The sequence below is a fragment of the Orcinus orca genome, chromosome 4, assembly GCF_937001465.1.
Source record: "Orcinus orca chromosome 4, mOrcOrc1.1, whole genome shotgun sequence".
NCBI classification, from domain to species: Eukaryota; Metazoa; Chordata; class Mammalia; order Artiodactyla; family Delphinidae; genus Orcinus; species Orcinus orca.
In genome coordinates this window covers 19,777,356-19,921,534 of record NC_064562.1, presented here as the reverse complement: position 1 = coordinate 19,921,534, position 144,179 = coordinate 19,777,356, and the positions used below count along the sequence as shown (strand labels likewise).

General features: G+C 39.6%; 1 protein-coding gene and 1 long non-coding RNA gene across 2 annotated transcripts; one reads left to right on the top strand and one right to left on the bottom strand.

The window, feature by feature from the left end:
- Positions 1 to 49,130: 49,130 nt before the first annotated feature.
- On the bottom strand, positions 49,131 to 124,505 carry LOC125964250 (uncharacterized). Its single transcript, XR_007477052.1, has 3 exons — positions 124,449 to 124,505; positions 49,959 to 50,019; positions 49,131 to 49,216 (listed from the first exon to the last, which is right to left on the bottom strand). It is a non-coding gene; the product is annotated as an uncharacterized LOC125964250 (long non-coding RNA).
- On the top strand, positions 96,816 to 101,502 carry DDIT4L (DNA damage inducible transcript 4 like). Its single transcript, XM_004263564.3, has 3 exons — positions 96,816 to 96,990; positions 97,269 to 97,408; positions 99,272 to 101,502. The coding sequence occupies exons 2-3, from the start codon at positions 97,318 to 97,320 to the stop codon at positions 99,760 to 99,762; spliced, it is 582 nt and encodes a 193-aa protein (XP_004263612.1). The 5' UTR covers positions 96,816 to 96,990; positions 97,269 to 97,317; the 3' UTR covers positions 99,763 to 101,502.
- Positions 124,506 to 144,179: the final 19,674 nt, after the last annotated feature.

Genomic DNA, 144,179 nt, shown 5'->3' with positions numbered 1-144,179 from the left:
TTTATTCAGATCAGAAAACCAGCAGAGAAGGAAATGAAGTATATAAGGGGAACTCAAATTATATACTGGTAGTATTGTTTGGGTTAAAAAAAAAAAAGAAAAAGAAAGCCTCTGATACACCGTTCACTTGCTTTGCTGACAGTTAATTTTTAAGAAGGCTGAGGCTGTGATAAAAAGTATGAAGGAAACCATTGGTAGATATCATTTAAAGCCAAATTTATTAAGTGATCGTTAAATTGCACAGTTGTACCCAGTGAATTCTTACTTCAAGTCCAAAGGAAAAAAATAAATAGTACCCCAAGCCTAGGAGAACTAAAAACTCTCCCATCGCTTAATAGAAAATCATTCATCCCATTCATCCCATTTCTTAAGTGTGTCCTGTGGGCTAGATTGTATTTAGCTCTAATCTTAGGAAGTAATTATTACTGTCCTCAATTTACAGGTAAAAAACTGAGGCTCAAAGAGGCCAAATGACTTGTCTAAGGTCATTCAGCTAAGGGCGGGATGAGATTAAAGTCCAAAGCTACCAAATTTAAAGTCTAGACATCTTCCTTCATGAAATATGTAGAAGTATTCTGTCTCTAAGGAATATAGACTTTTCTCTCAAACTTATAAACCACCTCATGAAATAGAAAAAGCCTAAAAACCGTATCAAGATCTTAGACGTAGTATTATTGAAAAGTTGCTTTCAGAACGAAATGCTTTCATTTTAATCCTGTTTGCCAATAGACTTCCATTATAACATTTGAAAGCACATTTCCATAGAAAAACGAGGTCTCGGGCATAATAGAAACATCCTTACTCAAACAGAACTCTTTAAAAAATCATGCTCCAGATCAAGTTAATGTATAATAACAAAATATTCACATCAACCAAGTCCCCCAATTCAAACAAAACACAGAAATCACGTCTGACAATGGTTCAATGGTCTAAAAAGGAAAACAAAGGACAGAAGCTCACTGCCTTAACAGTTACTGTTTTATGAAATCCCCTTACTGAAATTCCACATGTAGCTCTCAGTAGCTGATAGAGCTTGGTTTCAAAACACATAGAGAAGCTTCTGGCTTCTAGAAATAAACAACTTGAGCTGGACTGCAGTGGAAAGGAGACAGAAGAAATACAGAGACTGAATTTCAAAACAACTTGAAAGAGGACTAATGAGGAAGTTGATTTCTAGAAATACACAGCCAAGAGCATCTGAAATGTAACTGCTATAGGAGTCCTCAGGCAACAGGCCAAGTTTACTTTTTTACCTTATAAATTCATAAAACTGTTGCATTTTAATGCCCAGGGGCAAGTGAAAGTCTCCACTCCTTATTTTTGATGCAGAATACATGTCTGGAAAGGTCTAGCAACTCATGCAGTGGAGCACAGCTAGTTAGAAAGAGAGTCTTTTGAGCCATTCCACGAAGGTAAGTATCTTTTGATAATTAAAAACTATTAAAACTATTAAAAACGATTTCAACTCGCCTAAGCACATTGGGCAACATTAACAAATTAGCAAACCACTATAGATTTTTAAAAATAATTACCTTTCAAATTGTTAAAATAAAATGTCATTCAATAAAAACAACTTTTTGCAAACATGTGAACTCTTTGGAGTCAGGGTGTTTGGTGAATCTCTCGATCAACAGGTTGAACAGAAAGCTAAGCGGTCGAGCGTGTATTAGCAAGGTTAAACAGTGGGATTTAGAACAATCAGCGTTATACGCAGATAGGATAAAAGAGGCTGCGGAGAATTCAGAACAGCTAGGATATTATTAGCAAAATATTTCTCTAATATTAGTGTGCCGGTTGACACAGGATACACAGGGATCAATTTGGAGTGGAAATGAGAAAGGATCAAAGTGCCATGGAAAATAGGAGCGAATGAGGAGGGACTGAGGGATGAATCCACTCAGCATGACATGTCTCCCTGCCTGGCAGCTCTGCCGGACCAGCAGAACACGGTTCTGTCAACAGACTTGTCCAGAAAGGGTTCAAGAAATAAAACACTTCTACAGCTCTGCCAAGCTACATTTAAAAAAAAATTTTTTTTAAACCACTCTGACAATACTCTTGGGAACGCGAGGCTCCAAGAGTCAAGAAAGCACAGAGCTGAGGTTTCTGCTTCATACCTTCTTGTCTTCACTGTTTCCTGTACAGACCAGGCACAGAGATACAGCTGAGAGATCACAGAGTAAACCAATATGCTTTACACGTTGTTCCTTGCATTTTGAAAGGTTTTTTCTAAATACCGTTGGCAGCATTTTTTATTATTATTTTAATCGTTTGCAATTTCATGTTGGACTTTAACATAAGGCTGTTTTCCACGTTTGTTGCCAGCAGCAGAACTTGGTCAGCTGCCACTCCGAACGAGTTCCACACTATCTCTCCCCACTATCTGTAATGTGACCCACTTTTGGTGAGAGAAAAGAGTTCCTGATCCTTAATTACTGCAGCTTGAGGGAAGCTGTTTGCCAGACATGGGAAGTTTCTGACCCTCACGGAGCCTCACAATGTGCAGGTCAAGTGTCTGGTCCTTAGAGTGAGTAGCAGGGTGTTGGACACAGGGGAAGGTCTCTTGGAAGGTCAAATTAAAAGAAGGCCAGCACTGCATCTGCTGATTAGCGCACCAGACTGGGACTCCACGCAGCCCAGACGGGGCTTCCTGTGCCACTGGGGGGTAATTAGGGAGGTGGCAGTCAACACAATGGGACTGCACTGGGGCCCAGCAGCACCACTCACTTGCCTCGTGAATGTGAGGGAGTGAATCTCACTGAGCCTGAATTATAGCATCTAAATGTGGGGATAAACATTACTAAGTTAACTAGTAAACATTAACCATGTTTGATAGGAAAGTGTCTGCACAAAAGTCCTTTGTGAACCATACTATGACTTATGGAGATTAGTTATTAATGTTACCAAGCAAAATCATTTCCTTTCTGAGTACACGCACACACGCACACACGTACACACGCAAGATACAGAGGGAATCATTTCAGTTAATTCATTATTTCAATATATTTTGCTTTCCTTAACTTACATAACTTAAAACTATTCTTTATATGAGTGTGATATATTCTATCGGCCTGATAAGATGCAAAATGAACGTCTTTGATGAAGTGAATTGAGGTGCGGCCTTACCAGGGCTAATGGGTAGTGGCTCTCCCGCCATACTCCATGGGCTGGTGACGGAACTGGAAACTGAAGGTAAGTGGAGAAGCAATCTGGGGAGTCCAAGTCATCTCCGTAAAGCTGTAAAATCCATTTTAAAAGGGAAAATTTACATCAAAGGACAAATACCTTATGATTCCACTTATATGATGTACCCAGAAGAGTCAAATTCATAGGGATAGAAAGTAAAATAATGGTTACCAGGGGCTGGGCAGATGGGGAATTATTGTTTAATGGGTACACAGTTTCAGTTTGGAGTGATAGGAAAGTTCTGGAGATGAATGGTAGTAATGATTGCACAACAATGGGAATGTACTAATTAATACCACGGAACTGTACATTTAAAATGGTTAAAATGGTAACTTTTATGTTACATACATTGAGATTTTTGAGGCATTGTTAAATGCATGGAACCAAAAGATGTATATCACGTTCTATCACAAGTCAGTAAGGAAAGGAAAACAGTTATTAGGAGATCTTCCATGTTCACTTCTGGATTGGCATGAAGCCAAAGCAAATTTTAAAAAAGAAAGCTGGAGTGTCACACTGATTGAATTGTCCATATTTTACTAAAACATGGCATTGCTACATCTAAGTACACCCTGTCCCCTGAAAAAGAATGGGGACAACTTTATCAGCTATAATTGAGTTCCAAATACTATAAAATTCAGAGAAAAAAAGTCATGAATAGGATGAATAAAACAATATGGGACCCAGAGCAAAAAGAATACTTATATTTCACGGCTTACAACCAAGATAAATATATACACAAGAAACACCAGACTGAATTCATTGCAAAAAAGTTTTATATTCACAGTAAAAAGGAAAGCAAAAGGAATTTTTAGGTAGATATAAGGACAGGAAATTTCAAAACCATATGAAAGTGATTAACTTTGTATCATCTTTACGAGCAATCAGAAGACAGATAAAAACAGAGAAGACATCCTTTCTACTTTCAAAGAGCTATAGCAACTGAACTGAGTTAATACAATCTATTTCAAAACAGGATACTTGTGAAATCACAGTTGTGATGTTCTAACTAGAAGGAAAAAAAAAGACAAAATTCATTTTAATTAAGTCAATTGCTTGAAAGGAAGTCACTCATTTACTATGTCCATAAAAGCAAGATCATTTCCAATTTGACAGTCATCCCAGTAGATTTTGTGAAATACTGGAAATTTCCAATGCTTTTGCTAATAAATGAAAGTGTCAGATCATTTCCTCTTGCAAAACAGAGACTCTGGCATAATTTTGATGTAAGCAGTATGTTTATTTTAATGTCCATTACTGCCTTGAAGTATTTTCTTTCTAATAGACAATACCTTCTCCAAATACCTCCATTTTTTTAATCTGCAAACTGGACAACAAGTTACAAGTGGTTTCATCTGAGCTAGCAAGCTCCTAAGGCCTCTTGCTAAATTCGAAAGAGTGTGGCAAAACAGAAGAAAGAAATTGCATCTCTGAGCCCTTGGGGGCCTTAGAGAAACTTGGAGAACCAAGAATAACTAAGATGCACCATGTCCACCAGACACACAGCCTCCTGGGAAGAAGGTGGATTTCCTCCAATTCTTTACAACATACACGACTCTGCCATCTAATTTTCATTTCACTTGTTTCTTTTCACTGTTGCTTTACAAACATGGCAGCTTGGTCTCAGAGGAGCAAAATTTCATTTCTTTCCTAATCTTTTTCCCCCTGTTCACACCTTTTTCTGCTTTGTTTTGAAAACAGTTATGCCAATTCTAGTGATTGGTTTGTTTTCTTGTTTGTTGCCTTACACTGGGAATTGGATTTATTGATCCAGTGACTACCCAAAAGCCCGACAAAAAACCTGAAAGTTTTATTGCTTTTCCATTTTCTTCTAATATAACTAGAGATTGCTTTATCTTTCATTAAGAATTTAAAATTCAAAAATTATTTCATTTATTTATTATCTTACCAGTATAACATTAAGTCTGAAATAATTTCTATGAATTTAATCATTTTACTTTTTACAATTGCAAATTATTTCACTTGGTCAAAACTAGATGTATGTTGTTATGTCCTGTCTAAGATACACACACCCTCATCCACACAATCACACACACGTTCCTGTGCACACACACTACATACCCATCTTGGCTTGAGTCCTCATCACGCTCTCAGGAAATTCTAGCAAGACTTTCCCATAAATAAAACTACGATAATTTATGCCTATCAAAAGACAATGTGTTCGGCTTTCCTGGTGGCGCAGTGGTTGAGTCCGCCTGCCGATGCAGAGGACGCTGGTTCGTGCCCCGGTCCGGGAGGATCCTACATGCCGCGGAGCGGCCGGGCCCGTGAGCCATGGCCGGAGCCTGCGCGTCCGGAGCCTGCGCGTCCGGAGTCTGTGCTCCGCTGAGCCTGCGCGTCCGGAGCCTGCGCGTCCGGAGCCTGCGCGTCCGGAGTCTGTGCTCCGCTGAGCCTGCGCGTCCGGAGTCTGTGCTCTGCAACGGGAGAGGCCACGGCAGTGCGAGGCCCGCGTATCGCAAAAAAAAAAAAAAAAAAAAGACAATGTGTTGATGTAAATACACAACTACAAAGTGTTATGAACTCACTTACAGGGCATTCTTCATCATAAACAACCGTATTCTGTTTTAGCATTTGTTGCTGAAATATACAATAGTAGCAGACACAACACAAAAAGCCTAAAGGAATGAGAACATTTGGCCTGTGTAAAGAGTAAACAGGTTTTTCAAGTATATTATTTTTCAAAGAAACAGTCTGGAATACGAGAAATGAACGGAAAGAAGCATGGTATTAATGCATTTTCTTTTTCAAAATCCTGAAAACCAGCCATATGTTCTACATTATGAATATGCAGATGGTCTCAATGCAGTTATTTTTTCTCTAATTAAAGCCATCAGGGTAAAATAACGCAGTCGTTTAGGAAGCTGATTCAGCTGGGTCTCTTTCTTCCCTTCTCCAGAAGAGCACCAAAGCCTTTACATGTTTATATAATTTGGGAATCCTCGCTGGTAAATGAAAAAGAGAGCCGAGCGGAGCAGCAGGAAGGGTAGCTTTATTCTTTTGTGCTTTGCGGTAGATTGTGCACTTTATGAAGAAAATGCATTTCACAGATGGATTTCTCTTAGGTATTTTTGTTGAGACCCTACCTTTGGCATTTTGTAAGCAATAACTTCACTGAATTCGGCACCCTTGCTGTGTCTGCCCTTGATCCAACAATGATGTTGAAATCAAGCGTATCAAGTTCACCTGTCAGCCTGCCTGCTTGTCCCCTTAATGACAGCTCTAAGCTGAGCATGTCAGCTGGGCCTGGCTGAACTGCTCAAGGCAGAGGTTTGATATTCTATTATAAGGTGCCTTCCACTCCTCTTTGATGAAGGCGGGGGTGGATGATGGATGACACGTATATGAACTATTACTATACTTGGTCTTCATTTGCAAACAGCTCTGACAAAATAATTCTGTCCCAGGCTTTGTCTCTCTCCCCTATACCTCTGGCCCTTCAGCAACCATAGACCTATCTGGCTTTCAAAGGTGTTGTTGAGAAGGCAGCACTAGAGGTGGAGAAACGAGCCTTGTGAAGGTAAGCTTAAGTTTCAATTCATATAGTTACCTTGCTTGACATCATCATTATGATGAAACCCTTTTTCCTTAATACATACAGATGTTGCTTAAAAAAAAAAAAGCTATAGGGAAAGGGATGTATGGTGAGGATGCCACTCTTATAAAGTGCTATCACAGAACCTAATTTTTTTCATGCCACCAGACCTCTAGAGCTGAACTCCTTATTGCTACAGCTTTGGTTGCCAGAGCAATTTGGGGGGCGTGGAACAGCTCAGTGAGATGGGGCAAGGAAAAATGAACACCCACTCATCTGGAGGGTGGCCATCTTTACAGGGAACTTGGAATCCTTCAATGTAAAAGTTTTTCATTTAAAATGAAATAATAATCTTTACCTTAACCGAGTAAAGAATTTTCTTAAAAAACTGTACTAGATGTAAACTTCATGTTTATCAAATTTTACCCAAGCACTGGCACAAATACAACTCCAAACTTGAGAAAAGACAAAGGGAGAAGTCTGACATCTGATGCTTACTTCAAATAAAACGTTTCCCTCCAGGAAGCACTCAGGGAAAGTCCATATTCTGCACAGTGAGGTATCCCCTCCCCTTTTCTAACGTGTGCGTTGGAACATTTCACCACCCGTCTGAACCAGAATTATGTATCACATGAAGTATCATAAGGTTCTCGGGGCAAAATGGAGCCACAAGTATTGTAAGGTCTACTCGGAAAGGTCATGTTAGCTGAGTCTTCTGAGGGTTCATGTGACGATCAGAAGGTCTGCCTAAACTGGTCCTGGCGGGGCTACTGCAAACGCTGCTGGGAGGACAGAGACTTGAGATATTTCGTCCTTCTCTCCTAGTGTCTTAGTGCTCATGAAAGCTACTAAGCTCTCTCTCCACATACACCTTTCTGGATGTCATGTGTGACTCTGGAACTAGGACTCTACAGGCCACAGTGGTGCTTTGCCAGCTGGCTGCTGGTTAAACGCTGCCCGTAGGACACAAGGGGAAGATGGGAAGGCTGGGAGAGGGAGAGGGGATTGGCTCCTTTTTTCTGCTTCCTGAATCTCTTGGACTTTGGCTTTATGAGCATCACTGAGCAATACTTCATCAAACCATCAATAGCAATCCCTTCCAGTAGTAGGAAGTCTGGAGTTCTAACATTCACAGAACCAGCCTCATGGTGCCACCTCAGAGATTCCAGAACCGGTCTTGGCGTGCTCCTTCCAAGATTCCAGCACCAGGCAGCCAGCACTCACTCTCAGAGGTCTATGCCCCAGACCCACAGGGTCCCTCCTCTGGACTCAGAGACACCAGCACCACATGGCACCCATATCTCAAAGATTTTCTGTTTGATAATCTCAACCTCTTCCCTTTGTTCCCCCATGCCTCTTCCTGCAGGTGGGACGAACCACATAATTTGCAGTTCCAGTGAAAAGTGAAAACATTATATCCCTGTTCAAAAATTACTAAGAATTTCAAGATGGCAACAGCAGAGCATTAAACCAAGCATGGGGCCCTTCCAAATGCAAGACCTTGTGGAAATGCAGGGGTCACAAACACATGAAGCCACTCTTGTGGACAGGGACCACCTCTCTGTGATACATTAATGTTCATTTGGGGCATTTTTAGTTCATTAATACCAAATTAGCAATTCTTCACTGCACTTTCTCTGTTAAAATGAGCAGTTTAGTTTTTTGTCTTGAAACTGGATCCTAGCTAAGATCCTATTCTTCTGCCCTTCGTGGTGAAAGAGTGATGAGAGTATGTCTCCGGAGTGACAGTAAGGCCTCTTTTTCTGCACTCCCTCCTAACAGGAAAGACATTCAGAATTCAAGTTCCAGCCCTCATCTTGGGGTTCTCGGGGACAGTGTTCAGAAGTACATGGTTCAAACCATCCTGACACATTTCATTCATGTCTGCTTCCTAGCAATATAACCACCAATGTTCTGAACATTCAGAGTCCCTGAAACATGGTAGTACACACAGGCGCAAGTAACCTATCTACGTATGACACTTACTCCCCCAATCGTTAATTTAAATAGAAAAACAAATAATACATGGAAACTACTTAGAAGTTTAAATTCCTCAAAGTCCTTGGCAAGTTGAAAATCAAATCATGCAGTAGTAAGCATTACCTTCAATAATCATTTCCCAATCTGATAAAACATTGCATCTGTCTCTCTTACCTCTTCTAGGGGCAGAGACAGAAATTCCTTTGGGCAGCAGAGACTAACAGAAGGGCTATCAACTATTAACTTGAGCTCCCTCCAGGAGAGAGCCCTTTAGTCAAGCATTCTCAACTGAAGACTCTGCAAAATGGAGCATCCTCAAGTCCTAGGTACTAAAAATAAAACGTACTTTACTCAGTAATTGGAGAGAACAGCATTAAACACTCATGCCACAGCTATGGCAGGATTGGGTGCAGTTACCCTACACTACCGCAAAGCTTTGTCAATAGCCTAGGTATGTGATAGCACCCCCCGGCTACCATTATTGAACACTTATTATGTGTCAGATCCTGGACTAGGCATTTTAACACAGATTTTCTTATTTAACTTCAGAACAGCTCCAAAATTGGTATGGTTATACCTACATTACTTAGGAAGGAACCCAGGCTCAGACTGGTAAAGAAACATTCATGGTCAAGCTTAAGAGTAATTCCAGGTAATACAACAAAGATTTTCCTTGATTTCTTCTAGAAACAAAACCAAATTTCTCCAGATGTTTTCATATCATTTCCAGAAGCACTGTTACCAATTATTCTCTGGGAACAATTGTTTATCTTTTGAGATGAAATTAACTTAGTAGATCACTAAGATCCATTCTTCAAGGTGGTATCATGCCAAAGTAAGTAGCTAAGTAGAGACCATCTGGTGCTAAATGCTATTAGGTCAGCCGCTAACCTTCCAATCACTTCTTGGGTCTCACACAGAAGACAGCACTCGAGACTTCCAAGAGCTAATTTAATCATTTAGAGTCAGGTTTACCTCTAAATAACATCACACGTCAGATAAAATCTAGAAAATGCAGTCCATTATGCAGATATTTTCAAGCATCTGACTATCTGATATTATGGAGACAGGATGCCTGAATGTTTACGTGAGGTCTTTGGTTTTTATTTAGGTATTTGGCATTAGCCTATACTCTTCCCTAGGACTACTTGCCAGGCTCCTTAGTCAAGCCATGATTTTATGGAGCAAAAAATAAATAAATAAATAAAATTACACATATACATTCCATTTCCTCTTCCTCTTCTCTTGCTTTGACAGCTCCTATGAATGAAGGATCCATCATTTTGTTTCTGTAAATATTAATATTAAAAATAAAAGTAAACATAGATTTGGACTTGTATCTATGAATAAGCATGGAAAACATAACTGGAAAGTTTCGGTGGGTGCTGAATTATCTGGTTAAGGGCAGTAGATAGTCAATTCAGGAAGGCATAGAGCAGCTTCACCTCTGCAGATTCCTAAAGCTGCAAATCTATTTAAAACCCAAAGTGGAAAAACTACGTGTCCAATTAAGCACGGTGAGCACAACTTGGAGCCTTTCTCTACTAAACACATATACTTTAGAAATATGAAAAGGGTAAGGGAAAAAGAAAACCTGCAGTGTTTCAAAACTCAGGAAAAAAGTCCATGAAGTTTAGTCTTATTATGCAGACCGATGGCAAGCAAAGGGATCATTAAAACCCTCTCAGGGCATGCAGGAGGCTTGTTGTTTCCCAAAGAGCTGCAAATAATATCAATCAGCTGCAACTCAATATTGGGCTGAGTCAACAAACCCTTCCCCCCATCATTCCGCCATTAATTTGCACTTCTTTAACATCAGCAAACCTCTCAGTCGAGAATGGCTTTTCGAGATATGCAGCTCTGCTCGTACCTTAATAATACACCAAACGTTACCTATGGTAAAGCCCATACTATATTATCTGAACATGTCCTTAATGCGGTGACTGCATTCCTAATCACTTCTCCACATATTCTACTCTCAGTTATGAGCAGGGCCATTAACCCTTTTACAATACTCTTGGTACAAGAACTTTCTCATCTGCATTAACACCTGCCCTAGAGAAGTGTATAGGCAGAGTTCTTTGAGGTGCAGAGGCCTATATTTACTCATGCTCATCTCAACCATATAACTAGTGCTCAAAACATCCCAAAGAGCATGTCAGGGGGAGGGAGGTGGGAGGGGGAAATCAAAAAGAGGGTTCTAGAATAGTAACGAGTAGCACTTATATAACTAGTGCCAGGTGCTGTTCTAAGCACTTAAAATTTTACCTCATTTAGTCTTTACAGCAACCCTAGGAGGTAAGTACTATTATTATCCCAATTTTACAGTCAAGGAAACAGAGAGTTAAAGTAACTTGCCCTCGTTCACACAATTGAGAAGTAGTGAAATTGTGATTCAAACCTAGGTAGCCTAACTCCAAAGTTCATGGTCTTAATTATAATGTCATTTGTTTTTTTTTGTTACAACCGAACATATTTTGAAAGATGATTCCAGAAGGCCCAACAATGTGAGTGACTATCCTTCTACCAACGTCTATCATCAAGCAAGAACCAAAACGACGGCTTTTTAAACCTGCTCCTGACTGATAGAGATAGAAAGATAGATGATAGAATTTATAATGTATATAGTTAGATACATAAAATAAATTAACTGTCAATACCTTCATAATTCCTCGAAAAACAAGGTCAGAAAAACAGTAAATTTTGAGAAAATTTTTAAAATAAAAATGGAGAAAATTTTTTCTAAGCAAGAAATTATAGATCAACTGGAGGTGCAATGCTCCAAAAATAATTTAAAAAAAAAAAAACTGGGAGGAATTCAATAGAGAACTGAAGAAACAGGCTGACCAACTCAAGTCCTAAATACTCAAAACCTCAGGTAACATATTTTATAGGTTCCCAATTCCTTGAATATTGAATATCCCTATATTTATTTGTAAATATAAAATTCCAAAATCTCATTTTTTATAACAATCCCATAATTGGGTTGTCTCTATTCTCCATTTTGTAACTCCATTGTCACTTGTAATCAAAACAACACAAAAAGACCATATTCTATATATTTTGTGCAATTCTATTTGACTAAGAGTTTGGGGACCTCTAGGATGGGCAGGCATTTTGCCTGATGTTATGAATATATTATGAATATGACATGTTTCCAGAGCTCTCTTAGCAGTTCACAACTGAGAAGGCAGGAGATACATATGCACTAAATAACTCTAATAAGAGGCAGTCTCTGATAAGTGCTAGTCTGGAGAACTGTGAGAGCTGAGAAGGGCATCTGAAAAGCTTTGGGGAAGGTTGAGATTTGAGATGTTAAGATATCAGTGACAAGAGACACGGGAGGAGGGCATCTGAAAAAGACAAGTCAGCCCCAGAGAAGACACATGGGGTCCAGGGAGAGGGAAGAGGCCAGCACAGGATGCTGAGAAGTTGGCGTGTCAGATGGGCAAATTGTGGAGTCGTCAATAGGGCCGAATAGACAACCTAGGAACAGACTGGAAGAACTCTAGTTCTTAGCTAAGTAAGCTGGACTTTCCCCCCAAACCAGAAGAAAAGGCCAAGTTATAAAAGCATGTGGTTCCTTCTGGCCATTCAACTGCTTCTCAAAAGTGAGAAAGATATAAACAAAAGCAATAGCAATAAGCATACAGTCCTTTCTTCACTGATTCCATGTAATTTGGGGGTGGGAAAAACTGACTCCTACTATGTGATTCAATGGACCTGGTGTCAGTAGAACCAAGTTCTAACTGTGATTACTTATTTACAATGTGACCTGGGGCTAATCACCCCAGGGCTCCTGTGGGCCAGGAAGCTAGTTTTGGAGAATGATCCCGTTGACGCTCTCCAGTTCTCCGGCAGTTAAGAAGGAAAAGCCCTTACCCTGCCCTCGCACAGGAAAGCTTTACTCTGTATATTGGGCTTCTGCATAAACTTTCAGTGAAAGAAAATGTCCTACAGTTTAAACACCATTTCAGGAACATCTGACTGTATCACCTGTGACGTTTCTTTAGCTTTCACGTGCTACCAATCCTTAGTATCTCTCTGTCTGTATCATTTAAATAGCGTTTTTCTCATTCATATCCAAACATGCCCCATAAAATGGGTCCACATGCTTTCACGAATGTATTTGATAAGGCCTGACATGGGTTCCAGTTTTGTTCCTTTGTCGCATGGGCTTTATGATATATTTTTTTATATTTGTTTATGGGCATAATGCAGAGCACAAACTAGTGGTATAAAATAATGAAAACCACGTAGAACTCTATGGAAAATGAGCTTCTGGCTTAGTCATTATCCCAGCCGTTCTCCATATCCTGGGAAATGCAGAAGAATATCCAGCCCACTGGGTGCCAAATTTTTGCCAAATCCTCTGTTTTGCTCCATTTAGTTCTCCACGTCCTGAGGAGCAGGGTTCATAGCAAGTTGCCTCGTCATTAAAATGACCAGCATACAGTGAGTGAGCCGTAAACATTAACTGACAAGCATGAATAATTCTGGTTGACTTCCTGAGCATTTTAGTGACTTGGACAAGGCCTAAAGGGGGAAGAGTTGGGTTCTCCAATTAGAGCATAGATGGATTCGAGTCGAGCAGCAGAGGTGGAGGTCTCCTTTCCCAGAAGCTGAGACCACCCTCCTGGGCCCATTTTCCTTTACAAGTGCTCTATACCTTTGTACATCCCCTCTTCTCAAGTGCAAAATCCACCTAGGCCAGGTCCGCTTGCTTAGGGCTGTTCTCTGCTAGCTTTCAGACAAGAAATACGGCCAATTTATCTGTGTTCATGTTTTAAGGTGTTAGTTGTAGCATATCCGGGAGGGAATTAACCTGGCTAAGACAGCATCATGTGAGAGCTTCCACCAACTGGTCTGTCCACCTTGGAGTCAGCAGAATCTTAACTGTGACAGCCAGCAGGGCACTAATAAAATCTGGGGATTCTCTTTACCTTGTGATGTAAATTTGTAGTTACTCCTCACCACAATTTGGTGAAAATTCTTTGGTAGATATAGCTGAGAGAATGGTTTCTGTTCTGATTTGGTCTAAATTTATCTTCACCTTGTGTTGTCACATCCTGTAAATCCTCTGGCCAAGCCTGTCTGTTCCTGTTCTGTACCACTCTGCTATGGAATGGGGTGCATTTGGATATCAGTATTACCAGACATAGTCTCTATATTTGCTCAAAGTTCAGATTTCGTTTTGTTTTTTTCATTTTTAAAAATTTTATTGACATATAGTTGATTTACAATGTTGTATTAATTTCTGCTGTACAGCAAAGTGACTCAGTTATACACATATAAATACATATTCTTTTTCATATTCTTTTCCATTATGGTTTATCAAAGTTCAGATTGTAATAGCAATATCTTAAGCAGTCTTCTTAAGCATCTTTGTTGACTTCCAATATACAATCCTTGCTGTTACCTACTTTTCCCAGGAGTGGTGTATGTTTATTTATAGCGCGTGCACACACATTTGCACATTTTATTTCCCAACTGCACACAGCTTGCTTCCTCTGTGATCTTCCTGATTAACATTACTGACACCCTGAGGTGGTGGTGGGAATTACAGCGTACTTGTTTTGATAAAAATTGAAACTTTCAAGTATGTCAAGGCATATTTTTGAAAAAGTGGATTCTCCTCTGGACCAGAAATGTTGAAACCATAAAACTTCTATTATGATGTTATCAAAACTCACTGTCTAGAAGCTTCTGTTTAACATCGGTGACCCCTGAGCTCCTGACTCCATATACAATTGCCTCCTTAAGACGTCAGATGGATATTTAAAAGAAACTCAAAATCACAGTTCAAACAAAACTTCTTGAATTTCATCTCATTTATCAAGACTGATTCCTGCCTCAGTCCTTCCCCATCTCAGTAAAATGACACAAACGTTCAGTGACTAAGGTAAAAAATGTAGGAGTCATCCTGGTTTCCTTTCTTCCCATTTGCCACATCCAATCCAACAATAAGAGTTGTAGGCTCCACCTCCAAAATATTTCCCACCCTAATCTCTTCTTTCCATATGCCCAGCCACCATCTTGGTTCCAGCAGCTTTCACCTCTGACCAGCACTGTGCTATGGCCTCCTGACGGTTTTCCCTACTCCTATACCTACAACAACTACAAATCATCCTTATTAAAATAGAGAGATGTTTATAAAGCTCCCCTGGGGAAAATTCTTCCCATGGCACTTAGAATAAATTCAAACTCTTACTGTTACATATAAAGAATGGCCTTGCCTCTTCTCTTTCCCTTGTTCAACTCTTTCCCAAGCTCCAGCCATAAGGAACAAGGTCTTCTCCATTTCCTGCCCATAGGACTTTTTTTTTTTACTTACAAGTTTATTATAAAAGTATCTAAATCAGAATCAGCCAGATGGAAGAGAAGCATAGGGCAAGGTATGGGAAAAGGGGGCAGAGATTCCATGTCCTCTGTAGGGGTCTCCACAGAACTTTTGCTGGTGGTGCCTTCTCATTCTTTAAGTTTCAGACTTCCCAGCCATATTAACTAAAGTAGTCACACGCCTCCCTTGTCCTAGTCAGTCTTCATTACATTACCATAGCTGTTTGCTTTATTGCTTTTATCATTGTCTGATTTATAATATTCATTTGTTGGCCTGTTATCCACTTCTAGAATAAAAGCTCCATGAAGACAGAAACTGTTCTGATTCATGCATTGCTCTATCTCCTAGCACACAGCAGTAGAGATGGTAGACCCTTAATAAATGTTTGATGACATTGGGTGGCTACTGGTTTGGGAAAACAATGGTATCTCTCTCCTTAGGTTATTGCAAGGACTAATTAAAATAGATAAAGCACTAATCAGGTGTTTATTACTATTATTAATTTTTACTGGAAAAACAACTGACCCATGTCATGTAAGCTCAATTGTCAAGTAATTATTATCAGAAAACATGAAGTTTAAGAGTAATCTTCTGAAAAATCATGTTTTAACAAACAATGAAATTTTAAAGAAGGGTGTTTCTGAATTCATGGCAAATGGTGGGTGAGATAAATGTTATAAGAGAGTTTTGTGAGTCCTATCAAAATCTTCTTCAGAACTTTTTCCTCTTTATAAGCATAGGTCTGAAACTAACTCTACAAGGTAGAGCACGATAAAAAAGTGGAATTCAAAGTCCAGAAATATGCAAAGTCCAGAAATATGCATTTATTAACTATGGAACCTTGGTCATTTAATCATTCCATTCTTTCATCTGTCTGATAGTAATATAAGAATATCTAAGTTAGGGAAATGCAAATCAAAACCACAGTGAGGCTTCCCTGGTGGCACAGTGGTTGAGAGGACTCCCCTGCTGATGCAGGGGACGCGGGTTCGTGCCCCGGTCTGGGAAGATCCCACATGCCGCGGAGCGGCTGGGCCCGTGAGCCATGGCCGCTGAGCCTGCACGTCCGGAGCCTGTGCTCCGCAACGGGAGAGGCCACAGCAGTGAGAGGCCCACGTACCGCAAAAAAAACAAAAAACAAACAAACAAACAAAAACCACAATGAGATATCACCTCACACCTGTCAGAATCGTTGTCATCAAAATGTCTACAAATAACAAACGTTGGCGAGGATGTGGAGAAAAGGGAATCCTTGTATACTGTTGGTGGGAATGTAAATTGGTGCAGACACTGTGAAAAACAGTATGGAGTTTTCTCAAAAAACTAAAAATAGAACTACCATATGACCCAGTAGTTCCACTCCTGGGTATATATCCAAACAAAAGAAGAACATTGATTCGAGAAGATACATGCACCACAATGTTCATAGCAGCATTATTTACAATTGCCAAGACATGGAAACAACCTAAGTGTCCATCAACAGATGAATGAATGAAGAAGCTGTGGTATATATATATACAATGGAATACTACTCAGCCATAATAAAGAATGAAATTTTGCCATTTGCAGCAACATGGATGGACTTGGAGGGCATTATGCTAAGGGAAAGAAGTCAGACAGAGAATGATAAATGGTGCATAATATTGCTTATATGTAGAATCTAAAAAATACAACAAACTAGTGAATATAATGTAAAAGAAGCAGACTCACAGATATAGAGAACAAACTAGTGGTAACCAGTGGGGAGTGGGGGAGGGACAATAAAGGGATGGGGAAGTGGAAGGTACATACTATTGGATGTAAGATAGGCTCAAGGATGTATTGTACAACACGGGGAATACAGCCAATATTTTGTAATAACTGTAAATGGAAAGTAACCTGTAAAAAGTGTATACAAATAAAAGTTTTTAATGAAATAAATAAATGGGAAAAAAAGAGAATATCTAATTCAACCCACTTTCTACCACAAGAGCTAGATGAGATTCATAACAACCTATATAAAAATACAGAGCTCCGTAAAGACTAGCAGGGAGTTGAGTTGGCAGTGGTGTCTCTTCATTTCCACTCAATTAATTGAGTTCCTCCTAGGCTAGGTTCTAGGAAAGTACTAGATGCTGAAGGCACCAAGGGGCACTGAGAATAAAACAGAATCTTGTTCTCAAAGAGACCAGAGCATGGAGGAAAGATGACCCTGTAAACAAAGTGAGCAATGGGATGACTCCAATGAGGGAGATGAGCAAGGGCTGAAGAGGTGGCTGGGACAGGGGCAATTATAAACTCCATCTGGAGTGGGTGGGAGGTTTGGTGGGGAGGGCTTCCTGATCTCCTCATCTGCTCTGACCCAGAGACTGGTCTTGTGGTCAGGAGCATTTCCAGGAGATCAGGAGAGCTCTGAAACTAATCTAGAGTTTTGGCTCTGTTTGAGGTACACCTAAGCTGGCCTTGACACCCTCAAACCTCAAAGAAACTCAAACCCCATGTGTTATATTCCAACTTGTAAGTTGACCCTAAGTCTGCCTGTGCTTCTTGGAAGTCATCTAAATTGGAGATCTAGAGCCAGGGTAAACCACTAGATTTTCTTGGAATGCCCATTATCCCTGCAATCCCCTTTTATCTGCCTGCAGAAATTTATACCTCATTTAAGGCCCAGACCAAGACTCCTCTCCCCCAAGAATCCTCCTAGTGTCCTCACACCCTGCCCCGATGCACTTTTTTAAAGTCACAAAATCCATCACGTTTTTCTCATACTAATTATTTATATTGTCACGTTTCTTACATTTGACAATATAAGCCACTATAATAGAAATATGTTCTTTTTTAAAGAAGTTTTATTCTGCTTAGTTGTTTTGTTTTTGGTTTTTGGCTTTTGGTTTTTTTTGCATAGAGTAGGCGCTCTACTCATACTTAACCTGTACTCATATTTTGAAAAAGACCCTAAAAATGGAATGAATGCAGTGTTTAAATGCAGGTCTAGTATTTAGGAGAAAGAAGAAAGTGGGCAAAACACAGGTACGTCTCTATGGTATGATTAAATACCTGGGGGAGGATTTCTCGTGTGCCATGTCAAGTGGCCTGAGAGTCCTTGTGCTCCAGACTCTACATGGAAGGAGTAAACAGAGCTGCTGGAGCTAATAGGTTAGGCATAGGCACAAGAGGCATCAAGATGGCAAGACATACGAGCAAATGACCGCATCCTTACTGGATAATGGATACCACAAAACTGCCTATTTGAGGGATGTATAAAGGTGACCTTGAGCAGCCATTTGGGCATTGAAGACCTTGAATAGACTGAGATCAAGTTACATGACCTTCATGGAGTGGAATCTAGAGATAAAAATTAGCTGCTGTATAAAAATGGAAAGTTTTACATTTGTACACCTTAGCTTGTGAACTGACATTCACATCTACTATGTCTGTTTCACTACCAGTTCTTAGATGCCAGAATAGCTTTTCCATCATCTGAGTTGTTCCTGAACTCACTTATTCCAATTTAAATTCCTGCACTTTTGTTAAGCTTCAGTATCACTGCAAAGATTTTTTTTTAAGGAAAATCAAATCACTACAAATTTTTCTCTTATTATTTTGAACCTATGTCCTGCTGTGAAGTGACCTCCATTTGATAAGCAGCAAAGAAGATTAAAAGGAAAGCAATTATGATCCTCCTCAGATGCAGAAACTGAGCTCGGGCCTCAGTGACTAGAAATCTGTATGTCCTGGTGCTGGTGGAGCTTTTAGCAGTCCTGCCTGGAGTCCCTCTTTGAAGTGCGTCCAAGTGGGACTTTGAATCGCAAACACTATCCACTCCATACTCTTCAACTACAAGACTGAGAAACATACTTTCATTTGATGGCATCTCATCTAAGTTGGCTTTTAGCTTTTAAATAAGAGAGATTGCTCAAGCTTCAAAGCTAGTTGTTTCTTGGCAAGGGGTAACACAATGCTTAGGGGAAGAGAAAGGATGAAAATTCAGAGTCTCTCTGGTTCCCTTCTGGGGTTCCCTTTTTAGGTTACTTTCACCAATTAGCTCCTAAAGTTCCTTGCTGACAGCAATTTATAGATGAATATCCAAACCAAATGAGCCCCAGCTGTGGGGCAAAGGCTTCCATGGTAAAGCAGGGAACAGATTAGAAGCTGGCTCAAAAAAATACACTAAGTGTGGGAATTTAGCTAAGGAACCCCAAGAAGATTTGGGCTCCAGAGAATAAGTTCTGAGTCACTCCAGCTGTTTCCCATCTCTATTTATTTATTTATTTATCTATCTATTTATCTATCTATTTATTTATTTATAATACCACATGCCCCAATCCTGGACACTGGCTTCACTTTCTGCATGCTACATTGAGTCACCTTGGCCTTGAAGACTGAGTGTGGGTTTAAGAGTTAAGGCTCATTCTAGGATCTGTTTCTACCACCCTCCCACCATCAGGAGGGGTACACTGTAATTCTGTCCTTATAAAAAGGAGATGGAGAATATTACAGGCAGAACCTGGAAGGAAAATTCAAGTAAACAGAATGATAAATGATAATAAATGAAAAGTGCTTTCAGAGTGTGTCCTAGGCAAGCTTGTGCATTGTTTCGGAAGAACAGATTTTTAATAGATAGAATGTTGTACTCTACATGTTTTTCAAAATGACCGGTTAATGCCATGATAGCCAGCTTTTTGGTTAACATAGGAGAATCACATTCTTCACATGGATTTGCCAGTACTTAATACTCATAGAAATAATACTGTGCTCAGGGTACCTGAGAGCAGACCAGAACAATTTCCCTAAATAGCAAAGGGACCAGAAGGTAACTGCAGTACCTGCAAAACGTTAGGAGAAGGGAGGGTTAGAAAAACAAAACAAATGCAATCCTTATATCCTGTCTGTATTAGTCCGCCTGGGCTGCCATAACACAATACCACAGCCTGAGTGGCTTAAATAACAGAAATTTATTTTCTCACAGTTGTGAAGACTAGAAGTCCAAGATCAAGGTGTCTACAGGCTTGGTTTCTCCTGGGGCCTCTCTCCTTGACTTGAAGAGGACCTCCTTCTCCCCGTGCCCTCACTCAGGCTTTTGTCTGTATACACATTGCTGGTGTGTCTTTTTGTATCAGAATCTCCTCTTCCTATAAGGACACCAATCAGATTGGGTTAAGGCCCACTCCAATGACCCAACTTTAACTTAATCACATCTTTTTTTTTTTTTTTTTGGCGGTACTCGGGCCTCTCACTGCTGTGGCCTCTCCCGTTGCGGAGCACAGGCTCCGGACGCGCAGGCTCAGCGGCCATGGCTCACGGGCCCAGCCGCTCCGCGGCATGTGGGATCTTCCCGGACCGGGGCACAAACCCGTGTTCCCTGCATGAGCAGGCGGACTCTCAACCACTGCACCACCAGGGAAGCCCTCTCAATCACATCTTTAAAGGTCTTACGTCCAAGTACAGTCACACTCCAAGGTGATGGGGGGTGATGGGGGAAAGGGAACACAACTTGGCTCATAATACACTAATATTTAACCCTGCTGAATATTGTAGCAGAAATCTGCATGTTTGAGTCTTGAAAGAAATTGGGACACATAGGTAACAGTATTCATCTAATGAATAACTATAATTTTATTGATGTTATTAAATGAAGATATTTTCCCTCGTATACCACAGAGTATACTTTTGTTCACCACCTCTCTCCCCTTCTCCCTCTCACAAAAATCTGTGGTATAAATCTGTGTTTCTTAGCCAGTAGGTTCTATGTCCCTCTGGGGAGAGCTCTATGGTGTCTCTTCTTATGACACTAATCTTACCAGATCAGGGCCTCACCCTTATGACATCATTTAACTTTAATTACTTCCTTAGAGGCCATCTCTCCAAATATAGCCACGTTGGGGGTTAGGGCTTCAACAGGTGAATTTGGAGAGGATACAAACAATCAGTTCAAAATGGAGGCCTACTAAGCAGGAGAGATTTTTTTTCCTCAGAGGTGAAAGAAAAGATACAGAGGTGGATTAAACACAATATCTTGGCAAGTCTCAGAATTGCTGCACAACCTAGCACAGTTCCTGGGACACGGGAGGAGCTCCATGAATCTTATTGAGTGAAAGGATAAATGAATTATTCTATTACTTTTAGATTGGGGTCTCAAAGTAAACAGATGCTTCTAGGACAGTTTTATGGGTAATATTATCTCTCAGGGAAGGATAATTAAACTGATTCTCTTTGAAATAGGCTACCTAAGAGTTCATCAAGGAAGTCATCTGTGATTATATGAGTGCAAAATATATGGAAATATGTAATATGTACACTAGGCATCAATATGGAGTATTTGCAGCAGGAGCAAATGGACAGTGTGAATGGAGGAAGAGGGATAAGGAGAGAAGAGAGCCAGGCAAAACAGGAAAAGAAAAATGACACTATGATCTGTATGATAAGCTTTCATATGTGCGTTTATAGAAAATAATATATTAAAATTTAAATGACAAGGACCTATCATCCAGAAGGAGTATATGAATTGTTCCTACCAAATATGTCACAAAATAAACAAAGGTAAAATGTCACTGTGATGGAGAAGATCAAATCTTCAAATAGGAGATAGTAAGCCTGACTGTAAGACAGAATTAACAAAAGATGGTTTGTGAGCTCATATAAGGGGCTCCCTAAAAGGCTACACAGGCTTATCTAACAAAAGTATTCCAAACTGGCCTCATTTTATCTTTTGGTCAAAATGCTAGACTGGAAAATCAACAGAATCCTATAGGCATAGTACATTTAAATTTCAGCAAAGCATCTGAAAAATTATTCAGTAACAGTTTTGTGGGTAAGCTTAAGAAATAGCTGGCTTAAACCTATATATCCTGAGTATTAAATAGATCCTGTTGTTATGGAAATAAAGGTTTGTAATAGTTTGGTGTACGTTTTCTCAAGGACTCTGTCCAGGCCAACATTTTATCAATACTTAACAATCTTTATTTTTTTTTAATTGTCAGATTTCCAAAAATGAAAAGTTGTGAGCATTTACTAAAAAACTGAACTGTGATCTTGACAGGTAAGAATAATGGATCTAAACTGAAAAGAGAAAATAAATAGAAAAAATATAAAAGTCATACACATAGGTTAAAAGAATAGAGTTAAGCAGATTTTGTTGAAGTGTGGTTTGTGTGAAAAAATAAACAAAAGTAACTTGTGGGTTTGGTTGAAAGCAGGCTCATTCTGAGTCATGTGTCATTTAACCCTGGGAAGTTAATGATCTCTTTGACTACATTACTGAACATGCAGGTTCAGACAAAGGGAGATGATGACCCATGATATAAATGGGATGCTGGTCTGAGTATATCTGGAATATTGTGTTTCATTGTGGCATCATATTTTTAAAAGGGATTCCAACAAACTAAAATGTATGCAAAGGGGAAAGTCAAAATAGTAGACATTCTGGAAGCCACAGCCTATGCAGAATTGTGAAGAAACTAGGTTTTCGGCGCTGCATGGTAACTTACATGTGTCACACCCAACTGCCACAATACAAGACAAAACCTGCCATCTTAGGTTTGTCCGTGGTCCTCATCCTGTTTCTCCAGTTTCCCTCCTCCATTTCCTAATTTTCCCAGCTTCTGACCTCATGATAGCTCTTGTCCCTGGCAACGTAAATTGCTTATGCATTCATTTATTTAACATTTATTGATTATCTACTATATACCGAGCACCTTTTCTAAGCACTTTAAGCATCAGTGAACCAAACAGACAATAATCCGTGCCCTGTGTGGGGCTAACATGCTAGAAAGGGACAGACAATATCATAAATGAGTAAATTATAAGGTACGTTGAAAGGTGCTAAGTACTATGGGGAAAAAAAAGAATGGATAGAACGGTGTAAAGGGATTCAAGGGTACTGAGAATAAGGGGGAAGCAGCTACAATTGTAAGTGGTGTTGTCAAGCGGGCCTCCTTGGGAAGGTGGCATTTGAATAAATCTTGAAAGAGTGAAGGAGTAGTGAAGGAGTTAGCTACAGGGCTATACGGGAGAAAAGTGTTCTAGTGCAAAAGCCCTAAGGACTGTTTGCCTAGAAGGGAGTAAGACAAGGAAGGGTAGCAGGAAATGAGCTCTGAGGGTAATGGTGCCTGGTAAGGACTTCAGTTTTTACTCCAGTTAAGATGGGAATCCATTGGAGGTTTCAAGCAGAGAAGCAACATTATCTGATTTATGTTTCTAAAGCACTGTTCTAGCTGCCATGTGGAGGATAGATTCTAGAGGGAAAAGATGGGAGCTGAAATACCAGTTAGAAAGTTACTGCAGTCATCCAGACGAGCAATGATTCAGTCACACCAGTGTTGTGGCAGTGTAGGGGGTGAGAAGGTAGAGCAAACAAGACCTCTTGAATGTTTAGATGCGAGATATGAACAAAAGGGAGGAGTTGAGACTAACTATGGTTTTCAGCCTGAGCACCTTGAAGGATGAAGCTGCCATGGACTGAACTGGGGGAAGGTGCAGGTGGGACAAATTTTAGGAGAAAGATGAAAAGTTCAGTTTTTGGATGTATAAAGGTGGAGATGTCTATTAGACCTTCAAATGGAGATTTCCACTAGAGAATTTAATAAAGGAGAGCTGGATGTCACAGAGAAATGCAGAAGTCTTTGGATGGTCGGTGACATTTTAAGCTATGAGACTGAATTATAGCATCTAGGAAGTGAACATAGACAGAGAAGAGGATCAAGGTTGAACCCTGGGGCTCTCTGACTGTGGGAGGTCAAGGACAAGAGAAAGAAGCAACAAAGCAGAAAAGGAGAGTCTAGCATGTTATAAAACCCACTAGGAGGGTGTGGTGCCTTAGAAGCCCAGTGAAGAAGGTGTTTCAGAGAGATGAGTGGCATCAACTGTATCAGCTGCTGCTGACAGGTTAAGATGAGAACTGAGAATCCATCCTGGGCTTTAGCATTAACGATCTTGGCAAGAGCAGTTTCAGTAGCGTGGTCTGGGACAAAGTCAAAGTGGAGTGGGTTGAAAAAGGAATAGGAAGAAAGGAAGTTAAAATGTTTGCTACAAAGGGGCAGTAGCTAAAAGAGGAAGTGGAGTCAAGGGAAGATTATTTTTAAAGATGGGAGCAATAACAGAAAGTGTGATTTTTGCTAGGAATCAGGAGACAGTAAAAACTTGATCAGAGAGAGAAGAACGAATGGCTGGAGTGATGTCCTTTGGTAGATAGTTAATGGGATCTTGTGAAAAAGTGGAGAGATTGAGGGCACAGAAGTGTATCTATGGAAGAGGTGGGATGGCAGCCTATGGTACAGTTGCTATTCATGGTTAGATGGGGTGGTGGGAGTCTGAGAAAATTCTCTTCTGATTATTTCAATTTTCCTCAGACAGCTCTACCTTACTCTTAGACCATGACATAAGTTCTCTCAACCTGAATGCTGTCAGCGTCATAAGAAAACACCTCACTCATCCAGCTTCCCTGAGAACTTAAGGCCTCCATGTGGACCCTTTGGCCTCCATGTGGACCCTTTGGCCTCCATGTGGACCCATCCGTGCAACACCCTTGCCTAGTCCACTCCAGCCACCACAAGGGGGACCCAGAACATATGTACAGCCGAGAACAGAGAAGACACATAAGGAGAACCTCTAGCTATATTCTAGTATTTGCTGCATTGGTATTTTCTGCAATTATAACAAAACAGATTACATGTAGAAAGCCCCAGCTGTGAAGTTAAAAAATGCACTGCTCAAATACTAACTCTTCCTTCTTTCTGTGAGAATTTCAGTGAGTAAGTTAACCCATCCAATCCCCTTTTTTCATCTGCAGATAGTAGAAGTAAACACTCCCATCTGTCCCTTCGGGCCTCCAAAATGTGGAGATTTGAGCCCCTCTCCTAGCCCATTAGATGTCCAAAGATGCACAGGGCCTGGGTATTGAAAGGATGCGTGCTCGTGGGGGAATCTCACGTGGTCTCAAAGCACAGGCAAAGGGCAGATCTCCTCCAGTAGTGAAGCAGCCAGCCACGGAGAGTCACTCCGGACTCCTGTCCAGCCCCTGCTCCTGGCATTTGTTGGATATTTTCACCGTTGCCCTTTCCCCAGTCCTTGGCTCCAGCTATTTCCTGGCCCAAGCCCCATTCTTGAACTGTTTCAGGAGGGGCATAGCCCTTTCATTTTTCTCTTCCTCATCTCCCCGAGTTTTCCCTAGTTTCATTCTAAGCGCAAGAGTGGTACATCACTCCGCCACCACCCACAGACCTGCCAAATCATCCCTACTGTTCTGCCAAGGCGGAGAAGTAGAAGCAGTGATGATCACTATGCAAATCACAAGATTAGAGACTCCACCCTCCTCACCAGGACCTGCCCTCATGCTTCTCCCTGTCTGTCTTGATTGAGTCTTATGAATTATTCACTTTCTTCAGAAAGTGTTTATACTGTGAATGATCATGGACAAATTTGAATCTGGAAAACTGCTTAAAGCTAAATCATCTGATTACCCCTAATCAATAATTAAAATGCAACAACGTTGGGATGTCCCTGGTGGTCCAGTGGTTAAGAATCCATTTTGCCATGCAGGGGACGCTGGTTCGATCCCTGGTCGGGGAACTAAGATCCGACGTGCTGCGGGGGAACTAAGCCCACGCATCACAACTACTGAGCCCACATGCCACAACTACAGAGCCCACGTGCTTTGGAGCCCGCATGCCACAACTAGAGAGAAGTCCGCGTGCTGCAACGAAAGATCCCGCGTGCCGCAACTAAGACCTGACACAGCCAAAAACAAATAAATAAAATAAAATTTTAAAAATGCAACAATGTGAATCACGGGTTCTGGTTTTATCTCTGCTCAACCCACATGAAAATGGCATTCAGTTATTATTCTTTACACATACGGAGTGGAGAGGCAAAGTTGCTGATCCCTAAAGTGGTATAATTAAAAGCAGTTATAAGGTTTCTCAAAAAATATCTCCTTCATTTTCCTGAACATTATTCTGCTAATGAAAGCTACTTGTGTTAACGTTCTATGTCTCCAGAAGGTCTGTATTAACAGGAAAATGCACATCCCTAGAATAAAGCACATTAAGATGGCATCTCTCAGTAATCTCTTCCAGGAATTAACTGACCGAATTAGCAGCCTGCTGCTAATGCCAAGGAACTGCCACGTACGTTACAATGTGTACAAAATTTTCAAAGGGATGTAAAGGAAAGGTCAGAAGCATGAAGCAAAATATGGGTTGCTGCAGCAGGCACGCGAGGATGCTGAACTCCTGATAAAGGTTGCATCTCGAGGACCTGGAAACGTGAGGCTCCATAACTTAATTCCACAGTTCCAATTTACTGTGCCATGAGAGAGGATGTTTTACTGATGGCTATAAGATGGCTTAAGCATAGGAAATAAAAGATTAAACAGCCTTCTCTAGTGTAAATTGCAAGCTCTCCAAAAGACTAGCCTGATTTAATACTTTGATAAACGCCTGAAGAGGACTATGTCCTAAATTCTCCATATCTGAGAAAGGCCCTGAACTTTTTCTTACAGTAAATACAAAATGACAGACTGATTAGGCTGAGAAATGAAAGGAAATTATTATTCCGGATGAAATCACTCAGGTTAGTGCTGCTTTCAGAAGAAAGCAGTGCTATCTTCTCAGAGATGCGAGGTATTTAACACCAGCGTGCTTAATGCTTTCTCTCCCTAGGCAATCTCACGCATCCCGGTGACTCCTCTTAAGCACTCTGCCTGTAATTCCTGCAGCCACCAGCAGGTTGATGATGGACCATTAAGTGAGCATTTCTCTGCCATGATGTCCCAAGATCCTAACACACTGAAGTGTGAAGCCAGAGGAAGAGAAACGGATGGTGGTCTGACTTAAGAAATGTAGCATATCACCAACCTATTTCATCTATCGAGCTGCCTCGGCAAAACTTCAAAACTAAAGGATGCATTGCCTGTGAACCCTGGAGGGGGTGGAGAAGGGCATGGACAAGAAGTTCAGACCTTCAGTTATGGCTGTGAACATCTGCTAGTTAGGTTGCCCTGAGATGTGGAAACGGAGAAGGAAGATAAATGTGTCATAATCGAATAGAGAACATTTTTACTTAAGAATACAACCAGTAAATAAACAAAAAAAAAAATGCAGTAAACTCATTTCTAACTGGTAGGCATAGCAAAGACATAATAAAGCTCAAAACTTTATAAACTTCCAAGTATAAGTTAAGAATGTTTTTCAAGTAAGTGCTACTGTTATTCTGGTTTTCATTTTTACACGAGGAAAACTTCAGACTTACATTTTTGTTATGAGTGTTTATAAATTCCTTACCTTATAACTTTGGACTACTTTTTTTTTATCCAAAGCTTAACTGCTTCAGAATAATAGCAAAGGCCTTTAAGCACTTCGCAGTTAACCAAGGAGTAGGCATTAAGGCATTAATTTGCCTCCTTACACCTCTGCCAGCTCCAAGCATAGCTCCTTACCAGCCAGCCATGGCAGCATTTTCTACTTAAATGTCTGACATTCCTCCCATCAGGTTTATTTTTTCCAAACCCCCAACCCCCTTTTCCTTAAGTTCCACGTTCAGTTCCAGCCACTATCCCTAGATAATATTGTCCAACTTGCACCTTTATGCAAGGATGATGCCCAACTATGTAAATCTCACCACGATTCCCACTGTCCAGACCCTCATAGCCAACGCCTCTGAACAGCTCCCACTGGACAAGTCCATCTTTATCCCAAGCTCAATAAGCTCTGGAAGAAATTTATCCTATCCATTCCAAAATGTGTTCTTGTGTGATACCTTTTTCCAAGATAACCACTCTCAAAATCTTGATATCATCTTTGAATCATCTTCTCATTGTCCATACTAAATAAATTTTCATGCCCACTAATTTTTTTTCTTTCCCAATCACTCTTTCATAAGCCTCCAACTTTTCATGTACATGGACTCTGCCCATGTTCAGACTCTGGCTCCTCCCACCGGGACTACTATTATCATAGCCTAACTGATTTCCTGCCCCCTGTATCTGAATCATCTTTCCCTCTGCTCTTGTAATTAATTTCCTTTCTCACCCCTACTAAACTTCCCACACATAAAATTAAAATCCACCCTTTTCTGTCTAGCATACCTTGGCTCCAGTCTTTTCTTCTAGGTTATTCTCCTACTATAATCCCACCTCATCCTGACCTGTTGAAATAATAACTACATCCACATTAGTCAGCAAGGGCTAAGTTATGCTACAGTAACAAACGATCTCAAAACCTCACAGGCTTTCCCCAAAGGTTTATGTCTTGCTTATGATTCCAGTCTTTGGAGTAGACTGCATCTTATTCCATGTTGCCTTCATTTGAGGTCCCAGCTGAAGGAGCCCCTGCCTGGAACCTGATGGTCTTATGACAGAGGGAAAAGAGAGAGGGCAAAACTACACAACGGCTCTTTACATTTCTACCCATATTTCATGGGTCAAAGCAAGTCAAATGGCCATGCCTGGTATGAATGGGGCAAGAGGTATCATTCTCCCACACAGAAGGTCCCAATAGAGAGTGTCAGCAAATGTTTTGGACAAATAATACAATCTACCACACCATCATTAATGGTACAGCATAAATCTTACCATATTTTCAGTGACTTTCTTCTTCTAGACCGCTGTATCTCAATAGCGGTATCTCAAAAACAAATTTGGATTCATTGTAGGATTTTAGCAGCATGCCCGGCCTCAGCCTACTAGATACCAATAGTTCCAAACATGCTCACCCACCTTGCCAATCAACAGCGGCTCCAGACCTTCAGAAATGTCCCTTGGAGGGGTAAGATCACTGCGAGTCGGCAGCCACTGCTCCAGTCTGAGTCCTTAAAGAACAGGAACAGTACCTTAGCCGTTACTGCATCCTCATGGCACCAACTCCTATAAATAGTGTACGTTTAAACATTGTCATCAAATAGAATGGCAACTTCAGAACAAAATTTTCTTTATTAAAAAATCAAAGGCAGTATTTGCCTCTCAGGTTTCTTTGGGGGAAAAAACATAAACTTTAAAAACAAAAAGACCGACGTTTCAATCCTGCCTTCAACACTCCGTAAGATTCTGGGAATGCTGCTTACCCTCAGTTTCGTCATCTTCAAAATGGGAACAGCAGCATTTCCCTTGCAATTCTGCGGTGATGAGTCAATGCAAATTGCTTGGGTTTTGGTGTCTGCTCGGTAAATGGCAGCTATCATCACCATCAGCAGCAATGTCCCTTCCTCTGTCACACCCTTGAACATGAGATGTCTAAAAAACTATTTGCCCTTTTGCAGAGAAACGCCAAATGTTACTCCCAGAAAGAGAACAGCATAGTCCCACAAAATACTGCCTATGTTTGTTTCTCCATAAATAAGACTTGTTGTCAAGAAACTTGAGCTCAGGGCTAGTGGCTCTGCCATGAAACACATAAGCTTGGTATGAGCAACAGGTTTTTTGCGGCACTTTCCTGGATGTCAACAGACTCTCACAAATCAGGCAAGAGAAGTCCAAAACATATGCCCTCAGCAACCGGCCAAAAACCAATAAAAGGAGCTGTGAGTAGAGCCAAAATCAAGGAGGCAGGCAGGAGTATGTGGCTGCAAACCCCAATAAATTCACATGGAAATGCATTTCATCTTAGTAAGGGCCTGACTACACAGAACCATTTCAAATGCTGAAAAGAACCTTCATACAGCTGCACATCATACAGTCAGGAGCTTCAAAATGACAAATGTCTTCTGGATGTTTTAAAAATCCAACCTTTTGGAACAAGACATGTTGACAACTAGTGGTTTTGTGGATAGTAAGTGTAACTCAGCATAGAAGAACTGGCCTTTTGTAATAAAGTAGCATATTGTGATGTTATCAAAACTTGGCATTTTATATCAAGGTGCAAAATATCTCTTTTGTTTTCTGGTTAAGAGATGAATGCATGGCACGGCAATCAGGGCGAGTTTAAAATACAGGAAAAAAAAAAACACAAAAGTCTCAGTTTATAAAAGATAAGCTGGGTGTTCTATTTTCAAATGAGTATGATTCCATGGCCAGCGAAAGGAAATGTGAAGGGCTTGTGGCTTTGCGTGTTTGATTTTTCTTTTTCTTTTAACAACCGTGAGACTTTCAAGCTGGTAGAAGGATTTCAACCGAAGTCCCTGGAGGCTTAAAACACTTGAATTCCCAGCTTTAGGAGCAAACACTGCAGCAGCATCAACAGTAAAAGCCCCTGTTCCATCGGAGCTAAGATTTCAATCCAGAGACTGTTGTGATTCACCCTGTTTCTTCAGTGAAGCTGGGGTCAGCCAGCTCAGAAGATTAAGCCTGTTTTGACCCTGTACATCAACACGCCGAACCGCCCGCGCTGCTGCGGCCGCGGGGCGCGGCGTCCCAGCGAGCTGTAAGCGGATCCCGCCTGGCCGCCCGCCGCGCCGGCCCCGCACCTCCTGCTCGCCTGGGGTACCTGCCCGCCATCTGGCCCAAGGCCGCTCTCTCCTCGCGAGCAGCGTTGTAGTAAGCAAAGGACTTTTCGGCAGCAAGGGGCTCCGTTCGAAAATGTGTTTTCTTCAGTTGCAACACTCGTAACGCTGCTGGTTTAATGAGCCCCAAAGGGCAACCTCTACATAGCTTGTTGAATTCTAATTAGATAATTAAAGCAGATAGCAAAAATCTTTACTTTTGCAGCTATGAAACGTAGGCTGATGTTACATTATGTGCAACTAACACTCCACAAGCAAAGCGTTCCCAAACACTTTTCAAAATAAATCGACGTTTAGTTACAAACTCAGAAATTAAATACTTGCTTTGGTCAAGGTTCTGGGACTGTCATAACAAATTTTTTTAAAGGATTGAGAGAGAATAAATACGGAGATCTTCATTCATGCGTGCATTTGGTCAGTAAATATTTATTCAGCACCCACTCTGTGCCGCCACTGTTCTGAGCACCCAAGAGTGATGAGCTTCTAAGGTCTCCTTTAAGTGATTTAAATATTTGAGATAAACTAATCATAACCACAACAAACATTTATGTCTATAGCTTAAGCTAAAAAAAAAAAAATAGAAACCCTTCAGCCTTTATTTTCCATGTTCATTTAACTTGACCTCACCATTCCATTATGGGTCACCAGCCACACAATGCACTGCCTTGTGTGCATTTCATTTTACATATTTGATGACTCTTTCAACTGTGGACAGATTTGCAAAGTACATGAAAATTATTTTTCAGGAAGTAGTTTTGACATAAAAGTAAAAGCAAAGGCCTATCAATGTGGCTCTTTCTTCAGTGCTAATGATGCACTTGCAAAAGGAAAAATGGTTTTAACTGAAAGTAAAAATCATTGACAGGAATTCATTGCAATGCTATTCTGGAAGATTTTGAAGGAGAATGGGATGATTTTCAGTTGTCAAAAAATTTTGGCAGGTGGATATTGAGACAAAAAGACTTAAAGAAAACATTTCTAAAGAGGGAAAAACTGGTTTATTCTTTTTTCTCCTTTCTTCATTCACCCTAAAAAATACATAGCTTTCTTATTTAGTTTTCCCATTTATTTTGTACGAATGTTTAAAAGATTGCTCAAATTACCCTTATTTTCTTTTTTAGTTTCCAAATCCATGTTGCTTGTTCTCTTTGGGAAAAGGACTAACAATATCTTAGGTGAGAAAGTAAGTCAGAATTAGATATTACCATTTCTTCTTCTCTTCTTAATTCTTAATTGATTTCATCAGGAAATTAGTGGACCCTATTGATATTCCCAACAGGAAACTTTGGCAAGTCAGTGCTAACCAAAAGCTAACCAAAAGTATCACAGAACAATGCTAGGCTGTTCCGCACAATGGCAGACACCAGATGGAAACGTGAAACACTCAAACATCTAGAAATTTCCCAAATAATTGTACCACCTGAAAAAATTCTATGAATTATTAGAAATGATTTTTTGCTTTTAACCAGAAAGTGTGTTTTTATAATAGTTGTAGGGCTAGAAATAAAATCTTGGTGATCCTAAAATGACTTCTTCAGTTTAGCTTTCTCCAAAAGGAAGACATAAATAAATCAAGGTTGACTGGGACAATGACATCATAACATTGACTATTTTGATGTCTTCCACTGCAGCAGGCTGGAAAGAGAAGTGGGATGCATAGACAAACGTGATCAGTTCCCTTCTTTGGGCCATTCTTCCATGGTTCCTCTTCCCTAAATATCATTAGCCATTTTAGACTTACACACACAAACACACACCCACACTTCTCAGAGATGTGCATAAGTCAATTGTCAAGAACAGAATATTACCTTATTACATTTAGTGACAATTTCTTTTTTTTAATTAATTAATTTTATTTATTTATTTTTGGCTGTGTTGGATCTTAGTTGCTGTGCGGGCTTTCTCTTGTGGCGAGCGGGAGCTACTCTTCGTTGCAGTGCACGGGCTTCTCATTGCGGTGGCTTCTCTTGTTGCAGAGCATGGGCTCTAAGAGCGTGGGCTTCAGTAGTTGTGCCTCGCGGGCTCTACAGCACAGGCTCAGTAGTTGTGGAGCACAGGGTTAGTTGCTCCGCAGCATGTGGGCTCTTCCTGGACCAGGGTTCAAACCCATGTCCCCTGCATTGGCAGGCGGATCCTTAACCACTGTGCCACCAAGGAATCCTAACACTTTCCACTATAGAATTTACCAAACTATCTTTTGAACTGAATATCAGCTTAAATGGGGCAAATTTTACTTTAGAATATAAACAGTAACTATACTTTTAAGGCTTAATTTTATGGACATCAAAACTCACTCTAACGATGATGAGAATCCACAGTGGGAAGCTCTCCAAGGAAGACCCTGTATCCAACTCTTGAAATCTGAGTGGCAGAGAGAACACAACACAGCCCTGAGACAGGCAAGGGCTGAAATCTGAGCTCTGAGTCACAGATCTGCATGCTGAGTGGAGTCAATGTAAGTGATATAGGAAGCCAGGTGCAGTGCTAGGGAAAGGGACTGATAGAAACAAGACTAAGGAAAGCAGATTGCAAATTAGGGTTAGAATTTAGGCCCAGAAGGGAAGTGCGATGAGTGAGAAACCCAGGCAAAGGCAAGTAAGGCAGATGACTGTGAACACTGAATAATTAGGGTGCAACAGGAGACAAATGTCATATGGGCGGCGGGAGCTGCATTCAAACCGAACACCAGAAACGTCAGTTTCAAACTATCTCCAGACCCCACTCACTGATGAGAACGCAGCCCCTCAGGTCCTGCCAGCCTAGCTCCTCAGTGGTTCAAAGAGCAGGCAAGGCTCTAACTGCAGCAGCAGACTCTCAGTGCAGCTCCACAGCCTCTTATCTAAAACCTTTGGGCTAAATGTGTTTTGGAGTTCAGAATTTTCAGATATTACAAAGCATGCAACAACTTGCATGGATCTCCAAAGGAATTATGCTGAGTGAATAAAGCCAATCACAAAAGATCACACAATGTATAACTCTATTTAGCATTGTAGAAATGACAAAACTGTAGAGATGAAGAACGTAAAAGTGGTTGCAGGGTTTAGGGAGAGGGATGATGAGGGAGGTGGCTGCGGCTGTAATGTGGTAGCAGGAGAGATCCTTGTGATGAACAAGGATCTATTTTGCATCTGACTGTGGTAGTGGCCACACGAATCTCTATGTGACAAAATTGCAAGGAACGAAATTGAGTGCATGTAAAACTGGTGAAATCCAAAGAAAGTCCATGGATTGTATCAACGTCAATCTCCTCGTTGTGGTGCTGTACTATAGTTATGCAAAATGTTACCATGGGGGTGAATTAGGTGCAGCGTCTGCTACATGTATTATTTCTTACAACTGCACACAGATCTACAAGTCTCAAAATAAAAACAAATTAAGGAAACATTAAAAAGGCAATAAAGTGCATATTCAGGATATTAGGTAACACTGCAAACAATATCAAACGTGAATATTTCTGCAGCAAAGCGTGTGACTCTTCGCACCAAGTGAAATGCAGATTATAAATAGACTTCCGTCGGCTTGGGTCAGGTTTTATGACCACATGAGTTCAGGTTTAGTCAGGTATTGCTACCAAATTGGCCATGAAAACACTTTAGTTTTTCAGCTTTTTGGATTTGGAGCTACAGATAAAGAATTATAAATCCAAGTCCTACTCTGGTCACAAGGAGGAAGGCGAGGATGGATACCACTGACTAATCTGTTTAATAGCTCCCGTTTCCCTTCCTCATTTCATATTCTACAGAGAAGAATTGGGGCGACTGCCATTTTGAATATAATACTTCAATCACAGAAGGTTTGAGAAACACTATTGTGGTGCATGCTTTTGAGAAGGCAGCCAGCAATTCCCCGAATTGAATATGATGGCCGGAGGCTACGATGCAAAGCCAAGATCAGCATAGAAGAGTGGGGTGTTCCTGCGCCTGTCCCAGGGTTTCTCTTTAGCCCACTTTGCTGTTTGGGAATAAATCTTTAAGACTTCAGAAGTTCCTAAATTCAAAACTAATAAAAAACATATATATAATCAATATGCATACATATAGAATTAACTAGTTGACATTATCTATCACTTTGTGTTATACATTTCTGTGTTCCTTCCCCCTAGAGTGGAAAAGAGAGATTTGACCCTATCTAAAATATTTGACCACATGCAGATGTTTCATAGGTATGAAGCTTTTCAGCATTAAATAATGATAGGTGTTCAAAATTTGCAGTGGAGTTCATTCCAGTTAAATTGGAACTCCAACAATATGGTAGGAACCTAATTCATTCACCTTTACCTGAGACTTCAGGTGTTACTCTTCTCTGTGCCAGCCTCCATACTTCGGTCAAAATTATTCTGTGGAAATATAAAGGTAACTACAGTGCTCTTTTTGGGGGCCCTTGCCACTTACAGAATAGTGTCTGAGCTCGCTTAGGGTGAAAGCAGAAGCCCTTGATGACCTGGCCGCAGTGGATCACAGTCAAGAGCCCCATCTCTCTGTGCTGCTCATTCCAGGCTCTGCCTCTACCACATTAAGGACTTCTCGTTTCCCGAATAAGCCACACTTCCTCACTCTTATGCTTTTGCACATGTTCCTCCCTTTTTTTTAAATTATTTTTTTTATTTTTATTTTTTTTGCGGTACGCTGGCCTCTCACTGTTGTGGCCTCTCCCGTTGCGGAGCACAGGCTCCGGACGCGCAGGCTCAGCGGCCATGGCTCACGGGCCCAGCCGCTCCGCAGCATGTGGGATCCTCCCGGACCGGGGCACGAACCCGCGTCCCCTGCATCGGCAGGCGGACTCTCAACCACTGCGCCACCAGGGAAGCCCTCCTCTCTTTTTTTAAAAAAACATTTTTTAATTGAAGTACAGTTAATTAACAATGTTTTAGTTCCAAGTGTATAGCAAAGTGATTCAGTTGTATATGTATATAAAAAAAAATATATATATATATATGTATTCTTTTTCAGATTCTTTTCCATTACAGGTTATTACAAGATATTGAGTGTAGTTCCCTGTGCTATACAGTAGATACTTGTTGGTTATTTAAATATTTTATATATAATAGTGTGTGTATGTTAATCCCAAGCTCCTAATTTATCCCTCCCTCCACCCTTCCCTTTGGTAACCATAAGACTGTTTTCTATGTCTGTGAGTCTGTTTCTGTTTTGTAAATAAGTTCACTTGTATCATTTTTTTAGATTCCACAAATAAGTGATATCATATGATATTTGTCTCTCTCTGGAGGTTCCTCTCTGGAACACCATTCTTCCCATTCTTTATCTGGCCAACTTTGATTGTCTTGTAAGGTGACATTTTCTCCTGGAAGCCTCTGGAATCTGCCCTTTCCTCTCTATCCAACCTCTGTATCAAGCACTCATCATGCTACATTGGACCATTATGCACCTTAATGTGGGGAACGGAATACTTTTACTTTCCCAGAGCTTAGCCAAGTGCCTGACACTGAGTAACTATTCAATTAATCAAGCAAGCAATCAACAAACAATAATTTTTGTTTGATGAATGGATAAACAAATTAGTAAAGGTACACATCACCAAAAAATATCAAATAAAATATCATATAGCTTGTTTAGCTTTAAGACGAACAAGTTACTTAAGCTTTCTGTAACCCAGTCTCTTCAAGTATACGACGGGAATAACATGGCTCTCGACCATCAGTTAGATTAAATTTGTTAGTGCATATAAAACAATGATAACTCAGTTGATCATGTAGGAAGCACTCAGCAAATATTAAAGTTATAAAGTGCAGGAGCACCTTGTGGAAAACTTTAAATATACTTTCTATTCTCTAAGCCAGGGAGTGTGTGAAATGTTCTTAAACTATGACACATTAAAGAAACATTATTATTATAACTAAAGTATACAGATGCCAACACCAAATTTCTTACAAATTATCAAATGTCAAACACTGTGTTTTAATGTCAAGCATTATTTTTTTCTTATTCCACAAAACCTATAACCACATATAGTTTTGTTGGCCCTCAGGTAAGAAGAACATTCAGTTAATCATTGAGAGATTGGCTCTCTAGTAATTGTATGATTGCTAATTCTTTTTAATATTTTATGACTTGTATTTGAAGAAAGTATGTTATTATTCATTCACTCACACATCATATTTTTTGAGCCAACGTCTAAGTGTCAGTCAATGTGCTAGACACTGAGGAAACCCTGGTGAGCAAAATAGTCACATTCCCTGTCCTCATGGAACTTCCAATCTGAGAGTAACATGAATGTAATAGTCCTTCCTGGGTGAAGAGTGAGGTCTCACCTGAATAAGCATACAATAAAAGAATCAGGGAGAAATCAGAGCTGAAGAACCCATATTGCTAGGAATTGCATTCAGCTGTAAATAATAGAAACCAGACTACAGCAGATTTGACATGTTAGGGTTTTATTCTTTCACGTAAAATGATGCCCGAAAGTAAGTAGTCCAGAGCTCGAAGAGTAGCCCCATCAGGTTCAGCAGGGACCCAGGCTCCAACTATCTTCCAGCTTTGCCATCATGACTTCCAGCCTCAAAGTCACAAGATGATTCCTGAAATACCAGCCATCACATCCACTTTCTAGCAAGAAAGACTGAAAGTGCAAAATGTGTGAAAATCCCCACCCAATGGCTACTTACTGGTCATCCCTGATAAGAAAGAAAGGGAAATGGATATTGAATAAGCAGTTAAAAGTCTCTACCACAGCTCAAGAATTAAGGTCCAGATTATTCACTGGCCCTCAATAAGGGTCATGATTCTGTCAGTACAAATTAGATGGGAGCAAAGTCTGTCTCTCAAAAGAGAAAGCAGAAAAAAAAAAAAAAGGGAAGAGGAATGATGGTTTACAGTTGTCTCAAGTCATGAAAATTAGGGGGTTTTAGTGAAGAAAGGGCTTTTGATCCCCTTTGTTTTTTTGCTAGACAAACAAATTTTGTTTGTCTAGCAACAAAACAAAATTCACTATTAGACCTGCTTCTGGGGTCAGGAAGTCACAGTGGTGATGGAAAGCCATGTAACAGAGGGATAAGCTTTGAGCTGAGAGAGAATAATCAAGATGCTTACAAAACTGTATCTGCCCTCCATGTGTAGAGAAAGGCTAACAAGGTTGCCAACTCTCTGTACTCCCACGCCCCTAGCCAGCCCTGCTAATTACATAGCACGCACTCAGTAAGTATGTGTTCAATGAATTAATCATGGTACACTTTCCCACTGAGGCTGGCGGTGCCCTCAGAATCCCTCTTACACATGTCTCCAGGCAGCCACTACCAATGGATCAGAGATGTGATGAGAGGGGGAAAAAATCTGCCCTCCTCAAGCTGGAGGGAACCTGGGCTCAGCAACCTGGCTGTTCCTTGGGAACTCCAGTAATTATTTCAGTTCTTCCTTATTCCTTAGACAATTCTTTTTAGGTGGAAAATATCAAAAGGCTAAGAGTAAATAAAGGAAGGGAATTTTTCCCTCTTGGCACAGAATACAAAGAAGGAGAGGGGGTAGTTAATGCCTCAGAACCAAGTATGGTAGAGGAAATAGGATTCCTTCAGTGAGAAAATCCCAAATTTAATGAAAACTGGAGGAACTATGAAAACATCTGCCTTCTCCCCATGCATTTTCCTCCTTGTAGAGTCTGTGTGTGTGTGTGTGTGTGTGTGTGTGTGTGTATTTTAAGAGAGATCAAAGTTTCTTTACAATCAGAAAACTCAGTTTGCCATTTATTCTACATGGTCTGTTGAAAATGATTCTCTAAGGAAAAAAGAATAAAGTCACCCAAAACATCAGGAATACTAGAGAGAATATTCATTCAATTAACATTTATTAAGTGCCTCATATATGCACAGTACAGCTGTGCAGTTGTTGTGATAAGCAAAACTGTCATGGCCTTTGCCCAACAGAGAAATAAGGAAGAAGCCACTAAACAAATTACCATATTTATGATTATAAGCTGAATTAAGTACTCTGAAAGAGACACAGTTCTGTGAGATCCTAGAATTACAACAATAATAAAACTGATTTTATTTCAATCGGTCTTTCATTTGAATGTACATGTGTCCCAAGTAGGGAGAAAGAGATGTGAGATTCCAAATGTGGGAGTAGCATGTTCAAGGGCCCTGAGGCAGAAAGCAGTGTAGCAGCTGCCACAAACTGGAAGGCCCTTGTGGCTGGAGCGAGGACAAGAGGGCAAGTGGTTCAAAATGAGGCTGAGAAACAAGCAGAGGGCACCAGCAGGGGCTTGAAGGCCATGGAAAGATTTCAATTTTCATCTTAACTGCCATAGGAATCCATTAAATCATCTTAAGAAGTTAAGTGAAGTAATTATGGTTGTGCTGCCTGGGTACCTGTGTGGCTTGATTCTAAGAGGGCGCTATAGCATCAATGTGGTAAACTGGGGTTACTAAACATACTATACAAACAAAAAAAGCAAATAAAGGGCAAAGATTTTTGTCAGATAAATTACTCTGCCAACGGCATGACTGATAGGTTTGATAAGGGCAAAACTGGACACTAGGGAGAGGAATTTGAACAATACAAACAGAAACGTAGAGGATAGAATGGACACAAGATGCATTTAGGCAGTGAAATGCAGAGATTGTTGGAGGAAAGGATCTTGAGTGACTCCAGGTTTCTGGTCTGGATAAGTGGATAGATGTTACTACTTGCTGTGATCAGAAACACACCATTTTTACTTTCACCTGACTAGCTCTGCCATTTTGGCCAGGTTAATAATCCTCACAAAGCCTCAGTTTTCTTCATATGTAAAATGGGACTAATAACAGAATCTACCTCATATGGGTGTTATGAGGTTTAGATAAATGTACATTCTTATATATTTATAAATAAAATTATGTTATGCATGAAATTAAGTAACAGTAAAAAAGCATCTGAGTTTTGGTAATGGTAATAATGAAAACACAAAGGTAAGATCATAGAAACAGAAAATTACTATATATATATATATGTGTGTGTGTGTGTGTGTGTGTGTGTGTGTGTTATATATGTATACATATATATATAGCGAGAGAGAGAGTTAAGTAATTTATCTTGAATCACACAATCAGAAAAAGAAAGGAAATTAGATGAATAGCAATTTGATGAATAATACTGATAATCACAGGCATTCTGCAAAATCAGATACTAGTACTGACATTGCTGTGAGAATTAACTGTGTATTTGGAAGATAAAATCCTGGGACATAGTAAGTGCTAGTAAGGGCCTTGCTGTTGGTGGTGTTGATTCGAGTAGCAGAGCTACTGTTCAGAGTAAACTCTGCTGCCATGGTTAAGGCACTGTGGTCACATCTATTCACACACCTTAGAATATTACCTTCATGCTAGATAAATTCCAAATCTATGTTCGAGCCTCAACTTCTCTCCTAATTTATATTTCCACATGATAAGTACCTGACACTTCATTGCCATCTCAAACCCAAGTAATCTAAAATTAAAATCACATTTTTTATTCCATTTCTTTCCCCATAAACACAGATATCTATTTGGTTAATGACAGAAATCATGGGGACACACTTCTTAGCAGTTGGAAGAGAGAAAAAAAAAGTGAAAAGTAGATAAATGGAAAAAAGACTGAGAAAAGAAAAGGAGGAAAAGCAAATGTGAAGTAGAAGAGAGGAAAATGATGACTTCCTTGACAGTATCTAAAAATCATTGAATCAAACCAATGTTCTAACTTAGTAAGATTTAATGTGCTTTGCTATTTTTTACTGCGAATAGTCAAACTCTCTCAATGAACTGATTGATCCACTCATTCATCCATTCAGTAAATATTTATTGACCAACCATTATGAGAATAGCCCTTGTAGGTATCATCAGAAAGCAGGAATTGTATGAGCCACAATCCTTACCCTCAAGTTGCTGTTAGCATCTCTAAGAAAAAAAGATAAGTCATCTAAGAAATCACCAAAGTTCAAACTACAGGGTGACACTCCCAGATTTCCTGATGGTACAAAGGTAAATAGATATACTATTTAGCAACTTACATTTGGAGTTTCTCCTTGGAGAACTCTAAACAGATTGGTACCCAATAAATGTTTACTGAATGTGGCAATGAATGAAATATGGTGGCTCAGTCCTTCCACAAATTCTACTTTGTCCACTTCCTTTTATTCAGTGTGTAGATTGCATTTACATCTTGGCCCTATGAGACCATTTTTGAGTTCTGCAAAATAAATTATATCTATTAGGAAACAAAAACTTAACGTGATATCTTTAACTTTTCTCTCCTCGCTCTAACATCAATGGAACCTGTTTGAAGTTTGAGGTTATCACAACATCTTACATTCTTTGATGCATCTAATTAGAGGCATTTCATACTTTTCCTGAGTTGGCAAAAAAATGTAACCTGAAGAGTAAGGCAAGAGCCTTCCTTTAAAATAAATCTTTAAAAAAATCTGCAGTAAAGCCAGGTTACAGAAATTGTTTATTTATTAGCCTTTGAAAGAATCTGACTACTAATAATTGAAGTAACTGAACTATCTTATTATATGTTTGGTGCAGGGTAGCATAACAGATTACATTACTTACGAGTGAAGGTTTAGGAACCAGACTGCCTACTTTCAAATTCCAGCTCTACCTCTTTCTTGCTGTATGACCTTGACAATACTCAACTTTCCATGCTTTGACTTTATCATCTTTAAAATGGGAATAGGGCTTCCCTGGTGGCGCAGTGGTTGAGAGTCCGCCTGCCGATGCAGGGGACACGGGTTCGTGCCCCGGTCCGGGAGGATCCCACATGCCGCGGAGCGGCTGGGCCCGTGAGCCATGGCCACTGGGCCTGCGCGTCCGGAGCCTGCGCTCCGCAACGGGAGAGGCCACAACAGTGAGAGGCCTGCGTACCGCAAAAAAAAAAAAAAAAAAAAAGGGAATAAAAATATGCATCTTGTAGGACTGTTTAGAGGATTAAATACATGCAAAGTGCTTTGCGAAATGCCTGGTACATAGCAAGTTAGCAATAAGTGTTAGTTATATGGATAGAGTTCTTCTCATAAAGTGCATAATCTACTGGAGAGAAAAATATGCAATGCACATTCACGATGCAATGCTCTAGGTAAGTGAGCAATGTACTCTGGGAGCAAACAAAAGAGAATGAGTCATTCTACACAGCAACTCAGAAAAACTTTCAGAGAAGAGGTGGCATTTGATTCTTCTTCTCAAGCCGTGTCCACACACGTAATTCCATAGAAATAATATTTATCTAATGTTTCTATAAAGTATTATAATACTTAATTATGTTTAATTATAAACATATGGTCAGTTCAGTCAAAACGGTTAAAACCCTGGTTTAAGTACTGAAATCCGAAGTACCTTCTACATTTTCTCTTTCCTCTAATAGGTCTTACTCCTTCCTGTCCTCTTTCCCTCTTCTCACTATTCTCTCCCTTTTCCCCTCCCTACCCTCTTTCCTCCTCCATAGGACCATTTCCAACTTAGATTCTTCGGCATGGCTCTCTGATTTTATTCAAGATGTCTCCCACAAAGACAGTCATAAGAAGCTGCTGCAGCAGAGAGCTGTAATTGCTTGTCTGGCTTCCATGTTTCATTCTTGGAAGACAGAGAGGAGATAGAATGGGATTAAAATGAAGTATCTTTAATGGGTCAAATTTTATGGCGTTCTCTCCTACCACTGAGCCGATCAAATCTGGCTTTTCTCATCACTTGAGAATTGTAGGATGTGGTAAGCTAAACACATGCCCTCCCTCTCCTCAAAGAAATCCATGTCGTAATCTTTGAATTTCTAGAACCTGTGCATATTACCTCATATAGTTTTTTCTTTTTTTTTAACATCTTTATTGGAGTATAATTGCATTACAATGGTGTGTTGGTTTCTGCTTTATAACAAAGTGAATCAGCTACACATATACATATATCCCCATATCTCCTCCCTCTTGCGTCTCCCTCCCACCCTCCCTATCCTACTCCTCTAGGTGGTCACAGAGCACCGAGCTGATCTCCCTGTGCTATGCGGCTCCTTCCCACTAGCTATCTATTTTACATTTGGTAGTGTATATATGTCCATGCCACTCTCTCACTTCGTCCCAGCTTACCCTTCCCCCTCCCCATGTCCCCAAGTCCATTATCTACATCTGCGTCTTTATTCCTGTCCTGCCCCTAGGTTCTTCAGAACCTTTTTTTTTAAATTCCATATATATGCATTAGCATACGGTATTTGTTTTTCTCTTTCTGACTTACTTCACTCTGCATAACAGACTCTAGGTCCATCCACCTCACTAAAATAACTCAGCTTCACTCCTTTTTACGGCTGAGTAATATTCCATTGTATATATGTGCCACATCTTCTTTATCCATTCATCTGTCAATAGGTTGCTTCCATGTCTTGGCTATTGTAAATAGAGCTGCAATGAACATTGTGGTACATGACTCTTTTTGAATTATGGTTTTCTCAGGGTATATGCCCAGGAGTGGGATTTCTGGGTCATATGGTAGTTCTATTTTTAGTTTTTTAAGGAACCTCCATACTGTTCTCCATAGTGGTTGTACCAATTTACATTCCCACCAACAGTGCAAGAGGGTTCCCTTTTCTCCATACTCTCTCCAGAATTTATGTTTGTAGATATTTTGATGATTGCCATTCTGACTGGTGTGAGGTGATATCTCATTGTAGTTGTGATGTGCATTTCTCTAATGATAAGTGATGTTCAGCATCCTTTCATGTGTTTGTTGGCAATCTGTATATCTTCTTTGGAGAAATGTCTATTTAGGTCTTCTGCCCATTTTTAGATTGGGTTGCTTGTTTTTTTGATATTGAGCTGCATGAGCTGCTTGTATATTTTGGAGATTAATCCTTTGTCAGTTGCTTTATTTCAAACATTTTCTCCCATTCTGAGGGTTGTCTTGTCTTCTTGTTTATGGTTTCCCTTGCTGTGCAAACGCTTTTAAGTTTCATTAGGTCCCATTTGTTTATTTTTGGTTTTATTTCCATTTCTCTAGGAGGTGGGTCCAAAAGGATCTTGCTGTGATCTATGTCATAGAGTGTTCTGCCTTTGTTTTCCTCTAAGAGTTTTATAGTGTCTGGCTTTACATTTAGGTCTTTAATCCATTTTGAGTTTATTTCTGTGTATGGTGTTAGGGAGTGTTCTAATATCATTCTTTTACATGTAGCTGTCCAGTTTTCCCAGCCCCACTTATTGAAAAGAGGCTGTCTTCTCTCCATTGTATATTCTTGCCTCCTTTATCAAAATAAAGTGAATGTGCGTGGGCTTATCTCTGGGCTTTCTATCCTGTTCCAATGATCTATATTTCTGTTTTTGTGCCAGTACCATACTGTCTTGATTACTGCAGGTTTGCAGTAGAGTCTGAAGTCTGGGAGCCTGATTCCTCCAGCTCCATTTTTCTTTCTCAAGATTGCTTTGGCTATTCGGGGTGTTTTGTGTTTCCATACAAATTGTGAAATTTTTTGTTCTAGTTCTGTGAAAAATGCCATTGGTAGTTTGATAGGGATTGCATTGAATCTGTAGATTGCTTTGGGCAGTATAGTCATTTTCACAATGTTGATTATTCCAATCCAAGAACATGGTATATCTCCCCATCTGTTTGTATCATCTTTTAATTTCTTTCATCAGTGTCTTACAGTTTTCTGCATACAGGTCTTTTGTCTCCTTAGGTAGGTTTATTCCTAGGTGTTTTATTCTTTTTGTTGCAATGGTAAATGGGAGTGTTTCCTTAATTTCTCCTTAAGATTCTTCATCATTAGTGTATAGGAATGCAAGAGATTTCTGTGCATTAATTTTGTATCCTGCTACTTTACCACATTCATTGATTAGCTCTAGTAGTTGTCTGGTAGCATCTTTAGGATTCTCTATGTATAGTATCATGTCATCTGCAAACAGTGACAGCTTTACTCCTTCTTTTCTGATTTGGATTCCTTTTATTTCTTTTTCTTATCTGACTACTGTGGCTAAAACTTCCAAAACCATGTTGACTAATAGTGGTGTGAGGGGGCATCCTTGTCTTGTTCCTGATTTTAGAGGAAACGGTTTGTTTTTCACCATTGAGAACGATGTTGGCTGTGAGTTTGCCATATATGGCCTTTATTATGTTGAGGTAAGTTCCCTCTATGCCTGCTTTCTGGAGGGTTTTTATCTAAATGGGTGTTGACTTTTGTAGAAAGCTCTTTCTGCATCTATTGAGATGGTCGTATGGTTTTTCTCCTTCAATTTGTTAATATGGTATATCACATTGACTGATGGGCATATATTGAAGAATCCTTGCATTCCTGGGATAAACCCCACTTGATCATGGTGTATGATCCTTTTAATGTGCTGTTGGATTCTGTTTGCTAGTATTTTGTTGAGGATTTTTGCATCTATGTTCATCAGCGATATTGGCCTGTAGTTTTCTTTGAGACACCTTTGTCTGCTTTTGGTATCAGGGTGATGGTGGCCTCATAGAATGAGTTTGGGAGTGTTCCTCCCTCTGCTATATTTTGGAAGAGTTTGAGAAGGACACGTGTTAGCTCTTCTCTAAATGTTTGATAGAATTCGCCTGTGAAGCCATCTGGTCCTGGGGTTTTGTTTGTTGGAAGATTTTAAATCACAGTCTCAATTTCAGTGCTTGTGATTGGTCTGTTTATATCTTCTGTTTCTTCCTGGTTCAGTCTTGGAAGGTGGTGCTTTTGTAAGAATTTGTCCATTTCTTCCAGGTTGTCCGTTTTATTGGCATATAATTGCTTGTAGTAATCTTTCATGATCCTTTGTATTTCTGCAGTGTCAGTTGTTACTTCTCCTTTTTCATTTCTAATTCTATTGATTTGAGTCTTCTCCATTTTTTTCTTGATGAATCTGGCTAATCCCATAGGTTTGGGGTCATCATGTTTTCATTGTCATTTGTTTCTAGGTATTTTTTGATTTCCTCTTTGATTTCTTCAGTGATCTCTTGGTTATTTAGTAGTGTATTGTTTAGCCTCCATGTGTTTGTATTTTTTACAGATTTTTTCCTGTAGTTGATCTAGTCTCATAATGTTGTGGTCAGAAAAGATACTTGATATGATTTCAATTTTCTTAAATTTACCAAGGCTTGATTTGTGGCCCAAATATGATCTATCCTGGAGAATGTTCCATGAGCACTTGAGAAGAAAATATATTCTGTTGTTTTGGGATGGAATGTCCTATAAATATCAATTAAGTCCATCTTGTTTAATGTATCATTTAAAGCTTGTGTTTCCTTATTTATTTTCATTTTGGATGATCTGTCCATGGGTGAAAGTGGGGTGTTAAAGTCCCCTACTGTGATTGTGTTACTGTCGATTTCCCCTTTTATGGCTATTAGCATTTGCCTTATATATTGAGGTGCTACTATGTTGGGTGCATAAATATTTACAATTGTTATATCTTCTTCTTGGATTGATTCCTTGATCATTATGTAGTGTCCTTCTTTGTCTCTTGTGACAGTCTTTATTGTAAAGTCTATTTTGTCTGATATGAGAATTGTTACTCCAGCTTTCTTTTCATTTCCTTTTGTGTGGAATATCTTTTTCCATCCCTCACTTTCAGTCTGTATGTGTCCCTAGGTCTGAAGTGGGTCTCTTGTAGACAGCATATATATGGGTCTTGTTTTTGTATCCATTCAGCCAGTCTGTCTTTTGGTTGGAGCATTTTATCCTTTTACATTTAAGGTAATTATCGATATGTATGTTCTTATTACTATTTTCTTAATTGTTTTGGGTTTGTTATTGTAGGTCTTTTCCTTTACTTGTGTTTCCCACTTAGAGAAGTTCCTTTAGCATTTGTTGTAAAGCTGGTTTGGTGGTGCTGAATTCGCTTAGCTTTTGCTTGTCTGTAAAGGTTTTAATTTCTCTGTCGAATCTGAATGAGATCCTTGCTGGGTAGAGTAATCTTGGTTGTAGGTTTTTCCCTTTCATCACTTTAAATATGTCCTGCCACACCCTCCTGGCTTGCAGAGTTTCTGCTGAAAGTTCAGCAGTTAACCTTATGGGGATTCCCTTGTATGTTATTTGTTGTTATTCCCTTGCTGCTTTGAATATTTTTTCTTTGTATTTAATTTTTGATAGATTAATATGTGTCTTGGTGTGTTTCTCCTGGATTTATCCTGTATGGGACTCTCTGTGCTTCCTGGACTTGATTGACTGTTTCCTTTCCCACATTAGGGAAGTTTTCAACTATAATCTCTTCAATTATTTTCTCAGTCCCTTTTCTTTTCTCTTCTTCTGGGACCCCTATAATTCGAATGTTGGTGTGTTTAATGTTGTCTCAAAGGTCTCTGAGACTGTCTTCATTTTTTTCATTCTTTTTTCTTTATTCTGTTCTGCGGTAGTTATTTCCACTATTTTATCTTCCAGGTCACTTATTCGTTCTTCTGCCTCAGTTATTCTGCTACTGATTCCTTCTAGTGAATTTTTAATTTCTTTTATTGTGTTGTTCATCATTGTTTGCTCTTTAGTTCTTCTAGGTCCTTGTTAAATATTTCTTGTATTTTCTCCACTGTATTTCCAAGATTTTGGATCATCTTTACTATCATTACTCTGAATTCTTTTTCAGCTAGACTGCCTATTTTCTCTTCATTTTTTTGGTCTGGTGGGTTTTTACCTTGCTCCTTCATCTGCTGTGTGTTTCTATGTCTTCTCATTTTGCTTAACTTACTGTGTTTGGGGTCTCCTTTTCACAGGCTGCAGGTTTGTTGTTCCCATTGTTTTTGGTGTCCGCCCCCAGTGGCTAAGGTTGGTTCAGTGGGTTGTGTAGGCTTCCTGGTGGAGGGGACCGGTACCTGTGTTCTGGTGGATGAGGCTAGATCTTGTCTTTCTGGTAGGTAGCACCGCGTCCAGTGGTGTGTTTTGGGGTGTCTGTGGACGTTTTATGATTTTAGGCAGCCTCTCTGCTAATGTGTGGGGTTGTGTTCCCGTCTTGCTAGTTGTTTTGCATGGGATATCCAACACTGTACCTTGCTGGTCGTTGAGTGGAGCTGAGTCTTAGCATTGAGATGGAGATCTCTGGGACACCTTTTGCCATTTGATATTACATGGAGCTGGGAGGTCTCTGGTGGACCAATGTCCTGAACTCGGCTCTCCCACCTCAGAGACACAGGTCTGACACCTGGCCAGAGCACCAAGACCCTGTCAGCCACATGGCTAGAAGAAAAGGCGGAAGAAAGAAAGAAAAGAAAGAAAGAAAGAAAGAGAAAGAAAGAACGAATGACAGAAAGAAATTAAATTAAATTAAAAAGTTATTAAAATAAAAAAATTATTAAGATTAAAAAAAATTTTAAGTTATTAAAAAAAGGGGATAAAAAAAGAAGAGAGCATCCAAACCAGAAATCAAATCCAGCAATTATAACAAGCGCTAAAAACTGTACTAAATAAAACAACAACAACAAAAAACGGAGAGACAGAACCCTAGGACAAATGTGAAAGCAAAGCTATACAGAAAAATATCACACAAAGAAGCATACACATACACACTCACAAAAAGAGAAGACTGAAATATATATAAACATAGAAAAGAAGAAAAAGAAGAGAGCAACCAAATCAATAAACAAATCTCCCAACTCTAAATACCAAACTAAGATAAACATAAAACCATAAACAAATTAGATGCAGAAAGCAAACCCCAAGTCTACAGTTGCTCCCAAAGTCCACTGCCTCAATTTTGGGATGATTCTGTGTCTATTCAGGTATTCCACAGATGCAGGGTACATCAAGTTGATTGTGGACATTTAATCCGCTGCTCCTGAGGCTGCTGGGAGAGATTTCCCTTTCTCTTCTTTGTTCGCACAGCTTCTGGGGTTCAGCTTTGGATTTGGCCCCGCCTCTGCCTGTAGTTCGCCTGAGGGCGTCTGTTCCCGCCCAGACAGGACGGGGTTAAAGGAGCCGCTGATTCGGGGGCTCTGGCTCACTCAGGCTGGGGGGAGGGAGGGTTATGGAGTGCCGGGCGAGCCTGCGGCGGCTGAGACCAGCGTGATGTTGCACCGGCCTGAGGCGCGCCGTGCGTTCTCCCGGGGAAGTTGTCCCTGGATCACGGGACCCTGGCGGTGGCGGGCTGCACAGGCTTCCGGGAGGGGAGGTGTGGATAGTGACCTGGGCTTGCACACAGGCTTCTTGGTGGCGGCAGCAGCAGCCTTAGCGTCTCATGCCCGTCTTTGCGGTCCGCTCTTTTAGCTGCGGCTCGTGCCCGTCCCTGGAGCTCTTTTAAGCGGCGCTCTGAATCCCCTCTCCTCGCGCACCCCAAAACAATGGTCTCTTGACTCTTTGGCAGCTCCAGACTTTTCCCCGGACTCCCTCCCGGCTAGTTGTGGTGCACTAGCCCCTTCAGGTTGTGTTCACGCCGCCAACCCCAGTCCTCTCCCTGGGATCCGACCTCCGAAGCCCGAGCCTCAGCTCCCAGCCCCGCCCGCCCCGGCGGGTGAGCAGACAAGCCTCTCGGGCTGGTGAGTGCTGGTCGGCACCGATCCTCCGTGTGGGAATCTCTCCGCTTTGCCCTCTGCACCCCTGTTGCTGCGTTCTCCTTCGTGGCTCCAAAGCTCCCCGCCCCCACCACCCGCAGTCTCCACCCGCAGTCTCCGCCCGCGAAGGGGCTTCTAGTGTGTGGAAACCTTTTCTCCTTCACAGCTCCCTCCCACTGGCGCAGGTCCCGTCCCTATTCTTTTGTCTCTGTTTTTTTCTTTTTTCTTTTTCCCTACCCAGGTACGTGGGCAGTTTCTTGCCTTTTGGGAGGTCTGAGGTCTTCTGCCAGCGTTCAATAGGTGTTCTGTAGGAGCTGTTCCACATGTAGATGTATTTGTGATGTATCTGTGGGGAGGAAGGTGATCTCCACGTCTTACTCTTCCGCCATCTTGAAGGTCTCCTCCCTTATGTAGTTTTAAAAGTGGGGAGGAGAGTGTCCTGCAGATGTGAATAAGCTAGGGTTCTTGAGGTAGGAAGATTATTCTGGACTATTTGGGTGGACCTTTAATGTAATCACATGTACCCTTATAAGAGGGAGGCAGAGGGAGATTTTACACACACAGAGAAGGCAGCAATGTGACCCAAAGGCAGAGTGGAATGATGTAGCCACAAGCCAAGGACTGCCGGCAACAACCAGAGGCCACTCTGAGCCTCCAAAGGGAGCATAGCCCTACTGACACCTTGATTTCAGCCCAGTGAAACTGACTTTGCACTTCTGGCCTTCAGTATTGTGAGAGAATAAATTTCTGTTGTTTTAAGTCTCCAAGTTTACGGTAATTTGTTACAGCAGCCACAGGAAACTCATACATAGGGTTTGCAAGGGACTTTTGCTTTGTCTTATAACATGTTTTTAAACCTCCAGGCTTTCACCTTTGAATACTAGTCTTGAATCACTTGCCCTTACCTACTTTACACAGTGCAGATACTTCAGCTCCTAACATCATTACTCCTTTTCCCATTTGCAGCACCCCATTGTACAGCAGTATTTTCCCCATTACTGGGATTTGAATTCCCCCTTGGCTGCCTTGGCTTTGGCCTCAGGATATTCTAGTTAGCCAAACCTCTCCGGCACAACATATCAACATACCTGGAGTCCTCTCGGCCTTTGAGTGAAACCAGGCTTCTTTCAGATAATTTTGAATGATTTCCTGTTTAAAACAAAAACATGATATGATTTCAGTGTCTCTATATCTTAACTTCTGAATCATTTTCAACCTTCAGAAATTTTTCTGGGTTTAAATACCACCAAATCAAATCCTGGCTCATGCATTACCAAATCAATTAAGGCCTAGGGTGGGTTGAAAGTTAACGTACATCACATTTCCCTAACCTACCAACTTGAATCAAAGTAAATGAAAAATGAAGTCTTTTTAAAAACTGGTAAAGCAGCCGTGGTGAGCCATCCAGAATAATAATCGATGAACCCAGTTGTAAGAATTGTATGAAATTACTTGGTGCTTTAAGGACTGGGGGGCTCAGAGTTGATAGTATTTCATAACTTGTTGAATGAATGAAGAATCAATGAATAACTAAATTTTGACAAATAATTTACCTTACTGGATTAAGTATTTAAAATCCAGATTGTGTTTTTATTATAATTTACCTAGAAAAATAATACTTGAATTCCTACAAAGGAGAATGACTGTTCAAATAACTTTTTTTTGCTACTATAATAAATATCAAGAACAAAAGATGTCTCTTTCGTTCCCACCAGGATTCTAAAGGCAGATCTTAAAACAGAGGAAAGAAAAAAAAAAAAAACTTTGTGCAAGATAAGGCAACCTGCTTTTCTTTTTTTTTTTTTTTTTTTTAATATTTATTTATCTATATAGGCTGCTCTGGGTCTTCGTTGCAGCACACGGGATCTTCAGTGTGTCATGCGGGCTCTTAGTTGCGGCATGTGAACTCTTAACTTGCGGCATGCATATGCAATCTAGTTCCCCAACAAGTGATCGAACCCCGGGCCCCCTGAATAGGAAGCATGGAGTCCTACCCGCTGGACCCCTAGGGAAGTCCAAGGCAACCTGCTTTTAAAGGTTCAAATCATCTAATTCCTTTCCTATTCCCTCCTTTTCCCCACCACACACATGCACAGTGTAAGAAATAGTTGTCATTTGCCTTTTTAATAGTCGGATTCTTAATAATGGACACACTGAAGAAATGACCACATGGTCTTCTCTATATTCAGTTAATTAAGAGAAAGTATTCTGCTGGTTTGCAATTTTGCAGAACAACCAACCAGCTGTTTGATTGCATTTTTCATTAGCAAACATTGAATCTGGATTTGTAAAAACACATCTTGAGGCCACATTCAGTGAAGTAATTACCTAAGGCAAGATGGCTATTCAGAGGTGAAAAACAGTAATAAACCATGCTTAGAATTTGGATTTAACTCCTTAATTAATTTTTAATTAGAATTTAATAATTTCATACAGATGAAAAGAGACCTAAGGAAAAATGTTCTAGATATTAAAATTATTTGTGAAAATAAAGATGAGAAACTGAATAGGCAAAAAGGAAACTCCTTGCTTAGTGGAATGTTACTCCAAGTTTCTCTGTAAATCAAGATTGAAAAGCAAGGTATGTTACCTACAGCAATAAATGCTAGCTAATTGCTCCTAAGGCCATATTTCCCCCAACAGAAAGGTCCTCTCAGTAAATACCAAATGTCCAAAGTTGTGGGTTTTTTTTTTTTTTAAACTAGCACTTATCTTTCTACAAACTAATTACAAAGAATCCAGAGTTCATTGGTTCAGTGCAGCCTCCTAAATGGAAGGCCTTATACGTTTCCTGGACCAGAATTAAGAAGCTCTACTGCCAAGATTGCTTGCTGCTTTTAAAAATGAAGAATTCCGTACTATCCATGATCCCAGCTCCTAAGAAGAAAGAGTCACCTACTTCTTATCTCCCTTGCGTTATAAGTACAAATTCTGACCTTCTGGAAACTGAATTTTCAAAAGTGACCTTCCCTAAACTGAATTTTCAGAAGTGGAATTGGGAAGACAGAAAGTCAAGCTGTGGACATTCTGTCAAAGGAGATTCTAAACAAGCAGCACTTCAGAGTAAAGAGGAAGCCTTCTGTCTGGTGTTCTCCTTCACGTTCTGAATCTGAATATCTGAGGACTGTATATGCAAATTTTGCCTTTGACAGTTTTCCACCGAAGTTCCTAATTTTTCTTTCAAGTCACACCAGTTCTGTGTCATCCACTAATTAGAATAAATATTAACAACAACCAAAATGCCTGAGGTCTTCATTGATCATTCCACTAAACTCCTTTTCAAGATAAATTACAAGTCCTGAGTCATCTAGTGAGTTTGTTGGTGACATACCCAAAACCAGACCTGGGGTTCACTAAGTGATCCTGATCACCCCTCCCAGCTCTTTCAAAAAGGATAATTTGTCCTTGCCAATGTGCTGAAAGCATAAGAGCCACCAAAGGATTTAGCACTCCGTCTCCAGAATCCTTCCAGACCAATTCAGCTGGCTGGCCCCCCGAGCCTCCTTAACCTAGCTTTTTTCCTTCCCTCACCTCCCAGTTTCCTAAGGATGCTCTCTCATCGGGGCCTTTGCATCCCTTCCAGGATGCGACTGTTCTCTTTTTCTCCATCTGGCCCACCACCGTGCACACTGCAGCAGTGTGTCAGAGCCATACGCCCCCATCCCCCCACGGTCCCAAAAGGCCTCTGTTCCAGAAGCACGAGGACCCTTCCAACACAGGACCCTTCCTCTGTGGCCCCGACATTGTCATGCTCCTCTTGGCTTCCTGTTAAAATACTTGTAACTGAACAAAGCCAAATATGAGGCTTTAGTTTTGCCACACGGTTTCAACAAAAATACTGGACACATTTGATACTTTCATGCCAGAAAATTCAAAGTATTAGCCATTGTGCTCACTGCCGGGCACCCTCGACTTTGCAGACATCTTGCCTATAAAATAGGAGTTCTCTCCTCGCTTCCTGGGTTTGAATTAAATGCCAATGAGATCATGATATAAGCCAGAAAGGACTTTTAGAAACCAATATCACTGCATCAATAACACCATTGCTGAAGTGAGTGGGGGAAATTTCATCAAAGCCAATAAAATAATAACTCAGATGGACCGTCACGCCTCTAAAGAGGAATGCCTAGGGGGAAAATAACACACACAGATTCACACAAACAATCCAGGCTTAATTAAAGTTCATTGTTTGCCAGCATTGGGTCTGTAAAGTTTTCACTTCCAATAGAACAAAATGACCTGAAGTGTTTTTTCTCATTTTCATGTAATTTCTCTCAGCTATTCTGTCGATAAGCAAACTGGGTTTTCAATCTGTTTACCCTCCCACAGCCTGACCAACTAAAGTCTAAAAAAACCCAGCATGTTTTTACCACTCCCACCCCTACCATTTTCCTTCTCTGTGCAATGAACCTCACATTGGTTCTTGTCTTGCTAAATGTCCCTCTACATCCTACATATCAACCTTTAAAACAATTCAGTCATTCTGTCCTCTAGGCATCCTAAGTTATCCACACTCTGTTCATTTCTAAGTGATTCCCCAGCACATCTTCTCTCTCATCTCACCCCTTCCCCAAACTAATAACTCAAGGTTATTCCAAAAAATACACAAATGGTATTACCATATGTGACAGCCACTCTGAATGGCCCTAGAAAGAACAGCCATGTTCATCTATGGATATAGAACACAAAATCATAATGTGTAAGTTAAATAACCTTTATTTAGTGACAGGGTAAATATTACTAATAACAATGCTTTAAGAACTATTGAAATGGCTCTAAAATTTTTATCTGTATGGACTGCTATAAGTTACAATATGCTTTTTGTTTTAGTCAACTAAAACATCATCTGTTATAGAGAATTCCCCAAAAAAATACTAAAATTTTACAAAACAATGTGGTAAATAAGCAGCTACCATTTATTTAGCTCCTGCTTTATATAAAAACCAAGCAACATAACGTTATGTTTTCCCCTTACATTCATCCTATAAAACAGGTGCTACTGTCTGTGTTTTATAAGATGCAGATAGATTAAGAGGTGTTCAAAAGGCCACAAAGCTAGGAAATGACAGAAAGGAGATGTGAACCTGGTTCTTCCAGATGCTAAAGCTCAGGCTTTTCCAACTAAGCTCACTACTTCCAAAAGGTGTCTGGCATCTTCAAACAGAAGAAGAGGAAGTTTTAAAGGAGAAAGGACATTAGGATATCTACCTCTTCCTTATAAACCACATGAAATCCTACAGCAAAGTCCTGAAACCTTACAACTTTACAAATTCAAACATGATTTAACCTATGTGTTCACACTGCTTTAGTAATTTGCTGTGTAAAGATTTAGGGTGCATCTGTGCCACACCCAAAAATATGGGGTGCATGATTTACAAAAAAGTTATCCTACTTCAACTACAGCAGCGGTAAATGATCGATATAGAGCTCAAGCCATTTAGTCTAGTGGATGAACTCGGTGCATCTCAGTTAAAGCCCAAGATGTTTCAGTTCTACAGAGTCCATTTTCTTGACTGTATGTAGACATTTTTGGATAAGAAAGATGTATATGTTTATCAAACCCTGAAGAAAAGCAATACTTGTTCTGGAAAATGTGTACAGGGGTATTTAGGGGGGATGGGCCGGATGAATGGAAGGAAAAGTCAGGCAACCAAAGTGCAAATTAGTGCAGTGGAGCTGCCGCTTTATGTATAACACTGATTTCTACGACTTAGATGAAAGAAAGTCCTCTCTGAGAGACAAGTATCGGGCCTAATAGACCATGAAGAGGAGCTGAATTGTACCTCTGGGGACTCTTTGCTTTTTGTTGACTTATCTTGCGCTCAAAGGAGCTAGACTACTGAATTTAAAAGACCAATTTTGTCTTCAGTCTCCAGGAGATCACTATAGGCACACCTTTTTTTTCTCCTTGAATTCTGACTTTGTATTTAGAAGTACAAATGTTACCACAGCCTTAAAGAAATGTCCCATCCAGGGAAAATAAAAACATGTCTATGCAACAGCTTCCTCTGGATCCTAAAAAATAAAAGATTATTTGATACAAAAGGGACACTGAATTCTAATCTTTAGTAAGATTAGAATTTCTCTCATGAAATCACTTACCATTTTCTTAACTGGCTGTATTCACCCTAGTATTTCAAGTCCTGTATTTGAATGGTTTCCTGTTACCCTTCCGAGGGAATGCTCTAATAACAAGACCCTATGTGTGTCACTTTATATTTGGTGAGAGGATTGTTCTTGATCTAATTATATTATAAAGGGGACAGCTTCATTAACCAAAGTGGCAGAAATAACAAAAGCATCTAATACTTATTCCACCTGGACATTTCACAAAGCTGAATGATTCTTTCCTATTCAAAAATGCCTCTCTAGTGCATTTATTAAAATGAGCTTTCAACAAAACCATTGACTAGAGAGAGAAGAGAGCCTCAGCTGTGCTAAAACTTGATTTCCTCTGAGTACCAAATAGCTTCATAAATATTTCAGTACAGAGAGCAGGGGAAAGCATTTAGAAATTAGAAAGTACGGCAGTGTCTGCAGATTTAGGAATAGCCACAAAGGATTCATGTCAACTCAGACTTTTAGAGCACCTACTGTATACTAGGCTATGGTCAATGCCAGTGATGCAAAAACAAATAAGAACAGTTTAAACCTTCAAAGAGTCCATGGGGCTTACGGGCGAAATAAACATTTAAATAAAACTTTAAAGATACGATGGCAGGTGTTCTGGTAGAAGCATGGAAAGCAGATTTAGACGTAAAAGGAGCTTCACCATCCCTCTTTTGAGCCTCTGCCATCTGTCCCTGTGCTAAGTGCTGTCATCCATGTTATCTCATTTAATCCTCACAACTAATGATGTGATCGCGTTTTAGGAGGTGCTGTGACTTTATTCATTCAACAAGGATTTATTGAGTACTTACTTTGGGCTGAGCACTATTCTATGCACTGGATAAGCAGCGGACAAGACAAAAACCCCTACTTTCAAGGAATTTCCATGGTCTTGGGAAGAAACAGAAAATAGGAAAATAACTGAATTTAAATAACATATTAAAAGGTGATAAGTTCTATGGAGAAAATTAAAATAAAATATGAAAAGGAGGGTGATGAGTACAATTATAAATGGAGCGGATATCAGGAGGCTTCACTGAGAAAAAGACATTTGAGCAAAACCCTGAAGGAAATGAGGCACCTCGCCACAGTGAGGAAGCAAAGAGATGGCTATGCTGAGAAAGGGAGGGGGGTAGTGAGGATGTGATTCTTACTCACAGCTGAAGAAAGGGCACTGCAGACCAAGACAACCATAAGTGTAAACACTGTAAGGCAAAGCATGCCACCCAGCAGATTTAGAGAAAGCAAGGAATGGATGAAAAGATGCCATTTCTGCAAAATTGTGTGGTGTATATTCAAGGAGATATATGAAAAAATATTCACCGAGATAGCAAGGGAGATTTATCTGAGTGGTAGAATGTCAGTTATTCACCTTCACATGTTTTGATTTGTGTGAATGGTTTCCAATGGAAGTATATTATTTTGTCAACAGAAAAAAAATGGTTTCTTTTTTCTTTTTGGAAAAAAACTGAATTGGCGTACATTCACTCTTGAATTTAGTGACTCAGAAGAGATGGCTAAATCCCTCTCTACCCACTTTTCCTAAGTAATAAACATCCCAATTTCAGGGCTCATTAACAACTACTTCAGCAACAACCATTTTCTCCAGACTCTTTCCCGGCTAGCCGTGGCCACATGGGTAGGTTTACCCTATGGACTGTAAATAAAAGGAGTATGGGTGATGCTAAAGAAGTGGCCTTAAAGGAAGGGCCATGATGGGCTTCTTCAGCTCTTCCTCCTGCTGCCGGCCTGGAATCAGACATAACCTTTGGTATAGAAACGCTTCCTTAGAACGTTAAGGACAAGGGTCTTGTCCTAGGGATGTCACAGACAACTTTGTAAACCACCCAACGAGTGCTTGACTCCCACCTTCAGACTTCTTTCATAGCAAGAAAAAAACCAGGAGTCTGGGATTAACATATACACACTACTATATATATAGTAGATAACCAAAAGGGACCTACTATATAGCACTGGGAACTATACTCATTATTTTATGATAATTTATAAGGGAAAAGAATCTGAAAAAGAATATATATATATATATATATATATATATATATATATATGTAAAACTGAATCACTTTGCTGTACCTCTGAAACTAACACAATATTGTAAATCAACTATACTCCAATAAAAAAAAAAATCTTGTGTTTAAACCGCTCTTCTTTTCATGTTTTCTGATATGTGGAGCTGAACCCAATCCTAGCTAATGTGGTATATAAAGCAGTGTTCAGCTCCTGTGTTCTCAGTGTACCTTCCACGCTCATTCTATTATGCCACAGGTGTCCCTTGCACAAGGGAGGGAGATCTTGGAGGAGCAGACACTTGAGCCAAGTCTTGTGGGTTGAATCAGAACTTGAGGCAGCCATAAACTGTCATGTGCTAGAAGAAATCTTCAAAAGGATATGGATCAATGGGAAACAATTGGAACTAATAGAATTTAATAAGAAGCTAAATTAATATTTTTTAAAAACCCAAAGCTTCCCTTTATACCAAGAATATCCAGTAAAAAAAATCTCAATAATAAGAGGAACAAAATGTATAAAATAGCTACATAAAAGTAAATACGAGGACATGTGTAAATTTATAAGAAGAAAACTATAAAACTTTAACGAACGTAAAAGATGACCTAAACAGATGTTCTAAATAAATGCCCCTTGCTTGAAAAGTAATCACGACCGAAAAGACTTGAATGTTATGAAAAATAAGAATAATAAAAAGGCACTTCCCTACAATAACAAAAGATGCATAAAGGTTACAGTACTTATTGATGCATAGTCCCGATGCAGAAATTAACAAGGAGATTCAAGGAAGAAAATACAGTACTGAAACTGATCCATAAATACATGGATATTTAGTATATGATAAAAGCAGAATTTCAAATTAGTGGGAAAAGAATGGACTATTCAATGATATTTAATGATAATAGGAAAAATATCCAAATGGAAGAAAATAAAATTAGATGCTCACCTCACTCCAAATATTCAGATAAATTTCATATCACTTAAAGTTCTAAATGTTAAAAAAAAAAAAAACTGAAATAACACTAGAAAAAAATACGGAAAAAATTACAACTAGAGGACTTTCCAAGTAAAATGTCTTTCCAAACAAGACAAGAAACCATTAAGGAAGGCATTAAAGAAAAAAACTGCAAGCAAGACTATATAACTCCTAATTCTCTATGACAAAGTTGCCATAAATACAGTTAAAGGAAAAAAATCAAACTGAAGAAAATATTTTAAAACTGAAATAGACAAAAAGCTAATTTCCCTAATATATGCAGACTTTCTTTAAATCTATAAGGAAAAGACAAAGGTAAAGAATATAAATATGTAATTTTCTCAGAAAACAAAAATTCTCAAACTTACTAATAAATACACAAGACATGAAAATGAAAAATGAAAAATTTTGCTTATCAAATAAGCAAAACATTAAATTGTGGAGGCTCTGTTCATCCGGATTTCAGGTCCCTTTCCAAAGGAATTATTCCATGTGTAATTGTAGATTTATTGTGTCTGCGGAAAGGTGAGGTCAGGATCTGCCTCCATCTTCAACGCTCTGTTTTTTTTGGTTTTTTTACTTTGTAATCGCTAATGTTGGTGTCATATAAACTTAGTTTCAAACCAACCTAACTCTCAATGTCACTTCTAGGCATATAGCATTTATTGACTTGTTGTCTAACCACAAAGATCCCCCAAAATCGGCATTTCACTGACAGTACATAAAGATTTGGTCTGATAAAGCAATAGCAGTACAGATCCCTCTACTAGGCACTCTCAAATTCAGATTCCTCGTCATGTATGCTTGTTAAACCATTCCCTAAAATCCATTTTCCCTTTATGTATAATAAGGATTTATTCAATCTTGACTTTGTATTTCTATAATATTATTTTATTATTCACACTCTTGTTTTAAGCAACTTCAAATCCTTGTGGAATTATTGACAAATAAATATGTAAAGAGAGAGGCATAAAGATAGAAGTGATAAGTAAGATGTAGGGGGCAAAAAAGAAAATGGGTTTAATTCGAACTTTTTTGATTTCTTCTGAGACACTAACCGAAGGAATTAAATATTAAATGATAAATATAATCTTGTTACCAACTTATGACCTCTCCCAAAAGTGTGATTCATCTGAAGCAGGGACACACCCACAATTTAGGGCTTGCAAATAACCCCTTTCTGGGGACAAAAGGTGGAAAACCATCTAGGTCTTCTACATAAACTATGTTAATACTTCTGATTTTAAACATCTCCTATAAAAATATTTTTGCAAAATAAATATATACATTTTCTTATTGCTGATGCTAAGACCCTTGGCTATTATAGGCATCAAAAACAAGAAAATATACACACATGTATAGACGCACCACATTTATCATCAATTATACTGTAGAATGTATGCATCAATAGTGAAAAAGCCAAAGAACACCTCTTCTTTTTCTACTCTGAAAATACATAACCAAACTTTGGTTTTGGTTGAAATCATTTGTTCCATGATTACGTGTTATCCAGGTTTCATCTGAGTCTATCTCAGAATCTTCTATCTTAACCTATCCAACACCTTTGGCAAAAAAAAAAAAAGCCTGTCCTACCATTCCTCATGCAAGTGATACGTATCTGCTTCTGTTGTGCACTGCTTGAAGTCTTACTTAAGGAAGAAAGACCTTGTAGCTCCCCTTTTATGTAATTCATCCTGGGGATAATCCCCCAGGAAATGTCTGGATAGCTTCACTGGGTTATGGGAAATGAAAATCCTATGTTGCTTTAACTGAGTATGTCTTAGACCTTATTGTTGGAAGTGAGCCTTACTTGACATTTGATATTAATCATAGACACTGGAAAAACACCTCAGGGAGCTGGAATTGTCATCTGTGACCAATCAAGTCTCACTGGACAAAACTCACTGCTCAGTGTCGCCTTAACTTATTTTGCTGAGATGTCACACCTGTCAGCCAGCTTGCACATCTTTCCAAGAACTTGCTAGGTTTAGTTTTCTCCCTGTCTATAAATGCAGCGTAAGTTAGCGACATTCATTGACAGATTTCAGCAGTATTTTTTCCCCTAGTCAAGCTGTTAGTTCAATTGTTAAGTACAGGAATTTCTTTTTAGTCTTCAAAGAATTCAGAACCACAATCAGAACTAGGGGAAGGTAGCAAAGCAGATTGACAGCGTACCATCAAGGTAGTCCAGCAGTTGCTTAGCTGTTTACCGACACTGCCTGCCCTCCCCCCATCTCTCCAGCAAGTAGAATACTAAGGAAATATACCTGGACTTTTCAGATATAGACAACTGGAAGACACCAATATCAATGAAGTAGTGGTTGAATGGAAGTTAATTTTAAATTGTTCAATTAATTATTAAATTAGTAATTTTTTATGGCTTATACATAGCCTCTCCAGTGACCCCCGCATTATGCCTGGGCTCCTTCCAAGAGACCACAAAGATTCGTTGGTGAGCAGAGGCGGTATAAAACTAAGGACCAGATGGAGTTTGGAGGTGCTCCCCAAGGGGCCTTCTTCAAATTACTAAAGCAAAGGTGGAGAAAACTGTGCTTAAATGTAGATATAAAATAGAGAAGTTTGAGAGGCTGTTTTTGAAGAAAATTGTGAAAATGGAATGAGAGAAATTGGGGGTTGGGTAAAACTCAGTTGTTAAGTATCTGAAGAATGCAGGACATGAAGCTGAGTATTATTCTTAAGTGTTTCCTAAGACGTCTCCTTGAAAGAGTTTCTTCAATCTAGATGTATATAGTGTTCAAAACAATTACAGCCGTGCAAAAGGAAAGGAGGTAAGTTATCCAGGGACTCCAGCAGAAATATTGTCCAAAAAGGATAATTTTTATTTCACATAAAAAATTATAAGCTCTTTGCTAAAGAGGCATTTCTCTATTTATGAGAAAATGAGACCATGTTTGGTGAAGCCAACGTCTCTAGTGTGTGCAGAGCAGTGTTGGCTTCTGCAGTCCTGGCCATGACCATGACCAAATGGGAATGAGATTCAAACCCTTTGTCCATCAGGACACTTTAAAAAAAATACCACTAATCATGTTCAAGACCTTTTGAGGTCCCACCTGTGTTAAATCTAGAGCAGGGGAAAGATTTAACACTTTCTTCCCCATCTCAAGCAAGCCAGAAATGCTCACTGCATTAGTAATATCACTTCAACTCCTGCATGTGGCAGATTTATTCACAAAGTAAAATTTTGAGTATTTTTTCCTTTTTATAAAAAAAAATTAAAGTAAAAAAGATGAGGTTAATGAAAAGCAATTGTTTACATGAGCAACATTTTTATGTGATTTACCTCTTAGGTTAAACCATGGGATGAAAACCTTGACTCAACATCATTTTAAATAGTATTGTTATTGATTCATACAGTTGACAAAAAAATGGACATGAATTACATTATGCTGGGTCCTTCGAGGAGTGTGGTAACTTCATAAATCTTTGTTGGCACACTTGCCTCATGTCCTTTGTACTATTAACACCTACCTGAAATAGAAGAAGTAAAGTTGATCTCTTGGTGAATGACTGCATTGGCCCCAATTCCCTGGGATTCTATATCTGGCTGGTCCTTGAGGTCACATACCCTCAGCCTGGTCATACCTGGCAGGCTAACAGAGCATATTTCTTTTGCACAGGGCATAGCTGCAAACCCTCAAGGACAGCATGGCCAACTCCAGTTTCACCCTTACCTCTGTAATGTATCCATCGCTGGAGAATAAGAGCAGCATGACTAATGGTGATTAAGAGGCCACGTGGTGTGATGGAAAAAAAAACTGAACTTGGAATCAGAAGGCAAGTACTCTTGTTTCAGTGCTAACCCTTATTAGCTACACAACTTAAGGCAAATCTCTTCCGATCTCTGTCCTCAGTTTCTCCTTTGTAAATATGGGCAATGACAGTTTACTATACCAGGTTGTTTTTAAATAAAATAATATGTGAAAGCATTTTGTAAATAATATACATGTAAAAATTATATGTCATTAATAATCAAAATTTAATATTTTCTGATCACAGGATGTCAACTAATTAGCCTACTTCCACATAGTTACATTAACTGACTTCGTAAAAGAGATCAATTAAACAAAGACCCTGATCTCCTTGGTCAAAAGCACTGTAGCAGAGTGTTTCTTGTTCTAACATGGTTGTAATTGCCTTAAGATTCCAATGTACACTTCAGTCATGTAATACTGTCAAGATTTTGCCTCTACATTGATTTATCTTTATTTACATATTTCTTCTGGCCAGGTAAGAAGAATGAATAACGACAAAATTAAATGCTGCTTCCTTGACACTTTCTGGTTTCAGAGGCATCTTTCAGCCACATTTAATTGTAGGCAATGAATCTCAGAACAAAGAACTTTCACCTCACCTTCCCTTGAAAAATAAGTGAGTAATAATGATAGATAAGGCTCAAATATAAAGTTGGCTGAACCTAACGTGGGAAGAATTTGGTCAAGGAGACAGAAAACTGGCGGGCTGTACTCAGTGCTAAAAGCAAATGTCGTATCAACAGGACACAAACCTCTATGTAATCTGTTTTTCCTTCAGTTAAGTGGAGGAAAGAGGGGGATTAGAGTTCAGTAGTTCCTCACCTTTTTGTGTGTCATAGGTCTCTTTAAGTATTTTTATATATTTTATATACTCTAATATCTAAATACTGAAAATCACAACCATCATATGAGGTGGTATTAATATTATCTTCACCTTATTATTAGGTCACTGAAGCTTAGAGTACATAATAACACAAGTAAAATTTGTATCTAAGTCTAAGGAATTCAAGGACCCACATAAACGATCTATAGAAGACTTCAGGTGAAGAGTCTCAGAATTAGAGCATACAATCTTTCTACCTATACATTCTTTTCTTAAAGGGAAGGCACATATTCTATTTGGATCATACATGAAACCAATGTGGTCTGATGTGACCCATTTCCTTCTAATAACAGATGGATAGTTACCTAGGATGGACCATTACCTACCAATGGATATGCGTCACTATTACCCAGTGAGATAACAGCACACCAGCATCTTTTCAAATAATGCCAACGATTCTAAGTAATAAAAATGAATTCACTTTGTCCTGGTGACATCCAGAGAAGCTGCTGCCAGTAGACTCTGAATTTGTCCTCAGGCCACTTTCCTGCTACATGCACACTAGACTGGACGGTTTTGTCAAAGACCATGGATTCTTACCATGATTCCTCCCCTGTAGAGAGCACAACTTTTGCAAATCCAAATCAATACTAATCACACATTAGAATGGAATAAACACATTTTCAGACATCCAAGCTCTCCAAAGATGTTGTTTCTATGCACCCTTTATTTTAGGAGATTGCTGGAGGTTATGCTCCATCAAAACAAAGAATTAAACCAAAAAGATCAAGACATGATATCCAAGAAGTAGAAACTGTAATGCAAGAGATCTCACTGAATGACAGCAAAGATAAGTCACAGGACTATAGCTAAAGAGGGATGAAAATGCGTGGAAAGAGAATTGAAAGTTATTTTACAGAGCTGTTAAAGGATAAAGGAAATCTTAACCAGAAACTTGAAGAGAGCCGAGCAAAAGAAAAAAAAAGCAACAAATTCGTAGCAAAAATAAAAGTTTGCATAAGAAATACACTTAGCAGTGAATATTTACAAGTACAAAATAATGAAAACCCTGAATATGGACTTAACCATAAAGCTATTCTTCAAGTTTTCAGGAAGAACAAATATGTCTGCATGAAGAGGGGTATAAGAAAGCAAAATCTTCATCTTCTACAGTCAATGGGTAACAGCTAAGACATAAAATATGATAAAGTAGTAATAGAATCATGCCATTAGAAATATATAGGTGATTAATGGAAGCAATACCTGAAGGAGTTGAGAATGATTATACCTGGGGAGTGGAAAATGAGACGGTGAGAGGGACAGCACGCTTTAATATTATTTGAGTTTTAAAATTATGTACAAAAAATACCTCAATAAAAATTAAACATTAACAAGATAATAAAGGAGACTATAAAATAGACAACAGTCACATCTGCCTCGCTCTAGAGGAGTTAAGTGCTGCCTCTGCTCTCTTCTTCCTATTCCGAGGAAGCTCCGCCTCCACCCAAGGTCATCTTGGCATAACATTTTTCTCAACCCCATGGTACATTCCAGAAAGTACTGAAACTAAAACTGCTTCAGGGTCTTCTTATTTGTCTTTAGTTGTGATTAAGAAGTAACATGGAAGCTTCTGGGGAAAAGATATTATCACTGTGTTTCAAGTATCATTTTGAGTAAATGATTCAATGCAATGTTACTGCAACGTTGTTGATCAAGATCAAGTTGTGGGAAGCCCTGATTTTGTCTTCTCAAGTTCAACGTGGTCAGTGCTTTCAAAAGCCATCACTCGTGGTTACACTGTTATGTTACCTGGTGAGTCACACAACTTCTGGATTTAGGCACTCTAAAGGAAAAGCACAATGGCATACCAGTCAGGAAATCCTGACTGGAGATACATAGAAAAGGCGGAGTATCCCCGAGGCAGTGGGTTGCTAAAAGGAAATGTCCTGAGTCACTACTGTCTACTCAAGGTTTGAATGCACCATAGATGCGCCAACACTTTCTCCTTCCACCTTTGCCAATCTGATGCATTATGTCCACCTCAGAGAGGATAAGTAAGAGCAAGCATTCAGAGTGCGTCTCTTAGTAGGAACACAGCTTTTGCCCACTCTGTCCATCCAAAAGCCACAATAGATACTGGTCTTGGGCAAGTAACAAATGAAATCAGAGTAACAGACTTTATTTTAGGAGGAATCGCTTAGGTTTCTCCAACAACAGACCCCCAACCACCATGGCAAACATCTCAAAAGTTCACACCTCTGAACACTCAGGAAACTGAGAAGACAATGCATGTGGTTTACTCTCATTGTTACTAGTAAAACAGCTCTTAGTGTAAATCCTGTTAAAATACATGAGTTTCCAGATCAATTTTCTCTAATCTACAAAGTGTTTATACACATATTTTACACATGTGTTTACACAAATATGTGTTTATACACATATTTCACTGTTGAAAGGAATTTTTAAAAGATAGCCCATCATGCATATTTCCCACTCCATCTCTGCCAATTATGCGATACCTCTAGAGTTGGGATCTCGCTTCTTCCAAAAGCAGCTCTATTCTGTATACAACTGACAGCTAGGAAGATCTTTCTTCAATCTATGGTTCAGTGACTGCTACTCCACAATCCTTGTATTCCTTTGGAGTCATAAAAAAGAAGAAAAGAATCAAACTTCTTTTCCACATTATAACCCTTAAAATATTTGACATCAGTTTCCATTCCTCCCACCACAAGTTTTCTTCCCTCTACCCTTTCTGCCACAGCTCTCCCAACAGTTTCTACAGCCTTTTCTCATAGACCGCAGCCCTAATTCCTTTTACCGGGCGGGTACTGTGTAGAGCAGTATCACGTGCGGCTTTGATCAGGGGCATGAGACTCAGAAAAACCAGGGTTTTAATCTTGCATCTATCCTGTGTGTATATGACTTTGACCAAGTAAAGTGTCTAAGCCTCAGTCTCCTAATCCACAAAAAATGTCAAGAACAATACTTATCTCTTAATGTCATAATATAGGTAAAGTCTGATCAAGGTGCCTAAAACATAGTAGGTCTCAAGAAATGCTATATTACCACTGTAGTGGTCCAGCATGCGTGTGTTGTGATTTGTCTATTCTCTGTAAAGGGACAGAGTCGCCTAAGTCTCAACAGACCATTACGAATAGGACCCAGCCAACACTGAGCAGTGTCATACTCTTGGACCACTGGGCACAGCTTTCATGATTGGCAGGTTTCTCTCATTTGTTTACTCACTCCTCCTGCCAACACAGGGGACACGGGCTCGAGTCCTGGCCCGGGAAGCTCCCACATGCCGCCGAGCAACTAAGCCCGTGTGCCACAACTACTGAGCCCACACGTGCCACAGTTACTGAAGCCCACACGCCTATAACCTGTGCTCCACAACAAGAGAAGCCACTGCAATGAGAAGCCCGCGCACCACAACGAAGAGTAGCCCCCACTCACCGCAACTAGAGAAAGCCCACACCCAGCAACAAAGATCCAATGTGGCCAAAAATAAATTAATTAATTAATTATATTTTTTTAAAAGGTATCAAATTCAACTAAGACTACAGAGCCACATCATCCTCTGCAACTATCCAGGTCTAGCACTGAACAAAACTACAAGTAAACAAAATGCTGGAGTATGCTTTTCATTCCAAAGGATCTCTCCTTACAGCCCAAAGGGGAAAATGGCAGTGCATGAAGGTAGAAGGGAAAAGGAATGATAAAAACTGTCAGCATCTCTTTTGGGGGTCCAATTCTAGCAATTTAGGTTGCATCCAGATGCCAAAATAACCCTGAAAATAAGATTTGGGGTATCCAAGATGGAGCAGTTACAGACTAGACAGCAGTGCTGACGACAACTGGACTCTGCATTTATTTGGGTGTCAGAGGAAATCAGTTTAAAGAAGAATTCCTGGCTGTCTTTGGAAAAATAATCAGGTTGAATTGAGTTCAGTTCAATTTTAGAAAAAAAAAAGTTTCAATAACAACAGGTGACCAAATAGCCAAATGAATGAATATGTCCATGGGTTCTTTTTGCATTCTATAGATATAGCTCTCGGGGAAGAGAAATTCATGAGGTTCTTGAGTTTCGGCAATAAGAAACCACAGTAGAAAACAGCAAGGCTAAAAGCATGACAGTTTGATTAGGATAAACATTAGTGATACATAAGTTGAGTGAAATATATGCACTGGTTTTTTGTAGAACTGAGACTATTGAATTTTTAATTTTTTTTTTTTTGGCAGGAAAATTAGAAAACACAGGGAGGCAGAAGAACATGAAAAAGTTTCCCGTAATGCTACACCAGAGATAATCACTATTTGAAAACTGTGTATTTAAAGCATTTTTTATACCATTTTCAAAGGGAGTATTTTGAAAAACTGAATCTTATAAGTCTAGCCTCTTCTGACCATCAGTGAGGAAGTACAGACACAGCAGAAAAGTCACCTCTAGAATCTAGTAGCTGGAACACTAAACATAGATTCCTGTACCTTTTTACTTAATTTCTCCTAATAATTGCATCATGTCATTGACCTAGAAAAAAAAAAAAAAAGAAATTTTGTCCAGATGTTTCCAGACACAACTATAATAAGTATAACCATGTAGAAATCAGGCAAACCCATTTTAGTCTTCCCTTTGTGTTTAAATAGAAGAATCATAAGGTTAACCTGAGAGTAGAATTCTAGTTATTGAATAGCTGATGGGTTCTGAAGAAAGGAAAAAGGATGTGCCCAATTAAACCAGTTTGTTGCAAAAGAAGCTTTAGGGTAAATTCCAGTTTTTAAAATGACAAAAGGAGAGATGTGTACCCAGTGAAAAATACAATGTAAAAAATAATGGAAGTAAAATAATGTCAGAAAAGCTAAAATTCTAAAGTCAAAAGAACTAAATCAAACAAAAGGGACATTTTAAGTTAGATTTAAAGCAGGTAAAATCAGGAGGACAAAATATCCCTGATTGTAGAAGATGGTGCTATGTTAACAGATGTTTGTATGAAGACAGAAGTCTCTCTTTTACACTCTTTTTCCCCAAGGAGAGGAGAATGGTCTTTCCATTAGAAAGTGTAGATGGATCACTTAAGTCCCTTGCAACTCAAACAGAAGGGTTTTAGGGATGTTCACTTTTCAGCAGACTGCTGGAGTTTTGGATAAATACCACCAGGCGTATGATTTCATATCCAAAAAGCTTCTTGTAAGTTTCATAACTAAGAGGCAACTTTTCATGGAATAGTGTTTTTGATGTCAAAAGACTGGAAACATTATACTAGGAATGCGGATATGTGTACCTATAATAGGACATGAATTTGTAAAGAATGACATTGCTACCTACAGCTGAAACAAAAACCTTAGACCCAGAGGGCCAATATTAAATGATATAACTTTTAAAAGCATTTCATCAACAGTCATTCTTGTTTCTCAAATTTCTAAAATCACAGATTGTTTAAATACATATCACTGATTTCATTTTTCAGAATATTTGCTTAGAAGTAAAGAAATTCAGATCATGTTCTGAGTTTCATCCAGAAGGGTAAGTCAAACTTCTTTTCCACTCAAAGAATTATCATGATTTTCCATATAAGTCAATGTATTATGATCACTCCTGTACTGTTTCCTTAGAATTAAATGACAAGCAAGAATTGAATTTTTGAAAGGTACCAAGATAAGTGTAAAGATAATTTAACTCATGTTATGGGGAAACACCTTATACTGTTTAAACAATATAAGTTAATACGTTATATTCATGAAGTTGCTTTTAAATTGATTATTTCTTACAGTTCTCAGGGCTGTAAATGGAATATGGTATCCACGTTCTTTTTTTCATCAATCAAGTATAAAACAACTAAAAAAACTTTTAAAATAAATAATTAAAAAACTAAATATACGAGTGTGTGTCCATTTATATGTATATGTATATACACACATGCAGAGTTTATGTTCTTTTGTTTTGTGTTTTTGGCAGAGTATATTAGGCCACAGAATTTTTTCCCAAGAAATATACTTTTAACCTGAAATGCATGTCTGTCTCTAGGTAGGAACTATTACAGCTGCCTTGGTTGTACCTCAGTGCTGTTCTATTTTAACCTGAGGCACACACAGACTGAAATAAATTTATGGAAGTAACTTTACATTGGACCTGATGGGAGGGTCAGTGCCGTGCAATATATGTAATATTCTAAAAATCAATTTGCTTTCAACTTTGTCTTTCTAAGCATGTTTCCTAAAGCATTTGATTTTTTGTTGTTAAGCGGGAGGGAAGGTGTGGCTACTGATTGGAAATGCAGAGAGAAAGGTCAATTCTGGTGTTCCAACTGGGATTCGGCAGCAAGATTCAGCTCTTGTCTTAAGAGATGGTTTTCTTAATAATTCCAACCTCCTCTGACAAATCAGTCACCAAGCCAAGGGGAATCAGCACCCACAGTCTTTAGACTAAAGTATAGAGAAGAGATCTGTCCTCCAATAAGCCTTGGCTAGAATCAAGGAGGAAAATAAAATACAGAGGAAGTAAAGGAAAAATACACCCCTTCCAGGCCCAGGAATGCTGGAAAGAAGAAAGCAAGGGAAAGTAAAGTAGCCTAAGGCAGGTCCTGATATTCCCCATGGGGGATTTGTCCCAGATGGGGGAGAACAGCATCATAACATTGAGGTAAACTGAGGTCAGAGACAGGCTATTGTCCCTGATCCCTGTTAGGATCCAGGTAAGAGATGACCTCTCCAACATCTGTCTGGTGTGGGGCCACTTCAAACCATGAGGAAAGTGTAGACAGTGGGAACGGAGAGACTTGAGAATTAGCCTTTCCCATATCACCCTTGGTGACCAGGGGGCACATGGAGTAGTTGAGAGTCTGGGGTGAGGGGAATGGGAGGTGCTCGGCAGTAGACTCCTCACAAAGGATTCTGTAGAAAGAGCTATAGAGCAGACCCCCAAAGTCAAGGCTGAATGTGATTTCCCACCAGATCTGAGAGGTACTGTAGCTCCAGTAAGGACCTTGGTGATATCAAGCCAGCGTCATCTCCAAGGCTGCAGGAGCCCAACCCAAAGTGAGAGTTACACTGGCCACAAACTCCGGTTGTGTATGACAGTGGGTAAACCAGGAACATCTAGTGTGAGCTTCCTGAATCTTCCCCAGCTCCACAAGACCATGGAAGTCACACTCCTTCTCCACAAACCTCAGGAAACAAAGCAGAGAGAGAGAGGAGAAGAGAATGCCTCTGTTATTAACTGGGCATTTCTGGCCAAGAAAGACTATTTTCTAAATGAACCACTCAAATTACTAGATCCAATTCAGCTTTAAACCACATAGAACATTTGAATGTTTTTCTTGGTAATTAGTAAATAGGGATTTTGGAGGAAGGTCAATTATTTATGAATATAATAAAGAAATTGCATTTTATTGTACATTCTAATTGTGAGATAAATTATATGTGTGAATCTGCCACCTCTAGTTCTGCCCACTCATGAAAATCTTAATTCAAATTGTCAGCAAGTTCCATCTCTACAATGATTCTTTACATTGGGATTTTGTGGTTACAACCTAAGAAATGCTGAAAAAGAGTAAATCCATACACTGCAAAAAGAACCACGGAATTGCCTTAGGTGTAAATGTATATAAACATCTACAAAGAATACAAATTCAAGTTCTCACACTTTACTTTCTCCTCCAAAGGAAGCAGGGAAAAACCTTTAGTTGCAGCTCCTGGGCTTGTCTCTCTTCTCTAGTCTTACTTCTTTATACGTTGTCTGAGCTTCTCCTCTGCACGATCCAGGTTTTCTTGTCTCATGTCCTAGGTATTGCTTTCTTTTATCAGGGCCCTTTGTTATTGTTTCTGCTAACATATTTGCTCTAAGTACCCCCGTGGGTGCACTGTTTAATGAAGTCTCTACAGAGGTTCAAATATGTACCACCACACCCTGCCTTCCTGCTTTATAATCCTGGGTTTGCCTTGTGTCACTTGCCAAGCCCTGAAGTTCTCTTTCTAGCAATAATGCTCTCTGCCCTACCCTCTGCATGAATGAATTAGGCATGAGGAACATCTTCAAGAGTTACTGAAAACAGCTCTCCCCAGAGTTCAGCCCAAGGATGCTATTAGAATTCCTCTGCAACATCATTAAACAGCCCATACCCAGTAGCATATAGATTTTACTGTTAAAAGGTATCTTAGACATCGCAACGTTACTGCACATTTTTCCTCTGGATTTACAATTACATTTTTGACAGCAGTAGTTTTTGCATTTGTCACTTGCTGCTTTGAATGAATTGCTTGGATTTTTTAGTCTTATTTTACTACTCTTCTTCTGAATGTCTTAAACTTTTTGTTACATGAGTACATTGCCTTTGGTTAGTCAAATTGCAGTTTAGAACTTAAAGAAGTTATATTAATGAGATTGTAAAGAAATTTTGCTTGGGGACATTTCAGAGTCTAATAATTAAAATCTGTATTCCTCTGCGAAATCAAACTATAATCTCTCTCTAATGCAGTCAGATTGTCATAAAAAATAGAAGGAGCAGCTTCCTTTCTGTTCTGCTCATATATAATACATTTTTAAAATCCAAGTATTAAATGGAGAATAGGAAGCTAAATATTTCATTTCCATGAGATGGGCACTGAAACCAATAAACAGCACATTATGGCGATCAAAATGAACTGTCTGTGTTTTCTTGTCTCATGCCCTGCACGTGGCTTCCTTTCATCAGGGCCTTGTTGGCAAGCCTCTGGCCAGCCTAACCTAGACACAGGAGAGAGAGCTCAGAACTTGCACCTCTGTGCCACGCCTGTCACCTCTGGAACCTGGGGTGAAAGAAAGTGATGCAAACGGAAGGAATGCGATTGGCTAATGTGAGCGCAGATTCTCTAAGACTCTCTGCACTTCAGAAATCATCCTATTTTATACCAGGTACTGAACTGTGTTCTCTAGAGTGAACAAGGATGCAGTCTCCACTTTCCAGGAGTGCACAGTCTAGTAGGGGAGATAAGATGTACACAAATTATCCTAGTAAGGAAGAGGGAATGACTGCAGTAGAAACAGTACCAACCATAATGATAGCGAAGTGCAGAGTGAGAAAGAGACTGAGGTGTCTGGGAAGTAGAAGATGGCTTTCTAGTTGAGCCTTGAAGTATGGGTATGATTTCCCAAGGTAGACATGAGAACTGTGGCTTTTAAGGGTAGATAGTAAGATTAAAATGTAGGGAGAGAGAACCCATAGGTCTATCCATGGCATAGAGGTGACCAAAATCGCAGAAATGGGGCCAGGAAAGCAGTGGAAAGAACAGCCACCTAGAGAAGAAAGAGAAGATTCTGCATAAGAGGAGGAAAGGCAGGAGATTCTTAGCCTTCCCTCCAAGCCCCGCTCCAGACTCCCAAGGCGCTGTCAGGAAATCAGAACCATTTTCAAAGACAGAACAACTAAGGGAGATAGGTTTGTTCAACAAACAATAAAGTAGGCTATTTAAGAGCATAATCCCCTAGAACAGGAAAAGCTGACTGTGTTAGCAGCATCGCCTTTCTGCTGGATTATTAATTCCAGCTGGCTGATTTAAGAATCGGTGCCTCATTAGAAGTAAAAACGTAAACCAGATCAAACAAAATTTACATGAAATGTTTTATTCAGCTGAGTTTTCCCTGAAACTCAAATTGACTGGATAAAAACAAAAACAGTGGAAGACCCTTAACAAAGTCAAATTTTCGTAAGATCTCTGTATATTTCAGCCATAATTTTGCAGTAAGGCCAGCAGCAGAATAAGGGACCAAACTATTCCATCTAGGACAGAGATATTCTTTGACTAATAAAACTTCTAACAGGATTATTCTAAGAAATTTGGAGAATTGCTTGTATAATCATCAGAAGTCAGTTTGTGATGAATGAGAAAGCAAAAGAAAATTTTCTGCCAAAAAAAGGGAACAATATAGAATTTTCTCTATCAAGACTGCACTCACAGTACTATCCTATTTTATGTCTCTGAAAAGGCAACTTCCAAAGAGACAATTGAAGGCATTAGACCTGCAGTTTCAAACTGCCCAATGAATAACATGCGCGACTGTTGTTTATGTTCATTACTCACTAACCAGTTATTTGTTAATGTGTCCTTTAATTTGGGGAAGGAGCCAACTAACATGACGATTTTAGAATCATCACCATGTAATATGAATTAAGGGGCTTTCAATGAAAGACACTCCTATATGAAAAAAAGTGAATCACATACAGCCCTGGTCCAATAAGACCTTGGTATCCAAAGGAAAAGGGCAGAATCAAAGACACCAAAGGGGAGAAAGAGGCAGCATAGCATAAGCTGGACTTTGCAAATTTTCCTCATTGTTGTGTGCTATATGATTTAATGCAAGACTGAACCAACCACTTTCCTCAATAAATCTAGTTTAAACAGTTGCTTAGAAAGAAAAAGTAACTAGGTCAGTGCACGTTAAAAGGATGACCTAAATTTTCTTCCCAATGTTTTAATAAATGCTTGACTAGAAACAGGAAAAAAAAAGATTTTAAGGGAAAAGATGAAGCAGCGGCTTATCATACTTCAGCAAATTTACACTCTGAGGGAAAATGTCCTTCTTATTTTCTATGAAAGTGCTTAGTCAAGTACAAAATTACTGTATAGACAATCTAAGTATAGATTGGGAAATGAATATTTTACAGTAATGATGCCACTTTTTAAAAAACCCTCATTTCCACCTACCTTTAGAAAAAAAATAACTTATTTAAAAGGTGCTCTCACCATTAATCCTTCATACTGACCTAAAATTACACAGGTCAGCATGGAGCAACAGAAGGAGAAGGAATCTCTGTCCATGACTTTAGGTGAGGCTAGGACTGTAAAATGTAAAGTTCGCTAGTAATTCAACTGCCAAAAAATTCGCAAATTTGGGAGGCCTGGGAAATCTGTTCTTTTTATTTTAAGATTTTATTTTTTTTTAAGTCTTTATTGAATTTGTTACAATATTGCTTCTGTTCTGTGTTTTGGTTTTTTGGCCACGAGATGTGGGATCTTAGCTCCCCGACCAGGGATCAAACCCACACCCCCTGCATTGGAAGGCGAAGTCTTAACCACTGGACCACCAGGGAAGTCCCCCAATCTGTTCTTTCTAAAAAAACAAAGCACACAACCAATCAGGTCAACCATCAGTTCTTGGGGTGTTTATTGAACGCTTATGACTTCCCAGACATTGTTTGGACCACGTGGAGTCTGGTGACACAAAACTGAGGAAGACATAGTCCCTATCCTTAAGAAACTCACTGCCTAGAGGTAAGGGGAAGGAGTCCCACATAAACTGAAAACTTACAATACAACATGGCAAGTGCTATTAAAAAAAAGTGTGGAGTAAGTGCTGGTAAGATCTAGATGTCCAGAAACCTAATTCTGCTTCTTTTTTTTCGCCTCCTTACATCAAAACCTTCAAAATTCTTCTCTCATCCATCACCCCTCAAGGATGACCTAAATGTAATCCTGGGTATTCTGAAAAACACCAACCAACATGAAAAGCAAAGCTTTTCACTTAAAAGAAAGAAGCCACCTCTCTGCAAACCGGAGCATCCCACTTCTATGTAGGGATGCAAGAATACGATTCTTTGCTAACATTGTCTCAGCTTCCCACAGGGTAAGCAAGAAGGTCGTATTCTTCCAAAGTATCTTTTCCAAGAAACAGGGCTTCAAAGAGCCTGCATCCATTCCTTCACTACGCCCATAGACAGGTTACTTAACCATTCTGAGCCTCAGTTTCTCCATCTGTAACATGGTCACAATTGTAATCCCTACCTCACATAGTTGCTGCCAGAATTAAATAAGGTAGCAATGCTTTAAAAAAGGGGGGGGGCAAGTAAAGTGCCTGAAATCTCAATAAATAGTCACTCTGATTAAATAACTCAATCCCTGAAGATGAGGTCTATTGTGATACGCCTGACTTCCCAAAAGGCTTATTTACAGCTATGGGGCAGGCAGGGTAATGGATTCCATTTGGATCGGGGGGCAAATATGTTGCTTCATGTATAGTGTCTTGAATACTACATTGCCAAAATTAGGTTACCAAACTTTCAAAATATTGCCTGATTGGACCTTAGTTCATGGTCTTTTAAGTTGATATATAATTTCCTCTTTCAACAGTTACTGTAAATCTTAACACTGAAAAGATAGACAAGATCAACACAGTTGTATGGTAGAATAGTGATGATATTGATAATGAACAATACCCAGGAGGAGAAATTTTGAGCAGAAAATTTTTAAATGGGGACGGTTCACTGAAATACAGCTTTACTGACTTCATAATAAACACGAGTGCCTTGGAATGGGGGCTTCAGGCTGGTGAAGTCTTTCAATTGGACAAGGATTTTCAAGTGAAAATTTTAAATACAAATTAGAAAAATATTATGAAGAAAATCTAGCCCTTCCAAAGTAGTGCCATCACCTTATCGATGTGCTGCCCCACATTTCAGAACTGAGACGAGGGTGAGAGAACTTAGTTGTTCGGGATCTATGGTCCGAATACATTTAGCTCTTAACAGCTTTAAGCAATCCTTTTTGCAAAGACCTGCTTGTGATCAAAGAATGCACACTTACTCTATAGCTTCCTAAACACTTTTTGTCAGCCTCCCAGCCCTACTGGTTTGTTCTTACTCATCCTAGTTCTGGGGATGCCCGTCCCCACCTTTCCACTTTCTGTCTATGTCAATCATACTCGACCAGTAAGACTTACTCAAATGCTGTCTTCTGGGAGCCCCCTCTGCACCTTTGGTTGTGATTTCTTTTTCTTGGTCATCTGTATATCTATGACATTTGATTATTGTCTTGATCACACCTAACTACACACTAGAAAGAAGTGTGACCCAAGTCCACCTCTTCTAGATGTGAGATCTCTAAGTTTCAGGACTCCGCCTTCCACATCTTTGTACACAGTGCACTACCCTTTATAGGTATCTGAAAATCTCTCTGAACTGAGTGACTTAACGAAGGATACATGGCTTACAGTTACAAAGTGTGCTATTTATGACTGCATAGCAAGAGTGATAGCAGATCCTGTGCTGGCGAATAACCGTCTTTTTTTGGAAAGCAGCCTGCATTCACTATCAGTAACATCGTGGAGGCCTCAAGAAATTATTGAACCATAACTCAACTCCTGGGCTTCCAGATGACCTACATTTTAAGCTTAAGGCCACTGAACCAGTTCATAAATTGGATTGGCAAAATTTCTAAAAACTTGCTCCTGGATTCAGTCTTCCTTGGAAGACACTTTGCTGGTTGCACTCAGGATTATTGGACTTGTCACTGCATTTGGAGCTCCTTTTACCAAAGGTGAGCATTTGGAAGGAAAACAAGAATGCCCGTGAACAGTCCCTCCCTGCCTACCCTCTGCACCCACTGGCACTTTGCCGATGAGGTCTTCCCTCCCTCTGCCGGCCAATACCACACACAGCTGGCCCTACCTTCATCGCCTTACCTTCTTCTTTTCTTTCTTTTAACAAAGTGCTTAACAATTTTTAACATATTATCTCTTCTCTATTACTTACTGACTGTTTATTGTCTGTCTTCCTTGCTAGAAGGTAACCTCCACAAGCAGTTTTGGTTTGTTCACGGATGTGCAGATGTATGCAAAGAATCTATAAGGATGCTTTGTACACAGCAGGCCCTCAATAAATTCGTTGGAGAAATGAACAAATAAGTGATTAAAGGAGAACCTCCTAACGAGTATTTCTCTGCTGATGAGATAGGCAAAGGGCCAGAGGTGGAAGTGCTGAAGGTACAATGTAACAAAGGAAGACTGAAGAGATTTAACATGCCGAGGGGAGAAGGGAATATATGTATATGCTAACAGATAGAGTCTCGGTTAGGTAAGGAATGGTGGGGGAGGAACCCTAATGTGAACCCTCAGCTATGCCCACAATATGTCATCAGGAAGAAGCAACCTGCTGTCAGACAGTCATGCACGGATGTGCAGGGGGTGCTGCAAAACGGCACTCTTCCCACTGAGTCCCTCCTCATGGTTTAGGGCAGGTTTCTCAGCCACAGCACTATTTTGGGCTGGATGAGTCTCTGCTGGGGGCCTGTCCCATATGTCATAGGGTGGTTAGCAGCATCTGGTTTTACTCACTAGACACCAGTATTACCTAGCCCCAAGCTGCAGTAGCCAAATGTGACTCCAGAAATGGCCGAATGTTTACCAAATGAAAGTAGGGTAAAACTGCCCATTCTAAAGCAGTGGGGTAAGTCCTACAGTGCTCTCCTCTCTGGTCTCCCTCCCTCTTCTTTTCTCCCTCCTTATTCCACATCAGCCTCTTCAACCCCTGATCTCTCCCCAAGGTCTCAGCTTCATCCTGGATGCTTCTCAATTTCACACTGGCCACCATTCCTGGATTTGTCCTGAAAACCTGGTGATCTTTACTGGCCATTGCAGAAGTTTAGATCGTCATTCTTCATAACAAAGCATCTACAAAAAACAGATGTAAAGAAAGGAAACAAGTTCATCTTGCTAACATTGATCACCTTTCAGAACATAATTTCTGAGCACTGTTAGCAAAAGCACTATTATACCTCCACCGGAGGAAATTGAAGGAAAGAGGAGGAAAAAGAACAGAGAAGCTCCTTTGTTACCCAACCATTCTCACGCCCTGTTTATCTCAGAAGTGAGGGTAAAGGGGCTCCCCAATGACGAGCACCCGAAAACTATACAATCCTTCAATAATAGATTTAAATCAGACCCACTTTCACTTCCGATCACTCTAAGAAAGAGGCTAAAATTTACACCCTGAGCTAGTGATATGGGAGTGAGATGCTGTATCCCATTCGTTCTGATGTTTTTTCAAATAGTTCATAGGCATCAAAATTCTCTGTCAGAGTCCAGCAGAAACAAGGAGGGGTAGAGAGAGGTATTAAGAAATGGTTTAGCCTTCAATCTTGATTCGTGCCTAAAAGAATGTTTTTTAAAAGGCTGCTGTAGCCTTTAAATAGTTTTTCAAGTCACATTTCATGACAACACTGTCTAGAAAAAATGCACTGTGAGCTCAAGGCACCAGCGCAAAATCAAAACATCCACTATAAATATCGTGGTGAATCAGATTCCACCAGGGAGAAATAAACTCCCAAGGAGCAAGTTTGAGATTTTCCAGGAAGGCTTCATTCTTTCAGGGCATTATAGGGATCATTTAAAGTGCAAAAATTTATGAGATCTCTAAACACTCAGCTCCACAGGCTCACACCCACAGCACAATTAAACCGGGAGCTCATTTTCCTGAATTCACATCAAGGATACAAAAAGCAGAGACAGGAGGCTGATCTAAATTGGATACTGTTTCCTCCATACTTTTAAAAATCTTGTGCTTTTTTCCCCCTTACAACCAGCTTTCCATACCTCCAGACTATTTGCTTACAGATTTTTGGCTTTGAATATGCTATAAGTAAAAAGATACCAGTCTCCCTTAGGCCACATCCTCCAAAAGACCAGCTGAAGTTGCTTTCAATTGCAGTCAGCCCTGAGAATGTTTGGCTTAATCTCCACTACACCTTCTGCTTCCAGACTACAGTGGCCCAGAAGAAAGAAGGCAGAGGAAACAGGATGGGAAAAGGAGAGAAATCAAAAGTACTGGCATCAGCATTTCAGAGCATTCTTTGGGTGCTATGGAGTGAAAAAAGAAAATGCTTATTTATGGGGAAAATCAAACAAACAAACTAGACACAGTAGCTTTCTTTTTAAATAAATGAATGCATGCTAAAGTTAAACATACTGAAAATATTTTCCTAAAGGCTGATGAAATGTCAAGTACAATAAGTTTGGAGTAAGATAATCACATGCATTTTTTTTCCAGGAAGGTGAATTTGAGTTAGATTTAAAAGGAAATTAGAGATGTAGCTTAGGAGGAGGAATGGGAGGGAATGATGTTGAAAAAAATTATCTTTATAATATAGGACATATAAAGTCCCAATGTTTATAATAAATATTTAAAGCTATTGATCTTTATTGAAATAAAATATATCATATCGATTATACTAAAACTTGGGTTCTGGGCTTCCCTGGTGGCGCAGTGGTTGAGAGTCCACCTGCCGATGCAGGGGACACGGGTTCGTGCCCCGGTCCGGGAGGATCCCACATGCCACTGAGCCTGCGCGTCTGGAGCCTGTGCTCCACAGCGGGAGAGGCCGCAACAGTGAGAGGGCCGTGTACCGCAAAACAACAACAACAATAAAAAACTTGGGTTCTGGTTCCCATTCTGCCAGGAATCAATCTCTGTGACCTTATAAATACTTCCTTTCCCTTTATCTCTGTTCCCAGCTTTTCAAGTCGGACAATTAGACTAGATTATGTCTTAATGGCTGCTAAGATGAATAGACAAAATGTATGTAGTTTCTGGGACTCTTCCAGTCCTGAAGACTTATTTGGAATACATGTAAAGGTAATACATTTTTTTCCTTTATTCTGTATTTTGAACACTTCCAGACTGCTTAAGTTATAGCTGCTGAAAACTGTCCTGAAGAAAAAAGAAACATAAACATATCCACAAAATGAATTCTAGGCATTTGTGGAGTAAGCAATTATTGAAAGAATGTGGAATAAATGGCCTGTAAAGGCCCTTCCCACTCGTCTGCTGAAATGTTCTAATTTTTTACCTTTTTAACTAGACTGAGACATTCTATTATCCAAGAGAGATAAAAATATAAGCAATCTAATGTATTAAAAGGAATTACAGAATATCCCATGGGTGGTGACCATCCATTATTGCCTAAAAATCAGAGCGCTTAGTGATTAGAACTAATCCAGGTGGTTTTTGAAGGGGGATTAAAGGACATGGGAAAGGCCTGGAGCATGAGGCATCACAGAGGAGGGCAAATCTGACCTACAATGAAGAAGCCAGGGCTTTCGGCTAAGCATCTAGGAAAGCCCAACTGTGCTGTGGGAGCTGGGTGGAAATGAATAAAATGTGGTCAGGTTGCATGGAGAGGAAGGGTCACTGAAGATAAAATCCCCTACTTTACAGTCTTACCAAGGGCTCTCCTTGTCCAGATACAAGGTATTTGTTTGAGAATGTCACCATATGCAAAGATATGATTGGCCAGGTCTCTTTATCCCACAATAAAGAAGTACCAGCCAATAGTATTGGCCAACTCTTCCGCTTCTCATGGACTTCAAGGTATGTGTGAGGAGACCAGTCGTGCTATGTCAGACCAAGGCTCCCCTGCTAGAAGAGGAACCAAAGTCCAAGGGGACTGACCTACTTTTACCAATTCAATTTCTAGAAAAACTCTAATTATCAAGCACTGGATTTCTTCCAGAAATGAGGCAAATTGGTGACCTAGTTGCTGAGTCAACTAGTCCTGTTAGACTGTCAATCATTGATTTTTTTTTTGACTTTTTGCTTTTAATGTTTTTAAATGGCAACTGTAGTGCATAAGGGAATGCATGTGTCAGCTCAATTGGTATCATGCTGCCTTGACTTTTGCGGCCCCTTCACAAGCCCTGGAACTAAATGAAAGCCTAATGCATAAAAGGAGGCTTCCTTCTTTTTCTCCTTGTCCAAAGTGAAGTCACTTTACAGGATTCCATAAAGTACATTTTCTTCTCCTTTTTTTCCAGATTTAAGGGGGTTGACAATTACAATGGGACTATAGGAGATTTTTTTTTTCTTACCCCTGAATCAGCAAACCAAAAATTAGAATTTACTGCATTCCCAGGACAAAGGTCAGGACTTCAGAGCAGGGACTCAAGCCAACACAAAGACAAGAATTCCATTTCCTTCCAGAGGGGCCTACTGCAATAATTCTTTGAAGTAGTCTAAAGAAGCTTTCATTCCATGAAAAATCTCCATCTGAAGTATGTTTATTTTTTAAAAGGTAGATATACAAAGTCATCTTTTAAGACACATTTTATAAGCAATGCATAATCTAAAATGTTATTAATGAGAGGCAGTAGAGTCATGCAAATCTAATAATCATGCAGGTCTATAAAATCTCTGATCTGCTGCTGCAAAAGCAAGAAAAGGATTGGAGTTTAGGTTATCCTGCTGGTCAGTAAACATTCCCAGTTCCACTCAGAAAAATGTTGAGCTATGAGCCCAATGTTCTGAAAATATGTTGATGTAGAAATAAATTCGGAGCAAGATCTTCCTAATAAGGAGCTCTAAGTCTTTATCTACATGCCTTTCTAATGTTTTTAAAGAGTTCACAATTGACCCACCATTGAAGACACGTGTGCTTACTCTGTTTCCCCTACAGCAGTCATATATTGATGTTGAGCAACTCTACTGTCTTTCCTGGCTCCTTTGGTGTAAGATGGTTGGCTAGGATTAAGAACACAGCATCCCATGGCCACTAGCTCATGCCTGAGTTAAAGGAGAGACTCCGAAGACTGCCATGCTTCCTGCCAATTGATTATCCACATTGATATGCTCAACAGATGTCATTTACATACACAAAACCCCTCCTTACACAATGGATGCATGATAAAAATAACCCTCCTTCCTCTCCCACTCATAAAGAAGAATTGTAATGTATGGTTATATGTAAGAAAAATTTTGAATCTGAGTTAACTGATTTTTTTTTAACATCTTTATTGGGGTGTAATTGCTTTACAATGGTGTGTTAGTTTCTGCTTTATAACAAAGTGAATCAGTTATACATATACATATGTTCCCATATGTCTTCCCTCTTGCGTCTCCCTCCCTCCCACCCTCCCTATCCCACCCCTCCAGGCTGTCACAAAGCACCGAGCCAATATCCCTGTGCCATGCGGCTGCTTCCCACTAGCTATCTACCTTACGTTTGTTAGTGTGTATATGTCCATGACTCTCTCTCGCCCTGTCACAGCTCACCCTTCCCCCTCCCCATATCCTCAAGTCCGTTCTCCAGTAGGTCTGTGTCTTTATTCCTGTCTTACCCCTAGGTTCTTCATGACATTTTTTTTTCTTAAATTCCATATATATGTGTTAGCATACGGTATTTGTCTTTTTCTTTCTGACTTACTTCACTCTGTATGACAGACTCTAGGTCTATCCACCTCATTACAAATAGCTCAATTTCGTTTCTTTTTATGGCTGAGTAATATTCCATTGTATATATGTGCCACATCTTCTTTATCCATTCATCCGATGATGGGCACTTAGGTTGTTTCCATCTCTGGGCTATTGTAAATAGAGCTGCAATGAACATTTTGGTACATGCCTCTTTTTGAATTTTGGTTTTCTCAGGGTATATGCCCAGTAGTGGGACTGCTGGGTCATATGGTAGTTCTATTTGTAGTTTTTTAAGGAACCTCCATACTGTTCTCCATAGTGGCTGAACCAATTCACATTCCCACCAGCAGTGCAAGAGTGTTCCCTTTTCTCCACACCCTCTCCAGCATTTATTGTTTCTAGATTTTTTGAGGATGGCCATTCTGACTGGTGTGAGATGATATCTAATTGTAGTTTTGATTTGCATTTCTCTAATGATTAATGATGTTGAGCATTCTTTCATGTGTTTGTTGGCAGTCTGTACATCTTCTTTGGAGAAATGTCTATTTAGATCTTCTGCCCAGTTTTGGATTGGGTTGTTTGTTTTTTTGTTATTGAGCTGCATGAGCTGCTTGTAAATTTTGGAGATTAATCCTTTGTCGGTTGCTTCATTTGCAAATATTTTCTCCCATTCTGAGGGTTGTCTTTTGGTCTTGTTTATGGTTTCCTTTGCTGTGAAAAAGCTTTTAAGTTTCATTAGGTCCCATTTGTTTATTTTTGTTTTTATTTCCATTACTCTAGGAGGTGGGTCAGAAAGGATCTTGCTGTGATTTATGTCATAGAATGTTCTGCCTATGTTTTCCTCTAAGAGTTTGATAGTTTCTGGCCTTACATTTAGGTCTTTAATCCATTTTGAGCTTATTTTTGTGTATGGTGTTAGGGAGTGATCTAATCTCATACTTTTACATGTACCTGTCCAGTTTTCCCAGCACCACTTATTGAAGAGGCTGTCCTTTCTCCACTGTACATTCCTGCCACCTTTATCAAAGATAAGGTGTCCATATGTGCGTGGGTTTATCTCTGGGCTTTCTATCCTGTTCCACTGATCTTTCTTTTTTTGTGCCAGTACCATACTGTCTTGATTACTGTAGCTTTGTAGTATGGTCTGAAGTCAGGGAGCCTGATTCCTCCAGCTCCTTTTTTCATTCTCAAGATTGCTTTGGCTATTCAGGGTCTTTTGTGTTTCCATACAAATTGTGAAATTTTTTGTTCTAGTTCTGTGAAAAATGCCAGTGGTAGTTTGATAGGGATTGCATTGAATCTATAGATTGCTTTGGGTAGTAGAGTCATTTTCACAATGTTGATTCTTCCAATCCAAGAACACGGTATATCTCTCCATCTATTTGTATCATCTTTAATTTCTTTCATCAGTGTCTTATAATTTTCTGCATACAGGTCTTTTGTCTCCTTAGGTATTATTTAATTAAAATGTTCATAAAATGTAATACTTGAGATTTCATAACAAATCATTTGTGATATACCCTTACAATAGAATAGGGCACTTCACTGTGTCATAGCAGCATATAAAGTAATAATTCTTAATAAATTATTCTGACCCAAAGACAAAAATAAATGTATTTCAGTAAAAAAAAAAAAAAACACAAAAAAAAACTATAGACAATGAACAGTTTGTTAGGAAGCTGTAAATTCACGTAAGGAAGCTTTCCCTGATTATTTGGCTCAGGGGTGGAAAAATCCTCCTCAAGCAAAATGATTTTCCACTAGAATATAGTCTTTGTCATGTTTAAGTCATGTCACCTGAGTCAGGACCATATTCTTCACTACACCAAGTAAGGTGAAAGAGCTCAGGTAGGAATGTAAATTGTGGGAGAAAACGGCTAACACTGAAGTGATACTCAATTTGTTCCTTTACGTGGCTTGCAAGACCCTTCCTCAGAACCAGATCCTTACCTCCATCCTTCCCAGTCTCACTCCTGACACCACTTATTCTCCCACTTCCCCCATCTACAACCTCCCTCCATCAGTGTTACATATTCCAGTTATTCTTGCAACCAGTCATACACAGAGTAACACTGTACAAATCCTAGCTCTATCACTTACTACCTGTGTAACTTAAGGCAAGTTTCTAGACTCTCTGTGTCCCTCATTCCTCATCCTTAGCCCTAAATTGGGAATAACACAACCCAATTCATAGAGTCATTGTAAAGATCACAAGAAATTGTTCATGTGGAACACTCAGGAAGTGCCCACTAAATACTGGTTGTTTTCAATAGTATTAATTCCTCTGCCTAGAACACTTATTCCACTCCTCGTTCCCTTTCATATACTTAGTTCCTACATATCTTTCAAATATCAGTTCAAACAGGAAATCAAATAACTGCATCCCTAACTAGGTTAATATTCCTCCTGTTTGTACCGTGTCCCTTATCAAAGGACTTCACATCACCTGCTGCTATTTCCTATGTACTGTCTGGATTCTCCCACTAAACTGTAAGCTCCATGAAAAGTTCTATGTCTACGCTGCTCCCCATATTACCCCCATCCCCCATCAAGCAAAGAAAGAATTAATGAATGAAAGTGGACTGGCAAGGGAAACTCACAGCTGCTTGAATTTAAATTGTGTTTTTGGTTTTATTTTGAACATATTTATGGTTTCTTCTACATGTTTAATCGGCTGCTCAGAGGCATCACTTCTCTTCCACCCCCCAAAACTACTATTGCTGCTGGAAGAAATAGATTTATAGCAGTTGTTTAACTGGGAACAAATTGAAAAATTAGTTAAAATGGAAGCCACTAGAATTGTAAACGCTTCCTTGAACTTCTTCCTCTGTAAACCTCAGCAGATAAGGCTGCTTCTATACCCCAGTATCTGGACCATATGCTCTGCATGTAGCTTCCTGCTCTAACTTCCTATTTGCTTACCAAAGTATATTTAGCTGATTTTACTTTAAAAAAAAAGGAAAATATATAACATTGAATTCTTTATTTAAATTTATTATATTTAATCTGTAAAAGCTAAGTAAAATACCATTTTATTTTTACTAAAATCTCTTTGTTTCATGCTAAGGCTAGGTAAGTTCTAACTTTTCTCAAAATTTTAGTTTGTTCATTCACATTATAAGGTTATTTATGGAAATATTAACTCCACATTGTAAGTCATTATGTTTGCAATTATCTAACTCTGTTAAGTACTATGTTTTTTAATACCCATTAAGAGGTGTCTGAAGTGTTTTCCTGTTCATTGTAGGAAATTTGCACAAACACATAGTAAGTGATTATAGGTATAATGCTCACAACTGTATGATGAATAATGAATAATGACATTCATTAAATCCTAGGGATCCATGTGTTTATTCAGCCAATATTTATTAAATATCTATTAGGTGTCAGGCACCATGCTAAACAATGGGCATGTAACAGTGAACAGCACACAGACATGAGCCTGGCCTCTTAGAAGAGAATGCTGGCATTAAAGAAATAAACCTCCAATAAATGTATAATTATAAATTATGATAAAATCTATAAAGAAAAAAGACACCAACGGAGTTAATAACAGAGGGGGACCTAATTTAGATTCAAGTGTTAGGAAAGTCTTCTCCAAGGATGTGATATTTAAAATAAAACTAAAAAAGAACACCAATTCTACACAAACGCTTCCAGAAAATACAAGAGGAGAAAGCACTACATGAATCATTTAATAAGGCCAATATTATCCTGATACTCAAACTGGACAAAGATAGTACAAAAAAGAAAAAAAGAAAACTCCAGAAAACATCCCTCATGAAATTGAAGCAAAATCTTAGTAAAATACTAGCAAATTGAATCCAAGAACAGGAGAACGATAATACATCATAAGGAAAGGTTAAGACTGGCTCAACATTCTGAAATACATAGACATAATTCACCATATCAACTGATGAAAGCAGCAAATCATATAACCATCCCAAAAGACATAGAAAAGATATTTGACAAAATTTAACATCCATTCATGATAAAAGCTTTTAACAAACAAGGAATAGTAGAGAATTTCCTCAGTCTGATAGAGAGCAGCTCTGAAATGTCTACAGCTAACCTCACAGTTAAAAATGAAAGACTGAATGCTTCCCTCTGAGAGTGAGAGGAAGGCAAGGATATCCTCTCTCACCACTCACATTCAACATCTTACCTGCGGTTCTTGTCAGTGCAATAAAGGAAAAATAAAGAAATAAAATAAAAGCATATAGATTGGAATGAATGCAATAAAACTGTCTTTATTTGCAGACAGCATGACTGCCTGTGGAGAAAATCCCAAAGAATTTATTTAAAAGTTAGTAGAACTAATAAGTAATTTCAGCAACAGTTAAAGAACAGATCAATTTTCTCGTATCTCGTATTTCTGTATTTTTTATAGCATTTCTGTATTTCTATATGTTAGCAAAGAACAACTGGAACTTGAAATTTTTAAATAGCATAAAAAATGTAATAGGTATAAATCTAACAAAATATATGTAGTTTCTATACGCTGAAAACTACAAACGTCTAAAAAAAAGAAATCAAAAACCTAATTAAATGGAGAGTTTATATTATGTTTATTATTGGAAAACTCAATAAAGTTGAGATACAAATTTCTCCAAACTGAGCTGGATTCAATGTACTTCTAATCAAATCCCAGAAGACAGTTTCTTTTGAAATTAATAAGCTGATTCTAAATTCATATGAAGACAGAAAGGAACTAGAAAGCCAAAATAATTTTGAAAGAGAACAAATTTAGAACATTCACACTACCTGATTTTGAGACTTCTGATATTGGTGAAAGGACAGACATACAGATTAATAGAATACAATAAATACCAAAAATAAAGTGACATGTATATTGTCAATTGATTTTTCATAAAGATGCAAAGGCAAACCGTTGAGAAACTGTAATTTTTCAACAAATGGCATTAGAACAACTGGACATCTAAATGCAAAAAAGTAAGAAAGAATTTCAACCCACACCTTATATCATATACAAAAAGTAGCTCGAAGTAGATCATATATGTAAATGTAAAACTATAAAATTTCTAGAAGAAAACATGAGAAAAATATTTGTAATCTTGAGTTATGCAGAAATTTTTAGATATGACACAAAAAACATGACTCATAAAAATATTGACAAATTGGACATTATCATAATTTAAAACTTTTCTTCAAAACACACTGTTAAGAAAATAAAAACACAGACCTCAGACTGGTAGAAAATGTTTGTAAAACATCTATCTGATGGTGGACTTGTATCTGGAATTCAGAAAGAACTCTCAATTCTCAATAATAAGAACACTCAAGTTCTCAATAATAATAAAGAACTCTCAAGCCTGAAAAAATCCAATAAAAATACATGGGCAAAAGATTTAAATATATATTTCACCAAATAAGATATACAGATGGCAAATAAGATTATGAAAAGATGTTGAACAAAATGAGTCATGGAGGAAATAAAAATTAACACCACAATGAGATACTATTACACTCCTATTAGAAGGACTAAAATTAAAAAAAAAAAAAAGCAGAGGGATGACAGTATCACATTCTGGCAAAGATGTGGCACATATGGAACACTCATACACTGCTGGGGGCGAAATGCACAATGGAACCATTTGGGGAAACATTTTGGCAACTTCTTATAAAATTAAACAAACAGTTACCATATGGCTCAGCGATTCCATTCTCTTGGTACTTATCCATCTGTGTATGAATGTATGTTCATACACAAATCGGTAAAGCAAATATACACACTGGGTTTATTCATAATCATCAAAAACTGGAAACAACCCAAATGTTCTTCACCTGGCAATTGGGTAGACAAAGTATGGTATATCTATGCTACAGGATAGTACTCAGAAATGAAAAGGAAAGAACTACCAATACAACAACTTGGATGAATCGCAAATGCATTATGCTAAGTGAAAGAAACAAGACTCAAAAGTCTACAGACTGTGTGACCCCTTTTGTATAACATGTTCGCCTAGGGCTGGGGCTAAGGGAAGAGGCTGATTACAAATACGCACAAGGTAATATTCTGTGGTGCTGTAACTGCTGTGCGTGTTGACTGTGGTGGTAATAGTAGTTACATGACTGTAAGAGCTGTTTAAAATTCAAAGAACTCTACACTAAAAAGTGTGGATCTTAATGTATTTAAAGTATACCTCAATAAACCTGACCCCCAAAATTAATAGTTACCATTTACTTAGTACACTTTTAAGAATTTTTAAACCCTCATAAAAAAGAATATAAACATAAACATATGTATAACCGAATCACTTTGCTGTACACCTGAAACTAACACAATATTGTAAATCAACTATACTTCAATTTAAAAAAGAATTTTCAAAGCCTCATTTATAGGCAAAGAAGCTACTAGGCTTCCTTTTTTAAGGTGAAGTGACAAAGATTTAGAATAGCATCATCCTATATTACTTAAGGTGAGCCAAGACGGCAAGCTACATACAACATTTTAAATTTTCTAGTAGCCATGTTAAAAAAATTCTAGGAAGAAGTAGGTGAAATTAATTTTAGTACTATATTTTCTTTAACCCAATATATCAAAATCTTACCATTTCAACGTGTAACCAATATAATTATTAACGAGATGTTTTGCATTCTTTACATTCTATTAAGTCTTTGAAATCTGATGTGTATTTTATACGTCTCCCTTTGAACTAGTCACATTTTAAAGTGCTCGACAGCAACATACGTGTAGTGGCTATCAAATTAGACAAGCGGACCTAGAACCTTCTCAAAGCTGCACTTGAACCCGTGTTCTCTTCTGTACTTAATAGTAACATCCACAGACATCTGATGTACTGAATTGTATTTAACTGAATATTCTGCTACGAGCTGTAATAAAGTTATGACTTTGCAGTGGTTAAAAGGGAAATTTTATTGAATTATTTGAACATTAAAGTAAAGTTACAGGTGATTTGTAAGTTTTATGTTTAAAAAGATGTTTTTCTCTTCTCTGATGCAGATTCTCTCCTTAAGAGAAATAAAGGGCCTTTGGCCTCAATAAACACAGCAATGTCCTCACATAACCAAAAAACATCTGATTGACAATTTAATACAAATAGAGTTGTGGAAAAAAAAATAATACTTTTGTTGAGTGAACTGATCAATTAGTGAAGTTATAATAATCATTGTAGATATAGCCCCAATGCTTTTTCCAGAAGTGGGAATCAGGAAAACTATGATATACCTCTAGTTTTTCCTGAGAATTATGATTAATACTTTCCATTTACAGTTTCTCCTGTTTCAAAATTAGGATAATATCTTTCCTACCTTGAATGAGAGATATTACAACTCCTAGCCAATAGGTTTCCAGAGCATGTTAAAACTGTATAAAAAGGCATACTAAATGCTTAAAATAGTTATGAAATGAATGAACAAATGTTGCAGAGACTATGAGGAAACAGGAACTCTCATACTTTATTGGTGGGTACCCAAACCTCTACGACCCCTGACAAGGATGATCAAGATCTTTCAAAACTATACTTTGCACATTTGTCCTTGGCTTCAGAAGTCCCTCCTCTGAGAATTTATCTTAATCTTTCCCACATTCGTCTTGCTACCTCCTAGACACTGCCAAAAAGCCAGACCTTAGTTTCTATTGCTCTGAAATCCATAGATAAGTCTCTCCTCCTCCAGCCTGGGTGAATGTCTTTTTAGTTTCTCAATACTTCCAGGAGATTCTGCTGACTCATCCTGTCCCCAAGTCAGAGACCAAGGCAGTGTAAAAGCTGTATGTGGGGCAGGTCTCCTAATTCTCTAGCTAGTGTACTCTTTATTATCCACTACGTGCAAAGTAAAATCTACATCCTGAAAAACCCAACACAGCACGTGACAAATTATTTACTGCAATAGAATGTGCATTTAGATGAACAAACTTGTATAAACCATGTGTGTTTAAAATGGCCACCTTTGACTGAGCTCTTCATATGTACAAGTTGTGTTGCCAGAAACTTAACATACGTTGTTTCATTGAATCTTCTATACTACAGGTGAGGAAGCTGAGATTCAAAGGATTTAAGTTAAATTCACGATGCCTACTTGGGGCAGAGCCAGAATTTGAAGGCTAGTCTGATTGAGTCACAGCCTTTAGTCAAATCATTTAGGTATTCTTCTCCACTCTGTATACGGAGGTAAGCACTGTTTTGCCTTTAGCATATGGACATCTAAACCTACTTCCAAGGTAATTATGTATTGCTATAAATAATTTGCTAAGTGCCATTTGTTGCTCAACTAGATACGATGCATCAGTAATGTCACACAACTGAATGCACTTCAGTGTGTATACAGCTATATTGACATCTCCTGAAAGGCTGCTTCAGCAATTTATGATTTGGAGCCTCTATTACTATATATCACTTATTAAAATAGTTCTCAATCACAGCACAATATTTCAGAAAGCCAAGTCAATGTTTTAAAATATATTTTATGATATGATTATAAAACAAGAGATGACTTCTTGCATAATTGTATTTATCCTCTCCAGTACATTCGGAAGTAATAAGACATATATCTTTCTGTACTACTCCCTTCCTTCCAAATTTTTTGTTTCCAAATACAACATTCCACAGACCAATCATTTTAAATACATTTTGCAATGTAAGCCCATTCTTTATGTTACATTAACTGGCTTCCATTTCATCAAGGTTAAAAACAACTTACAGTTTGATAGTGTCTCAAGTTTATTAAACACGATTTTATTTTTCTATAATAGTCTTCTCAGGAAGCCAGACTGTTTTCACATAGCTCTGCATGGTTTTATGAGCCAAGCCCAAGGCCATGATGGCTGATGGGAGCTATGGAGAATCCACAGACACTTGCCCAGCTGGGAACCAACTTTCATCAAGACTAGGCCCTATATATAGTAGGAACTCAATAAATATTTTTTATTAATTGGCCCAGAAAAGGTTTTACAAATGCCTAAATGGTCTTATTGCTTTGTTTATTCTCTTTAATTAAAAGCAGGGCTTCTCATACAATATGAATCACCTAGGGATCTTTTCTTTTTTTTTTTACTTTTTTAAATTAATTTTTATTGGGGTATAGTTGCTTTACAATGTTGTGTTAGTTTCTACTGTACAGCAAAATGAATCATCTATACATATATATATATCCCCTCTTTTTTTTAATTAATTTTTATTGGAGTATGGTTGCTTTACAATGTTGTGTTAGCCTTCACTGTACAACAAAATGAATCAGCCATATACACAGATATCCCCTCCCTTTTGGACTCCCTTCCCACCGAGGCTACCACAGTGCATTAGGTAGAGTTCCGTGTGCTATACAGCATGTTCCCATCAGTTTTCCATTTTATACGTAGTATCAATAATGTATATATGTCAATCCCAGTCTCCTAATTCCTCCCACTCCACCCCTTTCCCCCTTGGTATCCATACATTTATTCTCTATATCTGTGTCTCTATTTCTGCTTTGCAAATAAGGTCATCTATACCATTTTTCTAGATTCCACATATATGTGTTACTCTACTATATTTGCTTTTCTCTTTCTGATTTACTTCACTCTGTATGACACCCTCTAGGTCCATCCACATCTCTACAAATGACCCAATTTCATTCCTTTTTATGGCTGAGTAATATTCCATTGTATATATGTACCACATCTTCTTTACCCATTCCTCTTTTGTTGGACATATAGGTTGCTTCCATGTCCTGGCTATTGTAAATAGTGCTGCAATGAACACTGGGGTGAACGTGTTTTTTGAATTATGGTTTTCTTATCTCCTCTTTTTTGGATTTCCTTCCTATTTAGGTCACCACAGTGCATTAAGTAGAGTTCCTGTGCTATACAGTATGTTCTCATTAGTTATCTATTTTATACATAGTATCAATAGTGTATATATGTCAATCCCAATCTCCCAATTCCTCCCACCCCCACTTTCCCCCTTGAATCACCTAGGAATCTTTTTAAAAAGCAGATTCTGTTTCAGTTGGATTGAGGACTGAAGTTCTGAATTTCTTACAATCTCCTAAATGATGTTCATGCTACTGGTCCTTGAAACACCGTGAGTAGCAAGGCTGTAAATCCTCCTTCAGAATGTATTAGTGCTTATATCATTGTGCCACCATAGCACCATGTAGCTCCCCTAACTTAGCTTACTAATTGTAATCTTGTATTTATTTGTCTACGTTTCTTTCTAAACTACAAACTCTCTGGGTACAGAGACTCTGATGCATTTCCCACGCCTAGCAGATAATTAATATACAATAAATACTTCTGATGTCAACTAACCAATGAATGAATGTGTACCAAAGATACACTTTTATACACACCTTGAATGCACGTAACGCTCCCCAAGCTACTTTTTCATAACACTATCACCAGGGCGTTGGGATTTTTCAATATCAGAGCAAAAATAAAATCCTTTATCATCATTCCAAAAAAAAAAATCAGAGCAAAATTCACCATTATAATCACAGCTGATATTTATTGAGTACATTGTGTATTAACTCATTTAATCCCCAAAAAAGACCTTCATAAGGTAAAGTTACTACAATTCCCATTTTAAAGACAGAAATGGATTCACAGAGATATTAAGGACCTTATCAAAGTCTATACAGCTAGTTCGTGTCATTGCTGGGGTATGCACCTAGGCTCCACAGTCCACAGATCTAACTACTACCCCATAAAGATTAAAAAATGGAATCTCTCTGTGACTTTGTCAAGCTTTTCAACCTTAATATGCTTGACATCTGCAGAATGGGGATCAGACCCATTCTAAAGACTACGCTGCAGAATCCCCCATCTAGTCCACAGTGGGCATGCTTGGATTTAATTCTCTTCTGGCACCACCCCACAAATTTATGTCGTGAAGCAAGCTGTAATTTTTCTGGGACACAAGTGTGAATGACAAAAGCTGTGCAAAGCTCCTCCACCAGAATAAGACACCAGGCTGCCACAGGAAGGGGGAACAATGAAGGAGCAGCACCTATATGAACACATAGCTTTATTTTCCTCTTATCTTCATGCACATAAGAATTCCAGAGAAATGGTGTGTCATTATGGTATTCTCAAATTTGGGGCTTGCAAAATGGATCCCTAGAAAAGTGTTAAGGGCCTACTCCACGTTCTTGGCTGACACTCTCTTATGCAGGCACCTGAATTAGAAACCTTTGCGTAATTAAGGAAAAGCAGGCTGTGTGCATTTACACTTATCAGCTTTCTTTATTTAAAAGGAGATAACACATAGCATTGTTTATAAAGAGAAAACATCATACAACTATTTTAAGAGATAAGTCACTATGGTAACCATTTCTCTGCTTGAATTTAGAGAGGCAATGCCTTCTGCTACTGGAAAATTCTCTCAGTTTTTAGCCAGCAGCAGATATTACATATTATTTTATACTAGACTTTTTTTGGTCTTATACTAAATAAGTCTCCACGTTCTTTATGTAATGGAAAATCCCTTAACACTCCATAGAATAACTCGTATTGCATACTTAATGACTAAATGGAAATTGTATTGGGTGGAACATCTTCAAAGACAAATAAAAATAATGATGAAGTATCTCATCCAGAATGTCATACCTATCTTGACACAATTGGGTGGTTCTACAGTCAATGATTTTACATGTCTGTAAATTTTACTTTTTTCCAGAAAACCATTTTCTAGATTAACAAAGATTAACCAAGATAACTTTTTACCCACATTATTTTCTTACATATAATTGGGAGCTCTCCTTCCTGCTCCCAACACACTTACGCATATTCTAATAAAAACGTCTTTCCTAACCAGTGGCAAATAGTTTCCAGATTTCCTGCAAACAGGAAAGACCATTAATTGTGTTCTACTTTAGCAATACTTCTCTAACTCCATGTAGCCCCTCTAGCTTTCATTGAACCAGAAAACTACAATATCAGAACAATTATCACTCATTAAGTATTTGCTAGGTACCAGGCCCTGTTCTAAGACTCACATGAGTATTAGATTTACAAATTTCGCACAACCAAGGAAAGCCAAAGACAGTGTGCACTCAAAGATCTCAGATTTGTTTATTAAAAAAGAGGTAATATTTAGCATTGATTATAAGGGTTTCTCTTTTAATCCTCACAACAACCCTATAAGCTTGCTAAGGGAACTTGGATATTGTACAGATCAACTTCCATATCCTGTAAATCCTCCCTGAATCCACTGTACAGATTAAGAAACCCAGTCATTTTTTTCCTCTGGTGTCATAGTTTATGAAATGAAATAAGCAATGCACTGAATGTAAATGTATTAATAAGAGCTCAGGAACAATAGCACGTACTGGATAAAGAGAGAAAAATGGCTGGCAAAACATGTAATAAATATTCAACACTCTAAATCACAAATGCAGAAGACACAAGTATTTCTTATAACAGTATACCAAAGCATCATACTGTCTTTTGTTTTTTGCAAAATCCCTGGTATTCTGAATTTGCACTTATGTAAGCAATGATATTATAAACACTATATTTATACATGAGGGAGCATGGAACTTATTTGTGTGTACATCAGATGAACATACTGTTGCCATTTGTTACTGCTATTCCCCTTTTTTGTATGAAGGTGGATGAGTAAATCATAGTATAGAAAAGCAAGCATGCTTAAGTTAAAGTCCTTGCTCATGGTTTTGGTAGTTTGTTATAGTACATTGGTGTATGAAAGGCAATAAAATTATTTAATCAATTAGATTTTCTTTTCATATACAACTATTATTTCCAGTAAGCAGCCTTACAAACTATCTTTACAGTATTAATTAGAGAGGATAATTAGAGGGGTACAACAATGAAACATACTTCATCCCTGCACCTGATAAACACCTGGGGTACACCAATGTGATGAACTTTCGGTTACAAATAATTAACTGTATCCACAACATTAAAAACTCTAGGGGCTTCCCTGGTGGCGCAGTGGTTGAGAGTCCGCCTGCCGATGCAGGGGACACGGGTTCGTGCCCCGGTCTGGAGCGGCTGGGCCCGTGAGCCATGGCTGCTGAGCCTGCGCGTCCGGAGCCTGTGCTCCGCAAAGGGAGAGGCCACAACAGTGAGAGGCCCGCGTACCGCAAAAAAAACAAACAAACAAACAAAAAAAACTCTAATAGACTAAGTGTGTCATCTTTTGACAAGACTATTATGGCACTTAGTTTTTCCTAATTCTGTCCTATAGCTCCTTTTGAAAAATCAGCTCTGTTTATTTAACCCTGCAAAGATGCAAACCAATGACAGAAAGGATTTTGTAACCCTTTTAAGAAGATAAAAAAGGACAATCTCCGCTAATTATCCCAGGTACATTTTCTATATCAGTCATTACTTATGCCCTGTAATTCCTCAGAGCAAGGCCCATTCAGTCAAAAAGAATGATATTATTCAAAGTCTTTCATAATAAGTAAATTATTTTCTGCAGTAAAATCCCCAAGGGCTTTGCAAAATTTCAGTTACTCAGGTGAGCCGAGAGAAACTGCTACTTTCTAGAAGTTACAATAATCTTTCTGGCCCTTTGGGAGTACTTAGTTTATGAGTTATGCCTAAATACCCTAAGGAAATTGAAATGGGTAATTCCCTCACTGGTATAGGTTCAGGTCACTTACTATATTAATCCTAATAACTCTCCTTGGATGCAGGTAAGAGGCAGCCTCACTAGCACTGCCACCCAAATAAGGATGCTCTGTGGCCTGTCCCCCGCCCCCTGCCATACCCGACTGACCATCCACTGGTCCTGAACACATTTGCCACTGAAATTGCTTTTTAATTGGCTTAAAAGGGCTTCTTTTCCCCTTTTCTATTGTTGAACTAGAGGTGGAAATCTGCTTTCAAAGACTAGCCTATCACATCTCCTTCTTTGGCTCCCCTGACCTTCAGGCAGCGCAGCTGCCTGAGTTGAGTTAAAAATGGACTGTCAAGCTGCTTTTAATTTCTGCTGCTCTGCCTCCCAGTGTCCTCCCACTGATCTGTTTATCACAGCTTCCTTACCCCTTCTGTTGTTGTTTTTCTTACTAAGAGTTTTTAGCCTGGACAGCTGAAACTGCTTCTCAAGGCCCTAACCGACAGATCCTTGTACACAGAATCCTAAAGGATTGGGAGCCAACACCAGAACCTCCTGCTTGTAGAAACTCTTCTCCCTCCAGGCATCCCCTTCCTCTCCTCTGCTGACCCACCACCGTCTTTGGGAAAGCTCACTCTGACCAGATCACCTCTACTGGCACACCAAAGCGGGAGCAGGGTGGCTTAGGCACCGTGGATGAACACATAATGTTTGGCTTCTTGCCAGACATGGGTTGGGCGAGCCTGTTGACCCTGAGCCGCTCCTCTGTCCCTCTGTGGGCTCAGGTTCATGACTGCGCATCAAGCCTCACAGGGATTATATCCCTAGCAGGACATAAAACACTGTACTTGTATCTTCATTGCCCCGAGCCCCTTCAAGACCGCCCAAGACCAAGTTCCTCCCGCTAACGGGGCTTGCCAGGAACTGCTGCCTTTGCGAATGACAACTGCTCCCAGAGCCCCGGAGGGTGGTGGAAGCAGCTAAAATCCCACTAATGGTTTTGTTTAGTTTCTTGGCAAACTCCCCTTCATTCAAGCTGCCGGCGCTCTGGAGCCAGGTCTAATTAGAAGAGTACCAGGCTCACCCTTTCTCGCGGTGAAAACGCATTAGTCATAGATGAAGCAGTACGAAGGGTGCTGGGGGTGCAGTGAAGACCCGAGGCTGGAGAGCCTCGGATGCGGGAAGGCAAGCTAGAGCTGACCGCGTGCGGGAGAGGAGAATACAGAGACGCTGGGACGGGACACGGAGTAGAGTTGACTCGGTAAGAGGCCAGAACTAAGCGCAGAAATGATGCCCATTGAACATCTACACAGATTTAAGCAAAGTGGTCAGTCTGACAGAGCAAAGCCTCAGGTCACGGTAATAGACAAAAGGCCGAAAGCTTCCCGCTGCCCGGGACAGAAAGTCAACAAGGGCATCAGGAGTGTGAGTGTGTGAGCGCGCACGCTAGGGGAGGGGTCGCACCAAAGAATCCTGGTTGGTGGCGGAGGGGAGCGGTCAGTTTTGGGCGAGTCGTGCACCCGGAATTGCACTCACGGGGACCCGCGGCCCACCCAGGAAACAGCAGGTGTCAACCCTACCGCAAACTTAGCCTAAACTCCCAGCGGCTAGCCTAGGGTTGCTGGAACTATCGGGGTTGGGTTGCAACCGGACCCTGGAGAGGCGGGGCCCGGGGCCGGGGCGGGGCGGCGCAGGTGGGCGGGCCGGGGCAGGGTGAGGAGGCTGGGCCTATAAAACGCCCGCCGCCCCAGAGGCGAGGCCGCTTAGTGGAGCTGGGGCGGGGTGGGCTGGGGGCGAGCGGGGTGCCGATTGCCGCTTGGGTCCGCAGGTCCCTAAGCCCCCGAGGGAGGGGCCTCCTGAAGACGGTGCCTGCCTCGGTTTACCCGCAGCTTTTTGGCCAGCGAGCGCGTCGGCCCCGGCGAACTCCCAGCAAGTGAGCCTGGGTGGGAGGAGCGGGGCCTGGGGGCTCCGGGGCTCCGGGCGCAGTGGTGAGCTCCGCGGGGCAAGCCGGCTCCAAGTTTTGCTAACTTTGAATTAGTTTCAGGTTGTGACTGTAGGCGTCTCCGCTCCCGGAGTTTTGTGAACCTGAGTTCCTCCCCTTTGGAAAAGGAATGCTTCGGCTTGTTCGCTCCGGGGACTCTGGGCATTTTAGGAGCCTCTGCACGTCTTGCTTGCTTTTGCAAATCTGTCCTTCTTGCCTCCTTTTTCTAGCGCCCCGGAAAGGCCGTTCCGCCCCGCGAGGGAAACAGAGCCGTTGACCATGGTTGCAACGGGCAGTTTGAGCAGTAAGAACCCGGCTAGCATTTCGGAGTTGCTGGACCGTGGCTTCCACCCGGGGAACCTACTAAATGGTGAGTTTCTCAACCGCCTACCTCTCTTCCTTCCAAAGGTCGCAGTCCCTGGATAGATGGGATTGGCGGGCGTGCAGTGTCGACCCCCTCCTTGAATGTTGGAAGTGCCACAAAATCCATCTGAGAGAGACTCCTTTCCAAACTTTTAGCATCTTCTGTCCATGATGGTGAGAAACAAAAGAAGCAAAAGATAAAACCCCAAGGGCTGCATCCATCTAGTCTGCGGCTAATAGACTCTTTGGGGCTAAAAACTGTACAGGTCCCTACCCTACATGGTTGTGAAGTTATGGTGAATTTTAAGTGTACAATTATGTGTGTTTTAACAAATGTATTCACCTGTGTAACCACTACCATCACCTTCTGCCCCCAAAGTCCCATGTACCCCTTTGCCATCAATTCCCCACTCTACCTCTCCCGTCCCCAGGGAAACACTGATCTGCTTTTTGTCCCTATAGATTACTTTCACCTCTAGGGCTGCATGCAGATGGAGCATGTAATATGTACTCTTTTGTATCTGGTTCCTTTCCCACAGCCTGATTTTGAGATCCACGCTGTTGCTTCTATCAGTATGTGTTCCTTTTTGTTTCTGAGTAGTATTCTATTTGTGGATATACCCATTATTTCATTTTTTAAGGCCAAAAGGAAACTTTAAAACAGCAGTGATGCTGGACATATTGTCATTTGCAATTTTAAACAGGAGTTTCTAAAGTAACACACTGCTCTGCCACTCAGGAGCTGTGGGCATAGACCAATTGCTTAAGATCTTTGGGCCTTCCTCATTTAGAAGGCAAAGTGGTTGATGATCTAATTTTATAGGCCAAAGCTCTAAAATTCTCTATTTTCAACGCAGATAAAATATGGAGCCTTATAATTTGGAGTGCATTTGTTTCAATTAGTTTAAAAAAAAGCAATGATCTAAGTTTATACGTGATGTGGAGAGAGGAAAATGCAGTAGCCAATGAAGTGCAGTATGCTTAGGGTGGGGAGCCCACAGGGCATCTGCCTGTGCCTGCTTAGTTGACTGTGTGTGGTGAGGCATCCTGCCAAGTGGTAGGATTAATTTGGAACGTAGGTGACCAAATGCAGAGCTATCTCCTTTCCTTTGAGCAAATCTAATTTTGTTTTCCTAGGAGTATTTTGTTTTGTTTGGCTACAAAAAACTACCCAGCCAGTTATAAATATCCATGTGAACCTCAGAGGTCTTCTCTTTGAGCAATTTTTAATCAAAGAGGTTGAAGCTAAAATTGGGATCTACAGGTCATTCCAGTAAAGACTTACAAAGAAAACACAAATTTAATTGATGTTTAATATAACTCATCAAAGTTCATTTTAAGTTCATCACTAAAGGACAATACCAAAAAATCTGTTTTTTACAATAATAAATGAATGTATTCTTAGAGTTAGAAGGTAATAATCCTTAGTCAAGAAAAAAATTAACATTTTTATTCCAGAACTAATGCATAGTCTCTGTAAAAGAAAATAAGAAAACCCCCATAAGCAAATCAGGGAGCAAGAAAGAAAAGAAAATCACTAGTATTCTAAGATAACCATAAATAGATTTGTGATGCGTAGTCAGATTGTGTGTGTGTGTACACATATAAATATTTTAAAAAATGGTTATAGCCTACCCACCTTATTTATCAAAACCTTTATTTCATAGGTGAACTTTCAGTCTCAGGTTAAATGATTTGCTTTATTACCCAGCGAGTTAACAGCAGAGTGAGATCAGCTGACTTCCAAACAAATATTAGAACAAGTAGCTGTAACAGATAGAAGAAATAAACAATGTTGCTATATCTCAGTGTGTTTTTTTCTGCTCCTGGATTTTTTTTTTTTTTAATCTTAAACTTCCATTTTCCACAGATTTTGACTACTGGGATTATGTTGTTCCTGAACCCAACCTCAACGAGGTGGTATTTGAGGAGACGACTTGCCAGAGCTTGGTTAAAATGCTGGAGAACTGTCTGTCCAAATCAAAGCACACCAAACTCGGTTGCTCGAAAGTCCTTGTTCCTGAGAAACTGACCCAGAGGATTGCTCAAGACGTCCTGCGGCTTTCCTCCACCGAGCCCTGCGGCCTGCGGGGCTGCGTTATGCACGTGAACTTGGAAATTGAAAATGTATGTAAAAAGCTGGATAGGATTGTGTGTGATTCTAGCGTGGTGCCCACCTTTGAGCTTACCCTGGTGTTTAAGCAGGAGAACTGCTCATGGACGAGCTTCAGGGATTTTTTCTTTAGTCGAGGTCGCTTCTCTTCTGGCCTCAGGCGAACTCTGATCCTGAGCTCAGGATTCCGACTTGTTAAGAAAAAGCTTTACTCCTTGATTGGTACAACAGTCATTGAAGAGTGCTGAAAGGGAAGCACTGGAAAGGGTCCTTTTTATGACTGGGTAATAAAACTTCCGCAGCGCTCCATTAAAGTCATTGTAGTTTGCCGTGCCTGCTCTTGGTAGGAAACCCCAAACTGAGTTCATCTTCTTTCTATTTCATATTCATGGCCACCCCAACTCTAGGGCTTATCTGGGGACTTTTGAAAAATGACCCACAAGAGAGTACATTGTCTACATTTATCACAGTTTTTACAAAATGGAGTGGAATGGAATAAGGAAAAAAAAGAAGCAATCCACTTTAGTTCTTTATTTGACTCCACAAGTTTTCCAGGTAGTCTTGCTACTAGACTGTCTGAACCCACTTTGCCTAGTCTGATTTTCATATGGCTTTTTTTCTGTAAGTTTTCAGAGTGATCCTTTCAATCACAGAATCTTAACTGAATGATGCTTAGCCCATCAAAACTTGCAAAAGCTCATACCACCCATTTCCTGCCCCTACTCACATGTTCTTATACAGGAGGATAGAATTAAGTAGGTGAGCTTAATTAAAACTTAACCCCACGCAAATGTGAATAAGGAATGTCACAGTAAGAACAGAGTTATGTACTTCTCTGTCTCTCTGCATCCTCTCCGCTCTTCTGTTTCAAAGAAGTGGCAAAAGCTTGAGCTACCATTTCAGTAACCACAGTATTGTTTTAAATAACTTTATGGTACAATATAAGCTCAGTTTTTCTAGTTCTTAAGTATTGAATTTTACCTTTAAACTAGAAAAATGGAAAATGCTGATTTTTTTGCATGAAGTTCATTACTTTTCCATTGAGTGAATGGTGAATGTGTATAAGGACGGGAAGTGAGTTCCAGTTCCTTTCTCATTCACTTGATAATCTAGCTTCTTTCTGCTTTTACACTTGATCTCAGATGGACCATCTCATCATGTCAGTGTCATCTCATCTTTGGCCTTTCCTGAAAACTAATGTAACTCGCCTTAACCTGAATCTTCAAAGGAGATAGCTGCACACTACCACTTTTAATTATTAAGATGGGTCTATTTACAAAGTCTCCTTTGACCATGGGTATCTGGTTTATAGTACAGACTAGAGAATGAAAGTCATGATCTAGATAACCAGTGCACACACCCAGCTTTCTTCATCCTTGGATACCTGTCCCTAGGGAACAATAAAGGCCTTATTTTTCTCTTGTTTCAACTAGCTAGATCTTTATCTTTTTTTATGTTAATGAGAGAACATAGCCAACACATTATAATGTTCATCCAGGAAGACCTTCACATCCTTGCTGTAGGTCCTGGATAAGGAGCTTGTTCAGGTCTCCTTAGCACCACTTTACATACCTGAGGCCAGGGTTGTAGAGACCATGGCTTCATCCTGGTGTAATTCAAAAGCAGGTGTGATCCTATTCCCATAAATGCCCTAAAATTTCACTATTCAAATCAGTAAGTGTTCTAGCAAATTGAACTCTTCAAATGCTTGGAAAGATACCACAAAGCCAATCTTACAGGATAAGTCGAGCTTGTTTTGCATGTCTATTATTGTCCAGGGCTCTGAAGGTCACTGTAATTCTGTGGGCGAGGAGTCTCTGGCATGGATGTAAAACTGTTGTCCTTTTTCTACTAACAGTTGTCTTTGACTCTCTTGTCTTTTACACTCACAAAATAGTGGTGACTTATAGAGACTCTTAAGTTAATATTCCTGTTAAAGGAAATTAAAGTTTGTCTATTTTTGACAATAAAGCATCATATATTTTTAATTCTCTCGTCCTCTTTGTCTTTTCTGAGTTTATGCAATGATCACCCTAAAATATATTTGACAATATTTGAGGGAAGGTGACAGAACAATTATTTAGCTCCTTTTTGACAAAGGCTATTTGTACCCTTCATTATAATATTCCAATTGTATATTGCATGTGCTTATGTATCAATAAAGAGTCATTTGCTTCATAATTTTTCAAATACAATAATATTTTTCACTGGAAGACAATAATTTGAGCTCCTTTAGCAACTGCCTTTGAAAAAATTACTCATTGTGAAAAGGCTTTTTCTGTAGTTTTCCTAATGGCCAAATGCAGATATATCAGATTGTAAGATCAGTATACATTTTAATTTTTACCAGAATATTCTATTAGAGCAACATATCTTTATAATTCCACAATCATTCATCAATTTGAATTTTTAACCTTGTCCACCTATCTTTTCTGTCTCCTCAAATTTGTCATTAGCTCAGATTTCTCACACTACCTAACCCACATTTAATGAGACTTATTACGTCTAGGCACTGTTCTAGGTGCTTTACATAAACCATCTCATGTACCCCTCATAACAGTCCTATGCAATGAGACCACTGTCATCTCCATTTTATGGATAAATGATCAGACGCAGAGAGGTTAAGTAACTTGCCCAAAGTCACTAAGTTATGCAGGAGATCCAGAGCATAAAACAGAGCCAGCTCCAGGAGCTGTGCTCACTATGCGTTCTCCAAATGCATGAAGGCAGCACAGACATCTTACCCACATCACCAAAGGACTGTAAAAATGATGTCAAACATTCGCCCTTAAATTCAAAGAAAAAATTCTTAATGTGATTTCTTTCCAGGTAGAAAAAAAGTAGGCAACTATTGACAGTATTCACCATTCATTGGAGCAGAGCTGTGCTTAGAATTTTAAAAGTTTCCAAATATTTAAAAAATATGCATTTCAATCCTGGCACCTTCACACCTATCTTTTGTAGTTGACCTAGTTACTTTCTCATGTACCTTCAAAAAAAGGTGTGATCTCTCCCTTATCTATTTCAATGGGGAATAAACTGTTAGCTAGAGTGTCTGATGGCCTCCTGAAAGATCAGATGTCTTATTTTCCTCTTATTAATAGATAGTATAATTTTATGGAAATGGATTCAATATCCTGATTCTATTTTGCCAGTGATGTGATCTATATCCTCATGGAGTCAGCATCATGTCGCACTATTCACAGTTTTCCCACGTGCATACCGGAAGGATGTACAAGTATAAAAATCTTAAGTCTATTGCACTCAGGTCTCAACTACCTATATCAGTTTAAACAAGTGAGAATAAAAACAAAAGTCCAAGGCACATCGGTGGCAGATGAGGAGGGACAGATACACGGTGACAAGCTGGGAGGAGGATCATGCAGATTTTCAGAACCCCGGACTCCTGCCTAGACTCTGCCATTGATTATAGACTCGCAATACTCCATTGGGTCCTCCACACCTGCCACAGGCAAGAGATGAGAAAGACTATGAAGGATCTCATGGGAAACTTGGGGGCTAGTTGTGGAAGTGATGTACATAACTTCTGTCTACATCCCCTGTAGAACTCAGTCGCATGGTCGCATTCAATTGTAAGAGGGGCTGGGAAATATGGTAGCACAGTGTGCCCAGAAGTAAATGGGCTTGATGAACTGAAAACATAGTTTCTGCTACACGGGGAGTGACAAGTTATTCTATAAAACAATAGACAGCCCAGACACAGACACAGGCCTATACATATGTAAATGGAAAGTTGATTTATAGCAGAGTTGGCACTTTAGAGCAATGAGCAAATAAATCATGGCGGGGACTTCCCTGGTGGTGCAGTGGTTAAGAATTCACCTGCCAATGCAGGGGACATGGGTTCTATCCCTGGTCCAGGAAGATCCCACATGCTGCAGAGCAACTAAGCCCATGCGCCACAACTACTGAGTGTGCGGTCTAGAGCACATGAGCCACAACCACTGAGTCCACATGCCACAACTACTGAAGCCCGCATGCCTAGAGTTCGTGCTCCACAGCAAGAGAAGCCACCGCAATGAGAAGCCCGTGCACCGCAAAGAAGAGTAGCTCCCGCTCACCACAACTAGAGAAAGCCCGCGCAGCAACGAAGACCCAATGCAGCCAAAAAATAAATAAATAAAAAATAAATAAATGATGGTGTTTTCCAATAATTGGAGCTATAATAATTATCTACATAAAAAAATGAAATTGAATGCATACAATTCCAGATTGATTAAAGAATTAAATGTGAAAGGGAAAGTTTTAGCTGACAATATAATTTTTATGATTTTGAAGTAGAAAAATTTCTTAAGATACAAAGAAATCACTCAAACTTTTTGTCTATCACATAACACTATAAAGAATAAAAATACAACTCATGAACTGAAAGTATCTTCTATACATATAACTGAAAAAGAGTTAGCAACCAGAATATGTTAAGAATTATTTCAAAGCAATTAGAAAAACACAAACTACTCAAAGGAAAAAAAATGGGCAAAAGCTTGAATAGGCACCTACAGAAAAGGAAACCCATATGGTGATAAACATACGAAAAGATGCTCAGTCTGTTTATTAACCAGGGAAATCCAAATTAAAAGCACCATGAGAAACCAGTGTATACACATCCACATGGGTTTAAGAAAATGAAGGGGGGGCGTGTTAAAATCTGAAAATTCCAAAACCTGGTGAGGATACAGGAAAGAAAGAATTATTCCAACATGCCGATATGTGTGTCTATGCAGCCTGGCATTATTTTGTGAAGTTGAAGATAAGCATATTTTATGAAATTAGACCAGTGTTCTTCAAACTTTCTTGCTTGTTGCACATCTAGGAGAATTTTGTAAAAGCACACCCTCTGCCATATTTTTTAAATTGCCATCCAAAATTTTCAGCCTAAGTTTAAAAAGTTGAAAATAATATCTGTTCAGCATGTGGTGAATATGATCTTTTTAAATGAAATGATTACATCATCTCGTTAAATGTTTCCAATGGAATGTAAATAGCATGGTAATTTAAAACTCACCAACTACTTAGAAAACGCTAAATTAGGTACATCAACAGAATAAAATTTTTCAGTGTTACTTTTTCTTTTTTCCTGTATCTTCTTAAAGTCTACTTTTTAAACTGAATTTTACCTTCATATATTTTAGACTTAAAAGTCTTTTATTAATATTTCTTCTCATAGTAAAAACAAGATTGTAAATTTAAATGACAATTTTTTAAATTTCCTGTGATCATGTCTTTGTTAATTTTTTATTGAGTTAAACTTATAAATAATAGGACACAATAATCAAAGCAACATTAAATATATTTTTGAATTATCTAAATACTAATAAGCAAAAAGTAATCTCTCTCAGTGAAATAATTCTTTTTTTTTACCTTGAACTTGGAATTTTTATTGTTTTGGTACTGAGTCTTTTATTATAAACATTTTCCTTGTTAGAATGAATGATCATTGTATAATGACCATTTTTGATGACTAAGTAATATTCCATCTAGTTGAGTTACCATAATTAGCCTAATCGTTCCCTATTGTTGGATTTCTAGATATATATATATTACATCTTTCTTATCCATTCATCTGTTGATGGACACTTAGGTTGCTTTCACGTCTTGGCTATTGTAAATAATGCTGCTATGAACACTGGGGTGCATGTACCTTGTATCTTTTTGAATCAATGTTTTTGTTTTGTTTGGATATCTACCCAGAAGTGGAACTACTAGGTCATATGGTAGTTTTAAGTTTTTTGAGAAACTTCCATACTGTTTTCCACAGTGGATACACCAATTTACATTCCCACCAACGGTGCACGAACTGGGAACACTTGTTACTGCATCCTCACCAACATTCATTATTTGTGTTCTTTTTGAAGATGGCCATTCTGACGGGTGTGAGGTGGTATCCCATTGTGGTTTTGATTTACAAGTGAAATGATTCTTTTAAAGTCGTGAATTAATTTATAGGTATTGTTTTTGCTAGAATTAGAGGATTAAGCATCATTTCCTATGTTTTGTCTCTATAAATGTAAGCTCTGAGAAAATATATTAGCATCAATAAGTAGATGGGAATACAGAAAATTTGCCTATTACAAAACCAAATTGTAATCAATATTTGAGCTACTTATGCTGAGGTACAGGGCATCAGGACTTCAACATATGGATCTGGGGGGTACACAATTTCACTCGTAATGGCAGACGTTCAAATAATGAGCTTTCTCAACACTATCCTAGAGCAATAGTTCAAACAGTCCTGTTGTTTGGTACCCTAGAGGTTATTATACCCCTGAATAAAGCATTATAGTAAGATGGGCCAATAGTGAAAGGCATGTCCTTCGTGAAGTGAGGGAAAAGGACTGTTACAGGGGAAGTGAGCAAGTTAGACCTGCATTTCAGGTAAGTTCTCAGGGAGATCAATTTTAGGAAAGAGTATACATAGAAGCAAAGGGTTTGGAAATTGGTCCCCCTAAAACTGTGTGCTGCACATACCTCAGGGAAAACATTTGTTTACCCCTGTACTAATTTCCCAGTTTTAAGACTACTGCCTTGGATTCTTGCACCCATGTGCCAGGAGACGGACAGCTCAGCATCACACTGTTTAGAAGACTGGTGTGGAAACAACACAAATGTCCATCAGCTGTAGAATGGATAAATGAATTGTGCTATGGCCATAAATGGAATGCTAAACAACAATGAAAATGAATGGAATCTAAATTATAAAAGACCTGGATGAATCTTTAGGATACAATACAGAATGCAAAAAGAAGTCATAAAAGAATAAATAAGCTATTTTTTACATTTATGTAATGATTAAAAACAGAAAACTGAAATATTTACAGATACAAATATATGTGGCTTATCTATTTAAAAAATCCAGGGATTTATAAGCACAAATTTCAAGCGAGTGGATACATCTGAAGGGACAAGAAAATAGGTGGAAATAATGAGGCACTCACAAAAAACATCAAAGGTGATAGTAGCGATCTTTATCTTTTAAATTTGGAGGTAGGCATGCATATATTGTTGAATCCTGGCTCCTTACGCTTTACATGCATTTCATACATCTCTTTTTGTACTTACTTAATAGTAAATAAAATTTCTTAAAATTTTAAAAGGCTATGGGGCAGTTTAAAAATTTAAGCAAAGTTCAAACTATATCTCTACTTAAGAACTTCCTATACTTACAACAAGTAAATATTCACTAAATCAGCTCTAAGAGACAGGAGAATCTGAGGATTTATCTGGGCCATTAATTTTTCCTAATTTGAGCAAACTGCAACAATTATCACAGCCAGCATTCAATTATTCTCACCACAGAGGGCAACCATGGAGTAATTCATGAAAAACAGCATAAAATGCAAAAAACATTACCATTTGGCCATGGGCTACATATTATTAATCTTGCAACACATTTACTTTTGCAGAGAATAATATAAAATGATGTTTATTGCTTGAACACACAACATGTGAAAAATTATGACAGAGCATGCCGAAGAATGCAGACTATTTGAAAGAGGCTGCTGAGGAACCTGACCATCTGGATAAGTAAGTTTTGATCTTATTTCCAGAACTGATAACTAGGTCAAGTTATTTACGTAATAATATTAGTTAATGATTTGCAAATATCAAAAAAGTCTTTAATCCACTCAAATCGTGCTGAAGGAAATGCAAAGGCAGACAGATCAGATCTCAAATCAAAACCCAAATTATAGCTCAAGTTTGACTTTGCTGGGAAAGAATGAAGGAAGTTTTTTCAACCTTTTTCAGGGCTAAAATCCAGACTAAAACCATTTGGAGGGAGTTAAAACACCATTTTGCAATGTTCTATCAGCAACAGCATAAACAACTGTTACTGTGTTTCAGAGAATTCTCTAGGCAGCTACCACATAAATCAAATAGAACTTGCTATAATAGGCACTGTGGAGTGTGAAGGAAGTAATAGCAGCAGCAATACAGACAAGTTGTAAAATGAAGTGAAGAACTCTAAAGGGTCTAAGATTTACCCTACTTTAGAGGTAACATACTAGCCTGCCACAGTTTCATGGATACTTGTAGAAGACCCCTGGGATAAAGACAAAGGATTTTATCATATTAGCCTGCCACAGTTTCATGGATACTTGTAGAAGACCCCTGGGATAAAGACAAAGGATTTTATCATATTAGCCTGCCACAGTTTCATGGATACTTGTAGAAAAGCCCTGGGATAAAGACAAAGGATTTTATCATATTAGCCTGCCACAGTTTCATGGATACTCGTAGAAGACCCCTGGGATAAAGACAAAGGATTTTATCATATTAGCCTGCCACAGTTTCATGGATACTTGTAGAAAACCCCTGGGATAAAGACAAAGAATTTTATCATACTAGCCGGCCACAGTTTCATGGATACTTGTAGAAAACCCCTGGGATAAAGACAAAGAATTTTATCATGCTAGCCGGCCACAGTTTCATGGATACTTGTAGAAGCCTTCTGGGAAAGAGACAAAGGATTTTATTACTCAAGAAGCATGAGCATCAGCATGTTTGCATCAGTCCCCTCATCCCTGCCAAGGCCCATAGGAGCAATGGTGTTGGACCCAATGGATGCCTATGGGTTGTGTTACAGGCGTGGAACCCTGAGCTTAGGGAACCCCAGTCTTTTATAATGGGTATGCCTGCCCTTTGCTCCAGAGGAATATACTACCTATCTTCCACTGTTGATCACTATACAAACATCCTTGAAAAGATAGTTCAGACCAAAGGGCAATCACTGCCTCACTTGTAAGAGATGCAGAGACATGAGCAACTCACAGAGAATTGCCTCCCAACAGCCAGTGTTAAGACCTCAGCCTGCCATTTGTTGTTAAAAATCAAGCACGATAAACAAATGGCTTTCCTTCCCTGATTACAAAATATGTACCCAATGACAGAGCCTCAAAATATTAAGTGCAAATTCATAAAATTAGAAAGTTGAGCGATTTATAATCATAGTGAATGATGTTATTATACTTCTCTCAATAATTGAGAGATCAATCCAAAAGAGAATTAAAGAAGTGAAAGATTGAATGACACCATACATACTGTATTTAGTAACCATGCATAGAACTATAAACCCCCAACTTATAAATACATATTACTTCAATATCTACAGTAAACATATCCCTAAATTTATCACATTTTATAACACATAGAAAACATTAAATTAACAAAGACTATTCTAAATAAATAATAAAAACGTGAAAACAACCACAAAACTTCCATATATTTGGAAATTTAAGTACAAATATAATTCATAGGTCAAAATAATTTTTAAAACTTAAAATTTAATGATAAGGAAATTGTTACATAGTAAAACATCTAGGATGCAGTTAAGACAGTACATAAAAAGAAATGTATAGCCTTAAATATTTATATGAGGAAAGGAAAAAAAATGAAAAAACATTTTTGGAAATGAATGAGATCTTAAAAAGCTATACAGGAACATCTCAAATGAATTATTGATCAAAAAACTAAAGATAAATTAAATAAGCTTGAAAACTGTTAAATCCTAGTACCCAGTTACTTTATAATTCTCTGTATTTTTCACTGTGCTTGAATATTTTATATTCTTAAAAGAATCAGTATTTGTGAGAGGATTTACTCAAGGGATAGTGTTGCACATAGAATGTGGCAGCAGCAGAAGTTCTGAAATCATTCCGAGCAACTTTAAGGCAGACTTGCATGTTTATCTTTGTCAATATTCAGTAACTGTTTATAAAACAGATTAGGAAAAGGTCAGTATGGCCCAAGGCAGAGGCCTGTGGGACGTCACACGAAGAAGTACAGTTTCTACGTAATTGAGCTAGTTCATCTTTATAAGCAGTGAGGTACTATTATAATGTAGAATTTGGGGGAAATCAACCAGAAAACATTGTATATAATGAATGGTTTAGGAGTGATGAAGAGGCAGGAGGCAAGAGATCAGTGAAGAACCAATTGAAATACCTACATGGGAGGGGAGAAGAGTCTAAACTAGATAAGAAACAACTTATGTACATTAAATATAGTAATAATGATGATGATAATTAGCTCAAGAGCCATTACCAAGAAAAATGAACAGGTTTTGGTGGCTGAGATAAGGAAGAAGAAAGAAGGGCATCAGTAAACTTCGGATATTCAGGGGTTTCTGCTGCTTGTTTAATGCAGAAGTTCACCCAGGAGGGGTAATGAGAGAACTTAGAGAAGCTTCCATGAGATAAGATGACCACACATCTTACATCTGGCATCATTTCTGCTTTAATAACTGCTTTAGGTGGAGTTCCCTGGAATAGACTCTGAGATGGAGACCTGCAAGCAGGAAGTTGATGCCCTTTGATTAACGCCCCCTGGCAGAGAGAAGGAAGTAAAACTGACTGAGCAAAGGAGATGGTTGAACCATTGATGCAGTCGCACAAAAAGGCCTCACCTGACCTGTCAGGGAGCTCCAGAGTTAGGATGCCCTTCAGAGTTATTTCCCTGGAGGCAACAGGGTTTGCCTGTATCCTCACCCTCACTGACCAGGCCTTAGAAACAGGCTGCTGAGGACAGGTGTGTGTGACTTTGGACCAGGCAGCACTAGTCAGCTGAGGCAATTCTTGACGTGGTAACGTTCCCAGTGGTTTGGAAGATGCCGGCCTCAGATGTGAAGAGGGGATCTGAGTGGCACATTGCAGCATCTACCACCTGCCCTCATGCCACTCAGATTCATGTGTGTCGTATAATAAATTCTGGGTCCAGCTCTTGCAGGATTCTGTTTGGTCTGTTTTCCTAGGGAAACTGACAAAGGTGAGTGGAACAAAACTACAGCCCTACCACTGCAGGTGGTCTCAAAGCCACAGTGGAGTATCATTTCCTTGTCTGCCACCATTCTAGATTCCCCGCTTTCTCTGTTATCACCTCTGCTGGTCAGCTGACTTGCTAGAGGGGTGACCCAGACCCCCATGGTTAAGAGGTCTAAGCCCCTGGTCACCATGTCCTTAGGCCTTAGTTGTTACACTTGTCCATTTACTCCTGGCTGTTCGCACAATGGTAGTTCTTACCTTATAGGCCAAAGCACCAATATATTCTGCCAACTACCAAATGGGTCCACTGGAATTAGACATTTGGGGACCAAGGAAATGACCACTGGCTACATCCATGAGTCCAAGAGGTACACTGTGAGCTGGATCTGGACCAGGACCCCATTTATTACTTGGAAGTCATGATGATGCTTAAGTTCCGGGTCATCAATGTCAACTCAGACCTCACATCTGACACACCTTGAAATGATGTATTCTCCATTTTCTGTTGTACAAATATCCAAGTAAATGGCTGTAGGTCATTTTAGGGAAAGAATAAGGGAGGATGGGGGGTCATCATTATTGTATATACTTGGCATGGAATTACTGGCATTTTTTTCTCCAGGAATTTTGAACTCTCATTCAGTAAATGGGTTCTAGATTGGAAATTGCCTTTGTTCTGAAAACTGAATTTAGGACTGTGACTTTTTTTGGAATGGCTGCCTCCAAGAAGGTGCATGGCTTTGGGTGAGGGCAATGCATGGAGAGGGGTCAGCTGAAAGCTGTCAGCCACCAACACTCCCAGCAGCCAGGGGAATGAGCATCCCAGACCTGGATGGTACGCTATGGTATGGCATCCATTACAACAACTAATACTTTTAGGGTGTATGTAGAAAGGTGGAACTAAGAAATAAAAGTTCGGTTGAAGTGATAGAAAAGAGAGAAATCTAAGACTCTTTTAAACTCTAAATGATCAAATTTCCTGTTGATCTTAACTCTGCCTCAATCTCTGAGGGTAACTTACCATATAGTGTTATCAGACTTATGTGGAATTATTTTGATATACCAAACAGAAATTGAACTAACAGGGGCTTTCCTGGTGGTGCAGTGGTTGAGAGTCTGCCTGCTAATGCAGGGGACAAGGGCTCGAGCCCTGGTCTGGGAGGATCCCACATGCCGCGGAGCAACTGGGCCCGTGAGCCACAACTACTGAGCCTGCGCGTCTGGAGCCTGTGCTCCGCAACAAGAGAGGCCGCGATAGCGAGAGGCCCACGCACCGCGATGAAGAGTGGCCCCCGCTTGAGAAACTAGAGAACTAGAGAAAGCCCTCGCACAGAAACGAAGACCCAACACAGCAAAAATAAATAAATTAATTAAGAAACTGAACTAATATATTATGTATCTATAATTAAACAAAGAAAGTGTTTACCAGTGAAAAGGGCTTTGCTAGGGTTTCATGTATTTGCAGTAGGTGGAGAGGACAGCTGGAAAATTCTGACCTGACTCACTAAAAATGGCATAAGAGAACTCCCTAAATGGCAGTGCTAGCGCTCGAAACTTTTGCATGCCCTAGACTTCCACACTAGGATTTTAGATATGATGAAAAACAACCAGACCACGAGAAAACTGCTTTTTTGTAATCAGTTTTCCAGTGTGAAGGGGCCCAGTTTAAGTAAAGGCCCCAAATAACATAATATTGTGTACAGCACCCTCCCAGATGGCCTCTTCCAGTTCACATGGGGACGAAGAGTACTTTACTGCTGGAGTTACAAACGTATTGGTGTGCACTACGAGAGCCCAAATTCAAAGCTGCTCTTGATGCAAAGCCCTGAAAATTATTGCTTCGGTTCTTCATGATAATCAACCCAAACTGACTGCTGTGCATTCAAATCCTCCTACCTAACCACATGGAAATAATTGGAAGGAGTGGAATGTTATTAATATAAAACAACTATTTCTTATTGCTTATAGGCTGGTATATATTGGGTTTCTCTTTAATAAGCAGAGAAAGTAACAAGTCCAATTGAATGTTCATGTAAACTATGGGATTTCTGGCTTCAGAGGTGTAACTAGAAGAATAATGAACAAGGCTGTTATGGAAGAAAATTTCTGGAATTTAAGCATTGCCATTATGAGTTGGTTTATCTTTATTACTCTGAGTTTACAGAGTATTACAACAAATTACACAGTTTACAACAAATCTTTTACGACAGTCTTACAATGTGTCTTTTCTACACTTTAGCTCAAACAGGAAAAGTAAACAAAATAAAGTTCCCTCTTTAAAATATTTAAGACTAGACCAAGAAAGCAAATCCAAAACTGTTAAAACAAACCAACCAACAGAAACAGCCTCTAAATGTAAAGCTGTTTAACTGTTTAAACTCATGTAAAGTTTCTGTTCTGTTTAAACTCATGTAAAGTTTCTGTTGACAAAGCACCCTTTCCCCACCATCTTTATCCTGCCCTTCATCTCAGCCCCATCTTCACAAGATTTGCACTTAGTATTTGTAAAGCTGTATAAAAATTCACTTAGGGCTTCCCTGGTGGCGCAGCGGTTGAGAGTCCGCCTGCCGATGCAGGGGACACGGGTTCGTGCCCCGGTCCGGGAAGATCCCACATGCCGCGGAGCAGCTGGGCCCGTGAGCCACGGCCACTGAGCCTGTGCGTCCAAAGCCTGTGCTCCGCAACGGGAGAGGCCACAACAGTGAGAGGCCCGCGTACCGCAAAAAAAAAAAAAAAAAAAATTCACTTAGCCTGTCTGTATCATTTAAAGAGAAAACTTTTGTTATTACGTCATGCTTGATAGTTCATGTATTATAATAGAAATAGAGCAGGTCCTTTGTGCAGGCTACTTGGGTTCATCGTTGGTGTGAGTGGATGAAATGAAGTCTGAGAAGGCTTGCCTTAACAGGACCATTGCAAATAAAACCAGACAGAGTGGAGGATCCTATGGACCAGAACACTTTAAGTCACAAAGGTGGTATAGTTGTAATTAATTATTTTTCAAAGGCAATACTGCGTTAACGTTGGGGAGGGGGAAGCATGACTGTTTGGTGCCACCTTAGGGCACAGAGTTTTCCCTAACTTGCATAACATAAGAATCACTTGGGTCACATATTAACAGACTGCCAGAGCCATCCCCCCTGGAGATTCTGAATCACATCTGAGGTGGATTCTGAAATCTGTATGTTTAACAAGTCTCTCTGGGTTTGATATGACGGGGCAAGAGAAGGAACTGCCCTTGCTTCTGCTACAGCCCAGAATGCTATGCAGCATTCCTAAGAAAATTCCTTTTGCTGAACTGCACTCTAAAAATAACAGTTCACAGAAAAAAACAGGGCTAGGGAAGGCCACGCAAAACCTGTGTAATGTTGTAACCAGAGCACTAACAGAAACAATAGCAATCCTAATTAAAACAAACAAAAAGCTACAACACTAAAGAAATATTGTACTACAGTAAATACAGGATTTTCTCATTAAAAAAAGTGAAAGCTGGCTTAATGAAAAGTATGTAAGGAAGGATTAGACTGTCAAATCATGGAGACAAGGACAAAAACTGTAAAACAATACGGGAGAATCAAGCATCACGCACCTCCAAGACCGAGCAAGTGGCCAAAACGATTCTACCCAGGAGGTGAAGGGGTCCCACACACAGCATTATATTCTTCTGTTGCTTGCTGTCTCTCCTGTGTTAATACAACTTGCACTCAGTTTTTGTTACTTGTTGGCAACTGCGGTGAAATTGCTTATGCCCAAACCAAATTCCACATTATACTGACATCTTCACCCTATTTAACAATAACTTTTGAGGTAATGTGTGTAATGCAAACACACGTTTTAGAAGTAGAAGACTGAGAACGGTTATGTTCATGGCTACAGGAATGTAAGTTAAATTAGCTTTCTAAGAGGATATTTAAATAAAGAGACTTGAAATGTTCATACTTTTAAACTCAGTGACTTCCTTGCAAGCATCCCTGAGGCTGCTCCTGGCACCACTGCGCACTCTTCTGCACAGCCCCACTTCTTCAACCCTCTACCCTTCTAAGCAAGGTCTAGGAGAGCCCACACTCTAACTGCAAGGGAGGCTGGCAAATCAAGTGTCTGGCATCTCTTTCAGCTTCTATAGTTGGGAGTGGGGATGAGTCTTGAACATAGAAAGAGGATTCAGATGCTGAAAGGAAAAATAGAAAGCCATATCCTTTAAAGGTATTAATTTTATAGCAGTAAAAATTGTAATTTTATCAGATAACTTGTTAACTGTTATCATACAGCCATATACCCACAGGATGGTATTCATATACCAGCACTTGAAATCTGCTTTTCAAGGATGATTTAATGACTTGGGAAATTCTTATCTTTATTTCTTATTACTATATCTCTATTTACTATATATTTACAAAGTAGAAAGACTAGAAGGATACACACCAAAGTGTTATCTGCATTTATTTCTGGTTTATAAAAAAAATTATGGGTAATTTTAATTTTCTTTTCTATACCTTTCTATATTTTCCAAATATTTCTTAATGATCAAAAAGCAATAAATGGGTTACTTTTTATTAAGTGGAGTTCGTTTGAACCCCCAAAAGATAGTACCTAACAGAGGATGGATTGTAGAACAAAGCTAAAAAAAAAAAAATCAGATAATCATAAACATAATCCTGTCAGATTTTTTAATAAAATAGTAGCTTAATTAAATGAATGCATAATAAAATTATTACATGTTTCGTTCATTGCATATACTATAAAAGATCATTGTGATTGATCACTCTTGATAAATTCATATCTTATCATAGATAAGGATATCTTAGGTCCTAGTTTTTTAAACTTGGAGCTGCCAACTATTCAAAGATTGCAACACGTACTTTCATCTTATCCTGGGCAACTATCTGAGGCTTAGTTGAGATTTTAAAGGCCTGCTTAGGAATTACTCAGTTCCTACTTCCCAATGATGACTGTCATAATAAGTATCATTTGAACACTTTTGTGTTATATACTGTGCTAGACATTTTATATATGTTGCTTGTTAATTCTCATAACTCAATAAGTAAGGTATAATTTCTCCATTTTGCTAAAGGTAAACCTCAGAGAGATATTTAACTTGCTCAAAATCTTACAGCCACGAAGTTGTAGAATCCAAATGCAAACCCATGTCGGTTTGAAGTTTAGCAGGGCCAGGACAGCATGAGGCATTAAATGCTAGAAAGTCAAGTCAAAGCAGGTCAAGGTTCAAATGTAGAGAAGACCAAGTACAAACACCAAGCTGTACAGTCAGGGTAGAAGGTGATTTCAGAGCCTAGAGGTAACATGGGATGAAAAGAGGAGGAGAGCAAGGTAGGTTAGCAACAAGCAACGAGACTTCCTTGGCCATTACATGGACACCCAAGAGCACTTGCCACTGTCTTTGCAGGTTGCTATAGAGACAGTATGAAGCACACGGCGGGGTCACGCTGCCTGCGGGCCAGACACAGGGCAGAGAGTAGATCACGGTCTCTATAAAAGTGGGTATTATTCACAGTCCAATTCCAGTCTGTGAAGGCATTGTAACTGGTAGTGAAGACCCAGGGACCTAGGCTGAGCCATAGGAAGGAAGATGTAAACATCCTGACGCCACACTCCTGGGTTTGCATTCCTACTTCACTACTGATTAATTGTGTAGTCATGGTTGGGTTTCTTGTGCTCAGTTTCCTTCCTTGTCTCTAATAAAGAAAGCTAATACTTCACAGAGTGGCTGCGAGCATGTAATGACAATATACACAAAGCAGTGCTTGGAACTGTACACAGTGCAAGCTCAGTACATAGTCTGTACCACTGGCTTTTAAGCATGATCTTTTTAGTCTAAAAGAGACCAGCCTCACACAGAGGGAATTAGTGAGAGAAGATATAGTCTAAAGCTCATAAAGTCACCAAGGGGCTAAATTCCCTCAACATCAGGTGTGGACACAATGGACTATTTTAGGATCCCACTCACCAAATCCCCTGCCGGCCATGCTCTCATGGGTTCAGGGACTTGGCAGGTAGGACCCCACAGGTGGCAGACCTTAGAACTCTTCACTGGGTAGGCCAGAGATTGACAGAGGCTCCAAACAATAGACCAGTCATGTTGATTTGATTTAAGGCAGGATTCCAGATGCATTATTAAAGTGATGGTTAGCACTCAGATGAGGGAGAAGAGAAAAGTAGGGACCAGCCTACACTCACCGTCATTCATTCATAACAAACAATTTATCTCTTTGGCTTACCAGCCCCTAAATTTAGGTAAAGAAATATGACAACTGGCTTCAAATATTTTAAATACTTTTGTGTGCATGTGTAAAGATTACATTTGTTTGCAAGACCCTAAGACCCAAGGAACCGAAGCTACTGAAAAATAGATCTCAGTTCAATAAAAGGCTTTTCTAACAGTCTGAGCTAGACGCTGCAAACTGCCTGCCAATTTATCCTTTGTGCAATCTTTTGTTTGGTTCACAAATAGGCATACTACATACACTGTGCATACTGTGTGTTCACAATTTGTGCAGTTGTGCAAAGTGACCCGGAAACTTTCACATTAAAATCCAGATTACTGTCTTCTCTCAAGAAATCCCACGATGTGTGCAAGGCCTGCATTCCCTTAGAGTAACAAGACACTGGTACTGAATGGAAGCCCCCTCTGTGGCTGGGTATATGCATTCCAGAAGGCCATTGTCCCTGCCTGACCCAGACACTACTTTATACCATCTGTCTGAAATGCATTTGATATCTCAGATAATCTTAATAAATGCAAAGAAAGTTCCCCTTCCCTCATTAAAAAGATTCTCTGATTCTTTAATTTCCCGAGTCTAAAAGTCACTCAACAATCTCCATTTTTTGTTGTTGTTAGTTATTTATGACACTATCAGGCTCTGTGTGTCCTTTTCAATAAGAATCTAGCACCATTCTCTGCTTTAAACATATGTCCTATTTGGTAGCTCTTTGGCCAACAGCTGCAATGCTTCTCTCTCTCAAATTTCAAAGTAACTTTAAGAATAAGGACAGGAAATTCAAGTGCTTCAAAAGAACTTTTTGATTCTCTCCTGTGGCTGATAAATCCATGCTGAAGGGTAAATTACTATAACAGCTATCTATTTTTAAATGACTTCCGTCCCATTACTTCAATACATGCTGCGATTAAATATATTGGATTTTTTTATATTCAACTACATCAAGACCTCCTCCTTGAACTCTGCAGACTTTATTGATTTATATTCTTCAGAAAGTAAAAATCTTGAAAGGAACAGAGTTTCATTAATGTGTTAAGGTAGATCATGCTATTAACATAAATGAGAAAAATAGACTCACAGCAGCATTGTTCAAAATCAAATGGTGATTAAAAACAAAAATAAAAAACCTAGGCAGGGTTTGTGGGTATCAGGTAAAGAAAATAAAGCTCTTTTTGCTCAAGCTAAAACTGTTGGCTAACACTTGGATGTAGTAACATGTGGGAAGTTGTTTCTAAATATAATGTAAATTAATCCCCTTAGTCATTAGGTATCAGGCAATCTTACTATCCTTAAAACTCAGAAACAAGAAAATCCTCAGGGAAATTCTCAGTAGAAATAAGATATTAGTTAGTTTTTATAAATGTGTCTGTTAAATAATATTAAGTAAAATACTCATTTCTGTGATTAATATACAATAAGAAAATATAAAATAAAATATGACTTGATGGAAAGCAAGCTACCTGATGTTTTAAAAGTGAAAAATCCATTTCTAAAATGTTTCCTTACTTAAAAATATTCTCTTAAAATTGTTCAGAAGCACGTAACACTAAAAGTAACCTATTTTCTTTACTTCTATTATTTAAAAGATAGATTTGAATTTTACTGAAAACTTTTAGAAAACTACAATGTTTTGGGAGATTTATAGGATTTCTTGATTAAAGACCTCTAAATATCTGTTCCTGAAATATTTCCAGCTCTATCTTAAATAAGTAAATTCTGAAAAAATATTTGATTCAAATATTCTTGTTTCAAAGGCATTGCAGACATAGTTAATCCTCTGTGAGTTTATTTTGAATAAAATCAAGCTCAGTCAGAATGACCATCATTAAAAAGTCTACAAATAATAAATGCTGGAGAGGGTGTGGAGAAAAGGGAACCCTCTTACACTGTTGGTGGGAACGTACATTGGTGCAGCCACTATGGAGAACAGTATGGAGGTTCCTTAAAAAACTAAAAACAGGATTACCATATGATCCAGGGATCCCACTCTTGGGAATATATTCAGAGAAAACTGTAATTCGAAAAGATACATGCACCCCAATGTTCACAGCAGCACTACTTACAATAGCCAAGACATAGAAGCAACATAAGTGTCCATTGACAGATGAATGGATAAAGAAAATGTGTTCTATATACACAGTGGAATATTACTCAGCCATAAAAAGAAGGAAATAATGCCATTTGTAGCAACGTGGATGGATCTAGAGATTATCATACTAAGTCAGACAAAGACAACTATCATATAATATCACTTATATGTGGAGTCTAAAAAAATAATACAAATGAACTTATTTATAAAACAGAAATAGACTCACAGTCATAGAAGAAAAACTTATGGTTACCAAAGGGAAAAGTGGGAGAGGGATAAATTAGGAGTTTGGGATTAACAGATACACACGACTAAATATAAAACAGGTAAACAACAAGCACCTCCTGTATAGCACAGGGAATTATACTCCATATCTTGTAACAACCTATAATTGAAAAGAATCTAAATAAGAATATATATGTATATATATAAGAAACTGAATCACTTTGCTGTATACCTGAAACTAACACATTGTAAATCAACTACATTTCAATAAAAATTAAAAACAATAAAAAAATTTTTTAATCAAGCTGATTTTAAAATGACAACCACCTGGATCCCTGCCTCCATTTTCTTCTCAATAAACATAGAAGAAGTCTGTTGTGTGAGATCATGAAGAAAGAACTGTCTGTCTTAGGTGGCAGGGTCAGGCCTGAGGATCAAAAGGTGAAGTTCTTCTGATTATGGAGAGCTGAGTGAAAATTTACAAGAACTGAAACGAGAAGAAGCATTACAGGCGGAAGTGACAGCTTGTGGAGAATTATGGTAATGGGAGGAACGTGGGGTATTTGGAAAAAATCAGTTTCTTGTGCCTAGAATGGAGGCTATAATAGAGTAATATGGTACTAGTAAAACCATACCTTTGAAACCATTTGGGTGTCAGTTTAAATCCTGATTCAGGTATTACTAAAATCTTCTTTCAGGTGATAAAAATAATCCACATGGCAGTAGGGGATAGATCTGGCTTAAAAACAATTTGTATGAAAAAATACTTGTTAATCATGCCTGTTCTGTGCTCTACATTCTAAGGGAAACACTGGCAACCAGTAGAGAACAATTAAGAGAGAAGAGGTTGTTTAATTTGAAGAAAGTACTATCTTTGAATATTTGAAGGACTTTCCTATAAGAGATAATTACGTGATCTTTCCGAGAATGGTATTTTTTGTGAAAGGGCATCTCAATCAGACTAACAGAGCACTTTGTAGCCATAAGAACGGCCTTATAATTCTTCACAAAGACAAAAGCCCCTTCTCTCTAGAAAGCAAGGCTGATGACCATCCAGCAGAGATGCTGTGGATGGGATTCCTGTGGCAGATACTAGACCCCCTGTGGCTTTTAAGAGCCTCTCAAATTCTAAGATTCAATTGTTTTATCATTTCAAATGTTGGCTTGCAAAAGTCAAGGTAGATCTCATTGTTTTGATTCTTCTCTTTATTCAAATCAATTTTGAAATCGTTTTTTTTTCCTTAACTTTCCTCTTTTTATTGAGTTAAAATTCTACTTGGGTCACTTTCTTTCCTCGTCACCCTATCTAATCTACTATGTTGGTACCCATAATGATAAGAATTTATTCCCCCTAACATATTTGCAACAGCCTAAAATTGCATTGCATCACTCCATTTCTATCACTATCATCACTATGGAAAAACTGGAAGAAAAAGAAAAAACAGGATTTACTCATACAAAAAAAAGCAAATGGATTTTAGAAAAGTAATGACCAACTGTTTATGACTCCAAACTACAAAAAGATGAAATTATACTTTCTTAACATTAGAATAATAATAATGCAGTAGAAATATAGAAATATAATGCACAAATAGAGTGTCTTAGAGGAACAAGGAGGTTTTGAAGGTTTTGCCTTCATTACTTAATCACCCAGAAATCCTGCAGGATAGAAATTATTATCCCCAGTCATAAATGAGGAAGCTGAGGTTCAACGTGGTTAAATAACATGCTAGAGCTCAAAGAGCCAAAAGAACTGGCTTTGAACTAATGCTCTGATTCTGAAACCTGTGTTTTTAGGCTATCCAGACTCTCTCCCCTTAGCAGAAGCAAGATGGCATTTAGAACAGAGGCTGTGTTTTTAAAATATTTAAGGAAATAACACAGAGTAAGACATTAAGTGAAAAGCTATAAAGTTTTGGCACACAGCTTCCAGATTAAGAGATAAAGCACATCAAAGTTATGCATGTGAAAATGTTACAAGACAGGTGCAAAAACTTAGCTTGAAGGAGCTAAATGGCACAGTGTTGGTAGGTATCACCCAAGTCCAGGAGACATTTCTTCCAAACAACTGAAATTAGCTAGTTACAGAAGCCCTACTGCTAGTATGGAATTTTTACAAAAGTTGTTTAGTGCATCTTTAACTTCAGTACAACAAGTCTATGAGCCTTTTTTCAAAGGTATCTGCCCATCACATACCAGAACACCTTGCACAGTGTTGGCACATTAAAAGTAACATGAGGCAAGACTGACTGACTGAATGAATGAATGAATGAAATTATATAAAACCAAATAATGGGGATAGGTACAAGAATAACACATATAACAAAAGGTTTACCTGTACAGAACACTCCATTCTTAAGGGATCTCCATGGTATTTGCCAGTTAATAGGGTTTCCTGGTTACTAATAATTAATTAGTATTTAGCTAGCATTTTCTCTGTGCCAAGTGCTGTGCTAAGTATTGCACATGGATTTGCTCAGTTATTGCTCATGAAATTCCTTTGAGACAGTTTAGCAGGAAGGTAGACAGCACAAACTCTGGAGCCAGACTATGTGGATCTGGCTCCACATTTACTAGTAGTGTCAGCTTGAGCAAAATACTTAACCTCACCATGCTCAGTTTTCTAATCTATAAAATGAGATTAAAAGAGTTTCCCTCTTATAGGACATAGAGTGCTTAGTTCAGCCCTGGCATAGAATATATTAAAAAGTGTTAGCAGGCTTCCCTGGTGGCGCAGTGGTTGAGAGTCCACCTGCCGATGCAGGGGACACAGGTTCGTGCCCCGGTCCGGGAAGATCCCACATGCCGCGGAGCGGCTAAGCCCGTGAGCCATGGCCGCCGAGCCTGCGCGTCCGGAGCCTGTGCTCCGCAGCGGGAGAGGCCGCAGCAGTGAGAGGCCCGCGTACCGCAAAAAAAAAAAAAAAAAGTGTTAGCTGTTATCATTCAGATCTAGAGCCACACTGCCTAGGTTCTAATCCCACTTTCACCTCTAACTAACTATAGGATCACGAACAAATAACTTAATTCTCAGAGACACAGTTGTGTTATCTCCAAACAGATGACAGTAATACATCCTGAGGTTTTTTATCGATTACATAAGTTAATATACAAGTGCTTAGAAGAGAGCCTGGTGTACAAAAACACTCAATAAATGTTGACTATAATAATCCTCATTTTATAAATGAGAAAACTGAAATTCTCACATGCCCTGTGAGTGTGGTCCAGGACTCAAACCCGGACAGACTGACTCCAGTGTCTTCATTCATTTTAGGTGATCTCAAAACAAACATTGAAGTGTTAAAGAAATGCTACCTAATAACAACAATATTTTAGATTATAACCTAATTATTTTGAATATACAATTCGATGAGAACAATCTGTGTTGGACTCCAAGTAATCATTTCACTAATAGCTCTTTAAAATGAGGGCATGTAAGTTGAAGGCAGCATCATAAAATCATCAGGCGCACTTCCATTTCTACAGCAGTAATACTTGGCATGAGCGCTCTCAGAGAATCTTAAATATGTCTCTCTCTCTCCTTCCTCGCTGCTTGTTTCCAAACTCCAACTACTTCAAGTCTCTTTATATCCTCTGATTTCTGATTTTCTTCTATCTTGCCCTAAAAGACCATGGACTTACCCATTGCCAAAAGTGTGCATTGGAAAAAGCATGGGTTTTGTAGTTAGACAAACATTGGTAAATTAACATAACAGCGGATCTTATGTTGTGAATATTAAAACAGTGTTCTTAATTTCCCCCTTTCAGCTTTTCTTCACCAATTTGAGCCTGAGGTTTACTGCTCTAGGGAAGGAAAGAGCCTAGAACAAAGGCAGTATTGCTCAACTTTGATTCTCAGAGCTAACTTTTTGAACTCTTTAAGGAAGAAAGTGGACTTGAAAGCCAGGCTGTCAGGACAAAGAGAGAAAAAGTTGTCTACCTCACAAAACACCACTTTAAGCCCACTTTAAGCACGTGGAGATGCAGGGTTGGTGCACCAGATCACAGAATCCAGGATGTGGCATAAAGGAGGTGGGAAGCCCACCCTTCCAGCCTGGTTGAACAAAAGCGGGCAAAGGTAGGTGAGATATATGTGTCCTGCTCTCCTATCTCAGAGTATTCAATTTAGGGAAATGCCTAAAACACAAGCACTTTTGTCCTACTTTACGTAGGGAAGGAGTGGGTGGTGGCAACCAAGTAAAAGCTCTAGCATCGTGTGATTAGGCAGAAGAAGGGTCTTTGCTGAGTTCTCCTAAAATGGATGTTCCCACCTGACCCCAACATAGCACACAGAAGTCAGCTCATAGTCTGACTTGGCTCGAAGTCAAGTGTGGCAAGGGCAAAGTGTTCCAGGGACTGAGTGGATGTCACAGAGATCTTAAGGCTAATTACCAAAGAGCCCTTGGCCCTGACCCTGGATTTCTAGAGAATAGACAACAACCTCAGCCTCTAACAGGGCAAGCAGTAGTCACAGGTAAACAAGAGGCATTTCCATAGGGACAAAAGGACAGTACACAGCCTTGAAAAAACATCTTGGAGACCATCTCTTTCCCTTCACCACAGGATACCCCCTTCAGTATACACAGACACCATGTTGGAGAGAAGGAGGCTGAGAAGGAGGAGACCAAAATACCGGGATTTAGACCAAAAACATATTAGGTTGCCTAAAGACTTAAATTGGATTAGACTAAAATTATTGGATTAGAAAAAATTGTTCCACTTTGCTACTCTGTAGATTAGACCCTTGAAAGAAAGATCAAATACATGAGAGAGAACATAAACTGCATATGTTCATTTTATATCCATGTGTATAAATTTGTGATCCTCCTTCTACCAATAGATTTTCTTTTTGACAAGGACCAATAGTTTTCAGAAATTTTATCAGCACAAAAGTCAACCAAACAGAAAGGAATTTGCATTTATTGTCAGAACCCTTGTATGTCATGTAACATGAATGCTGAGGACATGGAGACTCAGAAGTAATAACAAGCATACCTTAAACTATGTGCCAGTCACTGTGCTAAGTACGATGCATGTATTATCTCAATTAAACTTCATGTAGTAGGTACTAATGTTGGTCCATTTTTACAGACGAAGAAACCAAAGCTTTTGAGGTTAAGTAACTTCACCAAGGTCAATAGATACAGGATTGAGACCCAAGGCCACTTTACTCCAGAGCCTGAGCTCTTAACTGCTACCCACTCCTAGAATACAAGAGCAGAGTGACCTGTCCATTACGTTGGTATTAGTACTGCTATACGGAATAGACCTGACAATAACCTTCCTCTATGTGGAAAGGGATTCACAGAGATACTTGAAAAGGAAGGACAGAGTGATGTGTGATAATTATTTCAGATTCATTCCAAGAGACACATTTTAGCAAGATTAGATTGTTTCTTTTAAAAAGAAAATAGAAACATAGGTAATACCTGTTTTTTTTTCATACTGAAGAAAGTTTGCTGTGGATAATTTTTTAAAAAAACAAACTTTCCAAAACGAATGGAAGACAGGAAAAAAGGAAAAGGAGGGAGGAAGGAAGAAAGAGGGGGAAAAAGACAGAGAACTTTGTGCAGCAAGGACTCTGGATTTCATATAACCTTTCTACTTACTTTGTAGCAGCACTGGCCATGCTCACAGAATTGATTTAATACCAGGATTCTTCTACCTAAAATAAAAATAAACATTCGTTTAAATAGACAAATGAAATTTGCTCTATGAAGCATACACATAAATAATAGATTTTAAGTTATTAAAAATGTTTAATAAAATTGTATCAGGATAAATGGGCAAAGGGCATATAAATTCATTAAATAGAAAATTAAAAACAACAACAACAAAAGTATATCAATATATATTTATCAATTCTAAATTTTCTCATTTCTCATTTCTGGATAACTTAATAACAGTATTTTAAAATATTTGTTGAACAAGCAAGTACCAGAAAGCTTGAATTCTCTTTTTCATCCTCATTTCCAACATAAATTTGAGAACAAATAGTTTTGGACTTTTAGAAATTCTTTTTGTACAGTGTGAAATATATTGTTATTTCTTTTATAAAAACTCTTGTAAAAACTTATAATCTGTAAAATAATTAAACTTTCATGTCCTGCAATTTTTTTCACTTAGTCTGCTTCTATAATATGTCAAAAATGTAAACCAAAAAAAAAAGTCAGTTGAGGATCTAGATCAGTGTTTCTAAAAGTGTGATATCCATACCCCTGGGAACCCCTGAGATACTTTCAGGGAGTCTATGAGGTCAAAGATATTTTCATAACAATACTATGATGTTAGTGTCTTTTCCAGTGTTGGCATTTACATTGATGGTGCAAAGCTATAGCAGGAGAAACAGTACTTAAGCACAAATCAAGGTAATGACGCCCAATGTGCTTATAGTGTACTTGAAATAAAAATACTAATGATGATAATAGTAATACGAATGCCAGTTTCACTCACTGATGCTTTTCATGAAGCAAAAGATATGTTAATTTAAAAAAATTCGAGCCTTGGGATTCCCTGGTGACGCAGTGGTTGAGAGTCCGCCTCCCGATGCGGGGGACAAGGGTTCGTGCCCCGGTCCGGGAAGATCCCACATGCCGCCGAGCAGCTGGGCCCGTGAGCTATGGCCGCTGAGCCTGCGCGTCTGGAGCCTGTGCTCCGCAACGGGAGAGGCCACAGCAGGGAGAGGCCCGCGTACCGCTAAAACAAAAAAAATTAAAGCCTTGAGGCTTCCAGAAACATGGCGGAAGAGTAAGACGCGGAGATCACCTTCCTCTCCACAGATACACCAAAAATACATCTACACGTGGAACAACTCCTACAGAACACCTACTGAACGCTGGCAGAAGACCTCAGACCTCCCAAAAAGCAAGAAAGCACCCCCCGCCCCACGTACCTGGGTAGCGCAAAAGAAAAGAGAATAAACAGAGACAAAAGGATAGGGACGGGACCTGCACCAGTGGGAGGGAGCTGTGAAGGAGAAAAGCTTTCCACACACTAGGAAGCCCCTTCGCGGGCGGAGACTGTGGGTAGCGGAGGGGGAAAGCTTCGGGGCCACGGAGGACAGCACAGCAACAGGGGTGCGGAGGGCAAAGCGGAGAGATTCCCGCACAGAGGATCAGGGCCGACCAGCACTCACCAGGCCAAGAGGCTTGTCTGCTCACCCGCCGGGGCGGGCGGGGCTGGGAGCTGAGGCTCGGGCTTCGGTCGGAGCGCAGGGAGAGGACTGGGGTTGGCGGCGTGAACACAGCCTGCAGGGGGTTAGTGCGCCACGGCTAGCCGGGAGGGAGTCCGGGGAAAAGTCTGGACCAGCCGAAGAGGCAAGAGGCTTTTTCTTCCCTCTTTGTTTCCTGCTGCGCGAGGAGAGGGGATTAAAAGCGCCGCTTAAAGGAGCTCCAGAGACGGGCGCGAGCCGCGGCTAAAAGCGCGGACCCCAGAGACGGCCATGAGACGCTAAGGCTGCTGCTGCCGCCACCAAGGGACCTGTGTGCGAGCACAGGTCACTATCCACACCCCCCTTCCGGGGAGCCTGTGCAGCCCGCCACGGCCAGGATCCCGGGATCCAGGGACAACTCCCCCGGGAAAACGCACGGCGCGCCTCAGGCTGGTGCAACGTCACGCTGGCGCGACGTCACGCCGGCCTCTGCCGCCGCAGGCCCGCCCCGCACTCCGTGCCCCTCCCTCCCCCCCCCCCCCCCCCCCCCCCCCCCCCGGCCTCAGTGAGCCAGAGCCTCCGAATCAGCGGCTCCTTTAACCCTGTCCTGTCTGAGCGAAGAACAGACGCCCTCCAGCGACCTACACTCAGAGGCGGGGCCAAATCCAAAGCTGAGCCCCTGGGAGCTGTGAGAACAAAGAAGAGAAAGGGAAATCTCTCCCAGCAGCCTAAGAAGCAGCGGATTAAAGCTCCACAATCAACTTGATGTACCCTGCAGCTGTGGAATACATGAATAGACAACGAATCATCCTAAATTGAGGAGGTGGACTTTGAGAGCAAGATTTATGATTTTTTCCCCTTTTCCTCTTTTGGTGAGTGTGTATGTGTATGCTTCTGTGTGTGATTTTGTCTGTATAGCTTTGCTTCCACCATTTGTCCTAGGGTTCTATCCGTCTGGGTTTTTTTGTTGTTATTTTCTTAATAATTTTTTTTATTTTAATAACTTTATTATATTTTATCTTACTTTATTTTATTTTACTTTATCTTCTTTCTTCTTTTCCTTCCTTCCCTCCCTCCTTCCTCCCTCCCTCCCTCCCTCCTTTCTTTCTTTCTACTTCTACTAATTCTTTCTTTCTACTTTTTCTCCCTTTTATTCTGAGCTGTGTGGATGAAAGGCTCTTGGTGCTGCAGGCAGGAGTCAGTGCTGTGCCTCTGAGGTGGGAGAGCCAACTTCAGAACACTGGTCCACAAGAGACCTCCCAGCTCCACATAATATCAAACGACGAAAATCTCCCAGAGATCTCCATCTCAACACCAGCACCCAGCTTCACTCAACGACCAGCAAGCTACAGTGTTGGACATCCTATGACAAACAACTAGCAAGACAGGAACACAGCCCCACCCATTAGCACAAAGGCTGCCTAAAATCATAATAAGTCCACAGACACCCCAGAACACACCACCAGACGTGGACCTGCCCACCAGAGAGGCAAGATCCAGCCTCATCCATCAGAACACAGGCACTAGTCCCCTCCACCAGGAAGCCTACACAACCCACTGAACCAACCTTAGCCACTGGGGACAGACACCAAAAACAACGGGAACTACGAACCTGCAGCCTGCAAAAAGGAGACCCCAAACACAGTAAGATAAGCAAAATGAAAAGACAGAAAAACACACAGCAGATGAAGGAGCAAGATAAAAACCCACCAGACCTAACAAATGAAGAGGAAATAGGCAGTCTACCTGAAAAAGAATTTAGAATAATGATAGTAAAGATGATCCAAAATCTTGGAAATAGAATGGACAAAATTCAAGAAACATTTAACAAGGACCTAGAAGAACTAAAGATGAAACAAACAACGATGAACAACACAATAAATGAAAGTAAAAATACTCTAGATGGGATCAATAGCAGAATAACTGAGGCAGAAGAACGGATAAGTGACCTGGAAGATAAAATAGTGGAAATAACTACTGCAGAGCAGAGTAAAGAAAAAAGAATAAAAAGAACTGAGGACAGTCTCAGAGACCTCTGGGACAACATTAAACGCACCAACATTCGAATTATAGGGGTTCCAGAAGAAGAAGAGAAAAAGAAAGGGACTGAGAAAATATTTGAAGAGATTATAGTTGAAAACGTCCCTAATATGGGAAAGGAAATAGTTAATCAAGTCCAGGAAGCACAGAGAGTCCCATACAGGATAAATCCAAGGAGAAATATGCCAAGACACATATTAATCAAACTGTCAAAAATTAAATACAAAGAAAACATATTAAAAGCAGCAAGGGAAAACAACAAATAACACACAAGGGAATCCCCATAAGGTTAACAGCTGATCTTTCAGCAGAAACTCTGCAAGCCAGAAGGGAGTGGCAGGACATATTTAAAGTGATGAAGGAGGAAAACCTGCAACCAAGATTACTCCACCCAGCAAGGACCTCATTCAGATTTGATGGAGAAATTAAAACCTTTACAGACAAGCAAAAGCTGAGAGAGTTCAGCACCACTAAACCAGCTTTACGACAACTGCTAAAGGAACTTCTCTAGGCAAGAAACACAAGAGAAGGAAAAGACCTACAATAACGAACCCAAAACAATTAAGAAAATGGGAATAGGAACATACATATCGATAATTACCTTAAATGTAAATGGACTAAATGCTCCCACCAAAAGACACAGATTGGCTGAATGGATACAAAAACAAGACCCATATATTTGCTGTCTACAAGAGACCCACTTCAGACCTAGAGACACATACAGACTGAAAGTAAGGGGATGGAAAAAGATATTTCATGCAAATGGAAACCAAAAGAAAGCTGGAGTAGCAATTCTCATATCAGACAAAATAGACTTTAAAACAAAGACTATTAGAAGAGACAAAGAAGGACACTACATAATGATCAAGGGACCAATCCAAGAAGATATAACAATTGTAAATATTTATGCACCCAACATAGGAGCACCTCAATACATAAGGCAAATACTAACAGCCATAAAAGGGGAAATCGACAGTAACACATTCATAATAGGGGACTTTTTTTTTTTTTTTTTTGGCGGTACGCGGGCCTCTCACTGTTGTGGCCTCTCCCGTTGTGGAGCACAGGCTCCAGACACGCAGGCTCAGCGGCCATGGCTCATGGCTCATGGCTCATGGCTCCAGAGCATGTGGGATCCTCCCAGACCTGGCACGAACCCGCGTCCAACCACCCGCGGACTCTCAACCACTGCGCCACCAGGGAAGCCTTCATAGTAGGGGACTTTAACACCCCACTTTCACCAATGGAAAGATCATCCAAAATAAAAATAAATAAGGAAACACAAGCTTTAAATGACACATTAAACAAGATGGACTTAATTGATATTTATAGGACATTCCATCCAAAAACAACAGAATACACATTTTTCTCAAGTGCTCATGGAACATTCTCCAGGATAGATCATATCCTGGGTCACAAGTCAAGCCTTGGTAAATTTTAAAAAATTGAAATTGTTTCAAGTATCTTTTCTGACCACAACGCTATGAGACTAGATATCAATTACAGGAAACGATCTGTAAAAAATACAAACACATGGAGGCTAAACAATACACTACTTAATAACGAAGTGATCACTGAAGAAATCAAAGAGGAAATAAAAAAATACCTAGAAACAAATGACAATGGAGACACAACGACCCGAAATCTATGGGATGCAACAAAAGCAGTTCTAAGAGGGAAGTTTATAGCAATACAATCCTACCTTAAGGAACAGGAAACATCTCGAATAAACAACCTAACCTTGCACCTAAAGCAATTAGAGATAGAAGAACAAAAAAACCCCAAAGTTAGCAGAAGGAAAGAAATCATAAAAATCAGATCAGAAATAAATGAAAAAGAAGGAAACGAGAGCAAAGATCAATAAAAACTAAAAGCTGGTTGTTTGAGAAGATAAACAAAATTGATAAACCATTAGCCAGACTCATCAAGAAAAAAAGGGAGAAGACTCAAATCAATAGAATTAGAAATGAAAAAGGAGAAGTAACAACTGACACTGCAGAAATACAAAGGATCATCAGAGATTACTACAAGCAACTCTATGCCAATAAAATGGACAACCTGGAAGAAACGGACAAATTCTTAGAAATGCACAACATGCCAAGACTGAATCAGGAAGAAATAGAAAATATGAACAGACCAATCACAAGCACTGAAATTGAAACTGTGATTAAAAATCTTCCAACAAACAAAAGCCCAGGACCAGATGGCTTCACAGGCGAATTCTATCAAACATTTAGGGTAGAGCTAACACCTATCCTTCTCAAACTCTTCCAAGATATAGCAGATGGAGGAACACTCCCAAACTCATTTTATGAGGCCACCATCACCTTGATACCAAAACCAGACAAGCATGTCACAAAGAAAGAAAACTACAGGCCAATATCACTGATGAACATAGATGCAAAAATCCTCAACAAAATACTAGCAAACAGAATCCAACAGCACATTAAAAGGCTCATACACCATGATCAAGTGGGGTTTATTCCAAGAATGCAAGGATGCTTCTGTATATGCAAAACAATCAATGTGATATACCATATTAACAAACTGAAGGAGAAAAACCATATGATCATTTCAATAGAGGCAGAGAAAGCTTTTGACAAAATTCAACACCCATTTATGATAAAAACCCTGCAGAAAGTAGGCATAGAGGGAACTATCCTCAACATAATAAAGGCCATATATGACAAACCCACAGCCAACATTGTCCTCAATGGTGAAAAACTAAAAGCATTTCCACTAAGATCAGGAAGAAGACAAGGTTTCCCACTCTCACCACTCTTATTCAACATAGTTTTGGAAGTTTTAGCCACAGCAATCTGAGAAGAAAAGGAAATAAAAGGAATCCAAATCAGAAAAGAAGAAGTAAAGCTGTCACTGTTTGCAGATGACATGATACTATACATAGGGAATCCTAAAGGTGCTACCAGAAAACTACTAGAGCTAATCAATGAATTTGGTAAAGTAGCAGGATACAAAATTGATGCACAGAAATCTCTGGCATTCCTATACAGTAATGATGAAAAATCTGAAAGTGATATCAAGGAAACACTCCCATTTACCATTGCAACAAAAAGAATAAAATATGTAGGAATAAACCTACCTAAGGAGACAGAAGACCTGTATGCAGGAAATTATAAGACACTGATGAAATAAATTAAAGATGATACAAATAGATGGAGAGATATAACATGTTCTTGGATTGGAAGAATCAACATTGTGAAAATGACTCTACTACCCAAAGCAATCTACAGATTCAATGCAATCCCTATCAAACTATCACTGGTATTTTTCACAGAACTAGAACAAAATATTTCACAATTTGTATGGAAACACAAAACACCCCGAATAGCCAAAGCAATCTTGAGAGTGAAAAACGGAGCTGGAGGAATCAGGCTCCCTGACTTCAGACTATACTACAAAGCTACAGTAATCAAGACAGTATGGTGCTGGCACAAAAACAGAAAGATAGATCAATGGAACAGGATAGAAAGCCCAGAGATAAGCCCACGCACATATGGTCACCTTATCTTTGATAAAGGGGGCAGGAAGGTACAGTGGAGAAAGGACAGCCTCTTCAATAAATGGTGCTGGGAAAACTGGACAGGTACATGTAAAAGTATGAGATTAGATCACCCCCTAACACCATACACAAAAATAAGCTCAAAATGGATTAAAGATCTAAATTAAGGTCTTTATTAAGATCTTTATTAAGATCTTAATAGGGATTAAGATCTAAGGCCAGAAACTATCAAACTCTTAGAGGAAAACATAGGCAGAACACTCTATGACATAAATCACAGCAAGATCCTTTTTGACCCACCTCCTAGAGAAATGGAAATAAAAACAAAAATAAACAAATGGGACCTAATGAAACTTCAAAGCTTTGCACAGCAAAGGAAACCATTAACAAGACCAAAAGACAACCCTCAGAATGGGATAAAATATTTGCAAATGAAGCAACTGACAAAGGATTAATCTCCAAAATTTATAAGAATGTCATGCAGCTCAATAACAAAAAAACAAACAACCCAATCCAAAAATGGGCTGAAGACCTAAATAGACATTTCTCCAAAGAAGATATACAGACTGCCAACAAACACATGAAAGAATGCTCAACTTCATTAATCATTAGAGAAATGCAAATCAAAACTACAATAAGATATCGTCTCACACCAGTCAGAATGGCCATCATCAAAAAATCTACAAACAATAAATGCTGGAGAGGGTGTGGAGAAAAGGGAACCCTCTTGCACTGTTGGTGGGAATGTAAATTGATACAGCCACTGTAGAGAACAGTATGGAGGTCCTTAAAAAACTACAAATAGGGGCTTCCCTGGTGGCGCAGTGGTTGAGAGTCCGCCTGCCAATGCAGGGGACACGGGTTCGTGGCCGGGTCCGGGAAGATCCCACGTGCCGCGGAGCGGCTGGGCCCGTGAGCCATGGCCGCTGAGCCTGCGCTCCGCAGCGGGAGAGGCCACAACAGTGAGAGGCCCGCGTACCGCAAAAAAAAAAAAACTACAAATAGAACTACCATATGACCGAGCAATCCCACTACTGGGCATATACCCTGAGAAAACCATAATTCAAAAAGAGTCATGTACCAAAATGTTCGTTGCAGCTCTATTTACAATAGCCCGGAGATGGAAACAACCTAAGTGTCCATTATTCGATGAATGGATAAAGAAGATGTGGCACATATATACAATGGAATATTACTCAGCCATAAAAAGAAACGAAATTGAGCTATTTGTAATGAGGTGGATGGACCTAGAGTCTGTCATACAGAGTGAAGTAAGTCAGAAAGAGAAAGACAAATACCGTATGCTAACACATATATATGGAATTTAAGAAAAAAAAATGTCATGAAGAACCTAGGGGTAAGACAGGAATAGAGACACAGACCTACTGGAGAACGGACTTGAGGCTATGGGGAGGGGGAAGGGTGAGCTGTGACAAAGCGAGAGAGAGGCATGGACATATATACACTACCAAACGTAACGTAGATAGCTAGTGGGAAGCAGCCGCATAGCACAGGGAGATCAGCTCGGTGCTTTGTGACCGCCTGGAGGGGTGGGATAGGGAGGGTGGGAGGGAGCGAGACGCAAGAGGGAAGAGATATGGGAACATATGTATATGTATAACTGATTCACTTTGTTATAAAGCAGAAACTAACACACCATTGTAAAGCAATTATACTCCAATAAAGATGTAAAAAAAAAAAATTCAAGCCTTAAGTCATGTATTTTTAATATGTGTGAAGAAATGGGACCTACACTTAAAGCTTTTCTTTTTGTGATTGTTGTTGTTGTTGAGATATAAGTGACATATATTAGTTTCAGATGTACAACATAGTAATGATTTAATACTTTTATATATTGCTAAATGAGCACCACGATAAGTCATAACATCCATCACCACACAGAGCTACAATTTTTTTTTCTTATGACGAGACTTTTAAGATCTACTCTCTTACCAACTTTTAAAGCACTTCTGCTGCATATAGAAGTACAATGTTGATCTCAAGGGAAAGCTCTTGGGCCATTGTTTGAGTTGTGATCTGAAATAGCTGCTCTTTGCATGGAAATCTTTTTTACTTGAAAGACCAACTAACAATCCTGATTGTGATTATTCAGACTTGGGTGTTGGCAGATACTTTCCCCAAAACGAACAATGTAAGCCTCTTACTTTAAGGAAAACAACTAATTGTATCTGTTGCCAGTGACTGATTTTAAGCTTTCAACAAAAATTAGCAGTTGGAAAACTCATACCCAGCACTGAGGTTGACAGTTTCAAAACACTGAAAGGCTTTTTTATGGGATCTGTGGTGATATTAATGAATGTGATTTCATCATATTGAATAATAAAATATGTTAACATTTGGAAAATATGCATAGCTCAGTGAACCAATATTTTCCAACTAACCAATGCATGATGTTATAAAACCAAACATGTTTAAAACATTGTCACATTGCAAGATAGACAAAAGGATTCAAATGCAATAGCACACAGAAAGTTCAGTGATACAGCTTCAGATTCCACATTGCAACTAACCTTTAAGAATTACCACTTGCCTAGTTGTGGTGTAATATCAAAAAAGATTACTCATAATGACCTTTTTAAGGCTGTTAAAACAGCCTTCCCAAACAAATATCCATACATACTTCAACCAAAGTAACATATTGCAACAGATTGAATTGAGGAGATATGAAAACCCAACTGTCATGTACTAAGTACAAGAAATTTCAAAAATGTGAAACAATGCCCCTTTTCTCACTGATTTTTTTATTTTAAAAAAGATGAATAGGGCTTCCCTGGTGGCGCAGTGGTTGAGAGTCCGCCTGCCGATGCAGGGGACACGGGTTCGTGCCCCGGTCCGGGAAGATCCCACATGCCTCGGAACGGCTGGGCCCGTGAGCCATGGCCACTGAGCCTGCGCGTCCGGAGCCTGTGCTCCGCAACGGGAGAGGCCACAACAGTGAGAGGCCCGCGTACCGCAAAAAAAAAAATTGAATTAAAAAAAAATTTTTTTTTAATAAAAAAGATGAATAATTTCAGTAAAAATGTTATTTACATTACACGTAACTGGTTTATTATTTTAGAATCTTAAATGAGTCCAGTTTCTCAGCTTTGATTTCTAAATGGTAATACTGATAGATATAAGCCATGTAAGCAACAACTCTTCAAAAATCTGAATAATTTTTAGAAGAGTAAAGTAGCCCTGAGACCAAAAAGTTTGAAACTACTCACCTAGGTGTCACCAAATATTCAGATATTTAAATATAAAATATTCACAAAATAAACTATTCACTCCAGATACATAAAGTGGCCACGTTTGAAATTTGCACACTCCCTTCACTGATCCTTGATGGAGTTCCTCCCACGCCAAGAGGCTCTTTCGGTCCTTTTGCTGTGATCCTCCTCTAAAGGCACAATTACAACTGTCAGGACTACAAAGACCCTTCAAAACACATCACGTCACCTCAACATTCTCTACCATACAAAATTAGAAATAGAAGTAAATTTGGGAGGTAGACTGAAGAAAAAGGAGAAATCAAACTCACAAGCCAAAATAGTGGGTCTCTCAAATTAATTTGCTTCACATAAATTCTCCTTAAAATTATTTATGGATACAAATACAATATAATAACTTGCAGTCTAATATACTGGAAGTTGTATCCACATTGAAAAAGAAAGGAAGCAAAGAGCTTCCCTCCACAGCCTGTCCCTTGATCTCTGGAAACACTGGCCACCCAGAGATGATTGATCCCAAAGGACTCAGCAAATTCCTGCAGTTCATTCTCAGGCCCTCCCCAGCTTCGGAGGATGGCCTTCTGCGCTGCAGAGCTAATGCGTGTCACACCTAAAGCTGCAGCAAGCCGAGCTCCAGAATTAAGCCACAATAATTAGGCAGTGGTGTTTTCTGGCATTCTTTCAAAACAGACAACTTGGAAAACCAGTCTTTTACTGCAGGCCAGAATATATTTCTAAAGTAATCATTTCAGACCTTTGCAGTGATACGTATACTTCCCTCTCTTAGGTAAATAGATGTGCACCTATAGTGCAATTGCAAAACAATCCAGGCCAAAATAATCCATATGCACCTGAAATAGTCAGATAATTGAGACAGTAGGGAATTGTTCTAGGGGTTTTATTTGTTTGGGGAACTAGGATTGGGAGATAACTTGAAACATCTAGAAAGTGGCCTAATTCTGTGATTTTTTTTCTGAGATTGTGAGATGCTGTCCTTTCTACCCAGATGATCAATGAAAGGGAAATTATCAAAATTTTTTGAGATTTGGGGGAGAACCATAAAAAAATAGAGTGAGAGATGAAAAGAAGCCTCAGCAGCTTCTGAGCAGCAGATTCTCTCTCATTTAGCCACAGATTCTCTCTCATTTAGTTTATAAAGTGTTAAAGCCACCTTAAATGAAATACAACATAAATGTTCCCTCTCCCTTTCCCTTACATTAGGTTACATAACTAGCCAACTGAACTTTGTGATGGTTGGGTGTTTGGGGCTATCTCAAACAGCAAAACTGTTCAGTCTGATGACCCAATTCAGTTATCAGGGGAGCTCTAAGCTCCAAACTGACTGCGGCATTACATCTATTATTAAAGAGGATTTTTCTAAAAAGATTCCATTGTTAGAAGCTTTGTTACCAGAAGTTAAAATCAAAGAAGCATTCTGGATCATGGGGTGCAAACATAATTAAATACTAATTTAATTTATGTTAAAAACATATCAACTGGTTAGGAAGACCATGCCAGGTTGTATAAAAAGCATAAACAAGAATAAGTAAAACAAGCAAGACTAAAAATAAATTAAAATTATTTTATATTTGTTGACATTTTTTAAAACTATGCTTAGGGAAAAAACAGAAAGGAATTATTTTTTTTTGAGCATTTATCTTTACTTTTTAATTACTCTGCACAAGAATTTTATATAATAAGGACAGTAATCCTTTACCAGACATTTGTTAATAATTAATAAATTGGTAAAATATTTAATAAGCAGAATAGAAAATAATCAGTTTCAGAAAGGAATTACTATATACACAAAACAAACATTTTTTTAATTAGGATGGTGAACATCTTTTTTAAAATCTTTTCTCTGTTTTTCAAGTTTTTTGTTATTGTGTTGGTATTAGTTTCAAATTTTAAAAAAGTAATTGCAATAAGTCTGAAAAAATATGCCTTTGGAATAAGAGTTATTGAGGTTAAGAGATAAGATTGACCTGCATTTAGGTCAGGGAAGAAGGAAAAGGGCATCTGTCAGGACAGTAGCTGGTGGTGGCAGAGACAGAGCAGCTCTGGGTTGAACTCCAGGTCTCAAAGAAGCAGGTGACAATGACCCCTTACTCCTCCATCCTTGAAGCTCCTGGAAACAACCCTCCCTTGGACTCTGTTTGGGTGCCTCCTGATTCATTCTATCCAAGGACCCAAGGAATCTTTGGAGAGAAAAAGGGACAGGGGTCACCACTCATACCGAAACCTCACCTTTTAAAAGCCTGAACTCGGGATGTCCCTGGGACTGATTTCAATCCTACGCAGCCTCTGCCAACATTAACCACTGTCTCTCTTTCCACTAACTGGAACCATCAACAGACAGTTTATGTTACAATGTGGCACCATCCAGAGGGGAAATAGGTGGATACAAGAAGGGAAAGGTGGAGCCTATAAAGACAATTTTCCCAGCATTCACAATTATACCTGAGGGCAGTCCCATTCCCCCACTTGTGTAGGGTGTTTGAATGGAAGTTGCGTGCTGCGGCCATTCTGGCTAGCCCTGTTCAGCCAGACATCCACAACGGGGCAGTCCAAGGCTAAATTACGTGTATTTTAAGATTCAGACATTTCCAGGCATGTCTAGAGGACACACCACAGCAGGATTTGCATGAAGCACACAGGAACAAATGGAAAGAACTCATCCTAAAGGAAGAGTTGTTCTGGAACACAAACTAGACCCAGTCTGGATGCCGTAATCTCAGAAGGAAAAGGAATTATTAGCAGCAGAACATGATATTGGGGTCTGAGACTGCTTGCCCTGTAGCAATGAACTCATGATTTGAGTCCTGGGGAAAAGGAACTTCAGGTGACGCTGAAATATATAAAACCTCCAAAAGAACAAAACAACAACAACAGAAAAGAACCCTCTAAGAGCACAGGGCAGCTCTGCTGTAGGGCCTTTGACCTGGGAGCAGGGGAAGCTTCTCCCTTTTTATTTTTATTTATTTATTTTTTCCTTTAGAAGTCTTTATTAGATCATAAATGTACAACAGCTTCTGAAGTCTACACAGGCACTTCAGTTTTTAAAAGGAATACATGTAACATTATGATGTCTCATTACACCATGAACCTGGACAACAGCTTTTCAAAACTTTGTGAGAAAAATCTTGAAAAAGGTTTCACATGTCACCCGACACTTACACATTTTAACATTATCAAAGAAGGTATGTTTCTACACTCTTACAAAGACCACTAGAAAGAAACAGAAAGCTAAGAAACTGTCTCAAAAGCATTTTTTTTCACAATCTTTCCTCCATAGTAAGGTAATATTCTTAAATAATTCAATCCATTCACAAATGGCTCTCTGCATCTGCTCTGATGTCTTCTGCTCTGCCTATTTCTGTATGACTGAGAGTTTCCACGACCTGAAGATGTTCTGTTACCTCTGGGCTCTATTCTCTCCTATTCATATATCCTCTCCTACTTGCCCATGGCCAACAGAAAGAAACTCAGTATTGGCTGGTCCCTTCATAACCCCCACTTCCTCCACTGACACCTGGACCATAGTTTCCTCCACCGTATAATTCTCGTGCCTGCTACCGACGTTTCCACTTTTCGCTAAGCTTAGTTAGAAGGTTGCTGGTTACGATTTCTGAAAATCATTGTCATTTCCACTTGCACACTTTCCTCCTCCATAGATGCCATACCACCCCCGGGGCTCCCACCCTGGTGGCCAGATCCAGGTACTCCCCTACACCTACTAGAGCCATGACCAAGTCCACCGACCACTCCTGAATCCATCAGATCGTCCTCCAAGTTTCCTTCCTCGTCCTGCTCCAACATTTCCACCACCGCCAGGAGAATCTCCAGCACCGACGTTGCCTCCTCTTCCACCTCTAGAACTGTGGATTTCCTGCCTTTGAGGTCGAGACAGGGCCTTTCTTTCTTCTGCATGATGACCATTGACGGTATGGTATTTCTGCAGCACAAGCTTATCCACCGGATCACAGCCATCAAAAGTGACAAACCCAAAGCCTCTTTTCTTTCCAGACTCCCTATCAGTAATTCTCTCAATGACATCGATTTTTCCATATTTCTCAAAGTAACCTCTAAGATGTACCTTAGTAGCTTCTCAGTAGCTTCTCAGTAGCTTCTTCAATTCCACCAACAAAACAGCTTCTTCACAGTTAGGAAAGCGCCCCGCTGTCCAGAATCCTCTCTTGGGACAGCACGTTTGGGGGCAACCGTTTCCTATCAGTGGAATGAGGTGTGGCAGCCTCCACCTCAGCCGTGGATGAGAAAGTTACAAAACCGAATCCTCTTGATCTTTTCCTGGCAGGATCCCTTATGACCACACAGCCTGTAAGTTTTCCCCATTGCTGGTAGTAGTTCCTCAGATTTTCTTCTGTGGTTTCAGAGCTCAAGCCACCAATAAAGAGTTTATGGAATTCTTCTTGTTCCTTCTTCTTCCTCCAGAAAGTAACAGTTTTGAAACTTTCCTCCATCTTGGAGTCCATCGCTTCAGCCATTTTCCTGAAGCTAAGGGAGATGAGGGAGATCTCAGGGGAAGATCACGAACCTGCAACCTGACCCGCCCCGGATCTGAGGTAAGAACGAACCTCCGATGCTCCAGCAACAACACCTTCTAGGAGCACCTCCATGCAGGGCCCGGCACGCTTGCATAATTCTTGAGCACCTTTCGATTTTCTCCTGAGATGCAGACAGCCTGTAGCTTGCTGGGAAAAGCTGCTTCTCCTCTTTTAAACAGATGATGCCACGTGGTCTACGTGAATAACAGCACAACCACCTGTCACACACCGTTATTCTCCAGGTGCCAGTGACTACCATGGAAGAGTAGCCCCAGCACAGAGACCACAGCATCAGCCATAGGAAAGGAATTCTCTTTACCTCATTGAAGCACAGAACACAGAAGAGACTACCTCAAGGTCCTTCAGCGTTAGAGAGCAGCCTGACATTGGAAGAGTGGAATACCTTCAGTTTGGGTCAGTGTGGTCGCTCCAGGCATCAGTGGGAAATGACAGTGATGGGAGTGCGTAGGAAACCCTTTCTTTGCACCCATTCTTCTCCCGAGTTTTTGATCATCTTGACCATCACTACCCTGAACTCGGGTAGGTGGCCTATCTCCACTTCACTTAGTTCTTCTTCTGGGGTTTTATCTTGTACCTTTGTCTGGAACATGTTCCTCTGCTGCCTCATTTTGCCTAAGTTGCTGTTTTTATTTTTACGTATCTGGTAGGTTGGTCACATTTCTCAACCTTGGAGAAGCAGCCTTTTGCAAGAGACTTCCTGTGAGTTCCAGCAGGGCACTCCTCTCTCACTACTGGACTTACATGCTCTAGGGGTGCCCCCTATGAGGGCTGACTACTGTGGGTGGTCTGGTGTCACTGGCCCTTAGTCCTATGGGTCACCAGGCCCTGCCTTGTGTGGAGGCTGCTGGCCACTACTTGGCAGGACCAGTTCACCAAGGGGCTGACTGCAGAACCCCAGGGCATCCCGGGGCTTAAGGTGGATCACTAGTGGGTGGAGTCAGGGTCCAGAAAGCTCCGGGGTTACTTCCTGCCCACTGGTGGGTGGAGCCAGGTCCTGTGGTTAGTACTGGCCTATCCCAGAGCTGTTGTCAGATCACTGGGGTGGGGTGGGTTGTGAAGGCTGGCTCCTGACACAGTTGGATATGGGGTCCCGGGTGTCTCGAAGCTTGTGTTGACCTGCTAGCGGGCAGGGCCAAGGCCCAGCTGGTCCTAGGGCAGGGTCCGCAGGCTGCAGGATTGTGGTGTTCTTGAGTCCGGTGTCTAGCCCCTGGTGGGTGAGGCTGGTCCAGGGGCTAGAGGCAGCTTCTTGAGGGCAAGGCGGGCAGTAGGGGATTCTGGGGGTGGTGCCTGCCCACTGGTGGGTGGAGCTGGGTCCTGGCCCTCTGGTGGGTGGCGCCGTGTCTAGAAACGGCTGCGGGCTTACGAGATATCTAGGCAGCCTCTCTGGTGATGGGCGGGCCTGCGTCCCAGCACTTGGCCTGAGGCGTCCCAGCACTGGTGGATGGGGCCAGATCTTGGCGCTAATGAACTAGAGGGAGGTCCCCACTCTGCCACCTGCCAGTGTCCACGCTGTGGAACGAGCTCCCAGGAATGGCTGCCACCAGTGTCTATGTCCCCAGTGTGAGCTGCAGCTGCCCCCTGCTTCTCCAGGAGACTCTCCAAGACCGGCAGGGATGTCTGGCCCAGACTCCTATCAGATTACTGCTTTTGCCCTAGGTCCTGGAGCATGTGAGATTTTGTATGCGCCCTTTAAGTGTGAGTTTCTATTTCTAAGCCCAGGACTCCTTGAAAGTAAGCCCTACTGGCCTTCAAAACCAAATTCTCTGTGGGCTCATCTTCCTGGTGCAGGATCCTTGGGCTGGGGAGCCCGACGTGGGCCTCTGAGTACTCTCAGTACTCTCAATAATTACTCTCCTGTGTAATTATTCTCCAGTTTGTGGGTCAGCCTCCCCAGCCCCCCGTCCCACCTCCCCCCACCCCCAGGGGCGTGGGACTTGACTGTATAGCAACTCCGCCCCTCCTACCCCGCTGGTTGTGATTTCTTCCTTAGGTCTTTCATTGTAGAAGAGCTTTTCTGGCAGGTTTCAGCCTTTTCGTCCATGGTTGTTCTGCTGATAGTTGTGATTTTGGTGTGCTTGTAAGAGGAGTAAGCTCAGGGTTTCTCTACTCTTCCGTCTGGGCTGATCTCCTGTCAGGGAAACCCTTTCTTTTCCCTACTGCCCACCACCCCTTGCTACACGGGCACACACCGCTCATGCATGCACGCACGTGTGCACACACATAATCCGTTCATTCTGCAATTTTTAAAATACCTACCAGGAAGGAGGTCTATGCTAAGCGCCCTGGATTTGGCGTGAGGAAGGCTGACGTGACTTCTGAGCACATGTCGCTCGGCAGCCGCGTTACCACGACAGCTCGCTCCCTGACCACCAGTGATGACCCACGAGTGGGGCCCTGACCCATGCTGAGCCCATTATCGCGTTATTCCTTCACAGCCACAGTTGATCGATCCAGAGGACAGCCCCCGACCCACACTGAGCCAGCAAGGCCCTCGTTTGGTATTTCCAGAACTGAGAGGGTTGGCAGACTCTTTGGGGTGCCTGGATTACAAAATACAAAGATTAGAAACTATAAGCATGTGACGTGGAGAAGAATAGAAAGCTAGCCTGAAGGTAAGAATAAAGCAAAGGGAAAACTGTGAAAAGCTAGAGGGAGACTCCCCTTGCTCCTGAGACGGCTGCAATCCTGCCATTGGATTTCATCAGCTAATCAAGGTAAAACTAGACTGGGTTTCCGCCACTTGCAACGAAAAAAGTCCCAGTATATTGACCCACACACACACGGTAAATGGTGGCAGCAATTGAAAGGCACTCTCATAAGACTTAAGAACTGAAGGAACCGCAGGAAATTAAGAGAAAGAGCAAAAAAGGAAGAAATGTTAAAGCTAAAAAGGGCTGTCTTGGTGAACTTAGACAAAGTATACCTTGGACGTTTCCAGAAACACTGGGATGCAGGGAGATTCTGCAAAGACCTGAGCTAGAGAAATAATCTGTTATTGTTGCCAATATTCAAGGTTTAGCTCCTGACTCATATGGCCTGAAGAATCAGAAGTTACAAGGGTAGGAAACATAGCAACATTGATTTATACAATTTATGAAATTTCTATTTGTTACTTATTATAGCACATACAGTTTTATTATAAAGAATCTTTATTCACCAAAGAGCCATTCAGAAAAGCACTGTATTTTTCTAACCAAAATTTTGAGTCAACTAGATAGCCTCATCTTCCCTCTTCCCATCCTCTAAGGGACGTCTCTCTCCAGTTTAATTCTCTTGTCATTTTTCACTTCCAACTCAATGTCACAATTTGATGAAGGCTGGTGGCTAGAAGCTCTTGGAAATGGTCAACAACCCACAACCACAATGGTGTCTGTATCAGACAATCAAGGGTTCTTTCTCTCCATTTCCAGTTTAATGTTTTCCCATCTCTTAGACCTCTAAACCAGATCCAGCTGCTTTTCTTGACACCTGTCGTGTTTATTTAGAACCTGTTTTTACCAGAATCGTTTCAACACAGTAAAAATACCAGATCTGGTTTCCATGGGCTTTTCAGAGAAGGCAGTAAACAAAACAGGAGAAATAAAAGAGAGAGAGGCTGCCAGGTATACAAAGCAATACGAGTCGATTATCAGACTGCATATACGATGTTTTCTGACAGTAAGAAAGTACAAAACATTGTTTTATTAATTTTGGCTTGATTTCTCACCCTCCTTTTTCAAGGACAGTTCTATGAAATTAAAAGTAACTCCTATTTTTGTGTGAAAGCCAATGCTTGCAACTAAGTAACACACTATGGACCTTGTCAGATAACGAAAAGTAAAGACATGTTGTTTGTGTGTGTAAAGCATAATTATTCATGCACACACACACATTTTCCTTTCTCACAGTGAACAGCATGCTAATTTATATATGCTTACTGTGCACAGGGAGTTTGCTGATATCTTACATATTTGTTTCCATTTAACTCTCTTATTCAACCAAAAAGGGGTTACTAACAATTTGAGATTACAGTTCAGTAGTCTCTTTAATTTTGGTTAGAAATACAACAGTGGAAATAGCAATCAGATTGAAAGAAACAACATTTTCCACTTAATTTCTTTGTTGGAAGGGAAAAACAAACACTGCTTCATAACCAAACAGAGTTAAGGTTTTAATGAGCCAAGTGCAAGTTTCAATACCTTGTCCATCCTAACAGAAATGCATCTGTTCGGAAAGTGATTAAAATCCAAGAAAGCTCAAGGGCTTCTGTGGTATAAACACAGCTTGGGCCGCAGAGCTCTTGGCTCTGGGACTGAGCCAAACCTTCCAGAATGCTGGCAGAAACCCCACTCAGTATCTCCCTCCAGACCAAAGGAAGAAGTAGTAAACAAACCCATCAATCACCAGCAACTGGGAAGTGCTGAGAACCCTAAGTTTCAGCCACCAATATAGAAAGGAACTGATAAATTGCCATCCATCACTCCTGCTAAGCATGCATACAGGTTCTCACTTAGCTATGGACTTACTAAAAGTATGCAATACAGAATACTCAGCAGAAAGAAGACGAAGGCCTAAACCCACCTAGGGAAGGATGTCATTAACAGGATTTATTTTGCTTTTTAATACAGCTTATGGTACTTTCTTTTATTTTTGTACTTAAAATTCTTAAGTACAAAACTTAAGAATTTTAACTTAACTTTCCTAAGAATTTTAACTTAACTTTCCTAAGACATTTACAATTCTATGGAGATACAATTAATATTGTCACCTGAGATACAAGGATCAATTGTTCATTCATTGATTTATTCATTCTTTTAAAAATATTTCTCAAA

Bases quoted from the DNA above. Each gene is read 5' to 3' on its own strand.
- DDIT4L (XM_004263564.3), top strand. From the start codon at position 97,318: ATGGTTGCAACGGGCAGTTTGAGCAGTAAGAACCCGGCTAGCATTTCG. The intron at 97,409-99,271 runs GTGAGTTTCTCA...CATTTTCCACAG, and splicing joins CCCGGGGAACCTACTAAATG to ATTTTGACTACTGGGATTAT.